This window comes from Mytilus californianus, unplaced genomic scaffold (genome assembly GCF_021869535.1).
Source record: "Mytilus californianus isolate M0D057914Y unplaced genomic scaffold, xbMytCali1.0.p SCAF_21, whole genome shotgun sequence".
NCBI classification, from domain to species: Eukaryota; Metazoa; Mollusca; class Bivalvia; order Mytilida; family Mytilidae; genus Mytilus; species Mytilus californianus.
In genome coordinates this window covers 1,972,854-2,117,032 of record NW_026262670.1, presented here as the reverse complement: position 1 = coordinate 2,117,032, position 144,179 = coordinate 1,972,854, and the positions used below count along the sequence as shown (strand labels likewise).

At 33.2% G+C, this 144,179-nt stretch overlaps 5 protein-coding genes and 1 long non-coding RNA gene across 6 annotated transcripts; 2 read left to right on the top strand and 4 right to left on the bottom strand.

The window, feature by feature from the left end:
* Positions 1–1,034: 1,034 nt before the first annotated feature.
* LOC127731962 (baculoviral IAP repeat-containing protein 3-like) lies at positions 1,035–7,567 on the bottom strand. Its single transcript, XM_052240898.1, has 4 exons — positions 6,699–7,567; positions 5,796–5,988; positions 3,845–4,012; positions 1,035–2,843 (listed from the first exon to the last, which is right to left on the bottom strand). The coding sequence occupies exons 1-4, from the start codon at positions 7,533–7,535 to the stop codon at positions 2,647–2,649; spliced, it is 1,395 nt and encodes a 464-aa protein (XP_052096858.1). The 5' UTR covers positions 7,536–7,567; the 3' UTR covers positions 1,035–2,646.
* A 32,130-nt stretch (positions 7,568–39,697) lies between these two features.
* LOC127731957 (pre-mRNA-processing factor 6-like) lies at positions 39,698–94,562 on the top strand. The gene is made up of 24 exons (XM_052240893.1): positions 39,698–39,826; positions 45,726–45,785; positions 46,506–46,587; positions 49,103–49,300; positions 49,434–49,528; positions 50,508–50,589; positions 51,242–51,367; positions 52,382–52,476; positions 53,555–53,747; positions 54,798–54,924; positions 55,829–55,947; positions 56,856–57,018; positions 58,808–58,916; positions 60,424–60,493; positions 67,087–67,208; positions 67,409–67,502; positions 68,415–68,579; positions 69,281–69,382; positions 77,090–77,164; positions 84,039–84,172; positions 85,926–85,993; positions 86,415–86,553; positions 92,466–92,595; positions 93,896–94,562. The coding sequence occupies exons 1-24, from the start codon at positions 39,738–39,740 to the stop codon at positions 94,046–94,048; spliced, it is 2,790 nt and encodes a 929-aa protein (XP_052096853.1). The 5' UTR covers positions 39,698–39,737; the 3' UTR covers positions 94,049–94,562.
* LOC127731959 (uncharacterized) lies at positions 78,782–80,676 on the bottom strand. Its single transcript, XM_052240895.1, has one exon. It carries the CDS (start codon positions 80,359–80,361, stop codon positions 79,312–79,314), a length of 1,050 nt encoding a protein of 349 aa, XP_052096855.1. The 5' UTR covers positions 80,362–80,676; the 3' UTR covers positions 78,782–79,311.
* Positions 94,563–97,524: 2,962 nt separating the features above from the next.
* On the bottom strand, positions 97,525–119,041 carry LOC127731958 (2-aminomuconic semialdehyde dehydrogenase-like). Its single transcript, XM_052240894.1, has 9 exons — positions 118,846–119,041; positions 116,343–116,543; positions 114,457–114,668; positions 110,505–110,671; positions 107,648–107,718; positions 106,435–106,539; positions 103,790–103,955; positions 101,948–102,157; positions 97,525–99,008 (listed from the first exon to the last, which is right to left on the bottom strand). Exons 1-9 carry the CDS (start codon positions 119,016–119,018, stop codon positions 98,862–98,864), a joined length of 1,452 nt encoding a protein of 483 aa, XP_052096854.1. The 5' UTR covers positions 119,019–119,041; the 3' UTR covers positions 97,525–98,861.
* On the bottom strand, positions 112,050–113,295 carry LOC127731961 (uncharacterized). The gene is made up of 2 exons (XR_007995919.1): positions 112,694–113,295; positions 112,050–112,546 (listed from the first exon to the last, which is right to left on the bottom strand). It is a non-coding gene; the product is annotated as an uncharacterized LOC127731961 (long non-coding RNA).
* Positions 119,042–119,417: 376 nt separating the features above from the next.
* Positions 119,418–128,233, top strand: LOC127731960 (phospholipase A and acyltransferase 3-like). The gene is made up of 2 exons (XM_052240897.1): positions 119,418–119,978; positions 127,908–128,233. The coding sequence occupies exons 1-2, from the start codon at positions 119,541–119,543 to the stop codon at positions 128,061–128,063; spliced, it is 594 nt and encodes a 197-aa protein (XP_052096857.1). The 5' UTR covers positions 119,418–119,540; the 3' UTR covers positions 128,064–128,233.
* Positions 128,234–144,179: the final 15,946 nt, after the last annotated feature.

Below are 144,179 nucleotides of genomic sequence, written 5' to 3'. Positions count from 1 at the left end.
TTAGTTGGAGTAAAATACTGCCATACTGATTTTTGATGTTAAATGAACATTTGAAAGATGTTATTTGGAAGATTTATATCACTTTTGATTTTCGAATTCAAGGTGTCAAAAAGTGGTATTACCATGCCTTCTCCTTCCTAATAGTAAGACTAACCTTATCGTTAACGTGAACGGTATGATTGTCTTCCTTTGCAAAAATATGAGTGATAATAACCTAAGATTTCATTTATTTGTTCATTTAAATGAAAATTTGCATTAGTAAGTCTCATATACCTGCATCGAAATTTGATGACATATTCAAAATTCTATCCCTATTCCTATTGTGTTCTGCTATTTTACATTTCAAGATGACGGAATATACCTATACCACCTTAAGGGTCATGTTAGATATTCCATTCCCACTCTGATGAAGAGTAATGGTTAGCATATAGATATGCAGATAGGGGGGATTGAAAACATGAGAAGCAACTATCTTTATCAAAGTTAAGTTCTGTTCATACTGAAAACCAGTTAAGTAAACATTGGATGAGCAAATAGCTAGTTTTTTCCCTGTTTGTGAATATTTATTTACCATCCTTTTTGAACGTTTGAAATACAATGTTGTAAACAAGGATGAAATTCGTTAGCATATGACTCTGTCGAATGAATAAATCCGGAAGAATTAGACTGTGTGATCTGTTATGTTAACATCGTCACGTGCGTAATCAACTAATTTAACTAAAATATAATTTCATATCTAATGCAAAGAACAATTCAAAACTAGTTCTTCCCACGAAACTTGCTATATCGATTACGTCATGTCTACTGCAAAATCATGAAAAAGTACTAAAATCGAAATTATAACAGGAATTTTGTTTTGCAAACACTTTGCATGTCAATTGTAGTTCATGGTCTTTTGTCTTTCTTCCACATATAATTTTTCTACTTCTGTAGTGTCTGTTTGTGTTTATTTATCATGTTTATATCTATTACAAAATATAACCTCGTACCAAACCAAATACCATGGCAAGAACAAAATATTGACAGAAAAATGCTAGCTGTTTCCATTACTGATATTACTAAAGAGTTTTACAGAAGTAGACGTTTGCGCTTTCATTGTACATATAAAGATATTTATAAAGAGACATCTGTAACATACTGCCAATCAAAGATAACTGAACTGACAAAACTTTCATGCAAAAGTTCCAGTTATTTCAGTTCCTATTTGTCATAAAATAACATTTTGGTTGTTTTTTGCACTATTGTTGTTAAGATTGTTCCGGTCTCTATTGATTCTAATTTTTTATTGTCTAGCTTCAAGAACATTCCTGGTTTCATTTTGTGTTTAATATCTCACATCAACTAAGTATTGACGTTTTATTCCTCAGGCGTCGTTGACCAATTAAAAATTTGGTTTTTCTGTTAAATTCCTCAGACAAAAATCACCTCAGCATGAATTTGGCTTTATTATTTTCTCACCTCGCGTCTTATGATCTAAATTTTCTATATTTGTCTTTTCAAACATTCGGCGGTCCATCGGTAGACTGCTGAAAATGTCTGCAACCCACACAGGAAAACATTTTTTAAGCAGTCAAAATTTACCGCTTTCATTCTGGTCGTTCTACCATGCATAATCTATCTATTGTATTAATTGTAAATGTTATCTCGTCCTAAATATGCATGAAGTATTTGCCACTGGACGTTAAGCTAGCGACAATCAATGAATCCTCTGGTAGTGTTCCCAATAAAGGCCATCCCGAAAGTAGATAGGTTTCGATGTGACGAAATTTTAGTTTGAGTTATTCCCCTTGACCGCCATATTTAAGGGATACATTATTGATTTTTTTTATTTTTACAAACCAAATTGAAACATGTGAAACAACTAACCATGATAATACACCTTATCGCCATTTAGTTCAATACGGAAACAGTTACTTAGACAACTTCCTGTTTTGGTCAAGTGTCGCAAAAAACAAAGCTCATCGATAATGAGCTGGGTGAGGAAAACGTGTAGAAAGTCATCATTTTGTAATTTGTATAGTTTATGATCCAATTTTTTAAACACAGATTAAAGTAAGAAAAACGCTTTGTTTGAAGTGTTTACTATGTTTTAAACATAACTCTTTGAAAAATTTTATACACTGTATAAATTGGTCAGTCTTTCGTTTTCTATGTTGTGTTTTGTGTACTATTGTTATCTGTTGATCTTGTTTCTTTTTTACCCATGGCGTTGTCAGTTTATTTTCGACTTATGAGTTTGAAAGTCCTTCTGGTATATTTCGCCTCCCCTTTCTTAAACAGGGCTCCAGATAGCTTCAATTGGTTTGAAAGAGTTGTGTAATTTCAGAATTATCCTGAATGGAATAAATAGCGATAAGGTGTATAGATCCTTACTAGTTCCAAGTGATGAATCAAACAAGGCTGAAAATAATTAAAAATATTCAGAAAAAAACTTTTTCCAAAGTCTAGCAGTCAGTATAACAAGTCGAATTTGACTTATTTATGAAGGAATCTGTGTACATAGAACTCCCACATGGCGACAAAAGGGAAATAACTGTTGCTCAAATTGTGTCAATATCATAAGTGCTCATCTACATTGTTTTGACTTCCTGTTCAGCATGTTCAACTGAAACTGAGGACATTACTATTGATTAATGTATTTTATTTCTATGCAAGATATGTTTTAACAGTTCCTTTTATGTATTTGCGACAAATCGGACAATTTCTGATAGCAGGTGCGCAGTCTTTACAACACACTATATGTCCACATGGTAGAAAGGCGATTGAAGCGTCTAAATCTAGACACACTTTACATAATCTTTGTTCTCTTAACTGTCGGTTTTCTTCTAATATTTTTTCTGCTTCTGAAAAATGAAAAAAAATCATATGCACAGTTGAGACATTTGTTCATGAATTTTAAGTTTATCAAGGAAAATATATGTTTTCAACTATTGTGGTCAATTTTGCTGCACCAGATGCGCATTTCGTTAATAAAAGTCTATTCAGTGATTTTCGAGGCCAAACAATTTGAAAATCCAAAACTGAAGAGCTTATCAACCTTATATTAGCCATTATATTAATTTTTTATTGATTATTCATTCCTCGTACAAGAATATAAAGCAAAATGGGAAACATCTTCAAAGGCAAGACAGTTTTTATTTCATTTCCGTTTTAGGTTCAATTTGAAGTGTCATATACAATTATATTAGTAACGTCCATACGAATGATTGTATTAATTATCATGTTTGGCCTTCTTTTAAGGTGTATCAAATGCATTGAAGTACATGACTTTCATACGTCACAACAATACGTCACTGTTTATGGTATGCTGTGCTGTTGTTAAGGGGAGATGTCCGTTGTTATTCTGTGGTTTACATGTTGAAATGTACTATTATATTATTTATTTATGCGTTTCTCTGTGCTGAGTGTTCTTGCGTTTGTTTGTACTGCATTCATGTCAAGTAGTGTTGTCATTTTAGCGATATTTTTTTACATTGCCATATAAGCGGGAGGTTTAGCTAGCCATAAAACCAGGTTCTACCCATCATTTTTTTCTTGAAATGACCTGTACAAAGTCAGGAATATGGCAGTTGATATCAAATAGTCCGTTTCTTTGTATGTTTGCTTTTGTTTTTGTTGCACTTCAGTGTTTCTGTTGTTCCGTTGTTTTCCTCTTATAGTTGATGTGTTTCCCTCGGTTTTAGTTTGTTTTCTGTCAATCGATTTATGACTTTTGAACAGCGTTATACTACTGTTGCCTTTATTTATTCATAAACATTATTTATTACTTTTGTTTGTCAATGTAGGTACAAAGTTTGAAACTGTTTTATTTTTATTTACTTAATGATGGCGTTAAATAACTCACCATCTAGTACGGTTGGGGTACTTGACGTTGAAGAAATGTCAGTAATTGTTTCTTTTAAAGAACTAGGCGTTGCTACACTCTCAGTGCCTTGGGAAGATGTAAAAGTATCAAATCTGATTGCATCCTCACCATCAAGTAAAATTTTCAGGATATTATAAGCGGTTAATTCTGAAAAAAATACAAGAAAGTAAAAGCAATTGCACGATTGATTGATGAGTGTTAATGTTTAATGCCCATTTCATCTCGTGGCTATTTCATATGATTTGCATCACGAACCTTGGCCATTGTTATATTATAGTTCGTTTCTGTGTGTGTTACATTTTAATGTTGTGTTATTTTGTGTCGTTGTTCTCCTCTTATATTTGATGCGTTTCCCTCAGTTTTAGTTTGTAAACCGGATTTGTTTTATCTCTATCGATTGATGAGTTTCGAACAGCGGTATACTACTGTTACCTTTACTTGTACCTATTGATTATATTACTTCCTTGTAGATTAAAAGTATAAATTTTATAAAATTTACTGATATTTCAGTCTTTTTCCATCTTCAATCTAAAACTTACGTGTCTTTGAAAACTTTTGGTTGATATTAAAAAAAATGTTGTGTAATTCTAAGGAAATTGCTTAAAATTCGACCATTTACGAAACCATCAATATTTTTAAGAGTTTGGCCAAAAACTTAAGAGAACAGGCAAGATAAAAGTTATTTGAATTTTAAATTCAACTTGCAAGGTTTTTCTCTATATACGGACTATTCTTGTAACTTTATTTCTATTTTGAATCTTGGTTTTTTACGATTTTTCGTTATTCTACATAGCATTTGTATTACGCTTACACTTTCGATTTTGAACCTGAAAAGGCCGAAAGTTTCAAAGTAGATAATTTACATTTGTTAACGAACAGAAGGCAAAAACATGTACAATTCACCTATATAAATATATATTGTTGATTCGCTTTATGCATATTTGCACATTTTTTTTTTCGGAAGGGGGGGGGGGGGGGTGGTGGGGGGGGGGGGGTATTGGGCGGACATGTGTAATCATATTGTAATGACTGTCGACATGATAAGGCAATATGGCCGCTATGCAAATTAGCAAATTATACCAAATTTTGCTATATATTGTACTGGTTGAGAGGAACTAGAAGTACCCGGAGAGAATAAGAGGCCTACGTCAGGAAAACTGTCTATCCTCGTCAATTTAATTGGGAGTCAGACGCACCGGTGCCATGAGCAGGGGTATAACTCACAAGCTCATGCTATGGGGATCACTCTAAGTGAAATACAAAAACTTAGGCCCCATGCAATATCAACTTCAATAAAAATCGAGGAAATGAAATGATATAATATATATATATATACATGTATTTCATTAAGTTGAACGTTTATCTAAAATATCAAAGGCAGACACAAAGGGACAATAAACACCATACGTCGAAGAAAGACGGATAACACCCATCCCAAAGAAAAAAAAAGAACAGATAAACCACCAACAATCAACATAATGATACAAAAAGGACGATTAAGAAGCAAGCATCACACAAAAACCGGGGGTGAACACAGGTGCTCCGGGTTCTTGTTCCACCAATAATACTAATTTTGTTGGTAGTCTCACATCCGGTTGAACATGTTGAAATAGAATACCAAATACACAACAAAAAAGAAATGCTTAGTTAGAACGTTTACTATGACTGTGCTTCGGATAGTATATAAAACATCGGAATAGATTTAATGGTCGAAAGTGATTATCACACAGCCATATTAGATCTCAATCAGCTGTATTGGCTCTCTGCTACGCGTCGAGCCAATACAACTAACTTCGACCTTATCTAACTGTATTTGGATATTATACAGGATCAGTACGAAAACACCCATCTAATAATACTATACGATTAATGGTTAAATAGGTATCAAAATCAACCAGATATATGATTCTATGCTAGAAACACTGTGTACCTTGTCCCGAGTCCTTGAGTATCTGTAATGGTTTTACAACTTGTTCTTTAGAATATCCCATTTCACAAACACTTTTAACAGCAACACTATCTAGTAATGGATTTGTATAAATGTCAGTCGCAGTCTGTGTCCTCCTACCACCGCTAGCTTCATCTGAAGGTGACTGTAGGTTGTTCTCCTTAGTAGTGATTTCCTTGAATAAAACATTTCAAATAAAATAAATAAAAACATGAATATTTAAATGAAAAGACATTCTTAAGATGCGCTGTTTTTTAAAAGCTGTCTGGTCCATTCATAAAAACAAAGCAATAGAAAGCAAAAAAAAAAGAGAACTAAAACAGAAAGCAAAAAAAAAAAGAGAACTAAAACATCATTTCTGCATTAATTAGCGTTCATCACATATATTATTGCATTCAAATCATACGTATTGTGTACATAGATCTATTTACGTTAAGCTCTCACAAAAAATAACTTGTTTTTCTCGTGGAGCAGACACTGCTTACCCATCCAGAACACCTGACTTTAGCTTGGTTTTCGGTGTTGTGTTTAGTTCCGTCTTTAGTTTTCAATGTGACGTGTTCTTTCTTATATTTTGGCAGGGTATTGTCTGTTGTTATTAAACTTAAGAATTCCTTTCTAAGTATTTGTATCTGGAGGTTTAGATAGCTATCAAACCAGGTTTAACACGCTATTTTTCGACGGAAGATGTCTGTACCGAGTCCGGAATATGACAATCGTGGTTTCCACTCCTTCCGTTTGATTTTGTCAGTTTTCATGGACTTCTCTTTTTATATTTTATCTTGACGTTCTGTATTTTTTATACTATTTTCCCAAATTTCCTTGTTTTGTTATTCACTTTATTTTATGCAATGCTAGTCGATAAATATACTTATTAATAATTACCAATTGTTGTTTCCGTCTCTGAATGTCATAAACAAATACATCGCCTTTGTTTTGTTTCAAAAAAGAGCATTGTGGAAACCAACGTGCATGCTCAACCCAAGGATCGTCACCAAGCTCCCAGTTTCGAAGTCCACCTCCACAGAAGAAACACCGCGTATAATCATGGTGACCTGCAAAAAAGAAACCAGCCACAGCCATCTCACGTGGTGTTTGGTCAAGATACGATGGCCATCCTTGATATGAGCTAATTCGAACTTGAAGGGAAGCATAATCTGGATACTTTACCTTGTCAATGTTAATACCAAGCGATGCATAATCGTGTTGACATTCATTCGTCCTTGAATTATTTTTACTATCGTCACCAGTTTCTCCTGTTATGTCACTGGTTGGGATATTTCTAGCCGCATTTTCGGTTGGAGCCTGAGAAATTGGAACACTTGTTGCATTATCTGTCGTGATCTGGTGACCAGTGTATGCATCTCTTGATGAAGATGTTGTACTTTCACTTTGTTCAAGTTTTTTATCATTAACACCGACGTTCATAGATGTAGTCGCATCATATGAAGGTGTACTTACTAAATAACTATTACCCGCATACTGAGGTATTTCACAACCAAAACTGTTCACCAGTGTACAAGATGGTGATATGCTTTTGTGAATTGCTGTAGGATCATCTCCCGATTTCCATTGGTCGTAAGTTGTACCACACGAATAACATTTTGTTGCACAGCCCTTTCCAGTGTAGAAAAAACCAGCTTTTGCTAAACGTGTCATGCTGATATCTATTTGCCGTGGGAATGTACTTAAAGAGGAAAATCTCATCATTTCATTTGACATGGATCTTGATAAAGGATAAAGATAATGTGTATGATACACGGAGTCTCAATAAATCTCCTAACTCTTTTCTTTGTATTCCTTCTGCATTAACCATTTTCGTATCATATTTTTTTCCTTGTAAATGTATACTTTCTGGATCATGCATTCGGATAAAACTTTCATCGTCGGTCGTCACATTTCCAAGTTTTAGATAAGCCGCTTTTCTATTTTCCTTATGTTCCACTATTCCAACACTATCAAAATTATCTGGTATGTTCAAATTTGTTTTGAATAATAATTTGCATTCTGATATACCCTCTGAAAGGCATTGTTCTTCTGACGAACATAAACTTAACGAGTCATCTCGCTTAAGTCTTTCTTTATTTGCAATCTTTCTAATTAATGACATGAATTGTATCTGCTTCTTTCCTTTGATCGACTCGTGAAGTGAAGAAGGTTCCTTCGAAAGAGTTTCCATGAATTCTCGTGTGGATGCAAAAGTTTTAGCCTTCATATTGACGATATCCTGCAAAATCAAATTTATTAAATCATTATCTTGTTGAGGAGTTGTTTTAGAATAATATCTATCTGGTGGGACGACTTTTCCGATGTAATCGATATGGTGATAAATGTTGTAGTAGTGCTACATATTTTCATGTTGGTAAAAACATACCAAGATACCAGGCTAAATTCTGTACGTCAGAGACGGGAGTATCGTCTACAAAAGACTCATCGTTGCTCTCGATTTAAAATAGTCTGAAGACCAAATCGACTAGAAAATTGAAAAGCATTTAAAAGAAAACAATCCACAAAGTTGCTTAGGCCATCATGTGTTGTTTGCTGAATTCCGAAATTGATACATGTTTAAAAAAAATAAAAAAACCTTTACTGGTACCGACATCTTTTCAGTAGAACAGGATAAAAAGGGCTCCTGATTTCATGAAGTAGTTGCATATTTGCCTAATTGAATTTAAATAAGCATTTCATTTTCTTTTATCTATTCAATAATTTTTCTTTAGAAATCTGTTCCTCCTTTTTTTCAACAAGGAGGTCAGAGCTTCTTTAAATGAACTTTTATTAGTGGAAAAGTTAAGATAGTGACTGTCATATAAATCTAATGGCAAAAAAAAAAACACACACAAAGAAATGTCCAAATCACAAGTAATTGCTAATAATGAGTTTGTATCTTTCTTAAAAAAAAACTTAAATATTAAAAACGACAGGAACTTTAACAAATATCATAATAAAATATCGTAAATTGATTAAAAAATCATATACAGGTAACAAATAAAAACTGAGTGAATTGCATAAACTCCAAAATGTATTTGTTAAACATCGTTCTGCAAGACGTTTTGAATGTTATTCCCCATCAATTGAAAAATCTATGACAACATTAATTTATTTTAAGGAATATATTCACATCAATTAAAAATTGACTTAGATAGGAAGTAAATCAACAAATCTGTAAAAAATGAAAGAGGTAGGTATAAATCCTCCTATACTTTTTGCACTCTCTGATCCAGAGTATGAATTTGTTTTTAAACCTTCTGATATATTAGAAAAAAGAGTCTACATGGTAATCACACAAAAAAGGATCTTTAACCAAAACCGTTCTTTTCTATTTGAAACACAATTCATAGCTTTACTTTCCACACTTTTTGGGTTTTGGTGAAGGGTGTCCTTCTTATACAGTTGTTTGGAGTAAATACTTCAAATTTACCAGAATGTTTTAAAATTGCTGTTTCGAGCCATCTTTTCGCATTTTTTATTTGGTCACATGTACAGAAATGCACCAAAAAGATGTCAATACCTTTCATTATACATTTGAATCTATGAATCAGTTAATTTTAGAAAAGATTGACGGACTGTTAGAAATTGCCACTGGTGTTAAATAATTCAGATGAAATTGGTCCTACCACTTACTTTTTTGCAGTTATTTATGAGTTTATTCCTCAGAAAACAAGAAATGATTATTGAATGTAATTGTACCTTAATATAATCGATGTCTTCCGTAGAATAACTTAAAATAATATTCGGAATTGTTTAAATAAAGACACGTATGACGTTTATGATAATCATGAGCTAATAATCATCTGCCAAATAGATAGTGACATAATAGCAATGGTTAGTTTCCACTACACATCATCGTTCTATTATTAGCAAAGGTCAATAAGGAAACGAAGTAAAATATTGAAATATTTTGAAAATATCATAATAAAAATAAAGAATTACAAAAGGTTTACTCTACGAAATTACAATTATAAAATTAACACAATTTGAAACACTTATTACTGACAAGATTGCCTTCGATCTAACGACAGTCTAATTATTTTCAATTTGAAGTTTCTTTCATTCATAACTTTAATTTGAAATATACGTTGTTACACATCCTGGTGACCAAAAATAGATATAATACAATACATCATAAATAATCATAAGCAAAGATCAATGAAAATTACCTTCAAAAGTATCTTCAAGTTATCAATTTGATTTTGTAAGGGTTAGACGTTTTATTTATGATAAAGAATACAAAAAGAAATGATTTGCCTCGTCATAGAGAATGTTCTAGTGAACATAAATCATATTTATCGACGTGTAATAGACGAACTGTCATAAGGTATATATAGAATAGGTAAAAATAAATAAATCTCGGCATTTGTCCAAGTTTAAATCGAGATTTCAATTCGGGGATACATTAATGTGACACAACTAGACGACATAAGGACAAAAAAATAAATGAAAGTATATGTCACTCTCTGAAATGTGCCCCTCCCCTCAGACGTGTTTTTTCGTGTCATTGTATGTCTAAAAATGATTTAGGTATTTAGATTTGAGATTTTGAATGAAGCTAAACAAGGTTGTTGCATTGTTTAAACAACAAAAGTTACTTTTTTTGTAAAGTGTAGTATACAAAGTTTGAGACAACCAAGTATTAAAAGGGAGATACAAGTTGGAAATTGAATGAACTTCAAAAAGAGTGTAAGCAAGTGCATCAACAAGTTGGCTATCTACTTATAAGTGGGATAATTGCCACCTACAGGAAGATATTTCAGTACTGATCTGACAGCAAAAGAATAAAACTTGATGAATAATATTTCGGTATCTTATCCATTACTTCGATCAGTCTTCCACACCAAATTCCATTGTCTATCAAAATAAAATCCTTCACTATCGTAGCCACTGCTGAACATAAACTTATTTATAATAAGATGTGTGCATTAGTCAACCCTATTATGTTTAGTGTACTCGTTGATAGCTTTAAATACGCGTTCTTTTGAAGGACCTATAAAGTATTCCGTAATCAAGGGTTGAAAATCTTTAATCAGATTGGATTCCCTAAATTTCCAAGTTATTACAAAAATAAAGGATATGAAGTGAAACGTCACAGAAAACAGTTTAACGCTAAACGTTGTTAATAGTTTTAGGAAAGAAATAGTTGAGACACGTTTGTGCGAGAAAATGATCGCACATGTTGGGGAGGGGGTATAAAATTGGACATGTTTGGGCGATATGTCAATTAGCGTTTGATCGAAATGGAATGTTACGGCAAGATGATCACGTTATACTCATTCTGATATCGCCTATCCATTTGTGTGTAATGGTTGAGGGTTTTTAATCTTGAATCACGTTTATAAGGGGTATCCTTAGATATTTAAAAAGGGCCATTTTGTACTATAATTTTAGAAATACATGGGGTCGATATTTAGACCTTTACTCAAAATTTCTGTTTCTTTTATATTTCTATCCTTCGGACATATATGTACATACCTAGCGTTTTTTGTTTCAAAAGATAAACACAAGCGGGGTTTTGTAAAGACATTTGAAAAATCTGCCTCATACAAGTATACTCTAAATTTGTGTATCTATTCTTTTGGAAATAATTGATTTTTATCAAAGTGTCATGATTTTATATTTTTGTTGTATTTTTGTTTTATTTAAAAAGAAATTCATCGGTGATTTTTTCATAAAAATTGGTGCAAAGAATCTTCATACAAAATCAAACCAAATGGCATTTTAGAAAAGTGGGGTCAATGTACTCGTTTTCAAGGTAATGATAAAAATCGGTCGAAAAATGCATCTTTTCCCGATATGTCACAGTTTGACGTAGCGAAAAATAACATTTTACAATAGCAACGTCATAACCTCCCCCTATAACTGTATCGTATGCCCTTTAATAGACAACAAAACGAGGCGGACGACACCAAGAGGACAACCAAAACTCATAAGTCCATTAAAACAGAAAACACAAAGGTCAAAAGGTCAATATAAACAGAAAACACCAAAGTCAAAAAGTCAATTTAAACAAAAATCACCAAGGTCAAAAAGTCAATTTAAACAGAAAACACCAAGGTCAAAAAGTCAATTAAAACAGACAACACCAAGGTAAAAAAAAAACAAGGAAAAGACAAACAAAATTAAATTGGCATAAATATGCATCTGACTTCTTATTTTTTACCTTTTGCTCAATCATTTGGCGTATACATATCATAATTAGAATGCTTTGGTCATGTTCTCACTTTACAGACTTCATTAACATTGGTGTGCTCCTTAATCAAAACCTTCTCCTAAAGAGTTATGAAGATGTACGGCTGAAATCGATACTACATAAGTATTCTAGTCACCATCACGAATTGGTTGAATGATACAATGCGTCTGTGTCCCAATTAACTAGGTTTTCGAGGTCTTAGATCTTTAGATACTAGTACCAGAAAAATAGCCTGTAATTTTACGGATTGTTTTTAATCCCGATTACGACATTTTGAATGGATGTGGATTCGAATGCTTGGTGATGCATAGCAGGAGACGCTTATCCTGTAGACGCAACCGGTCTATCTCCTTTTTGAAGTTCATGCGATTCTATTAGGTTTTGTTTGGTACCCAGGTTTTTATCTTCTGAATCAGTTTATGAGATTGGAATTATATACAACTGTCATACAAGTGAGAAGTTTGGCTAGCTATAACACCAGTTAAATCAACCATTTTCTACATAAGAAAATGCCTGTACAAGGTCAGGAATTTGACAGTTCTTTTCCATTCGTTTGATGTGTTTAAGCTTTTGATTTTGTCATTCATAAAGGACTTTCCATTTAGATCCAAGGAACATCAAAACGGAAAGTCCCTTCTCAAAGGCAAAATTAAAGCTCAAACACATCAAACGAATAAAAAATAACTGTCATATTCCTGACTTGGTACAACAGTCAACGTTATGTTATAAACTTATGCACTGTAAAAACAAACAAATATGTCAACATAGAAAAAAAAAGGGACATAGACAAAGCACATAACCAAAAATGAAAGACAAGAATACAAAAAATGACCATAGCACATAGTACAAAGTAAGAAAATATATCTTTTATGTATTCAGTTCCAGTGTTTCTGCTAGCTGAAAAGTTGTTGTTAGGTGGCCATTTGAAACTTAAATGCATATTCAGGACGAGAACATGTCAATGATAAGAATTTGAATTCTGTTTTGTACAAAACCGACACGTGCAGCCGGATTTCTACCGTGCTAAGGTAACAGTAAGGAAGAGATGAATATAAAGATCGCATCGTAAATTGTTGTTTTTCTTGATCAAATCTGTGCTTCGTTTTATCAATTTTAATACAAAATTAGCTTCATTTGTGCTTAAAACTGGCAAACTAACCTCGACCAATTGTATATTCTAAACTATCCGTTTGGTTTTGGGTTTTTTTCTCGTTTGAATTGTTTGAAAATTTTAATTTTGTCATGATTGGCGCTTTTATAGCTTACCAAACGGTAATGTGGAAGGCTGTACTGTACCTCATATATTTTTACATCAAAGTCAATTTCGTGGTTAATTGTCTATTGATAATCATAAAAAGTAAAATAAAAAAAATACCGAACTCCAAGGAAAATTCAAAACGGAAAGTCCCTTATCAAATGGCAAAATCAAAAGCTCAAACATATCAAACGAATGGAAAACAACTGTCATATTCCTGACTTGGTACAGGTAGAAAACCTGGTTCTATAGCTAGCTAAACCTCTCACTTATATGACAGTCACATACAAATTATATTGGCAGCAATGTGTGAACAAAACAGACATAATAGGTAAAAATATCTAAAATTGGGGTATAGCAGTCAACATCGTGTTATAATCTTAATCACTATAAAACAACAAAGAAAAACAAAATAGCATATAACAAAGCTCATAAGCAAAAATGAAAGAAAATGACCATAGCACAATAACACATTGGCGAGATGTATAAGTACCGAGCCACGCCAAAGGATATTACCAAAAATGGACGAAACAGAAAAGGTTAACAATTTACAAAGACATATAAAAGAAAACAATACCACATATTCTTCTTTTGATATGGAGAACGAATGCTTTTATAAAAATAATCATAAAATATAACAATACAAACACAATATTTTGTACAAGTAAAATAAAAATTACCTTGTACTTCAATATTGAAGTATCAATCCTGTATGAAATTGTTAGTATTATGTTTAAGGAAACAGTTAGTACTGGAAATTTATCTGAAAATTTTGACCTATTAAGGCAATACCTAAAAAAATGTAAAATACTGATGACGAAATGGTCATAAATAAATTGGATACGTAAGGAACTTCTTGTTTTTCTAAAGATCTCAATTTTGTAAAAATGACTGGCCAAGAAAGATATCAGATTAAATAGCCTTCAATTTTTATTATTACTTTAGAACTATCCACCTACGATCCATTTGTCTTCTGTAGAAGACTTTAAGGCTACGCCTTGCTGATTCTAGACACATTTTGTACCTGTATAAGATATATTTAGCATGTTGAGATGCCTCCGGAAAAGTTATAAATTCCAACACATTAAAGACACTTGAAAATTGTGGGATATTAACTTAATTTGTTCAAAATTTTATAAACGTCCGATAATATCAAAATTCTCTTGTTTCACAGAAGGGCTCGTGCAAAGACTGGTGCTACCATTTTCATACAATTTCTATTTAAAATCGTAAATTCAGGCGAAGGTAGTTTACCGATTTTCAAATCTCGTAAAACTGTAACGAGATTAATATCAAAATTGACGTTGTAAAACATATTTATTGAAATTAAAAATAAAAATATCCCAAGTCATCTCTTGTGATTTGTAGCATTTATTGTTGAATTTACATCTATGTATTATCAAATTTACATCTATGTATTATCAAATTTACATCTATGTATTATCAAATTTACATCTATGTATTATCAAATTTACCTACATCTATGTATTATCAAATTTACATCTATGTATTATCAAATTTACCTATGCACGTATATACAATAAAGGAGTATTTGTTCGTATTCATATTCAGCAAGGATAAACATATTGACTTACGTAACATGGCTACTTACAAATAAATGCTATTCACATTTTATGTGATTGAATTTTCCACAAATTTATTTAGAATTTTCCAAACATAGTACTTATAGTAGTTATAATTAAAAAGTAGCATTTTTTATATATATATTTGAAGACGATAGAAAATGAAAACAACACGTTTCTAGATTTACCTCCATCAGGAACGCTCAAAGCCGGATACTTGTAACCCAATGATGTATAATGGCTAAATGACCAAAAGAGCCCTAAACAAATAGCCAAATCCATATAAAGGTCAACTCTGCCTGAGGGAGTTGAAACCTTAGTTTCGTTATAATTTCAAAATTTATAAACGGCCAATTTTATAAAGGTTTGTTATAAATTATGTCAGTACCAAAGTACTGACTATTGAGCTGATGGTACTCTCGGGGTTGATATAGTCAAGAACTTGGTTTGTCCTCTTTTATGGACTTCCCTTTTTTATTTACTTATATTTCGGTATTTTAGTTATTACTTTTCTTGATTGCAGACAATTTCCCTTTTGGTCTTATTGGGAGTTTAATGTTGGTTTTTGTAAAATATTTAAGAAGCACGGGGTGACCTTGTTACAAATGTTAATCAACATAAAAGGGAGAGAAGAGAAATTATCTTGTTGAGTACCAGCGGAAGTTCCTTTCTGATAGATTTTCATCGTAGTACCGAAAAAGATTAAACTTTATTTAGGTGAAATACCTTTATAAGTTGAAACAAAAGGTAAAATGTCAAATACACACAGAGTAATAGGGAGGAAACTGTGATGTTATGAACCTTGGTAAGGTTTGGTCAACTATTTTCATAAAATACATTTTAAGGGTTTATTTCTTTTCCACGTGATTACTTTAAAACATTGATGAAAACTGATCATTACAGATTTAAAGATTGAAACCGAGATTCATGCCCTGTTGCTCAGTAATTAGTTTTCTTTATTGTGTTTTGTATACTGTTGTTTGTTTGGGGTATTTTTCCGTTTTTTCGTTTCTAAATAGCATTGTCATTTCGTTTTCGACTTGTGAGTTTGATTACCGCTTTGTTATCTTGGGTCGCCTCTCTTTTTTACATATTATGTCTGTTTGTTTTGTTCACACATTGTTGTCAATATAATGGAATTTTATGCGACTTTTATACAAGTGAGCGGTTTAGCTAGCTTTAAAACCAGGTTTGATCCACCATTTTCTACTTCAGAAAAGGCATTTCCTTGTGTAGAAAATGGTGGATTAAACCTGCTCTTTTTAGCTAGCTAAACCTCTCACTTGTATGACATAAGCATTGATTTCAATTATATACAATGTGTGAGCAAAACAAACAGACATAATAGGTAAAACCGTAAAAATTTAGTGAACGGCAGTCAACAATATAATATTATCTTAATCACTATAAAAAAATAACTGTTTCAACAAAGAATTATAAAATGGCATATAGACAAAGTACATAAGCAAAAATGAAAGACACGATTTGTCCATAGCACAATAACACAATGGCTGGATGTATAAGTGCCGAGTCACCTCATGAGTATAATCAAAAATGAACTAAACAGTTTTTTATAAATAATAATTTTATCGATTTTATACAGTGATTACATAGTTATGAAAATTCTCAGTATATCTAATGTGAAGTAGTCAATGACTAGTATCATTGTAGGATCTCGACATTTCTGTTTCATAAAGTTACTGTGATGAAATTTTCTACTTTTCTATGAAGTGTTTTATAAATATAAACTTGAAACAAAAGAAAGCTATTCCCTGTTTAGCTTTTCTTTGACATACTTAGGCACAAGATGCAGTAGGTGGGTGTTGAGTGGCTTGTGAAATGCTATTTTGACACAATATGATAAATTAAGGCGACAGTAGTTAACAGGTGCTAAAATCTGGTAAATCGATTACTATATATATAGAATGACGACAACAATCAAATTGATCTGTTATTATTCATACATTTTTATTATTCTTGTGAATAGCAGGGCATTTTTGTCATATAGTTCTTCAACGGTTTCGGCACTTATACATCCTCGGAATTTCAAATGTTTGGCTTTGAGCGTTCCTGATGTAGTGATGAAGGTAAATCCAGAAAAGCGCTTCGGACGCATGAAATTATTAAACGTGTTGTTTTCAATTGTTATGAATATGTGTGATTTAGAAATGCAGTATTTATATTTTATTTATTTCATATTCATATATGTCTTATTGTGTGTATTTAGATATATGTTATTGTGTGTTCAAAATGTTTACATTTGTTTAATGCTCAATTTGTTCTCATACAATCATATCCAGTATTTAATCTTTTCCGTAATATCGACGTTGAACAGTTAAGATCAATTAATACTTATCAGAATATTAACATTACTATAGATGTATCGATTTATCAAAACTTTGTGGTTTTGTGGTTTTTTACCACAAAATATTTAGATGTCAGACAACCTCTTGAATAAAGGTAAAGTAAAAAAATTAAACTGATTTATCAACCACCAAAAAAGGGGTTTATTTGAAATGATATCATACATATAGGCTAAAGAAATGTTATCGAAGATATTTTATGTAATAGTATTATACATATAGGCTAAAGGATTGTAATTTAAGGGGTTTAATTATAATAGGATTATACATAAGAGCTAAAGAATGGTTATTGAGCAGAATTCTTTATACATCAGCCAATATGTAACGATATCTTTAAATTTATAAAATTCTGTTTTTGGTTGTAAAATCTTTCAAATGCTTTGCCCTGAACATATCTATTAAAGTGATGAGGATTCATTATCAAAATTATGTCATATACAAAACTGGAACAGAACCTAAATACACATTGAGCATATGTAACTAAAAAATCATAAAAAGTCTTCATGACGCAAATAAGGTCTATGAAATGCGCACAGGGTATATTAGTGAAGAGAGTAGACTAATGAAAAATGTTTTGATATTATTGCAAAGTTTGTTATTGAAGATTTTGGAGTATATCTTTAAATTCTTAAGATCAGCATGTTTTTTCAGTGTTTACGATGCCAAGTTCCCCTCTTAATGAATGAATAGCGGAACTATAATATTTATGGAGGATGCAAAGATATCATGCTTATAAGTTTTGGTACGCCAGACGTGAGTTTTGTTGACATAAAACTCATCAGTGGAGCTCGAATCAAACTTGAATGCCAAAAACCAAACATGCCGAAAAAAAACTCGTGCCAAATACGGCTAAGGCAACCTGGGGGTAAAAAACTTTAGTGTTTCGAATAATACAACATTTTAAGAAAGCGTAAATTAAAGAAAATAATTCATCAATGCTATTTCATTTCAACACAAAAGTGCTGAATACTGGGTTAGTCATACCATGGGGAACGAAACGTCCACCAGCAATGGAATTGACCCAGTAATTATATCATCAAAGATACAATTTATTTATAGAATAACTAATCGAAGAATTCAAATAGAGAAAAATATTCAACGAGTGATCGAACAACACATTAATTCACGAATGTGCGTAACGCATGAGTTAATTATCAGTGTTGTTTGGTCACGAGTTGAATATTTTTCGATATTTGAATTCTTTGATTAGTTATTCTTTTTATTACATTGGCAAATGGCTTTTTTATGAAATTAATGTAGAAAATGGAACTATATCTTTTTTCTACGCATTCACAAATTGTTTTGATCCGACGTTATCGACGTCTTGACAACGCCTATTGTTGTATGACGTCAGAGAGTGAAATAACCACGTTTATTTCACATGTGAAATTATCGGTTATTATTTGACTGGGAAATCAATGTAATTCATTGCTACCAATGTAATAAAAGCCGTTTACATCTTTCATGATGATTATCTTTACTTGGGAATACAAATACTCTAGTCTTTAGAATAAATTCAGAATTTTTTTCTTCAGCAAATGAATGTATCATGATATTTCGTGTCTGTTAATAAGTCCTGACTACTTGGTGAAAACTCGTGGACGACACTTCCCCACCAGCATTAGTATCGAAGAAGATAGAAAGTATCATGTTAATTTAACTTGTAACAACATATCGAAATATGAAGGACGATGCAAACGTTAGTTAAAAAAATATGAACAGCAATTCATAAACAGCAAAAGGATACCTTCGTGTTTAATTTCAATATTTGAACCGTGGCAAACACTTTAAGGAAATCAATTTATTTTAAATAAATACGATTCTGGTGCACTTAATGCATTGATATGTTGAAATAATATTACAGTAACTGTACAATTTATACATGAGAAATTTTTAGAAAAAAAACAAATGATTAATGTGAATAAGAGGCGATGTAGGTAACATAGCAATGCCACAGCAAACCAACGTCAAATATCAACAAATACCATCATAAAATAGGTTTTTTAATTTAAAATGTCATACAAATTAAAACTCACCGCTTAAATGCTTATGTTTTATTCTTTTTGGATCATGAATATAGTTATTCTGTTGTTGGGTAGAGGAAGAAAATACATTGCCTTTTGTTTTGTGTAACTATAAACACAGAGTGCAGAAATATTCATAGGCGTTGGCAAATATGCACTTCATATTTGTCAATCAAGCAATACCCCTCACTTTTATTTAAGTTATTGCACGTTTTCTTACATAATTACATATCAAAGATATGCTACATTGTACTGTTTATTTTTGGAGAATGATTCAATCAATTGTTATGTAATGCATTGTAGTAGCATAGAAAAGAAATATAATATGTTGTTTCAATAACTTAGCTTTTACAAGGTTCCTTAGTAAATATTTTTTTTCTACATTGACTTAGAAGTGATTTTGTGTCTTACTTACTATACGTACGATTTCGCAGTCTTAGATCCTAATAGGCCTGAATAGTTGTATAATTATATATAATCTGTAAACTTACCGATTTTGAACTGTATTCTGACATTTAAACCGAGTCTGGATCAGCTAAGTGGATGATGAATGAACGGCAGACGCTTACCCTGCCAAATCCTATAAAAGTACTTATTCGATGAAACGATCTTTTAGCATTATATTGGCGCATTCCATATTTTTGGAGCTGAAAATTATTGTCATATAAGTGGAAGGGACGTTGAAAGGTACCAGAAACCTTTTTCTCTCCCAAATTCCATTCCGAAGTGTTGGAACCAACAAGGGGTGAGAATAAATGATACATTAACTTTTACATATATCGAAATAGCTTGCAAATAGCTCAATCAATTATGTGTTCAATTTAGAAATGATTAAAAGGAGATGTGGGTAATCGTCAACTAGATAGAAACCAAACTAACAATATAATTGAAACGTATCTAGAGGTCAACATTCTTTTTACCAAATAACAGTTTCTAAACAATATGCCAAGCCCTCGGTCAACCAAACACAGACTATTGAAAACTAAATAAAAAGAATTCAATTCAAACAAAACTGTGTACAAAACATCATGCAGAAATTAATGCAAACAAATATATTCAATTTTTTCTAATTGCTACGTCGGATAGAAAGCAACCTTCTGCAAGTGCATGTATATTGGAACATTAAAATACGAAATAAAAGAGGAATTTTGGCCTGTGTTGTAGAGTTCTAATAACAACTCAGATTTCAAACAGTTACAGACTTTCCGTAGAGATTTTAACCCGTTAACAGATGTATTGATATTCATTTGCTTAAGGTCTAGTTCTATCTGACGCAGCTCATATGTCAATAATTTTAGCTCAATTGCTAGAACATGGAAAAGAAAATACTCAATACATTTCGTGCGTCCGAAGCGATGTTCTGGATTAACCTTCATTCAGAACGCTCAAACCTTAACATTTGAAAACCAGGAATGTATAAAAACGAAGAAACGTAAGAGCTACATGACCGAAAGGGATATACAAAGAATAATTAAATTCATCTAAGTTCAACGGGAGTTGGAATCTTAGTTTCTTGATAATTTCTCAATTTGGAAAATAATGAACAATAGAAACAACCAATTTATATCAACATGTCAAACATTCGAAATCAGTTATTTAAAAAAAAATTTAATGCAATAATTATTGTTTAAAATCAGGAAGTTGATACTCAGGTGGACATGTATGTTATCACACAATAATTCCATGACATATTGATAATCAAACTTAAGAAACAATCTACCAAGTTATGACTCGATCAGATGATGCTGTGATGCTGAACCAGCTACTGAATTGCGACTTACTTTTTCCTCCGTCTAACATTTTTGTGCGAAGTTATAACTTTTTTTATCTATCTGATAATATCTCTATGGAAACTGAGCGCATAGTTTTTTCTTGCTCGACTTGTTGAATATGCGATTTAAGTTTAAACGATTTCCGAATGGAATTGGAATAGTAGTGACTTCACAAGTTTCAGAAATATTGCCAAACATTGTTTGTATGAATCTATCGATGCTTCATCTAAAATTTGGTTCGTTCAACCCTTTTACACACCAATAGAATTACAAAAAGAAGTATTTAATTTTTAAAAAAGATTTTATGCACTTTTCTTGATTTACCTTAAGACAACGAAGATACTTACAATCAAAGAAAAAGTACTGATTTTCATTAAACCGAATATTGAAGTGCGACAGAGTAATCGAAAGGCATGTTGATAGTAAATATTTGATATTAATTGAATCCCAAGGCTAAGAGGAACGCGGAGCTTTTTGAAATCTGTTAGTTCTGCTAAATCATGAAATATACTGTATCTATTATGCACATCTCCTTTAAAGTATACTACATGAAAATGCGAATAAAGATCGACACCTACCGTTGTATACGTTAAGTCAAGATAAATGATGGTTGATTGATTTGTTATGTATAACACCACTTTCAGCACTATTGGCAGTAGCAGTCCGTTTTTATTGGTGGGGGAAGCCGGAATCTTCGCAGAGAACCACTTTCTTCAGCAGGAAAACTGACAATCCTAGTAAATTTAGATTAAAGTCGAACGCACCTACCCCGTACGGGGTTTGAACTCACAACCTAAGTGTTGACAGTTTCAAGTCGAAAAACAAAGGCCATTTGTCACACAAAGCCAAACGTGTTAAGGTGTATGTTCGTGAACAAGTAGTAGTAGTGGTGGTAAATAGGAACAGTCACATTCAGATTTAATTGAAGTCTTCCGCTAATCCATCCAGAAAAAGTTATCAATCACGTAAATTTCAAGGTATTTTGAAAAATAGTTGATCTAATATGGATATGAGAAGATAGCAAAATTCACACGGGAATAAGGAAGATATTTATATTTAAAGCCACATAAAACAAACAATACAATAAGTTTCTACCTACAATTATTAAATTGTAAATAACAAGAATAGCTTATTAACATTAAATTGTTAAGTGTCTGTTTGATTTTATCATATACAAGGAACAAGAAAATTTAGCAAATTTTCAAATTCTCACCCTTTAAATTTCTCTCGAATAGCACTGGAAATCGTATATATCTAAAATTGTAGTATAAATCTCTAAGGAACAAGGAACTTCTGGAAATTTGCACAAATTCTGCTTAATTCTAACTATTTATATACGTTATGCAAAATTCTTGTAAATCTGTGCAATGCAGATAAAAATATAAAAAGAGATATCTATAAATTATGAACATGCAAATACACACCATATATACAAGTCATGTAAATTCTCCAATTGTAAAATAGAAAACTTCATAATTGACGTATTTTATTGTGAGCATTCTAGATACTAGTACTTCAGATTGAAAATATAGGAGTACATTGAAAAGTCAAAATTAAAGATCGATGTAAACATTCGTACCGTTAAGTTATACTGGATATCAATGACAATGTATGTGATTTAGTAATGCAGTAGTTCATTTTTAATTATATATTACCTTTGTTTAATTCTCAATTTGTTTTTATACAAAATAACTTCCCATATGCCAGTATTAAATCAGTTAAGATCTATTTATTCTTATCAGAATATCACCATTACTATTGAGTATCATCTTATCAAAATTTGTGGTTTTGTGGTTATTTACAATAAAAAATATTTAAATGTCAAACAACCTCTTGAATAAAGGTAAAGTCAAAAGTCAAACATATGATAACTATATATCAACAATCAAGTATGGTTATTAAAGGGGGTATATTTGTAATGGTATTATACAGATAGGCTAATGTATGGTTATTGAATATATTTTGTGTAATAGTTATACATATAGGCTAAAGAAAGGTCATTGAAGGTATTTTATAATAGTTATACATACAGCCTAAAGAAAGGTTATTGAAGATATGTTGTGTAATAGTTATACATATAGCCTAAAGAAAGGTTATTGAAGATATGTTGTGTAATAGTTATACATACAGCCTAAAGAAAGGTTATTGAAGATATGTTGTGTAATAGTTATACATATAGCCTAAAGAAAGGTTATTGAAGATATGTTGTGTAATAGTTATACATACAGCCTAAAGAAAGGTTATTGAAGATATTTTTTGTAATAATTAAACATAGAGGCTAAAGAAAGGTTTTTGAATATTTTTTATATTGGTTATACATATAGCTAAAGAAAGGTTTTTGAAGATATTTTGTGTAATAGTTATACATAAAGGCTAAAAAAATGCGCTCACAATTATGTTTAACCCCGACACATTCGCTGTGTGCCTGTCCCAAGTTAGGAGCCTGAAGTTTAGTCGTTGTCATTGGTTCATGTCTATAATATTGTGGTGATAAAAGAGATTTATTAGTAATTGGATAATACATATAGGTTAAAGAATGGTTATTTGTAATGGGATTATACATATAGGTTAAAGAATGGTACTTAAAGGGGATTATTTGTAATGGTATTAGACATATAGGCAAAAGAATGGTTATGGAAAATATTTTTTGTAATGGTATTATACATATGGGCAAAAGAATGGTTATGGAAGAGATTTTTTGTAATGGTATTATTCATATGGGCAAAAGAATGGTTATGGAAGAGATTTTTTGTAATGGTACTATACATTTAGGCAAAAGAAAGGTTATGGAAGAGATGTTTTGTAGTGGTATTATTCATATGGGCAAAAGAATGGTTATTGAGAGATGTTTTGTAATGGTATTATTCATATGGGCAAAAGAATGGTTATGGAAGAGATTTTTTGTAATGGTACTATACATTTAGGCAAAAGAATGGTTATGGAAGAGATTTTTTGTAATGGTACTATACATTTAGGCAAAAGAATGGTTATGGAAGAGATGTTTTGTAATGGTACTATACATATGGGCAAAAGAATGGTTATGGAAGAGATTTTTTGCAATGGTATTATACATAGGGACAAAAGGATGGTTATTGAGAGATTTTTTGTAATGGTATTATACATATAGGCAAAAGAATGGTTATGGAAGAGATTTTTTGTTATGGTATTATACATATGGACAAAAGGATGGTTATGGAAGAGATTTTTTGCAATGGTATTATACATATAGGCAAAAGAATGGGTATTGAGAGATTTTTTGTAATGGTACTTTACATATAGGCAAAAGAATGGTTATGGAAGAGATTTTTTGCAATGGTATTATACATATAGGCAAAAGAATGGTTATTGAGAGATTTTTTGCAATGGTATTATACATAGGGACAAAAGAATGGTTATGGAAGAGATTTTTTGTAATGGTACTATACATATAGGCAAAAGAATGGTTATGAAAGAGATTTTTTGCAATGGTATTATACATATAGGCAAAAGAATGGTTATTGAGAGATTTTTTGCAATGGTATTATACATATGGGCAAAAGAATGGTTATGGAAGAGATGTTTTGTAATGGTACTATACATATAGGCAAAAGAATGGTTTTTGAGAGATTTTTTGTAATGGTACTATACATATAGGCAAAAGAATGGTTATTGAGAGATTTTTTGTAATGGTACTATGCATATAGGCAAAAGAATGGTTATTGAGAGATTTTTTGTAATGGTACTATACATATAGGCAAAAGAATGGTTATTGAGAGATTTTTTGTAATGGTACTATATATATAGGCAAAAGAATGGTTATGGAAGAGATTTTTTGTAATGGAATTATACATATAGGCTATATCATACATCAGCCCCTATCTAACGATTTCTTTAATTTGGTTGGTTTATTATTTGAAAGCCTGTTTGGTTGTATAATCCATCATATATCCAAATGATCGTTCCTGTAGAACTAATGATGTGTCCTGTTCCTTCCTATATATATATATTTATATTGTACAAATAACAGGTACACAAATAAATGTTTGCTTTATTTGTACTTGTACAAATAAAGTCTAATGTTACCCGCTTCCATGTTGAGCAAACGGTAATATGGATATTTCTTTCTGGGTAGCAGTCCATTTATATAATACAATAAGTAGGTCTGAACTCTACGACAGATTTTATCTGGTTTTATAGAGCAATCGCTACTCTCTACGATACAGGAGAAAAGCTTGACGAGCCTCGCTTTTCGTCCTGTTTCTAAAGCTCGTACAAATAAATTATATATATATTTTCCGACAATGTACATATATTGTATATATAATTCGTCTAAATAACAGCCCAACAATGTTAGATCTGTAAATTTGCGGAAGCAAACTTTTGTTCTTCCCTGGCCGGTATTCGAACTCATGCTACTGAGATATCGTGGCACCAAATCGCCTTGCACGATTGCTCTATAAAATCAGATAAAATCTGTCGTAGAGTTGTCACTGGTTCAGACGTACTTATTATATATATATATATAAGTACGTCTGAACCAGTGACAACTCTACGACAGATTTTATCCATCGGATCACCAGTGATGGTTATACAAGGCTGAAAACACATTCTGTATGTATAATTCGTCTAAATAACAGCCCAACAATGTTAGACCTGTAAATTTGCGGAAGCAAATTTTTGTTCTTACCTGGCCTGGATTCGAACTCATGTTACTGAGATATCGTGGCACCAAATCGTCTTACACTATGCCCGGCGCGCAGGACCACTCGACCACCTAGGCTTGATAAAAATCAAGCTTTCGGTGGCCGGGTGTTACCTTTCCACGTCAGTTTTTATCTAGCGTCGTAACATAGTACATGATATATATGGCATGAAGATGGAATATTACAGATCAGCTGAATTATCTATCATAAAGGATCTTACAAATTAATGTAGGATACAGTCAAAGAAATATATATATATATATATACATATCACTGAAGAGACATTTCGTAATGCGCATCTGGAGTAGTACAATTTATATCGTTAATGTTATCAAATAGGTTGTATTGGAATCATTTTAAACTACCACATCAGGGTTAGAGAAAAAATTAATGAAATTATCCAAAAGTTCTACGATCGCCATTATCGTTTTGCAAATTAATTTAAAAATCAATAGTCATACAGAATTTGTAGTTATTCTTACAGTGCTAGTTCTATGTTTTGTGAGTTTTCTCAATTTATTGCTATGTAACCCCAATTATTCTTCACCAACTTCCGCAACAGAACCTGTTTTATTCATTTTCATTTATTCCAGTAAGGACAACATTGTATTGTTAAGCAACATGACGGGTGCCATATGTGGAGCAGGCTCTGCTTACCCTTCCAGGGCACCTGAGATCACCCCGGTTCTTGGTGGGGTTCTACGTAGTTTTCTACGTTGTGGTTCGTATACTGTTATTTGTCTTTTGGTCTTTTTCGGGTTTTTTTTAACATGGCGTTGTAAGTTTATTATCGACTTTTGAGTTTAAATTTCCTTTTAGTATATTTCGCCTCTTTTTTGTAACAGATGCTTGAACCTCTAAATGATACCACTATATTCGCATTGATACGCAAAATATTTTCACAAAAATCTTAAAATAAATTAAGGTTATCGCTAGTATTTATAAACATAAGCAAAATCTTCCTTTAAGGACTGGATATGTAATATATTCACACTTGTCATTCCTATCCATGTACTTGTAACGGGAAAATAAGAAATAATGATTATAACAGAATACTTATTATGTAAACAACCAAACGAAATTAGCAATTTACATATCAGTTTCAATAAATAAGGTTTGTGTTTCTGTGACGAAATGTCAAAATCATGCGATTTCCTAAACTGATGATCAATTTATACAAAATGGAAAAAAAATGTTTTGTTTCAAGCTTGCATTTAAATTTGCTTTGTCTTTAATTAAAGTCTGTTTTTTTTCAAATGAGGTTAGATTATTTACAATATCACATTCATAGTGTTTTACAGAAAGTCTTACATACTGGAAAAGTAGTTTTTCCTATGTTAGGGTCATAACGTATAAAAGGGTAAGGGAATTTATAGAAAATAATATGGGGGAATACCCTTTGTTATCTACTATCAAATGAAATACTTATGAACTAACTTGGTGTTATAAATAGGAAAATGTCTAATTTAAATGTACATAAGTCAAGAGTAGTGCATCCGTATAAGGACATTCTAATCAACTTAAAAATATCACACAACAGTTAAAATAGATAATGTGTTTATTTTAAGATTTTCCACCAATTTTGAGCACACAAAAATAGCAATACAAGATCAACAAAAAAGAGTTTTTTGTCATGAAATCTTTTCTAGTCCACAAGGTATGTGAGTGTCCATTATTGGAGATGCACATTGACTGGCCTAGGCGAACGACATAGAGTGAGTGTCCATTATCTCAATGTTATGTCATGTACTTCAGTTTTTTTGGTGGGGATCGTCAATCTTTATTTCTTTTAGTTTTGTATGCGGACTTGTTTTTCATTTCGTCTTTTTGTTTCTATGATATTATCTTTGACTATTACTTTAACGTTTAGCATGTTTATAAAAAAATGCGAAAGCGTATACATATCGAATACATTATTTCATAAGGTCTTTTGTATACCTTTTTACTATTTGACCGTGGCTTTTTTGTATTAAAGCGTTTCTGAAAAGCGCCTCTGACGCACACAATTTATAAAATGCAATTTAGCTATTAATGTAAAGTGATTTGCACACAGAAACGATGTTGTTTGAGGCTTTATAAATGAATTCGTTTTGTTGCTACTTCTCTTTGTGACATTTTACCAGACCACATTAACTACTTTATCTATAAATGAATTAGGTATTGACACTTCACATGGAAACTCAACATATACCCCACGACACGTACCAATGAAAATATCCTGGATAATCATAGGTCTGTTTTATGTTCCTATGGAATTTTAACAAAAGATGATGAACTGGATCTTCCTTCACTTTATTGGATACCTAAATTGCATAAGTGTCATTACAAATAACGTTATATTAATGGGTCTTCCAAGTGCTCCACAAATTACCTCTTTTAAAATCATTAACATCAATTGTATCAGCAACCAAAGCCGAGCTTTATAGTCATTGTGAATTTACCGATTCTAGAGGCGACGTGAATTAGATGTGGATACTTCTAAAAAATTCCAAAGATCTTTAAGGTACATACAATCTAAGATTCTTTCATCTTGCAATAGTATTAAAACATTTGACTTTTCAACTCTATACACAAGTATTCCCTTTTCCAAACTAAATGACAATTTGAAAGAGTTGGTCCTCCTTGGTTTCATACAAAAGAATGGTCAACGTAAATACAAGTATCTTGTTTTAGGTAGGGATAAATCGTACTTTCAAAACAAGCACTCAGATTCAAACAAAAAATGCTCTGAAACAGACATTATCAAGATACTTGATTTCTTTATTGACAACATATTTGTTATGTTTGGAGGATTTGTTTTTCAACAACCAATAGGCATTCCCATGGGAATCAACTGTGCATTACTTCTTGCCGACTTGTTCCTTTATTCATATGAGGTTGATTTTATACAGGAGCTTCTTAGGAAGGGAATGAAAAGAAGTAAGCAATATCCTTTAACTTCACGTACCGCTATATAGAAGAAGTCATCTCAATAAATAATTCAAAGTTTGGTGACTATGTTAATTGATCTATCCCAACGAATTTGAAATAAAGGATACAATAGATACAGTTTAGTCAGCCTCATATCTTATATACATATACATCTAGAAATTGAGAATGAGGGTCGGTTGAGAACAAAAATTTACGACAAAAAGAGATTATCTCAGCTCCCCAATGGTGAACTTTCCATGTCTATGTAGCAATATTTCAGCAGCGCTTGCATATGGAGTATATATCTCCCAGTTGATACGATATTCTAGGGCTTGTGTTTCCTGTCATGATTTCCTTGATAGAGGAATGCTGCTCACAAAGAAGCTATTAAACTAAGGTTTCAAGTAGTGAAGTGGAAATCTTCCATTCGAAACTTTTGTGGACGCCATTCTTTTTTTTTTTTTTGTCAAGGCGTTGTCAGTTTGTTTTCGACTTATAAGTTTGAATGTCCCTTTGGTATCTTTCGCCTCTCTTTTATAAGTGTTCGGTACAGAAGTTCTTCTGGTTCAGTGTTGTTGGTCGACTTCCACGTGATTCAATCTGGAACCTTATATAACAAAATAATCAAAATGAGATTTAGCAATAGCTAAGTTTTTTTATTATTATTTTGTTCCTAATCAGCTTGCCATTTTAAATTTTTCAGTTTCATTATACTTATTTGAATCTCATTTATTCAGTAAAGTTTAATTCTAAATGTTAGTTATGACATGATTTATAGATTAAAGAATTGTTGCCAATGCAGTAGTTCCAATGTATTGATCTATCGTCTTATATCAGATACTAGTATTAACAGAAGTCTCAATTCATATGTTGTTTTATGTCAGCTTTTTTGTGTTCTAGATTTGATACTGTTTTGTAATTATTTATTTCAATTCTGCATTCCTCATTTTCTTTTTTAACCCTTGTGGTGTATTACATTGTACTGTATTGCTTATATCTTTTACAAAAAAAACTTATTAGGTCACCTTGCCAAAGGATCAAGAGAGCTTTTCTCATGACTTGGCGTCCGTCGTCCGTCGTCGTTTTTGTTTTGTTTTTTTTAAATTTTTTACAAATATTTTCTCCTTTGAAAGTACTAGACTAAATTTAACCAAACTTGGTCACTCTAAATCATCATTGGGATATTAATTTTTGAAAATATGTTCGATGAACCTGTAATATATTTGCTATATAATAATACAATCCAGTTTCTTTAACTAATTTATTAACAAGTACATCGTTTGATGGTCAGACTACAGAATGACAACATGTGTATAAGAACTTCAATTGATCTATTTAATTATGTTTATTTAAGAACGTGCAGACATGTGAGAGTTGCTGATCTGTCAATTATAATTACTGTAACAGATGATACGGTAATAAAGTGCGGTGAACTTTATAACACTTCTCCGGCCTTAGATAAAAACAAATTAAAAAAAAATTAACTCAATTACAGAAAATTAGTGTCTTTTCACGGCTACTGATTGATAAGTCCATATCAGTTTCAAAACAAATAAAAATGTCAGATCACAAAGATTCATTCGTTAAAGTTTGTCTGCACTGAAACTATAATGTCCTACTAAGAAAATAAAATAAAAATGTTCGCACTGGTCTTGTTATTTCTTACACTAAATGATATGTACACACATGCACTGCGAAGTACTTAATGCACTTCAAACGGTTGTGAGGATTATTATGCCTCTTTATAAATCAACAATTTAATTCAACACAAAATCCTTAAAATGCGATGGTTCTTTTCTTATTCTCTTCGGATAGCGTGGTTCCATTTGTTCAGTCATGTTTGACGGTTTTTCGATTTGCGGTTGTTCGGTCTCAGGAGTACTTATCGGTATAGTAATTTCTGGCTCAAACAATTCACTGTCATTGTCACATTTTTCTTCATTTTCGTTGTTTGTGCAATCAAAGTTTCGTACTCTGATGTGATCAATATGTCTACAAATGACACGTCCATCTGGCAATTTGATATGAAATGAAAGTGGTCCTGATTGTTTTATAACTTCTCCCTGAATCCATTTAATCTTTGAACCAATTGCGAAATTTCGGGCAAATACTCCCTGTCCTACATTAATTTGTCTGTTCACAGATTTCTTGTCGTGATAATGTTTTTGTTTTTGTTGTCTCTCCTGAACTCGCTTCTCGATATTTGGAAAAACTAAATCTAGACGTGACTTGAGTTTCCTTTTCATCAGCAATTCTGATGGTGCCAATCCTGTCGTTGTTTGTCGCGTTATACGGTAGTTGAAAAGAAAACGGTTCAACTTTTCCTGGACAGTTCCTTCTTTGATTTTCTTCATACCTTCTTTGAAACTCTGAACTGCTCGTTCAGCACAACCATTACTAGCTGGATGCCACGGCGCGGAAGTGCGATGTTCAATTCCATTTGATTTCACATAATCGGCGAATTCCTTACTAGTAAATGCGGCTCCATTATCACTAATAATGAGATCACATAACCCATGTGTTGCAAACGTTTGTTGAAGTTTTGCAATCGTAGCCTCGGATGTTGTAGAATTCATGACGTGTATGTCTATCCATATTGAATACGCATCAACCATAATTAGAAATGATTTGTTCATGAATGGTCCTGCAAAGTCTATATGTATTCTTGACCACGGATGGCTCGGATATTCCCAATGATGTAACGGTGCTTCTGCTGGTAATTTTCTGTTTTCCTGACAACTGTAACAGTTAACTACAGTTAATTCCAAGTCATGGTCTATTCCCGGCCACCATATATAGCTTCTTCCTAGACTTTTCATTCTAGTAATCCCTGGATGTCCTTGGTGTAATTCATTTAACATGGCCTCACGTCCTGGTTGTGGTATAATTACTCTTCCTCCCCACAATATGCATCCGTCCTGACTACACAGTTCATTTTTTCTACTATAATACGGTCTTATGTCTTCACTGGGACATTTTGACGGCCATCCATTCAAAATGTATCTAAGCACCATAGACAGTATTGTGTCCTTGCGTGTCCACTTTTGAATTTGTTTAGCATCAACTGGCGTAGTGGCTAAATGTTCCATTAATAATATAGTATCACCTGGCGTTGGTGTCTTTTCAATGTTTGTTTTCAGTGGTAGTCTACTTAGTCCATCCGCATTACCATTCAGACTCCCTTCTTTGTATACAATCGTGTACTCATATGCAGCTAAAGTCAGTGCCCACCTTTGAATTCGAGATGCGGCCATTGTCGGTATAGGTTTATCTTCTCGAAATAAACCTATAAGCGGCTTGTGATCGGTTATGATTGTAACGGGGTGTCCATACAAATATTGATGAAATTTCTTGATACCAAATATTATGGCCAGACTCTCCTTCTCAAGAACGGAATAATTCTTCTCTGCTGATGTAAGTGTTCGAGATGTATAAGCTATTGGTTTGTCACTGCCGTCGTCCATTTTATGCGAAAGTACGGCCCCTACTCCATACGGAGATGCATCACATGCTAAGATTAATGTCTTTTTCGGATCGAAATGTACAAGCACTGATGCGGATTTCAACAGCTGTTTTGACTCTATGAACGCTTTTTCCTGTTCTTTTCCCCAACTCCATTTTGTGTCTTTCTGTAGAAGTACATGTAGCGGCTTTAACAAGTGAGACAAATTCGCTAAGAATCTATTGTAATAGTTCAGCATTCCAAGATAAGCTTTCAGTTCTGTCACGTTTGTCGGACTTGGGGCTTAATCGATCGCCTCAACTTTACTCTCCACTGGATAGATTCCGTGTTTGTTTATTTTAAATCCCAAATAAACAACTTCTTCGGGAATGAACACACACTTCTGTTTCTTTAACCGAATTCCGATTCTCTTAAATCTAGACAAAACCTCAGAAAGAGTATTTAGATGTTCCTCCCTTGTTTTACCCGTTATCAGTATATCATCTACTCGAACCAAAACATTGGATATACCTTGAACAACATTTTCAAGTGTTCTCTGGAAAATACCTGGGCTGGACGCTACACCATAAGGAAGTCTATTGTATCTGAATAAACCCTTGTGCGTGTTTATAGTCACATACCTTTTACTGTCCTCATCAAGTTCGATTTGTTGGTATGCTTGATTTAAATCCAATTTTGTATATTCTTGTCCTCCTCCAAGCGTTGCGTATAAATCCTCAGTTTTAGGAATCGGATAATTATCCAACTTTGAAACGGCATTAACGGTTACCTTGTAGTCACCACAAATTCTAATAGATCCGTTCTCCTTAACTACAGGTACTATCGGAGCGGCCCAGTCGGAAAATTCCACTTGCTGAATCTGACCCTCCTTCTCAAGACGTTCAAGTTCCATCTCCACTTTATCCTTCAACGCATACGGCAAAGGGCGAGCCTTGAAATATTTCGGTACGGCACTCTCATCAACATAAATCTTGGCTTTCATGCCTTTTACATTTCCAAGTTCATCTTTGAAAACTTCCTTATTTGCTTCCAAGATCACATTTAAATCACTCGATTGATTATCACTTCCAACGACGGAGAAAATATCCTTCCGATCCAGTTGGAGTTTGTGCAACCAGTCTCGGCCAAGTAAATTCGGACCTTTACGCTTCACTATCAGTAATGGTAATTTTGCGCTTTCCTTCTTGTAGTTGACATTGACGATTGCACGTCCTATTACAGGAATCTGCTCTCCCATGTATGTTCGGAGTTTAGCACTTGTCGGTTCGATTCTGAATTTCGACTTGTAATCCTTGTAAGTATCCTCGCTCATGATAGAAACTGACGCTCCGGTATCTATTTCCATGGCTATTTCACATTCATTCACATTGATTTGCACTTTATATGCCTCACTTTCACTTTCGCTACTTTCATCCTGCTCCATGAAATGAGCACGTGGTTTAAAACGTGATTTGAACTCTCTGTGATTTTCACTTAAATTCCCATTGGCAGATTTGTTACGGCATTTCTTTGCGATATGTCCTTTCTTTTTACAGCAGTGGCATTTTGCATCCTTAAACATGTACAAGAATTACGGACATTTCAAGGCGAGATAACTCGTGTTACTTTTCTATTCTGGTTCCCATCTTGTTCTCATCGTCTGGTGACCAGTAGATAAGAATAGATAACTCCCCTAAACGAACACCCCGCCAATAGATGTCACTTTGACGTTATGCCTATAGGGTAATTTATGATATTAGCAGTTATACGATAATTCCAAACGCAGTTGGATTTAAGAAAGAAACCCCGCGTACACTATATACAGATGAATGATGAAGAAATTGCCGATAGAAAAAAATAATTAAAAAAAGAAAAGTTTTGCATGCCCTATGATGTAGAAAGAATATTTTCTGTTAACGATGGTTCAAAAGAGATACGATTACATGTTATTATATTTCCTATATTTATAATATATGTATATCTCTTGATCAATACTTTTTTTAATTTTTTTTCTTAATCTAGTAATTTGTAACCCTGTTTATACTACACACGACCTTTTCGGAAGCTTTAAGATAGTCCAAATAATTTATCATCGGTGTTTCTGATTTAAACAAGTTCAATAAAAGAAACAGTTTAAAGCCGCAGGCAAACTGATCTATCCTTGTATATTTCTTTTTAATTGAGTTAGATGAAAATCCAATCAACATCAAGCAGGCTTGAGTATTATCTAGATTATGTTTTATATATAAAAAAAATAGCATGTAACTCTTCAACGTGATTCTGGAAAAGGATAGACAATTTATGAATATGACGAAGACATAATCTTTCAATCAGTTTAATTGAAGTGTGGAGCTGGCATGTCAGTAGCCTGGCATCCTGACACAATCTAATACTTCGTCGATAGTCTACTGTGGAGCAGTGAGCAAGGATCCCAGGCTAGCATGTCAGTTATTGCTAGTAGTCCTTTAGTTAATTTATCATGTATCATTGTCATTTTGCTTAGTGTCTTTTGTTATCTATTCTGACATCGGACTCGGACTTCTTTTAAACTGAGTTTTACTGTGCGTATTGCTGTTTTTTGTTTATTCTACATAGGCTAGAGGTATAGAGGGAGGGTTGAAATCTCATAAAACATATAAATAAAAGCTACAGAAAGGCAATATCATAAATATGACAAGATGTACATTACTGTCAATTTTAGATTTTATTTGATATGGGTAGGTCACATGTATTCGATATTGACATTGTATAAGCCAGATGTATACTCCATGCTGAATTTTATTTGATCTAGGTAACACGTAAAATCATAAACACCTGTGGATTAAATTGTAATATTTTCCTGTCCTCTAGGAACATACATTTACATTATTCACTACCCTTAATTAGACATAGATATCAGTAAATAAAACCGCAGACTTTCTCCTTAAAGTTTAGTGGTTTGTACATATATTGAAGGTGTGCATGTGGTCAGGGTTTAATATTTGCACTTTTGGGAGATAGTTGAAATTATTTTAAAATAACACTTTGCATCTGCGGGGGCATCATTTGTGTCTCCCAGACACAATTAAATCTCAGATAAAGTTCTACATTATCTTTGTTATGATACAGTTACTTCAGAGTGAAGTGCGGGGCATCACTTTGTCTAGTTAATTTTATAATTATCTTTTTGTTGTAATTAATCTTATTTGAAAATATTCGTTCATATTTCAGTCGTATCTGAATTTTTTTTTTTTACTTTATAAAATTAGTTTATATGTGTTACCCTATATTCGTATGTGTAGAATACTCTTAAACATAAGAATAGAGGGCAACATACATAAATTATTATTGTTAAATCGCATTGATAAGAGTTTGAACACTTTAGACAAGGTAAAAAAGTTGATGTGAAAAGACTATTTTGAAATTATAAATGAACTGCAAAAAAAATTTAAAAAAAGGGGGTCTCCCAACAAGCTCTTGTGCATGGACTACTATATTTTCAATATAATACTTAAATGATAAGATAAAATAGTAACATATGGTATTGAATAGTGATACAGCACCGGAAAGGATTTGCCGTGGCACCATGGGACGCTTATACAATATACTATGTAAATATTGACACATTCGTGTTTATATGTTAGCTGAGATCGATAATTATGGAGCTTTTCTTAAAAAGGACTTCGATGTTTTTCGTCATTTGTATTATTAAACGACATTTTATGAATATACTAAACAAGGATTTGAATAGTACTATACAAATCCTTGTACTAAACAATAAGATTAATGTATGAAGGAGAACATAAAGATAGCATATCCTAACAATGATTTTGATGCTATGATATCTTACTGTATACATTCAAAATACTTGCATTTACTTCTTTGATCATTTCTTATAATGATAAGAATAATATTCCCTATACCTTTTCATTATACAAAACTTGTATAAAATTTTGTATGTTTTGAATAACATTAAAAATTGCACGTTGTCATCTTTTCTATTTCAATTTAGTTTTTCAGATTTCGTAGACATTTTTTTTCAATAATACAATCATGCAATTGTGTATTCAAATATTTGATAATAATAATATAATTACTCAAATCAAAATAAGATTAATTAGACAGAGCCTTTAAAAAAAAAAGAAAAAAAAAAAAAAACTTTTTGCATATTTTTCTTCAAGATGTCAACAAAACCACACTACTTTTAAAATTTTGATGTTTAAAGAACTCTTTGGTATAATAGAAATTAATATATTGTTTAAAACCTAACTAGATATTTAAAATGATGGATGTAATTAGAAAAGAAGTTCACATCATAAAAATGAGAATTCAACTAAATAACAAGACCAATTTGTCTTTGAATACGGTCAATCTTAGTTGAATGAATATACATCGTATTCATAAATAATGAAGTTTCACTGTCAAATGCTTAGGGACAACAGTAAACATTATTTTAAAATGACGATTCTTATACCATTTGATAGGAAAATTATTTTTCAATACTGTATAATTTGTTAATTTGATTTACAATAAAAAATGAATTTAATATGATTTTTTATAAAATATGTATACCTCGTAATTTAACATATCTCAACCAAAAGAGAACCCGACGTTCAACATGATAGGGACAACAGTAAATATCAAGATAAAGTGTATTTTATTACACCATTTCAAAGCTAAACAACTGGTGAGATCTCTATAATTTATTAATTTTATATGAGATTTATAAAATAGACATAGTATTCGTTTATTTAGCTAGTGGTCATAATTCCCCATAGACAATAACGTTAAAAAATGTTCAATGATTACGGTTCTCTGTGTGGTATCTGATAAAGCCATCCAGCTGAGCTGTCCGCAATTCTTGTGTATGCCTGCAATCGGCGGCTAAGTGATTTCCTCCACACCGGTAACAATCTCCTTGTTTCGAATTTCCAGAGTTGTTTCTTGTATATGATTTTGAAACTTTGTTGACTTGTTTCTGAAATGTTGCATTTGTCCCACTCGCTTGGATGTCTTGTGCGTTCTTCTCAGCAGTCTCCATAGCGGTAGCAATTTCCAATGCCTTGTCAAAAGTTAATTTCGGCTCTGCTAACAGCCTCCTCTGTATGCGGTCACTCTTTATTCCGACGACTAACCTGTCTCGTAACATCGCGTTTAACGTGTCACCATAATTACAGTGTTCTGTCAGACTTCTTAGTGCTGCAATAAATGTCCTCACTGACTCATCGCTGTGTCTTGTTCTACTGTTAAATTTAAATCTTTGAATAATTTCTGATGGTACTGGATCTCGGTGGTCTTTCACTAGTTTTGTTAAATCGGCCAGTGATTTCGTTCCTGGTTTGGCTGGTGCTAATAAATCCCTGATTAATTTGTAGATATTCTTCCCACATACACTTAAGAAAATATCTCTTTTTTGGTCTTCATCGTCTATCTCATTAGCGTTAAAATAATGTTCCATACGTTCTACATATTGTGTCCAATCTTCGGATTCATCAAAAGAGTCTAATTTCCCGTAAGTCGGCATTATTACGTTTAGAAATTCACATTTATTTTAATATTCCAGTTATCCTCGTCGCCAAAATGTGTAATATATTTGCTATATAATAATACAATCCAGTTTCTATAACTAATTTATTAACAAGTACATCGTTTGATGGTCAGACTACAGAATGACAACATGTGTATAAGAACTTCAATTGATCTATTTAATTATGTTTATTTAAGAACGTGCAGACATGTGAGAGTTGCTGATCTGTCAATTATAATTACTGTAACAGATGATACGGTAATAAAGTGCGGTGAACTTTATAACAGATCCCGCCTGCCAACCAACATGGCCGACATGGCTAAAATAGTACATAGGTGTTTAATGCAAGTCTTCGCTATTATCTTGAAAACTACAATATTAAAATAGAAAAAAATTCTGACAGGAACAAAAATGTTCAGAACGTTGAGATCTTCTTATTGTCAAAACTGCCAGCCTATTATCTTGTAACTAAAATATAGAGAAACTTTGAATAGCAAAAATTATCAGCTAGACAAAATCTATAAATAAATCAACATGGCCGAAATCGCTAGACGACTCCTTATTGAAGGTATTGCCCTTTAGTGGTGATGATGAGTTTCGGTTGTCAGACTAATATCTTAAAAACTGTTATAGATAGATAGAAACTTTATAAAGCAAAATTGATCTGCAAGTCAAGATCTACAGATAAGTTATTTTTTACAGTAATCGTCAGTAGACTCTATTTAGGAGCGATTTTTTTATCCTTTTTGTGTGTTTTTTTGGTAGATAGAGAGAAGCTGTAAACAGAAATATCATCAGCATCAGATCCACAAAAAAGAGATTTTTGTCATCAATTTTATTCTAGTATACAACGTTGGAGCCAGAGTGTTCATTGTTGAAGATGCACATAGACCTAGGTCACCTAGTTCAGTACTACAAGATGTTATCCAATTTTTATTGTAAAACGTGTTCTGTTCCTTTCAGAGGCAAATTACAAACAATCTTAATTTTCTTTTGTATTTCATTGTTTTGTTTTGTCAATATTTTGACTTATATCACATTTGCATTAATTGCATTTATTATTGTATACTATTAGCTTACTCTTTATAAGATGTCCTTCTTTCGACAACAAATTCGGCAAATAAACAGCTGTGTATCACCGCAATAAAGATATAGCATTTTTTTTGTGGCTATTTCATTTCTAAAAATATATGCCTTTATTTTTTCAAATAATTTACCTTGTTAATAAAGTTATAAATGTTAAACAAAAATAAATAAAGAATAATGACAAGATCCTAAAAATAGGTAATTTTAAACTGTGAAGGAAAACTTATGTATTTGAATTGTTCTAAACCCCAACCCTTTTACATAACAGTCTTTTTAAATAATCTTATCGTTATAAATTCTGATGTAAGAATAGCACCGTTAACTTACAATTATAAGTATAATTTAAATTTAAGACTAATTAAATTCTTAATACTAATTTGTAAATATATCCAGTTCTTACTAAACTTGTTCTTACACCTCAGCACATATGATTATTATTTTTAAATTTTATGATTTAAATTCTATAATGACAATCCTATGAATCAATAAGGATATTAATCATTTATTATTTTTTATTGTAAGTCATCTGTACATAATTTTATGTTTCCTTATGTTTTAAGGTGTATATAGTTGCTACAATTATACCCTATGGGTAGTGCTCCACAATTAATGGAGGAACATATTTATTTATTTATTTTATTTTTGGTGTTTTAACGCCGCTTTTAAGCACCGCTTTTGGGCTATTTCGTGGTGGCCAGTTTTTATTGGTGGAGGAAGCCGGAGTGCCCGGAGAAAACCACCGACCTTCGATAGGAAAACTGACAATCCTAGTCAATTAAGATTGGAGTCGAGTGCACCCGCACGAGCGGGGTTCGAACTCACAACCTCAGTGTTGACTGGCTAGTGATTACAGTAGTAACTGCTTAGACCACTCGGCCACCGAGGCCCCTGGAGGAACATACAAGAAACTGATAGACTGAGGTAAAAAGGTAAAAAGATAGAGATCATGTATTTACACTGTACACATCGGTCTGACAAGAAATGAAAAGGATTAAACTCATCGATAAGGCATCGTGTCACATTGGGCATGGTTCCAGGACGAAATACTTCTTTTAGCTTATTTTATTCCTTTTCTCCGACCGGATGTTGATAATTCAACGTTGTGAGATCGAAAATGTCTGTTCAGTCGTTTGTAAGCAAAAGAAAGAAGCATTTCATCGGTTTATCAGCACCGTTGGGATATGTTCCTGGTTTAGGGAGAGGGTAAGTTAGTGGCATATATCCAGCTGAACCTCAGACATTCTTAAATTAGGCCCAATGTTATCTTCTTCTTGGATTTAGTAGTTAAACTCAAGGATGAGTACTCAGTACTTTGTGTTTATGTTCTGGTAATGAATATTTGGTATCGGGTCCGTTCGCGCCCAATACACGTTCGCACCCTACATGTTCGCACCCCACACGTTCGCCCCCTAGGTCCGTTCGCACCCAAAACAAATTTCTTGGTAGAGGGGTCTAAATACAGCACAAACAACATTTTCCAAAAGAACAAAAAGTGAAAAAGTATATTTTAACAAAACGCATTTGACTAGCAGGTCGAACAACGGATGTTCTTAAACCCTGCTGACTGCCATGGCGATTGCAAAATAAACGGATCACAGATGTAACAAAATGAATCTTAATTTTAATCTAATACCAAATAGAAAAAACTAAAAACTTGCGGAGAAGATGGTATACCGCAAACATGAGGTGCAAAAATTTGTACACCATATCCGGATTTCGACAATTAATGTCTCTTCAGTGATGTTAGGAATCGAAACGGTATTTGGAAGCCCATATAATTTACCTCAATTTGGGATTGACTCTTGAATGAGATATATATATAGAGCAATACACTTACCTAAACATGATTAAGATTTATTCAACACATTAAAAAAACGTTGTCAGAATCTCACTAAATTTAGAAACAATGAAAAAAATATATTTATAGCAATACACTTACCATGCTTACCATTTATTCAACACCAAAATAACGTTGTCAGATTAGCACTTTATTTACTAGAAACAATGAAAAAAAATATTTATAACAATACACTAACCAAAACATGATTAAAAATTATTCAACAAAAAAATAAAATACTGGTTGTCAGAATCTCACTTTATTTAAAAACAATGAAAAAAAAATGTTTATAGCAATACATTTACCATGACACAAAAAAGACCTTGTCAGAATCTCACTTTATTTAGAAACAATGAAAAAAATATACTTATAGCAATACACTTACCAAAACTAGTTAACAAATTATTAAACACAAAACTAATAAAAATTGGGCGCGAACGTGTAGGGTGCGAACGTGTAGGGTGCGAAAGTGAAAGGGGGCGAACGTGAATGGGGGCGAACGTGATTGGGCGCGAACGGACCCGGATTCTGAATATTTACAATGAATATAATTAAAAGTTAAGAATACGCTGCATGCTGTACAGGTGGTGCTGGTCATCTACGCAAACAGTGTCTTGAAATCTTCCACAGTGAGAGCTTTCAGTTTCACTATCGAGGATGGTAGGTTATAAATTTCTAGGCTATTACTGTTCTTGGAAAGAATGAGTTCTTAAAATAGTCATGTCTTGGGTTGAAGATGGTGTATGCCATAGAATTGTAGTGTCTAGATGGTCTGTGTAGTTGGATCAGGTAGTTTTTTGGTGGAATAGCTACAAGTCCATAATTGTGTAGAGTTATAAGCATAATCATGATAATACGATGTGGAAGTAACAACTCGCCCCACTGCAAAATCGCCCCTGATACACTCATCTTACTTTCCACTAACTCATTTAAAAAAGTTAATCCCCATGAATTTAGATGTACCAACTCACCCAACTATAAATGAAAAGTACAAAAATGTACATGTATATTGATCTCGATAAATAAAGGTCTGCCAACTCGCCACACTTACATGTATGAAACTTGTATACGGTAAAAAAATATTATTTTCTGTAAAAACTTGCAGGATTTGTTTTCTCTTTTACCAATCCTTTTAGGATGGGATATTCTTTTATCATGTGTTTAGGTTTAATTACGCCCCACTTATAATGTGAAATATCACTAATTAATATGGATATATAAACTTTCCAAATCTCTGTCCAGTTATTTCAATAAAGATTTGATTGAAATTGCATGGAACAAGAAACAAATGAATTGTTACAGTGTATGAAAAATACAAGTCACTTTGTAAGTAATTTATTTTATTAACTTTGTAAAGGGGTTGCTATGTTTTTTCTCTCTTGTTCATTGTTGTTACCATGGTTACATGACATTTTTACCCCAGAAATTTTTTCAATTTTTAACAAACTATTCAGAATAACTTTTTCCTCTGTTTTAGCTAGAAGTACAATCAGGATAAAATGTTATAACCCCCCTTTTTATCCCTATTGTAAAGTCATTTGAAAGTATGTGGCTGTCCCCCAATGAAAATGAGAATATTTGTCATTTGATAGAGAAAAAAGACGGTATAAATTATGAAAATTTAGAACTGGCACAAAATGAGCACAAAATTATTTTTTGGTATTTCAGTCTAATAAACGGAGCAAATAATTTTTCTGCCTTAAAGATGGAACATTGAAAAGTAAAACCCCAATTGGCAGCAACACACGACAACTTTCAAATGAATTAAATGTTTTAGTAAAGTTTGCATTTTTACCAGGGAAAATAATGACCTTACACAGGTCATTATTTTATGCTTTGAAGCACATTTCACTGAAACTTGGTATTGTCCAGGTTGAATCTTCAGAAGTATGACCTATCATTCTGAAAGAAAATAACTCCATATACAAATGTATATAAAAATTTTAAAAAATCAGTACTTGATGTAGCAATTTAAAGCAAGCTTACTTACAAAATGTATGTGCATTATAATGGTAAAGAAACCATACAATTGTATCATAATGCAATATATATGATTAGGCCAACTAAAATTGATTAGTAGATTTTAACCAGAAAAGAAATTGGGTGGGTGGGAGGATTTTTTTTTTTTATTTTTATTTCCTTTAAAACACTTTTGTAATGTGTTCTTCATATGCAAAGATAATAATAATCTTATAACAAGTATATATCAGGAAATTCAGATTCTACATAATTTTTATACGACCGCAAAAAAATTTTGGGGTCGTATATTGCTATCATGTCGTCGTCGTCCGAAGACATTTGTTTTCCAGACAATAACTTAAGTTTATGTGTATGGATGTCTATGAAATTTTACCAAAAGGTTCAATACCACTAAAGAAAGGTTGGGATTGTTTTTTGGGGTGATGGTCCCAACTGTTTAGGAATTAGGGGCCCAAAACAAGCATTTTTCTAGTTTTAGGACAATAACTTGTTGATAAGTATATTGATTGCTCTGAAATTTTACCACAAGGTTCAATACCACAAGTTGAAGGTTGGGATTCATTTTGGGGATAATTGTCCAAACCGTTCAGGAATTAGGGGCCAAAAAGGGTCTAAAACAAACATTTTTGTCGAGCCTTCGACTTTAGTCGAAAAAGCGAGACATAGCGATCCTACATTCCGTCGGCGGCGGCGTCGGCGGCGTCCACAAATATTCACTCTGTGGTTAAAGTTTTTGAAATTTTAATAACTTTCTTAAACTATCCTGGATTTCTACCACACTTGGACAGAAGCTTGTTTATGATCATAAGATAGTATCCAGAAGTAAATTTGTAAAAATAAAATTCCATTTTTTCCGTATTTTACTTATAAATGGACTTAGTTTTTCTGCCGGGAAATATTACATTCACTCTGTGGTTAAAGTTTTTAAAATTTTAATAACTTTCTTAAACTATCCTGAGTTTCTACCAAACTTGGACAGAAGCTTGTTTATGATCATAAGATAGTATCCAGAAGTAAATTTTGTAAAAAAAAAAATCCATTTTTTCCTTATTTTACTTTTAAATGGACTTAGATTTTCTGCCAGGAAACAACACATTCACTCTGTGGTTAAAGTTTTTAAAATTTTAATAACTTTCTTTTACTATTTTGGATTTGTACCAAACTTGGACAGAAGCTTGTTTATGATCTAAAGCTAGTATCTAGAAGGAAATTTTGTAAAAAAATAAATCTATTTTTTCCGTATTTTACTTTTAATGGACTTAGATTTTCTGCCAGGAAACAACACATTCACTCTGTGGTTCAAGTTTTTAAAATTTTAATAACTTTCTTAAACTATTTTGGATTTGTACCAAACTTGGACAGAAGCTTGTTTATGATCAAATGCTAGTATCTAGAAGGAAATTTTGTTTTCTTCCAGTTAACATTACATTCAGTCTGCAGTTAAAGTTTTTAAACATTTATTAGATTCATAAACTATCCGAGATTTTTACCAACCTTGGACAGAAGCTTCTTACAATCAAAAGATAGTATCAAGAGGAATATTTTTATTGATTTACTTCCTCATTTTTGTTGCGCCTGCGATTAACAGAAAAAGTAGGCGAGACACTGGGTTCCGCGGAACCCTAACGAATTTTTCTAGTTTTCAGACAATAACTTGTGTTTAAGTGTATTGATGTCTCTTAAAATGTACCACATTTTACAAAAAGAAAATTTTCTTCAAATGTTATAATTTTTGGAAAAAGGGGGTGGGGACAATTTTTATCCTCAAGATTTAAGAAATTAACAAGAAAATTTCTTCAAATATTTATTTTTGGAAAAGGGGGGGGTGGGGGGGGGGGGGGTTGTCAATTTTTTTTCTTCATCAAGATTTAAGAAATTGTCAATTTTCAAAGAAAAATTGGGGGCCACAATTGCTAATTCTTTGTATATAGTCTGAAATCAGATTTACTAAGTATTGTGCAACAGCACAGTGTACTGCACAAAAGCGAGAAATCTTCAATTGAATAAAAATTCAAATCATATAATAACCAATTTTGAGTTCTTTGACTACATTTATTCTGTGTCAGAAACCTATAATGACACTATAAAACAAGAACACAACCAAAAAGAAGAAGTTTTTTGATGATTCTATCTAGGGGGTGGGGACAGAGAGTGTTTGCTGTTTGTCAACAAAAAACTACAGCCTTGAGGTAAATGAAGGGGTTTGCTATGATACATTTTGTACGTTGGCCAACTTTTTGTACTCAACATATTACGGTCATGATTCGCACAAATGTGTTTCACGATTCTTGCGCTTTGAATATCATTTACAGTTCAAATTTCCTGACACAAAGTCATCATATAAATAACATGAATAAAAAATCAACATTTTTCTAATCACTAAAATTTGTGACATAACACAATTTGTGTTCTTGGACACTGCCATAAAACTTACCAAATATTTCATGCCCTTCCCGCAATCAATCTCTATTCTCAGAAGATAATGTTGTCATCATATAGCAGCAGAATATGTCAACTTAATTATTTTCGTTAAATTACTCGAAGAAATAAGAAAAACAATATTTGAAACAGAAATTTTTAAATGAAACGAAATTATAGGCGGTTACAGGTAACAGAAATGAACAAAATTCGAAAATTGTAAATTTTTTTAAAATAAAAAAAAATCCAGACGTGACGATTTCAGAGGGTTGGGTGGGGGATGAAAATCTATCAATTAATTTTAATTGGCCTTATAACAATTTAAGGATTCCAATTTAACAGCAATTTGATTTTAATATATACATGATATAGTAATTTTAAAACAGGATGCGGATGATCCTCATAAATTACTATTCCCATTTACGGTTATTGTACCTAAAATCGGGTATCATTTGTGATTTTTCCGTCTCACCCCAGTGACTTGTGAAGCAGGCATGGATGGCTAACTTTATCAAAGATGTATAAGGTTGATACTGTACCTCCATATTACCATTGATTTGTATAGTAAGACAAATACTAAACACAAGACACATTCTTACATTACACATTATAATGAGATAATATATAAGGCTTCCCTTTGATTTTGATTTGGTGCTCGATTTACATAATGATATTTTTGATAGAAAGAAGAGAAAATGTAGAATAATAACAGGCTATTTCGTTCGTACGTCATGTATGTCATACATTGCCACGTGGACAAAAAAAAATGACTGTTTCAAAGAAAAAAATCAGGCAGCTTTCAGATATCCTATAACATGTACATGTATAACGAAGTAAAGTATGAGAAACTTCATTTTTCTATTTCAGAGCCACTGGTTTCACAACAAGATCTGATATTGGTCCAGCAAGAGATGCAGATGATATATCGTAAGTACATACACTACAGGTCATGTGCATTTTGTCATTTCTACCTGTCTACAGTGGGCACCACACTCCTTCCTACTTAAATAAATCATAGATGATTTGTTAAGAATTGAATTCAAAAGATCAAATCATTTTTCCAAGGTAATGTTCAACTCCTATGATAAAAGAGAAGAGATGACATTTCTGATCTATAGGACCAGTACAGTGGATCGTCTTCCACCAAGGATTGATAGACGAGACAAATCCAACTTTAGCTGTAGTGAACCATGTGTTTATACAAATCCAATACCGGTACATATACAAGTAAAAGGAGATAAGACAGAAACCCAAGGAATGAAAACAAAAGACGTCAAGAGGGCAACATACAGTCTTCAGCAACAGACAGGTGTCTTTAAAACATGTCAAGCTCTAAATCTTTGAAAACATGTACTTAATGTAAACAGCAACACTTAATGTAAACAGCAAAACTTAATGTAAACAGCAACACTTGATGTAAACAGCAACACTTAATGTAAACAGCAACACTTAATGTAATCAGCAACACTTATTAATGTAATCAGCAACACTTAATGTACATGTGACATATGCATATTGAGAATCATGATTATTAGTTTGCTGCATTGGGTATATCATTCTGGAGTTATCTTCAAACGAAACACAAATGTGATTATGTACAGTTTGCACTTATGTTTATTCATGTTATTGTAATTTTTATTTCCATAGTGATGATAGACATGCCCACAATAAGAAACAGAAAACAGACGAGGAGGAAGAGGAAGATTTAAACGATGCTAACTATGATGAGGTAAAAAAATAACAAATTACTATTGTCATTTAACTTAAGCATGTTAAAGATTCAAAGTTTGTGACATTCAAACATCATATATACAAAAAGTTGACTATATATACTGTATGGAGAACTGTAGTTGTCTTGTTAGAAACCATGTCACATCTCCTTATTATTCCCCTACCGACGAAGTCGAAGGGGACTTTAGGTTTGCACTCCGTCCATCCGTCAGTCCAGCAAATCAAATTTCCACAGTTTTTTTCTTCATGCTTTAAGATATTGATTTGATAATTGGTATATAGTTTTATCATGACAAGTTACAGTTCAAGTTTGAATTTTGTTCCGGTCTGATGATTTTGTGCAGAGTTATGGTCCTTGGACTTTGAAAATTCACTCAAATAATCAGTTTTCCTCACTTTTTTGTCAAGCTTGTTTTTATATCATATATAAAAAATAATCAGTTAATATATTTTCCTTTTGTTTAAATATAAAAAATGAAACATATATATGAGTTCCCTGTCGGGGCGGTTCCAGAAACTGCATATTAAAAGTTTTGCAAATGTTGTCTAGACATTGTTTACTCATGGTCTCTCAGGTAACAACCACTTGAGAGGGTCTACAGATTAGTATCAAATGCTTGTACTGCAATAAATTCTTGCATTTTTTGGATAGAGATTGCAAGAAATGCAATCAAAACCAAGGGTCCGGAAACGGTCATGTATGCCAGACATGACCGATTTGGAAACTGAAAAGACCGAAATGATTTATTGGGATTTAGGTCTTTTTTTTTTTTTTTACAGAAATAATTTCGGTCATTTCATTGAGATCAGGGTTTTATCGGTCGCCATTTTGAACTTATTTTTGTTTTCAGGTCATCAAGAAAAATAGATTTGTTTGAGACAAAATAAAAATTTTATTGATTTGTGTTAGTGATTTAATAATATTTATCATTAGTCTGTTGTTCATTCTATAATGTAAGTAAAAACAATGTACAGGACTCTGTCGAGTCACAGCGTGGGGTAAGTCTGGGTTCAAGCCACTAGGTTTGTTTACATAGTAAGGATAGTAATCAATGTCCAGGAAGTTTGAATTCGGCTTGGGTGTCGTTATTGTCTTGATTAAAGCCATAAAGGCCATGTACACAAATCTCACCTGTAAACACCTGTTAAGCAATAAAAACAATATGGCGATTTGCTGTGCATCAAATTTAACGTTTTAACCATTCTGACCTAGATTTTCCCAAACAGATATTATTTTATTCATTAAAGAAGACAAATAACACTGTTGACCCGAGAATCTGTCTATTTTTATCCAAATAAAACATATAATCCATTTATAATCGATCAGCTGATTTGGTCAACGTTTGTTAAATATAGATTTATGTTTACTGAGTTTGCGCATGGAAAATGGGGATCAACATGGGTTAATTGATAATCTTATTTGAAAGATCGATTTTACTGTTAACTTTTCGGTAGGAAATGGCAGATAAAGATATTAATAGATTTGCAAAAGTGGTAAAGCGTATAATTTATAGGAATGCAGAATTAAAAAAAAATGTTTAAAAAAGGAATTAAAACTAAATAACGTAATTTAGATTTGAAGCCATACAGCCTATTTAAGAAATATACTCAGCGAATGAACAATCTCGATTTTTTTTTTTTTTTTTTGCACTTCCGATTTTTTGAAACCATCTTACTCACAGAATGTAATGGGCGTTATCCTTTCTTTTGTTTTCCTGGCTAAACTTCCGATTTTTACCCAAGTGAAGCCATACATTCTCTCTGTAAAGACCAACAGAATTCATGGTTTCCTCTTTTTGATCCTCATATCGTAAACCAGGTGAATACACATTATCTTGTTGTGTATTACTTACACTCATCCAAACAGCAGCAATTTGAACAATACAAACGATATCTTGTACATGCAATAAGAAGCTCAACACAGTTTATTAATTGGTTTACATAACTTTATTTCAAAATGATGAAACATGCCGTATTTTATTCCTCTTTTAATTTATGCAAATTTAAAGGGTTATGCATACGACCTCAGTGATGCAATACACAACAACAAAACGTCTCCTCGTGTAGTTTCTAACTCAGAGACATCACTGTTACTGTTAGATCAAGGTACAGTTACACTTGTTTGACCCAATACTTCACAAAAAAGGACTTTACTTGTCCATGTGCAAGACTTGTCACCCTTAGAAAAATGCATTATTGTGCATCACGATATTAAAAATTACATAAGTAATGCATAGTGTATGAATCTGTTATAAAAATAGGTTCAACTACAAATGTACAATCATGAACAAAGGAAGATAACTCCAACTCAAAATTTTAACTTCCCTAGCAAATTTCAATTCAATGTTTTATTTAAAAATTCACAAAATTGCAAAATGAAAGCAATCTTTACCCTTCAGTACTCACAAGCACTTTGATTAGTTCTCCGTTTATGGAGGGTTTTGTATTTTTCAGTTCTTAAGTTGTGAAGGAAATTTTTGTGAAATAATGGTAAAATCCCTTGTATTTTTCAGTTCTCTGGTTATGGAGGAAGTTTATGTGGAAAAGATCCTTATGATGAAGATGACAAAGAGGCTGATCAGATTTATGATGCTATTGACAAAAGAATGGATGAAAAGAGGAAAGAAAGGAGAGAACTGAAACTAAGAGAAGATTTAGAAAAATACCGTCAAGAACGTCCCAAAATCCAGCAACAGTTTTCTGATTTAAAGGTACAGTCAAACCTGTGAAGAAAGGTCTTAATATCTTAACCCCAGAAATGTATGTAATGTTTACCTGTAATTAGATCTATGTGTATTTATTGTGTTTACATGTAATTAAATATATGTGTATTATTTATTGTAGAGAAACTTAGCTGAGGTATCAGAAGACCAATGGTTAAATATCCCAGAGGTGGGTGATGCTAGGAACAGGAAACAAAGACTGGCACGCAAAGATCAGTATGTTATATATTGTCTGCTTTTGTCAAATATGTGTGTCTGGGGCTTAGGTGGCCAAGTGATTTAAGTAGTTGAACTACTGTTTAACTATAAAAATAAGAAGATGTGGTAGGATTGCCAATGAGACAACTCTCAACCGGACACCAAATGACATAGAAGTTAACAACTATAGGTTACTGTATGTCCTTCAACAAGGAGCAAAATCCATACCGTGTAGTTAGCTATAAAAGGCCCAGAAATGACAAATGTTAAACAATTGAAACAAATAAACTAACTGCCTGATTTATGTACAAAACACTGAATAAAAAATAAATATGATATACAGCAACAAATGACAACCACTGAACTACAGTCTCTGGACTTGGGACAGGCACATACAGAATGTGGCGGTGTTAAATATGTTTGTGGGCACCCATCTCTCCCCTTATCTGGGACAGTGGTGTTAAAGCTCAACATATAAACAAACTACAAAAACCAGTTGAAAAGGGCTTAACTCTTCAGATAGATACAAAGCAGAAAAACTAGTAACAAGAACACAGACTGAACATGCATATGGCAAGGTATTTATACATCCCCACAACAAAAAAGACACTAAGTACAGATCTGAGAGTACTCACAGTTGCTGACAGCTAGTTCAAAGCCAATATCTGTCATGAATTCATATATTGTACCCCTTCTTTTCTCTGACAAAGTTAAAAATAACAACCAGGAAACAGAGATTGGCATGCAAAAAACTCAATAAATTTGTGAGTGAAAGGAGTGTGTGTGAACTCTGCTGACTGAATACAGTCATTTATTACTTGTAATTCAAGTACCATGCACTAAAAAAATATTTCAATATAAAATTCAATCAACAATTTCGAAATGTATAAACTTTTTGTCTACCAATGAAATAAGATGTAACATACAACATTGCAATTATATTCTTGTGAAACTTAATTACACACCAGAAATTGAAATCTCCCATACATTTTTCCAGATTTACCCCACTGCCAGATAGTGTATTAGCAGGGGCAGTTGCCAGGACAGGAAATGCTACATCAATATCAGATCGGGACCAGGTAACATTTTAAATGATAGATAGACCTTGTCATAGAGACTAAAAATTATCTGAAAATATTGTTTTTGACCTGTCGGCCAGTCTGTCCATCCATAAGCCAATTTGTTAGTCACTTTCATTTCCAGTTGGTAACTCAAATACTGTTTATTGGTTTTCTAACCTTACTGGTAAACGTGGTTATATAAGGTCATATAACGAGATGAAGATCCCTATTAATTTTGAGGTTACCATGTCAAATTTCAAGGTCATAGTTACTAGAAAAAAGACTAAAACTTGTGCGGGAAAGGGGTTTCTGGATCCTTAATAAAATGTGCTCACATATAATGAAAAGAAGATTGCTATTGATTTTGATGTAACTATATCAGAGATCATGGTCATAGTTACAAAAAAATGGATTGTTAAAAGACCATATTTTTGTCTAAATTCATAACAGAAAAGAATCTTCCTTTATAGCAAACAGAAAAAAAAATATGGCAGCAGGTCACTAAAAGCTTTTTGCCTTATAAGGGGGCATTATATTTGTTCTTTAACTTTGTCCTTCATTAAACATGTTAAAATATCATATACTTTTTTTTGGTTGTAGTCTCATTGAAGTATACCCCACTCATATTGCATGATCCCTTTAAAAAATTCTTTCAATTTCTTTTAAACAGAAATATGGAGGAATCAACACACCCTTTGGAGCAATTACCCCTCTGGGTACCTCAACACCAGGGGATATTGATATGAAGAAGATTGGTGAAGCTAGAAATACATTAATGGATATTAAACTTACACAGGTAATTACAGTTGATGGATATTAAACTTACTCAGGTAATGACAGTTGATGGATATCAAACTTACTCAGGTAATGTCAGTTGATGGATATTAAACTTACCCAGGTAATGTCAGTTGATGGATATTAAACTTACTCAGGTAATGTCAGTTGATGGATATTAAACTTACTCAGGTAATGTCAGTTGATGGATATTAAACTTACACAGGTAATGTCAGTTGATGGATATAAAACTTACACAGGTAATGTCAGCTGATGGATATTAAACTTACACAGGTAATGTCAGTTGATGGATATTAAACTTACTCAGGTAATGTCAGTTGATGGATATTAAACTTACACAGGTAATGTCAGTTGATGGATATAAAACTTACACAGGTAATGTCAGCTGATGGATATTAAACTTACTCAGGTAATGTCAGTTGATGGATATAAACTTACTCAGGTAATGTCAGTTGATGGATATTAAACTTACACAGGTAATATCAGTTGATGGATATTAAATTTATACAGGTAATGTCAGTTGATGGATATTAAACTTACACGGGTAATGACAGTTGATGGATATTAAACTTACTCAGGTAATGTCAGTTGATGGATATTAAACTTACACAGGTAATATCAGTTGATGGATATTAAACTTACACAGGTAATGTCAGTTGATGGATATTAAACTTACTCAGGTAATGTCAGCTGATGGATATTAAACTTACACAGGTAATGACAGTTGATGGATATTAAACTTACTCAGGTAATGTCAGTTGATGGATATTAAACTTACACAGGTAATATCAGTTGATGGATATTAAATTTATACAGGTAGTGTCAGTGAATGGATATTCAACTTGCGCAAGTAATATTAGAAGCTGCTTTGATACGAAGTAGATTAATTTTGTAGATCATTATATTTTACATGGCTAGAATGACCTGTTGGACAAACAGTATTGTTTTTTATGCTAACACCATATTATCTTTAACTTATAGTAAAGTTAGACTACAAAATGAATTTTATTTATAGGTATCAGACTCTGTGAGTGGGCAGACAGTGGTTGATCCCAAAGGGTACCTCACGGATTTACAGTCTATGCTACCCTCACATGGAGGTGATATTAAGTAAGTGAAAGTGTTTACCTGTAGTTTTTTCTGTATTATTACATATACCATAGACCTGAATTTTCTTCTTTATTATAACATATATAAATAAGAAGATGTGGTATGAGCGCCAATGAGACAACTCTCCATCCAAGTCACAATGTATAAAAAGGTCAAAGTACGGCCTTCAACTTGGAGCCTTGGCTCACACCGAACAGCAAGCTATAAGGGGCCCCAAAATGACTAGTGTAAAACAATTCAAACATGAAAACCAACGTTCTAATCTATATAAGAAACCAGAAACACTTATGAACCACATCAACAAACGACAACCACTGAACAACAGGCCATTTACGTAAGATGTTCATCTAGTCTTTTAAATATAGTTCATTTACTATTTATCATCATATATTTGTCCCATAATAGTTGACATGATAAACTTAAGCTAGCTGTGTTACAATCTGATCTTCCTGAGTGATAGAGATCAATGTTAATCTGATTGGTTATAGAATAACTAGTCCAAGAAAATATTGCAAAAAACATCCAAGGAATGAATGAACAACACAGTTATTCACAAATTCATGTAGTATATGAGTTAATTATCAGTGTTTTTTTATATTTAAATTCTTGGATTAATTATTCCCCTTTTTTACACTGAATTTTCAAAGTTTTAATGTAAACAAAGTAGAAAATTTAAGGAACTATATCTTCTAAAAGTCTTGGCTATATTGCATCCTCGTCCATCTGTCTTTTTGTCTAAAAAAAATTCTATCTCATATTTCTCAGGTACTTATAAATTTTCAATAGGTTGAAATTACCTAAACTTTTTTGTTACACTTTCCATAAAAAAAGCATTGAACAGAATGACTTGATATGTAGTCAGCAGCTTTGCAGTGATAAGTTTTTCCAATCCGTCAGATACATACTTTTTGTTTTCTTATACTTTAATTACGAGTTGGTTAGCACAACAACCAGTAAAACTTTTTGCTTGTACTCGCTAGAAAACAGAAGTAAACCTTGGCAAGTCTCATTTTGCTTCAAATTTTAATAAATTTTATAATTTCCTGCAATGAACGAATATTTTATATTTATCTCTAAGTGATGTGAAGAAAGCCAGATTACTGCTGAAGTCAGTGAGAGAAACCAACCCTAAACATCCTCCAGCATGGATAGCCTCAGCTAGATTAGAGGAGGTAACAGGAAAGTTACAGACAGCTAGGAACCTCATCATGAAAGGCTGTGAGGAATGTCCTAAGAGTGAAGATGTATGGTTAGAGGCTGCTAGATTAATGGTAGGCAGTGTTTGTGTTTAATACATTCCCCTGCTAATAGAAGAGGGAATATATATAAAGATAAAGAGATGTGGTATGAGTTCCAATCAGAGACCAAAAAAAATAAATAGGTCTCTGTTCAGGCTTCAACTTGGAACAGGAACCATACTGTATAGTAAGCTAAAAAATCTTCACTACTGCCAAATGAACACCCAATAGGTGAAGTAGTCACCCAGCCTTCTGTGTGTCCAGAGATCCTGGCCTTCTTGTACATATGAATTGAATTATAACTCATGAATCAGAAAGGGTATTTTACAAATCTTAACTTGAATTAAGAATGTAAAGATATGGAGAAGTGGTATGATTGCCAATGAGATATCTATCTACCTGAGTACAAATGACGAAGATAAAAACAATTATAGGTCACTGTATGGCCTGCAACAATGAGAAAAACTTATACCGTAAATTCAGCTATAAAAGGTCCACACAAGGAAAATGTGAAACTATTCAAGTTAGACAACTTACAGTCTTAATTTATACAAAACAATATACAAAAACAAATATGAAAGACATGAATCATTGACAACTGAATTACAAGCTCCTGACTTGGGACAGCCAAATAAAGAAAGTGGCAGGTTAAGCATGTTTGTGAGCACTTATTAAACTTTCCTCTAACCTGGGACAGTGGTGTTACAGCAGAATATATGAACAAAATGTAAAAATTAGTTGCAAATGGCTTAACTCACTAAATTGATATGAGGCACAAATAAACCAAATAACATAAAAACAATGCAGAAAATGTACATCTATATGATTACTCACAGTTACTGAAAGCCAATTACAACTAATAAATAAATCAAGTGTATATACATGTACATGTAATTGATTTTGAGGCAAATTGTTTGATGTTTTTTTCAATATTTTATTTGCATACCAACCAATGTATCATTTTAAAATTCTTAAAAGACCATAGGAAATAAATGTGCCAAAAATCTTTTAAGAAAAAGCAGATGTTAGAGAGATTGAAAAAGAGAAAAATAACTAAAAGGATGAATCATTGAATTTTAATAGCCAGCTGACCAGGCCAAAGCAGTTATAGCACAAGCGGCAAGACAACTGCCCTCCTCTGTCAGAATATGGATCAAAGCTGCTGATTTAGAAACAGAACTGAAGGCAAAGAAAAGAGTCTTTAGAAAAGGTAAGACTACATTATAGTGAAAATTCTTAGTCTGTTGAAAAGGGCATGGAGCTGGGTGCAAATTTTGTTTTTAAGTAATGAACGAATTAAAATCTTTGAAAAGTGGGTCTAATGCTATCAATGAATTAACTTATACAGTGAATTCATTATTATTTGCTTGATACCAAATTTCGTGGATTTGGTCGGTACAGGGGAACTACAAATTTAAACAACAAATTACATATTTTTTATGTGAATATATAGATATAAGAAGATGTGGTATGAGTGCCAATGAGACAACTCTCCATCCAAGTCAAAATTTATAAAAGTAAACCATTATAGGTCAAAGTACGGTCTTCAACACGGAGCCTTGGCTCACACCGAATAGCAAGCTATAAAGGGCCCCAAAAATTACTAGTGTAAAACCATTCAAACGGAAAAACCAACGGTCTAATCTATATAAAAAACGAAAAACGAGAAACACTTATGAACCACATCAATAAACGACAATTACTGAACATCAGATTCCTGACTTAGGACAGGTGCAAACAATTGCAGCGGGTTTAAACGTTTTAATGGTTCCAAACCTTCACCCTTATCTGAAACAATAGTGTAACATCACAACATAGAAAGACACACTATAAAATATCAATTGAAATGGCTTAACTCAATCAAAAGCACGCTTTGGCAAAACCACAAAATCAATTATCCAGGGAGATGCTAGTTTTCCTCAATCCACAAAAAATGTTACCTACGAAAGTAAATGAATCCAAAGTGTTCCAGAAAAGTGGAGAAAAATTTTGCATCAGTGACAAAGTTATATAACAATCTACCAATCTTTATAGTAAATTTAGGCAGGTAGTGGAAACAGGTTTTTGTATTATAAAAGGAAGATATAATAATAGGTGAAACTTTATGTTTTAAGCTTTGGAACACATACCAAACTCTGTCAGATTGTGGAAACAAGCTGTGGAATTAGAAAATGAAGAGGATGCTAGGATCATGTTGAGTCGGGCTGTAGAATGTTGTCCAACAAGTGTAGAGGTAAGTTACTAATTCTTGCACCTACTTATTTGTTCCAAAACTGGAACTGAATACTATGGAATATCTGGAAGTATTTATATAATATTTTTTCTACAAATTATAACTATTAAATTTAAAAAAAACATCTTTGTCTCATGGATTTTCATGCTATTAAGAATGCATTGTGATGTCACAATTTCCATTGAAAGGGCATTCATAGTACAATTTCATATGACATACGAAAACATATGATCTGACCATATATTGAAGAATGTTTTATCAATCACAACAACAGTATAATAGTTAATATTTGTATTAGTATTTTATAATTGAATTTTGTACTTTATGTTGTAATATATGATTATAATGCAGGACCTTATTATATACTGTTTACTGTTTATTCAAAATACACTCAGACGCAGATTTCCTGCGTAACAGGAGCCACAAATACACATAAATTTACAAATAACATAGAAGCGAAATGAGTAGAATACATAAAATAAAACAATATAAATATATTTTTTTACAAAGCTAAATGTATACTACATCTATTGACCAGATCGCAAAAAGTCCGTGCAATCTGTAAAGTTTAATCATCCAATTATGTTTGGTTTTTTGGTAGGTTAGCAAGAATCTGAGGTCATACCAACTTGATAATATTTGACAAAATGTTGAAACTAAATATAAGTCGATGTTGTACACATTTTCATTTAATGTGTTGAATGTAAATTTTGAAAATGTATTCTAAATTAGGGTTCTGACCTTGATTTCACAGTTCACTGAACATGGAAATGTGATAGTGTAAGTATGAACACATTTTCTTGTTCATACGAGTAAAATTTCACATTTAGGATTAATTTCTTTATGTTTAAAGTTCTGGTTAACCTTGCCTGACCTCTAGTCATGTGATACTTTTTCCCTATTTATAGTTGTGGTTAGCCTTAGCCAGACTTGAGACCTATGATAATGCCAGGAAAGTCCTAAACAAAGCCAGAGAGAATATCCCCACCGATCGTCAGATCTGGATAACAGCTGCTAAACTGGAGGAAGCTAACGGAAACAACCATATGGTGGACAAAATCGTAGACAGAGGTTAGATTGTAAAATCAGATTAGGTAGAGTCCATTACAATGAATGTGGGAGGGTAGAGAGAATTGTTTTATTTTTAGGACATGGGTCATTTATGTTTGTATGTCTATTTGATGTATGCCAAATTACTCCAAGAAAGTATGATTTTGTGTGTGGGGATTTTGGAAAGTCCTATCCTGCCCTCCCACATCCATTTTAATGGAATAGCCCTTTGTGAAGATGTATTATATTCAATAACATTCACTTCAATCTCTTTTCATTCCTAGCTGTTTTTGTAGAAACAACATGAACAATGCATTCATGAACTCAAGAAGAAGTTGCTTGCTTTATTTGAGAGAATTTTCTGAACAATAACTATAACCACTTGTCAATTATTGTGCAGTGACATTCTAGAGGGGATGAAGGACCTTTTTTGGGACATCAGGATTGGGCTTTGTTCTTTCGGAAATTCTGGATTTACACTTATCGGGACCCTGGAATAAATGATTAATTTTTTTGGATCCAGGAAAGAATACTTATTTTTTTTTTTTTTTGGGAGGAAATAGGGATTTGGCGTTTACTTTTCTCGGAATTTGAGATTCAGCATTTTTTTCCCTATATAGCTAGGAATTAGGGATGACATCCCTTCCTATCCCCCCCCCTTCCCCTTTACTACATTTTAGAGAATTTTCTATACTAACTTACTTTTTAACTATAACAATAACCACTTGTCAAATATTGTAGAGTAACATTGTGATTCAGTTAAGACTCTTGATGTTGTATTTTTACAGTAAGTGCTGGTGATTTGTTGAGTGATTTACTCTGAAATAATTCTTTATAGAAATAAGTAGATGTAGTATTATTTCCATGAGATAACTATCCCTCAGAGTCCATGAGATAACTAGCCCTCAGAGTCCATGAGATAACTATCCCTCAGAGTCCATGAGATAACTAGCCCTCAGAGTCCATGAGATAACTATCCCTCAGAGTCCATGAGATAACTATCCCTCAGAGTCCATGTGATAACTATCCCTCAGAGTCCATGAGATAACTATCCCTCAGAGTCCATGAGATAACTATCCCTCAGAGTCCATGTGATAACTATCCCTCAGAGTCCATGAGATAACTATCCCTCAGAGTCCATGAGATAACTATCCCTCAGAGTCCATGAGATAACTATCCCTCAGAGTCCATGTGATAACTATCCCTCAGAGTCCATGAGATAACTATCCCTCAGAGTCCATGAGATAACTATCCCTCAGAGTCCATGAGATAACTATCCCTCAGAGTCCATGAGATGTGGATGTAAGCAACTACTGTAAATTCAGAAATACTTGTGTGCATTTATTAATGGGATTGTTACACAATGGACAAACAAGCTAGATTAATTATATAGCTTTCCAATGAAAACATGTAAAACTATCAAGAAATAAGAAATGGATGGCTATATCATGTATACATTTTAAAAATAAATCTTTTGGCTGCTTCTTTCATATCTATGTGTATTTGACCACAGACAATATATTTAAAGGTTTTGATGAAATACATACTGTTGATTCACTATTATTTGTGGGTTATCAATTTTTGTGGATTTCGTTGGGTATGGGTGAACCACAAATTTCAATGTTTAAAAAAAGGACAAATTTTTTAAAGATTTGTATGCAGACTTTGGCGAAACCTCTAAATCAAATATCCACGAAAATACAATTTTTTCTCAAACCACAAAAATTGATACCCACAAAAATAGATGAATCCAAAGTAGTTGTAAAATTCCTTATGTCTGGACTCCATGATAGATTGTGAATATTTCCAGCTTTGAACTCCTTGAGAGCTAACATGGTAGAAGTTAACAGAGACTTGTGGATAAAAGATGCTGAAGATTGTGAGAAGAGTGGAAGTATAGTCACCTGTCAGGCTATAATGTAAGTTATCAGTAACTTGTCAGGTTATCATGTCAGTTATCAGTTACCTGTCAGGCTATAATGTAAGTTATCAGTTACATGTCAGGGTATCATGTAAGTTGTCAGTTACCTGTCAAGCTATGTTAGATGTCAAGTACATGTCAGGCTGTTATGTAAATTGTCCGTTAACTGTCAGGCTATCATGTTAATTGTCAGTTACCTGTTAGGCTATCATGTAAGTTGTCAGTTACCTGTCTTGCTATCATGTAAGTAGTCAGAAAAATGCACATGTCAGTCTATAATTTAAGTAATCAGTTACCTGTCAGGCTATAATTTAAGTTATCAGTTACCTGTCAGGCTATAATTTAAGTTATCAGTTACCTGTCAGGCTATCATGTAAGTTATCAGTTACCTGTCAGACTATCATGTAAGGTGTCAGTTACCTGTCAGGGTATCATGTAAGGTGTCAGTAACCAGTCATGATGTCATGTAAGTTGTCAGTTACCTGTCAGGCTATCATGCAAGTTGTCAGTTACCTGTCAGGCCATAATGTAAGTTGTCAGTAACCATTCATGTAAGTTGTCAGTTACCTGTCAGGCTATGTTAGATGTCAAGTTCATGTCAGGCTGTTAATTAAATTATCCGTTAACTGTCAGGCTTTCATGTAAGTTGTCAGTTACCTGTCATGTTATCATGTTAGTTGTCAGTTACCCACTAGGCTACCTGGAAGTTGTCAGTTACCTGCACACTTGTCAGTTCTAAGTTACTTGTTATGTTTCCATTTAAGTAGTCAGTTACACTGTTAGTTATTTTTCAGTTACCTGTCAAGCTATCATGTATGTATATACTGCAAGTCAGGCTGTCATGTCTGTAGTCAGGTAACTGCAAGGGTACCATATAAGTTGTCAGTTACCTGTCAGGCTTATATATCTGTTGGTTGTTACCTGACTGGTTAGGAGGTAAGTTCTTAGTTACCCATAAGGTTCTTAAGTTACCTGCCAGTTTCCAATGTTAGTTGTATGTATGTTACCTGTCAAGTTCCTATGTAAGTTCTCAGTTACCTGTTAGGTAGCCATGTAAGTAGTCAGTTACCAGTCAAACTATCATGTAAGTTCTCAGTTACCTCTCAGGCTATCATTTATGCAGTTCATTATCTGTCACCCAGTCATGTAAATGGTCAGTTACCCATGAAGCTATTATGTAATCAGTTACCTGTCAGGTCATCATGTTAATTGACAGTTACCCACCAGACTGTCATGTAAGTTTTCACATTCCTGTCAAGTTGATATGCAAGTTTGAAGTAACCTGCTGTGTTATTATGTATAAATGCTGTCTTTAAAGAAGGTAGACATCCAGAATGGTCAAGTAATTGGTTTTATTTGTTTATGAAAATAAGAAGCTGTGGTATGATTGCCAATGAAACAACTATCCACCAGAGACCAAAGGACATCATAGCAGTTTACAATTATAGATCACCTTCAACAATGAACTTGTTTGTTTGAAAATTTCTGTATTTATTTATTTACAGACGAGCTGTGATAAGTGTTGGTATAGAAGAAGAAGATAGAAAACATACTTGGTTAGAGGATGCTGAATCTGTAAGTCTGAACTATAAAACATACTTGGTTAGAGGATGCTGAATCTGTAAGTCTGAACTATAAAACATACTTGGTTAGAGGATGCTGAATCTGTAAGTCTGAACTATAAAGATAGAAAACATACTTGGTTAGAGGATGCTGAATCTGTAAGTCTGAACTATAAAACATACTTGGTTAGAGGATGCTGAATCTGTAAGTCTGAACTATAAAACATACTTGGTTAGAGGATGCTGAATCTGTAAGTCTGAACTATAAAGATAGAAAACATACTTGGTTAGAGGATGCTGAATCTGTAAGTCTGAACTATAAAACATACTTGGTTAGAGGATGCTGAATCTGTAAGTCTGAACTATAAAGATAGAAAACATACTTGGTTAGAGGATGCTGAATCTGTAAGTCTGAACTATAAAGATAGAAAACATACTTGGTTAGAGGATGCTGAATCTGTAAGTCTGAACTATAAAGATAGAAAACATACTTGGTTAGAGGATGCTGAATCTGTAAGTCTGAACTATAAAACATACTTGGTTAGAGGATGCTGAATCTGTAAGTCTGAACTATAAAATATACTTGGTTAGAGGATGCTGAATCTGTAAGTCTGAACTATAAAGATAGAAAACATACTTGGTTAGAGGATGCTGAATCTGTAAGTCTGAACTATAAAACATACTTGGTTAGAGGATGCTGAATCTGTAAGTCTGAACTATAAAGATAGAAAACATACTTGGTTAGAGGATGCTGAATCTGTAAGTCTGAACTATAAAACATACTTGGTTAGAGGATGCTGAATCTGTAAGTCTGAACTATAAAATATACTTGGTTAGAGGATGCTGAATCTGTAAGTCTGAACTATAAAGATAGAAAACATACTTGGTTAGAGGATGCTGAATCTGTAAGTCTGAACTATAAAACATACTTGGTTAGAGGATGCTGAATCTGTAAGTCTGAACTATAAAGATAGAAAACATACTTGGTTAGAGGATGCTGAATCTGTAAGTCTGAACTATAAAGATAGAAAACATACTTGGTTAGAGGATGCTGAATCTATAAGTCTGAACTATAAAACATACTTGGTTAGAGGATGCTGAATCTGTAAGTCTGAACTATAAAACATACTTGGTTAGAGGATGCTGAATCTGTAAGTCTGAACTATAAAACATACTTGGTTAGAGGATGCTGAATCTGTAAGTCTGAACTATAAAGATAGAAAACATACTTGGTTAGGTGATGCTGAATCTGTAAGTCTGAACTATAAAACATACTTGGTTAGAGGATGCTGAATCTGTAAGTCTGAACTATAAAGATAGAAAACATACTTGGTTAGAGGATGCTGAATCTGTAAGTCTGAACTATAAAACATACTTGGTTAGAGGATGCTGAATCTGTAAGTCTGAACTATAAAACATACTTGGTTAGAGGATGCTGAATCTGTAAGTCTGAACTATAAAGATAGAAAACATACTTGGTTAGAGGATGCTGAATCTGTAAGTCTGAACTATAAAACATACTTGGTTAGAGGATGCTGAATCTGTAAGTCTGAACTATAAACATAGAAAACATACTTGGTTAGAGGATGCTGAATCTGTAAGTCTGAACTATAAAACATACTGTGGATTCATTTATTTTCGTGGGTATCAATTTTCGTGGATAGAGAAAAAAAGACGTTTCGTGGTATACTTAAATTCGTGGATCGCTGATTACAAAAAAAAAAAAAAATCAGATACGTAATTCGTGGATTTCTTTTTGATTTAGAAAATCATATAACCTCCTTGGTTTGATCAATAAAAAAACAAACAAAAAAATAGGAATTCATTGAAAAAGTTTTGAATTGTCAAAATCCTCGTTTGGTCATTCTAGGTTAAAGTGTTCATTGAAAACTCCTATTACAATAATGGGCAGAGAAAAATTATTTGTTTGTTTTACAATTTATAAATTCTTGTCGGAATTTTATAAGGCATTCAAAACTCTTTGATTGAAAGCTCATTTCCCTAATCACGATATAATTAACAGTAATATAAGTTAAAGGTGTGAAAATAAATGTTCCTGTCATAAACAATATTACCTACGGGCAATATCCCCGTACTTAATCCTATTGACTTTTAATCACCAGTAAACCAAACTATGACACGGTAATAAACAACTTGCAGTTATTTTTCATGAACAGTTTTAATCAATTTTAAAAAGTAAATTATCACTGATATTTGATATATTTATTATTAATTTTATCAAAATACTTGTATCTTATTTCAATAAAAACACGTGTTATGTTACAATGTCTATCGCTAGTCAACACTATACTAGAACAGCATAACATAACCGGAAATAAACATCCGACTCCATACACATTTCTCGGGATAATTCTTCGTTGAATTCTTAAGTTCGTGGTTCGCTGTGACCCACGAAACCCACGAAAATTGGTATACCACGAATAAAAATGAATCCACAGTACTTGGTTAGAGGATGCTGAATCTGTAAGTCTGAACTATAAAGATAGAAAACATACTTGGTTAGAGGATGCTGAATCTGTAAGTCTGAACTATAAAACATACTTGGTTAGAGGATGCTGAATCTGTAAGTCTGAACTATAAAGATAGAAAACATACTTGGTTAGAGGATGCTGAATCTGTAAGTCTGAACTATAAAACATACTTGGTTAGAGGATGCTGAATCTGTAAGTCTGAACTATAAAGATAGAAAACATACTTGGTTAGAGGATGCTGAATCTGTAAGTCTGAACTATAAAACATACTTGGTTAGAGGATGCTGAATCTGTAAGTCTGAACTATAAAACATACTTGGTTAGAGGATGCTGAATCTGTAAGTCTGAACTATAAAGATAGAAAACATACTTGGTTAGAGGATGCTGAATCTGTAAGTCTGAACTATAAAACATACTTGGTTAGAGGATGCTGAATCTGTAAGTCTGAACTATAAAGATAGAAAACATACTTGGTTAGAGGATGCTGAATCTGTAAGTCTGAACTATAAAGATAGAAAACATACTTGGTTAGAGGATGCTGAATCTGTAAGTCTGAACTATAAAACATACTTGGTTAGAGGATGCTGAATCTGTAAGTCTGAACTATAAAATATACTTGGTTAGAGGATGCTGAATCTGTAAGTCTGAACTATAAAGATAGAAAACATACTTGGTTAGAGGATGCAGAATCTGTAAGTCTGAACTATAAAACATACTTGGTTAGAGGATGCTGAATCTGTAAGTCTGAACTATAAAGATAGAAAACATACTTGGTTAGAGGATGCTGAATCTGTAAGTCTGAACTATAAAACATACTTGGTTAGAGGATGCTGAATCTGTAAGTCTGAACTATAAAGATAGAAAACATACTTGGTTAGAGGATGCTGAATCTGTAAGTCTGAACTATAAAGATAGAAAACATACTTGGTTAGAGGATGCTGAATCTGTAAGTCTGAACTATAAAACATACTTGGTTAGAGGATGCTGAATCTGTAAGTCTGAACTATAAAATATACTTGGTTAGAGGATGCTGAATCTGTAAGTCTGAACTATAAAGATAGAAAACATACTTGGTTAGAGGATGCTGAATCTGTAAGTCTGAACTATAAAGATAGAAAACATACTTGGTTAGAGGATGCTGAATCTGTAAGTCTGAACTATAAAACATACTTGGTTAGAGGATGCTGAATCTGTAAGTCTGAACTATAAAGATAGAAAACATACTTGGTTAGAGGATGCTGAATCTGTAAGTCTGAACTATAAAACATACTTGGTTAGAGGATGCTGAATCTGTAAGTCTGAACTATAAAGATAGAAAACATACTTGGTTAGAGGATGCTGAATCTGTAAGTCTGAACTATAAAACATACTTGGTTAGAGGATGCTGAATCTGTAAGTCTGAACTATAAAACATACTTGGTTAGAGGATGCTGAATCTGTAAGTCTGAACTATAAAGATAGAAAACATACTTGGTTAGAGGATGCTGAATCTGTAAGTCTGAACTATAAAACATACTTGGTTAGAGGATGCTGAATCTGTAAGTCTGAACTATAAAATATACTTGGTTAGAGGATGCTGAATCTGTAAGTCTGAACTATAAAGATAGAAAACATACTTGGTTAGAGGATGCTGAATCTGTAAGTCTGAACTATAAAACATACTTGGTTAGAGGATGCTGAATCTGTAAGTCTGAACTATAAAACATACTTGGTTAGAGGATGCTGAATCTGTAAGTCTGAACTATAAAGATAGAAAACATACTTGGTTAGAGGATGCTGAATCTGTAAGTCTGAACTATAAAACATACTTGGTTAGAGGATGCTGAATCTGTAAGTCTGAACTATAAAGATAGAAAACATACTTGGTTAGAGGATGCTGAATCTGTAAGTCTGAACTATAAAGATAGAAAACATACTTGGTTAGAGGATGCTGAATCTGTAAGTCTGAACTATAAAACATACTTGGTTAGAGGATGCTGAATCTGTAAGTCTGAACTATAAAACATACTTGGTTAGAGGATGCTGAATCTGTAAGTCTGAACTATAAAGATAGAAAACATACTTGGTTAGAGGATGCTGAATCTGTAAGTCTGAACTATAAAACATACTTGGTTAGAGGATGCTGAATCTGTAAGTCTGAACTATAAAACATACTTGGTTAGAGGATGCTGAATCTGTAAGTCTGAACTTTAAAGATAGAAAACAAACTTGGTTAGGTGATGCTGAATCTGTAAGTCTGAACTATAAAACATACTTGGTTAGAGGATGCTGAATCTGTAAGTCTGAACTATAAAGATAGAAAACATACTTGGTTAGAGGATGCTGAATCTGTAAGTCTGAACTATAAAACATACTTGGTTAGAGGATGCTGAATCTGTAAGTCTGAACTATAAAACATACTTGGTTAGAGGATGCTGAATCTGTAAGTCTGAACTATAAAGATAGAAAACATACTTGGTTAGAGGATGCTGAATCTGTAAGTCTGAACTATAAAACATACTTGGTTAGAGGATGCTGAATCTGTAAGTCTGAACTATAAAACATACTTGGTTAGAGGATGCTGAATCTGTAAGTCTGAACTATAAAGATAGATACTATAAAACATACTTGGTTAGAGGATGCTGAATCTGTAAGTCTGAACTATAAAGATAGAAAACATACTTGGTTAGAGGATGCTGAATCTGTAAGTCTGAACTATAAAACATACTTGGTTAGAGGATGCTGAATCTGTAAGTCTGAACTATAAAGATAGAAAACATACTTGGTTAGAGGATGCTGAATCTGTAAGTCTGAACTATAAAACATACTTGGTTAGAGGATGCTGAATCTGTAAGTCTGAACTATAAAACATACTTGGTTAGAGGATGCTGAATCTGTAAGTCTGAACTATAAAACATACTTGGTTAGAGGATGCTGAATCTGTAAGTCTGAACTATAAAACATACTTGGTTAGAGGATGCTGAATCTGTAAGTCTGAACTATAAAACATACTTGGTTAGAGGATGCTGAATCTGTAAGTCTGAACTATAAAGATAGAAAACATACTTGGTTAGAGGATGCTGAATCTGTAAGTCTGAACTATAAAACATACTTGGTTAGAGGATGCTGAATCTGTAAGTCTGAACTATAAAACATACTTGGTTAGAGGATGCTGAATCTGTAAGTCTGAACTATAAAACATACTTGGTTAGAGGATGCTGAATCTGTAAGTCTGAACTATAAAGATAGAAAACATACTTGGTTAGAGGATGCTGAATCTGTAAGTCTGAACAATAAAACATACTTGGTTAGAGGATGCTGAATCTGTAAGTCTGAACTATAAAACATACTTGGTTAGAGGATGCTGAATCTGTAAGTCTGAACTATAAAACATACTTGGTTAGAGGATGCTGAATCTGTAAGTCTGAACTATAAAACATACTTGGTTAGAGGATGCTGAATCTGTAAGTCTGAACTATAAAGATAGAAAACATACTTGGTTAGAGGATGCTGAAACTGTAAGTCGGAACTATAAAAAATAGAAGTCTTCTGTAAGGGAGATAAAAAAAATCCTATTTTGGTGTAAAAGTAAACCGTTTCTCCATCTTTTATTGTAAGTATCTTTAATTCTCTTGTATAAATTTATGAATTTTATGTGTCCAAGCTTCATTTCATACTGTTTTAACTTATTAATTCATTAATGATTGATTGGATTCATATAAATCTTAATTTATTTTAAATCTTCAGAACTAAACTGCAAAAAGAAAGTTAAATACTTATAAATAACAGCATGAAATACTGGTTCATTGGAAAATCTCTCTTCACAAAATCTTTGTCAGAGAGAGATTTCTCACATTGGACTATGTTGGAAGTTTAAAAAATTGACATCTATATCTCTGTTGATGTGCTCTTCAATCTTAACAGGCACACATCTCTCAACAACAAAAAGGTGTATTCCTAATGTAAACAATAATCTATATTAGATGCCTCCAATTATTCAGTGAAGTGTGGCAGAGGTCTTTATGCCTATGTTAATACTTCTTTTATTTCTGTTAAAAATGTGCTTTTCACTCAGAAATGTGTATATGCTAAGCTGTTTATGGTTATGTTAACACTTTTTTCTTTCTGTTATCAGTGTGCCACACACTCCGCAGTGGAGTGTGCCAGAGCTATTTATGCATTTGCCTTGGCAGAATTTCTCAGTAAGAAGAGTATCTGGTTGAGAGCAGCTTACTTTGAAAAGAGTCATGGATCCAGGTTAGATTTTATATTTGGTGTTTTACATATCATTAAGTGATAAAAGTTTTATGAATGAACTAAGGCCATATAGAAATTGTGGTTCTTAGACATAGATTAATAAATGATGTACACTTTTGCTGTACACTTCTGCTGTACACTTTTGTAATCTTAACATAAAATGAGGAGGTATATAATAATCCCAGTCTTATATTTTACAGGGAATCTTTAGAAGCATTGTTACAAAGAGCAGTTGCTCACTGTCCTAAAGCTGAGGTCTTATGGTTGATGGGAGCAAAATCAAAATGGATGGCGGTAAGTTAAATTTAATATTTTCATAGTGAATAATATAGATCCCCACCAATTTACATGATTTAACTATATCAGTATTTTTTTCTTATTTGCTATGAAGATACCTTTCCAGTACTAAAATGTATTTGTTTTAACTTTCCTTTACCTGAATAACTTTTATTAATGAAGGGGATACAAATGTTGTTTCAGTTCACAAAATATAGTCAACTAGTTTTCATTTACAATGAATTACACATGTACTATGCAGCCTTATATTTTCTATTGTGTACACTCATCCGATATCACTAATCTGATAGGGGTAGGACAGTTTCTAAACTGAAAAGATGACCCAAAAAAATGGCCAAAAATATATGATTGGAATGATTTTGAACTAAAACAAATGAGGCAGAAGATACCTTAGGAATATTCAAACTCATGAGTGAGACAAACTAACTAGCCGACCACACGGTATGGATTTTTCTAATTGTTGAAGGCTGTATGGTTGCCTATAATTGCTTACATCCACTTCCATTTGAAATTTGGTGGATAGTTGTCTCATTGGCAATCATACCACATCTCCTTTAATATTTTTATAACAAGGCTATGGCAAAAAAAAATAGCAATGAATAAACAACAGTCTACATAGATACTAAAGACCGAGCAACCAAACCCCAACAAAAACCAGGGGTGATCTCAGGTGCTCCTGAAGAGTAAGCAAATTCTCCTCTAGCTGCGGATGGTCTGCAAATAGTCAAAAAATATCATAAGGACCGAAGAGCTACGGTTCTGCAGCATGGTCCGCAAATAGTAAAAAAAAACATCATAAGGACGTAAGAGCTACGGTTCCGCAGCTAGTCCTCCTCATACCTCTCTAGGATCTGTGCAAGGTAATTATAAAGTAACCAATTCTTATGATAATTTTTTTCATTTTTATAGGGAGATGTGCCTGCTGCCAGAAGTATTTTAGCTTTGGCTTTCCAGGCTAATCCTAACAGTGAAGAGATCTGGTTAGCTGCTGTTAAGTTAGAGTCAGAAAATAATGAGTACGAGAGAGCTAGGAGACTTTTACAGAAAGCCAGAGCTAGTGCCCCAACAGCTAGGGTGAGTGCATACAAGAGAGCTTGGAGACTTTACATAAAGCCAGTGAAAAATTTTCTCAAAGGGGTTGATTTTCATTTATTTAGCGATTAGGATAAAATCAGAAAAAATATTCCTTTTGTGTATATTTAATATTTATTAGATATAGGAAAGCAGGATCAGAAACAAGAAAAACATGAATATCAAATCTCACTAATAAGTTTGACCCTAAAATGGTGGAATTAAACTTTACAAAAATAAACCTCTTTACAGAAGTGAGCAATCACTAAGAATGACACAAGTTATATCTAATATATATATATATGGACTCTTTAGCCACTGCATTAGACTGTGAATAATTTAATTTTTGGTTCATGAACTCCATCTAACTCCGCCTTATTTAGTAAAGATCTTGTTTTAATTGATTGGTTGTTTGCAATTTTCTTTGTATTGAAAAGATCATAAGGTAAAAAGAATTAAAATAGAGAGTGAGGTCTGGAAATGGTGCAAGTTCTGTTTCTTTTTAATCCAGCGAAAATCAGTAGGTGATAGATCTCTTTGAAATTAGGTCGACTACCTCAGGAATTTGTAGGTTTCTAATTATAATGTATTAAAAATGAAAATGAAAATTTGTCAAGCAAGCTGTAAAGTTGTCATAATGGGAGATAACTCTGAAAATACTGTTGACATGAAAAGACAATTAATTCATGTTAATTTTTATGTAGGTCATGATGAAGTCTGTGAAATTAGAATGGTGTTTAGGAGAAATACAGAACTCTAAAACATTACTTGTAGAAGCTGTCAGACATTACTCAGACTTCCCAAAGGTAAGTTTCTATGAGAATGGTGTTTAGGAGAAATACAGAACTCTAAAACATTACTGGTAGAAGCTGTCAGACATTACTCAGACTTCCCTAAGGTAAGTTTCTATGAGAATGGTGTTTAGGAGAAATACAGAACTCTAAAACATTACTGGTAGAAGCTGTCAGACATTACTCAGACTTCCCTAAGGTAAGTTTCTATGAGAATGGTGTTTAGAAGAAATACAGAACTCTAAAACATTACTGGTAGAAGCTGTCAGACATTACTCAGACTTCCCTAAGGTAAGTTTCTATGAGAATGGTGTTTAGGAGAAATACAGAACTCTAAAACATTACTTGTAGAAGCTGTCAGACATTACTCAGACTTCCCAAAGGTAAGTTTCTATGAGAATGGTGTTTAGGAGAAATACAGAACTCTAAAACATTACTGGTAGAAGCTGTCAGACATTACTCAGACTTCCCAAAGGTAAGTTTCTATGAGAATGGTGTTTAGGAGAAATACAGAACTCTAAAACATTACTGGTAGAAGCTGTCAGACATTACTCAGACTTCCCAAAGGTAAGTTTCTATGAGAATGGTGTTTAGGAGAAATACAGAACTCTAAAACATTACTGGTAGAAGCTGTCAGACATTACTCAGACTTCCCTAAGGTAAGTTTCTATTAGAATGGTGTTTAGGAGAAATACAGAACTCTAAAACATTACTGGTAGAAGCTGTCAGACATTACTCAGACTTCCCAAAGGTAAGTTTCTATTAGAATGGTGTTTAGGAGAAATACAGAACTCTAAAACATTACTGGTAGAAGCTGTCAGACATTACTCAGACTTCCCTAAGGTAAGTTTCTATTAGAATGGTGTTTAGGAGAAATACAGAACTCTAAAACATTACTGGCAGAAGCTGTCAGACATTACTCAGACTTCCCAAAGGTAAGTTTCTATGAGAATGGTGTTTAGGAGAAATACAGAACTCTAAAACATTACTGGTAGAAGCTGTCAGACATTACTCAGACTTCCCAAAGGTAAGTTTCTATGAGAATGGTGTTTAGGAGAAATACAGAACTCTAAAACATTACTGGTAGAAGCTGTCAGACATTACTCAGACTTCCCTAAGGTAAGTTTCTATTAGAATGGTGTTTAGGAGAAATACAGAACTCTAAAACATTACTGGTAGAAGCTGTCAGACATTACTCAGACTTCCCAAAGGTAAGTTTCTATTAGAATGGTGTTTAGGAGAAATACAGAACTCTAAAACATTACTGGTAGAAGCTGTCAGACATTACTCAGACTTCCCTAAGGTAAGTTTCTATTAGAATGGTGTTTAGGAGAAATACAGAACTCTAAAACATTACTGGTAGAAGCTGTCAGACATTACTCAGACTTCCCTAAGGTAAGTTTCTATGAGAATGGTGTTTAGGAGAAATACAGAACTCTAAAACATTACTGGTAGAAGCTGTCAGACATTACTCAGACTTCCCTAAGGTAAGTTTCTATGAGAATGGTGTTTGGAGAAATACAGAACTCTAAAACATTACTGGTAGAAGCTGTCAGACATTACTCAGACTTCCCTAAGGTAAGTTTCTATGAGAATGGTGTTTAGGAGAAATACAGAACTCTAAAACATTACTGGTAGAAGCTGTCAGACATTACTCAGACTTCCCTAAGGTAAGTTTCTATGAGAATGGTGTTTAGGAGAAATACAGAACTCTAAAACATTACTGGTAGAAGCTGTCAGACATTACTCAGACTTCCCTAAGGTAAGTTTCTATGAGAATGGTGTTTAGGAGAAATACAGAACTCTAAAACATTACTGGTAGAAGCTGTCAGACATTTCTCAGACTTCCCTAAGGTAAGTTTCTATTAGAATGGTGTTTAGGAGAAATACAGAACTCTAAAACATTACTGGTAGAAGCTGTCAGACATTACTCAGACTTCCCTAAGGTAAGTTTCTATGAGAATGGTGTTTAGGAGAAATACAGAACTCTAAAACATTCCTGGTAGAAGCTGTCAGACATTACTCAGACTTCCCTAAGGTAAGTTTCTATGAGAATGGTGTTTAGGAGAAATACAGAACTCTAAAACATTACTGGTAGAAGCTGTCAGACATTACTCAGACTTCCCTAAGGTAAGTTTCTATGAGAATGGTGTTTAGGAGAAATACAGAACTCTAAAACATTACTAATGCTGTCAGACATTACTCAGACTTCCCAAAGGTAAGTTTCTATTAGAATGGTGTTTAGGAGAAATACAGAACTCTAAAACATTACTGGTAGAAGCTGTCAGACATTACTCAGACTTCCCTAAGGTAAGTTTCTATGAGAATGGTGTTTAGGAGAAATACAGAACTCTAAAACATTACTGGTAGAAGCTGTCAGACATTACTCAGACTTCCCAAAGGTAAGTTTCTATGAGAATGGTGTTTAGGAGAAATACAGAACTCTAAAACATTACTGGTAGAAGCTGTCAGACATTACTCAGACTACCCTAAGGTAAGTTTCTATGAGAATGGTGTTTAGGAGAAAGAAATACAGAACTCTAAAACATTACTAGTAGAAGCTGTCAGACATTACTCAGACTTCCCTAAGGTAAGTTTCTATGAGAATGGTGTTTAGGAGAAATACAGAACTCTAAAACATTACTGGTAGAAGCTGTCAGACATTACTCAGACTTCCCTAAGGTAAGTTTCTATGAGAATGGTGTTTAGGAGAAATACAGAACTCTAAAACATTACTGGTAGAAGCTGTCAGACAGCTGTCAGACATTACTCAGGCTTCCCTAAGGTAAGTTTCTATGAGAATGGTGTTTAGGAGAAATACAGAACTCTAAAACATTACTGGTAGAAGCTGTCAGACATTACTCAGACTTCCCTAAGGTAAGTTTCTATGAGAATGGTGTTTAGGAGAAATACAGAACTCTAAAACATTACTGGTAGAAGCTGTCAGACATTACTCAGACTTCCCTAAGGTAAGTTTCTATGAGAATGGTGTTTAGGAGAAATACAGAACTCTAAAACATTACTAGTAGAAGCTGTCAGACATTACTCAGACTTCCCTAAGGTAAGTTTCTATTAGAATGGTGTTTAGGAGAAATACAGAACTCTAAAACATTACTGGTAGAAGCTGTCAGACATTACTCAGACTTCCCAAAGGTAAGTTTCTATTAGAATGGTGTTTAGGAGAAATACAGAACTCTAAAACATTACTGGTAGAAGCTGTCAGACATTACTCAGACTTCCCAAAGGTAAGTTTCTATTAGAATGGTGTTTAGGAGAAATACAGAACTCTAAAACATTACTGGTAGAAGCTGTCAGACATTACTCAGACTTCCCTAAGGTAAGTTTCTATGAGAATGGTGTTTAGGAGAAATACAGAACTCTAAAACATTACTGGTAGAAGCTGTCAGACATTACTCAGACTTCCCAAAGGTAAGTTTCTATGAGAATGGTGTTTAGGAGAAATACAGAACTCTAAAACATTACTTGTAGAAGCTGTCAAACATTACTCAGACTTCCCAAAGGTAAGTTTCTATTAGAATGGTGTTTAGGAGAAATACAGAACTCTAAAACATTACTGGTAGAAGCTGTCAGACATTACTCAGACTTCCCTAAGGTAAGTTTCTATGAGAATGGTGTTTAGGAGAAATACAGAACTCTAAAACATTACTGGTAGAAGCTGTCAGACATTACTCAGACTTCCCAAAGGTAAGTTTCTATGAGAATGGTGTTTAGGAGAAATACAGAACTCTAAAACATTACTGGTAGAAGCTGTCAGACATTACTCAGACTTCCCTAAGGTAAGTTTCTATGAGAATGGTGTTTAGGAGAAATACAGAACTCTAAAACATTACTAATGCTGTCAGACATTACTCAGACTTCCCTAAGGTAAGTTTCTATTAGAATGGTGTTTAGGAGAAATACAGAACTCTAAAACATTACTGGTAGAAGCTGTCAGACATTACTCAGACTTCCCAAAGGTAAGTTTCTATTAGAATGGTGTTTAGGAGAAATACAGAACTCTAAAACATTACTAGTAGAAGCTGTCAGACATTACTCGGACTTCCCTAAGGTAAGTTTCTATTAGAATGGTGTTTAGGAGAAATACAGAACTCTAAAACATTACTGGTAGAAGCTGTCAGACATTACTCAGACTTCCCTAAGGTAAGTTTCTATTAGAATGGTGTTTAGGAGAAATACAGAACTCTAAAACATTACTGGTAGAAGCTGTCAGACATTACTCAGACTTCCCTAAGGTAAGTTTCTATTAGAATGGTGTTTAGGAGAAATACAGAACTCTAAAACATTACTGGTAGAAGCTGTCAGACATTACTCAGACTTCCCAAAGGTAAGTTTCTATGAGAATGGTGTTTAGGAGAAATACAGAACTCTAAAACATTACTGGTAGAAGCTGTCAGACATTACTCAGACTTCCCTAAGGTAAGTTTCTATTAGAATGGTGTTTAGGAGAAATACAGAACTCTAAAACATTACTGGTAGAAGCTGTCAGACATTACTCAGACTTCCCTAAGGTAAGTTTCTATGAGAATGGTGTTTAGGAGAAATACAGAACTCTAAAACATTACTGGTAGAAGCTGTCAGACATTACTCAGACTTCCCTAAGGTAAGTTTCTATGAGAATGGTGTTTAGGAGAAATACAGAACTCTAAAACATTACTGGTAGAAGCTGTCAGACATTACTCAGACTTCCCAAAGGTAAGTTTCTATGAGAATGGTGTTTAGGAGAAATACAGAACTCTAAAACATTACTGGTAGAAGCTGTCAGACATTACTCAGACTTCCCTTAGGATAGTTTCTATGAGAATGGTGTTTAGGAGAAATACAGAACTCTAAAACATTACTAATGCTGTCAGACATTACTCAGACTTCCCTAAGGTAAGTTTCTATTAGAATGGTGTTTAGGAGAAATACAGAACTCTAAAACATTACTGGTAGAAGCTGTCAGACATTACTCAGACTTCCCTAAGGTAAGTTTCTATGAGAATGGTGTTTAGGAGAAATACAGAACTCTAAAACATTACTGGTAGAAGCTGTCAGACATTACTCAGACTTCCCAAAGGTAAGTTTCTATGAGAATGGTGTTTAGGAGAAATACAGAACTCTAAAACATTACTGGTAGAAGCTGTCAGACATTACTCAGACTTCCCTAAGGTAAGTTTCTATGAGAATGGTGTTTAGGAGAAATACAGAACTCTAAAACATTACTAATGCTGTCAGACATTACTCAGACTTCCCTAAGGTAAGTTTCTATTAGAATGGTGTTTAGGAGAAATACAGAACTCTAAAACATTACTGGTAGAAGCTGTCAGACATTACTCAGACTTCCCAAAGGTAAGTTTCTATTAGAATGGTGTTTAGGAGAAATACAGAACTCTAAAACATTACTAGTAGAAGCTGTCAGACATTACTCGGACTTCCCTAAGGTAAGTTTCTATTAGAATGGTGTTTAGGAGAAATACAGAACTCTAAAACATTACTGGTAGAAGCTGTCAGACATTACTCAGACTTCCCTAAGGTAAGTTTCTATTAGAATGGTGTTTAGGAGAAATACAGAACTCTAAAACATTACTGGTAGAAGCTGTCAGACATTACTCAGACTTCCCTAAGGTAAGTTTCTATTAGAATGGTGTTTAGGAGAAATACAGAACTCTAAAACATTACTGGTAGAAGCTGTCAGACATTACTCAGACTTCCCAAAGGTAAGTTTCTATGAGAATGGTGTTTAGGAGAAATACAGAACTCTAAAACATTACTGGTAGAAGCTGTCAGACATTACTCAGACTTCCCTAAGGTAAGTTTCTATTAGAATGGTGTTTAGGAGAAATACAGAACTCTAAAACATTACTGGTAGAAGCTGTCAGACATTACTCAGACTTCCCAAAGGTAAGTTTCTATTAGAATGGTGTTTAGGAGAAATACATAACTCTAAAACATTACTGATAGAAGCTGTCAGACATTACTCAGACTTCCCTAAGGTAAGTTTCTATTAGAATGGTGTTTAGGAGAAATACAGAACTCTAAAACATTACTGGTAGAAGCTGTCAGACATTACTCAGACTTCCCAAAGGTAAACATCTTACACTAAATATTTTTTTTCATAATTTTGTAATCATTTTTTTACAGTAGATCAATCATTTACATGTATGTACTGGGAATATTTGGTTCAAAATAAAAAAAATACCTTTATCTGACTGTGGTTTTTATTCCACTTAAACATATAAATATTTGAAAATATTTAAAAAGCAAAAGAACACAGTAGATTGCAATTTCTGATTTGAGCAGGTCACCCAGATTAAAAAGAACCCTACAAATCCACAAAATAAAGTTTTATTTAATGCTCTGCCTATAATAGTATGGGTCATAAGGTTTTAAGTCATCAGTGCCCATTCAACCTTTTTAATATCAGGTTAAAAAAATGCAGACAGCATAAATTAATAAAAACAGATTATACCATCGCCAAAAAGACAAACAACAGTCTATTAAAAACTACACATAAAACAGTTTTAGTTATGGTCCAAGTAAGTGTATCATGTACAGAGAACCCCTATAGATAAAGGTCGCCTCTGTTTACCAAAAACATGTATTGTAAGATCACCCTCTTCTTGTCCTGCTTTAGTAATATCTGCATAGTGTATCATGTACAGAGAACCCCTATAGATAAAGGTCGCCTCTGTTTACCAAAAACATGTATTGTAAGATCACCCTCTTCTTGTCCTGCTGTAGTAATATCTGCATAGTGTATCATGTACAGAGAACCCCTATAGATAAAGGTCGCCTCTGTTTACCAAAAACATGTATTGTAAGATCACCCTCTTCTTGTCCTGCTGTAGTAATATCTGCATAGTGTATCATGTACAGAGAACCCCTATAGATAAAGGTCGCCTCTGTTTACCAAAAACATGTATTGTAAGATCACCCTCTTCTTGTCCTGCTGTAGTAATATCTGCATAGTGTATCATGTACAGAGAACCCCTATAGATAAAGGTCGCCTCTGTTTACCAAAAACATGTATTGTAAGATCACCCTCTTCTTGTCCTGCTGTAGTAATATCTGCATAGTGTATCATGCACAGAGAACCCCCTATAGATAAAGATCACCTCTGTTAACCAAAAACATGTATTGTAAGACACCCTATTCTTGTCCTGCTGCATTTTGAATAATTTTAATTCAGAGTTCACCTCTCCTGTAAGGTCATTTTGTTTTTTTCACCCATTGTGACCTTTCTTCTTGTCCTGCTGTAGTCATATCTGCATAGTGTATCATGTACAGAGAACTACCTATAGATAAAGGTCACCTCTGTTAACCGAAAAAACATGTATTGTAAGATCACCCTCTTCTTGTCCTGCTGTAGTAATATCTGCATAGTGTATCATGCACAGAGAACCCCCTATAGATAAAGATCACCTCTGTTAACCAAAAACATGTATTGTAAGACACCCTATTCTTGTCCTGCTGCATTTTGAATAATTTTAATTCAGAATTCACCTCTCCTGTAAGGTCATTTTGTTTTTTTTACCCATTGTGACCTTTGTTTCGTCAATGGGCTCCCAAAATGCAGTAAGTTACTAATTTTTAAACAACAAAAAAATCTCACAAACAGGCTTTGAAATTTTTGTTGAAATGCTTGCTTCCAAAATGAACACATATTTGTGATATCTATATATTATTTTAAAGACTGAATAATTAATAATCTTATTTTTTCAGTTATGGATGATGAAAGGACAAATAGAAGAACAACAAGGAGAGAAAGAAGCTGCTAGAGATGCTTATAATCAGGGGGTGAGTTACTTCATACCGGTCATTTAAATCAGCGACATTTTCACCTTTCATTTGAATCTGTGACATTTTCACCTTTTATCTGAATCTATGACATTTTCACCTTTTATCTGAATCTATGACATTTTCACCTTTTATCTGAATCTATGACATTTTTACCTTTCATTTGAATCTGTGACATTTTCACCTTTTATCTGAATCTATGACATTTTCACCTTTCATTTGAATCTGTGACATTTTCACCTTTTATCTGAATCTATGACATGTTCATTGATGAAATGATTGTTAATTGCTTGATGTTCAGTGGTAAATTTCATGCATGGTCAGGATGAGTATGTGACATTTTCACCTTTTGTTTGAATTAGTGACATTTTCATGTTTGAATCTGTGACATTTTCACCTTTTATTTGAATCTATGACATTTTCACCTTTTATCTGAATCTATGACATTTTCACCTTTTATCAGAATCTATGACATTTTCACCTTTTATCAGAATCTATGACATTTTCACCTTTTATCAGAATCTATGACATTTTCACCTTTTATCAGAATCTATGACATGTTCATTGATGAAATGATTGTTAATTGCTTGATGTTCAGTGGCAAATTTCATGCATGGTCAGGATGAGTATGTGACATTTTCACCTTTTGTTTGAATTAGTGACATTTTCATGTTTGAATCTGTGACATTTTCACCTTTTATTTGAATCTATGACATTTTAATTGATGATATGATTGTTGGTTGCTTGATGTCCAGTTGCAAATTTCATGCATGATCAGGATGAGAACATTTGTATGTGACACATTGATCTTTTATTTGAATCAGTAACATTTTCACCTTTTGTTTGAATCAGTGACAATTTCACCTTTCATTTGAATCGGTGACATTTTCACCTTTTGGTTGAATCTGTGAAATTTTCACCATTCGTTTGAATCTGTGACATTTTTGCCTTTTGATTGAATTTGTGACATTTTCACTTTTCGTTTGAATCTTTGACATTTTCACTTTTTGGTTAAATCTGTGACATTGTCACCTTTGTTCTTGGATTGCATAATATTTTCACCTTTGATCTTAGCTTCGCTGACAAGTTGACCTTTGATAATTAATTCCAAGCCAAAGAATAACAATTGGACACAGTCAGCATTACATTATGACTCCTACTGTCGAGCTCTTTATGTGTCTGTATGTTCTATTTTCAACAAAGTTTACAACTAATATATATAATTAAACTCCGTTTGGTGAACCAAGCCTGTGTGAATCCTTTCGGTAGAGCCCATGAAGTGGATACCTTTGGTATGCCAACCTCTTCATGGCATACCAAATGTATCCACTTCATGGGCTCTACCGAAAGGATTCACACAGGCGTTGGCTCACCATAGCAAATAAAGTTGCAGACCATCTGAAGTGTTGTCAATTTTTAGTATTAATATATATAATGAATATTGAATACCTAATTAACATGACAAGTTTGTAGCAATACTCTATTTAAAATGACATTTCATAACCAGTAGCCATATGTGACAGCTTTCACATTAATTGAAATTAGATAATTATAATTACTCATATAATCTCATTATATTTTTGCCTTTACATTACATTCTTGTCTTAGTATGAATCAAGGATAAAAGTCTCTCATACTGATATTAGTAATTTCACAAATAAATGAATATGTCGCAAATCCTTCAACATCGAATATCACTAATTAAAATAATAACACATAACTTGTCTTGACATCTATCAAATTTCTGTATTTGTATAAAAATAAGAAATAAGAAGATGTGGTATGATTGCCAAGGAGACACTCCCCACCAGAGACTAAATGACATAGAAATTAACAACTATAGGTCACTGTACGGACTTCAACAATGAGCAAAACCCATACCGTATAGTCAGCTATAAAAGGTCCTAAAATTACAAATGTAAAACAATTCAAACAAGAAAACTAATGGCCACCATGTTTTTATGAAATATCCAATTTCTAAAGAGAATGATGAAATTAAAAAAATGTCCAAATTAGCCTGGTGATAAATTTTTCGTTTTATATTATTATTGCTGAGGTTGGCTGTACTGACAAGTTTGTCTACAGTTTTTTAATTTATTTAATATAAATCATATGTTGTAAAAAGAAAGTATCATTGTCTACAAAAGTTAAGAAATTTCAATGTTGTGTATTTTGGCATCTGCTTTGCCTTTGAATGTGTCACACCCAACCCATATTAACCCTTTGTTGTCGATATCCAATGAGTAAGGAAAGACAACTCCTTGTTCTTTCATGTTTTTACATGTAATTAAAGTTCCCTCCTCTGATAGAACATGGATTCCATGGCTGATACAGTCTGCTACTATCACCAGACCTTTTGGTGTTGTCACAATATCTCTAGGGTCAAAAGGTCGTTGAGAATTCATTGAAGGATGACCTTGATAAATCCACTTAAGGTTACCATCTTGTCCCAAATTGATTATTCTCCCAGAATCGTCTGCAATAACATCAATAACGACAATGTCTCTGTTTGTATTAGTGGTTATTCTGTACGGAAACGTTAATATTTCATCTCCAAAGGATTGTTTCTGTTTTCCATCCATTCCATAGACCATGATTTTCCTGAAGCTGTCATCTCCGGTTTTATACATATGCCCACGATCAGTAACACCTAATAGAATTCTATTGTCTTTCGTGACGTGAATAGCACGAGGCAAAAGACCAGTTGAAACGGAAAAAACAGATTTGATCTTCCCAGACTTCATCAGCATCTTCACCTCACATGTGTCACGCATTGATAAGAAAATATCATTATTAGATGAATTAGACATGTCAAAAATGTCGGCAGAAATTTCATGTAAAGTTTTGATATTGTTATCTTCAAAGGAAATCTGTCGTAATATTTTAGTGTTAAAGTTTGAAATCCAGATGGACGTCTCACCAAGGATACGTAAACGGTATATAAAACTCAAGTCAGAATTGTAACTATTGACAACTGTCAAGGTTTCATTAGGATTTTTATATTCCGTAATTTCTCCAAATAATTTCGCCATGTTTTCTGTACTTAAATCACCTTTCTTGAATTCCATTTTGTCCTTTTTAGCCTGATCACGTAGGCTCTTGGCATATTTTTTTACCATATCAATAGTTTCTTTTTCTGATTGGTCGATTCTGGTTAGTATGTCTTTCTCTGATGGTTGACTTTTCTTTGTTGTCATTTTGCATGAATAATCCTCTACAGTCAAATGTTAAGATCAGTTTAAAAGATGGTCAAGTTTTTCACTTTATGCTTTGTCTAGTTTCAAGTTTGTACATGTTATGAAAAAGCTCCTCTTGTGCTAGTACTGTGCAGAACTTATTAGATTGGTAGTTCCTGTCCCTCTACAGTACTTACTACTTAGGTATATGTGGATGAATAACCCAATGAACAACTATGTCACACAGTTAATTCTAATCCTTTCCAGTCAGAAAAATATCAATCTTTTACTTCACAGGTAAAAAGAAAGTAATGTTTAAATATATCTTTGTTTATAGCAACAATATAAACAGTTCTAAAAATAGAATACTAACAATTTAAATTTATTTGTTGAAATATTGATTTTTCCTAAGGTGGATCTTCCTGGCTTTTAAACTTTTAAGATTATTTTTAAATGTTCTTTTATATCAGAATAGATCTAATATAAGGAGGAGGGGGACAGAAAGGGAGGACATAAAAAAATTGGTGGAGATTGTGAGAGGGGGGAAACAAATTGGGGTATTTGGAAAAATAAACTGTTATGTGATTTCAAACATTAGATACACAGGCAACTTTAATAGTTGATAATGCAAGAAGCATATAGGAGAAGGTGCCACTGTTAAAGCAACATGAATTATATCATTATGAAAAAAGGGGGGTAAAAATGGTTGAAGTCCTTCTTTACAAAGTCAAGCTATCTGGACTATTTGTTGTTCATTGTTGTCTTTGTTAGTAAGTCTTTTTTGTCGAGCCTTCGACTTTAGTCGAAAAAGCGAGACATAGCGATCCTACATTCCGTCGGCGTCGTCGGCGGCGTCCACAAATATTCACTCTGTGGTTAAAGTTTTTGAAATTTTAATAACTTTCTTAAACTACCTTGGATTTCTACCAAACTTGGACAGAAGCTTGTTTATGATCATAAGATAGTATCCAGAAGTAAATTTTGTAAAAATAAAATTCCATTTTTTCCGTATTTTACTTATAAATGGACTTAGTTTTTCTGCCGGGAAATATTACATTCACTCTGTGGTTAAAGTTTTTAAAATTTTAATAACTTTCTTAAACTATCCTGGGTTTCTACCAAACTTGGACAGAAGCTTGTTTATGATCATAAGATAGTATCCAGAAGGAAATTTTGTAAAATAATAAATCCATTTTTTCCGTATTTTACTTTTAAATGGACTTAGATTTTCTGCCAGGAAACAACACATTCACTCTGTGGTTAAAGTTTTTAAAATTTTAATAACTTTCTTATACTATTTTGGATTTGTACCAAACTTGGACAGAAGCTTGTTTATGATCAAAAGCTAGTATCTAGAAGGAAATTTTGTAAAATAATAAATCCATTTTTTCCGTATTTTACTTTTAAATGGACTTAGATTTCCTGTCAGGAAACAACACATTCACTCTGTGGTTAAAGTTTTTTAAATTTTAATAACTTTCTTATACTATTTTGGATTTGATCCAAACTTTAACAGAAGCTTGTTTATGATCAAATGCTAGTATCTAGAAGGAAATTTTGTTTTCTTCAAGTTAACATTACATTCAGTCTGCAGATGAAGTTTTTAAACATTTATTAGATTCATAAACTATCCTGGATTTTTACCAAACTTGGATAGAAAGTTCGTACAATCAAAAGATAGTATCAAGAGGAATATTTTTATTGATTTACTTCCTCATTTTTGTTGAGGCTGCGATTAACAGAAAAAGTAGGCGAGACACTGGGTTCCGCGGAACCCTTACGAATTTTTCTTGGTGGAAGTCTGCTCTGTTGAACTGTTTAATATTTTTGGTTATTTCTGGTATCTTTGTATGTATTATTATATAAATAACACATAGCTGAGAGCGTGATAGAGCAGATTGTTACCCAGAGAAAACATTGTCAACTGAGGCGAAGCCAAGGTTGACAATGTCTTTTCGAGCGGTAACAATCTGCTCTATCACCCTCTCAGATATGTGTTATTTAATTTATTATACTGAATGTTCTGTTATTACTGTATATTAAATTTCAAATTCAAAGTAATAAACTATGTCGTCTTGTACATAACAATCATCCATATTTATTAAAGCGCACACTTGAGCAAGCGTCTCCGTGAAGGGTAATAGAGTATTTGCCATTGGATAGAGTAAATTGTCTCCCTCGTATTAACCAATCAAAATCTGGCATTTAAACATGAAGTATAATAAAGATTTTTGTACATCACAGATAAGATCAAACAAATATTCAGGGAAAAGTGCTGACATGAAATTAAAATGCTGCTTATAAAATTAAGATATAAAAACAAATACACATGTATTACTTTATGGCTGGAAATGTGCAATATATTTAAACAAATGAAATTGTAAATTATTATATGAACTGAAGGACAAAATTATGACCAAATAAACAAATAATTACTCTAGAGAATGCTGTGTTTTATTAACTAAGATCTTACCATAAATCCCTCAAATTTGTATGCCCTTGCCACATCGGAGTGGGCATTAAGTGTTACCCTTGTCCGTCTGTACGTCCCGAAATTGGTTTCCGTTCTCTAACTTTAGTTTGCCTCAACCAAAAGTTATAAAACTTATACACAATGCTTATTACCACAAAACTCAGATCATGTGAGAATTTGGATAACCTCACTTTTACCTCAAAAAAAATTTGCGGTCGTATATTGGTATGACGTGGGCGTCGTCGTCTTCGTAGTCTTCCGAAGACACATTGGTTTTGGCACTCTAACTTTAGTTTAAGTGAATGGATCTCTATGAAATTTTACCATAAGGTTCAATACTACAAAAGGAAGGTTGGGATTGATTTTGGGGGTAATTGCCTCAAAATTTTAGGAATAAGGGGCCAAAAAAGGGGCAAAAAACAAGCATTTTTCTAGTTTCATGATAATAACTTGTGTGTAAGTGTATGGATCTTTCTGAAATTGTACTACAAGGTTCCATATCACAAAGGGAAAGCTGGAATTGAGTTTGGGGGTAATTGCCCAAAACGTTTAGGAATAAGGGGCCAAAAAGGGGCCAAAAATAAGCATTTTTCTAGTTTCCAGACAATAACTTGTGTTCAAGTGTATGGATCTCTCTGAAATTGTACTGCAAGGTACTATACCACAAAGGGGAGGCTGGGATTGAGTTTGGAGGTGATGAATCATAAGGGGGTTCAAAAAATTTTGGGGAGGGATTTTTTTTTCCTTTTTTTCCTTTTTTTTTTCTTTAAAATTTTCCGTTTTAAATTGGTTATTTCTGATTTTATATATAAAAGCAAATAATAATTATATGGTTTGAGTTGTTAAATTAAAAATTTTTTAAGTTCTTAGACCACATTCATTCTGTGTCAGAAACCTATGCTGTGTAAAATATTTAATCACAATCCAAATTAAGTGCTGTATCAAGCTTGAATGTTGTGTCCATACTTGCCCCAACTGTTCAGGGTTTGACCTCTGCGGTCGTATCAAGCTGCACCCAGCGGAGCATTTTATTGACTTATATATAATGTTATATGCAAGCAGGGGGATCATCTGTGTCCCATGGACACATTCTCCATTTATTTTTAAAATGTTTTATTATATGAAGTATTAAAGCAAAAAAAAAAAAGGTGACGAATATTAGTTAAGAAACACTGTATCTAAAAAGTAAATACTGTATCATACAATTTTAGTTTTATATTTTCAGCTCAAAAAATGTCCCAAAGCAATACCTTTGTGGCTGTTATTATCCAGACTAGAGGAAAAGAATGGACAGTTAATTAAAGCTAGATCAATCTTAGAGAAAGCAAGACTCAAAAATCCTCAGGTGCCGGATCTATGGTAAGAAACAAGATGGCATTTTATCAGGCATCTGCATTCTTGTTAATATTACTTCAAACTATCTATTTAACTGCTTTATATGCCCCCGCTTTAAAAAAGTGGGGTATACTGTTTTACCTCTGTCTGTCCGTCTGTCCATCCGTCCCAGGAATATTTTTTGTCGCATCTTTCTCAGGATCTACATCATAAGGATTTCTGAAATTTGGTTTCAGGGTTAATATAAGTCAGCTATACCGTGTGATGCGTTTTCAGATTCATCAATCAACAACTTCCTGTTTACTGAAATATTTGGGCAGGGGTATCATCAGTGAGCAGTAGCTCGCAGTTTCACTTGTTTCGCCAGTTTTAGTCAGTTTAGATTATATAACTGTGACATTACAAAGGTAATATTTTTCCTACATTCCAACATAAGCTTCATCTGCATCAGTCTGTGGTTTAAGTTGTCAAACCGTCATGGAATTTTACAAAACTTGGACAAAAGATTTTTAAATGATGAAAAGACGGTAGAAAAAAAAAATTCTGTATATTATACTTTAAATATTGGCCATCATACACATCTTCACATTAAGATACAGTCTGGGGTTAGATTTTTTACGCATCAATAACCTTGTCAAATCTTCATAGAATTTTATGAATCTTTGGCAGAAGCTGTTTCACGGTTAACTTAAGAAGTATATATCTGAACAAAATTTTGAAAATATATGTTTTTCATTTTTTCCATATTTTACTTATAAATGGACCCTGTTTTTTCTTTGCAATTTGCATTTTCATACAGTACGGGGACATCAATAAATTTGTTAAACCTTCATGGAATGTTTTGAAACTTTAAAATATGCTTCTTCAAGATCAAGAAAGAGCGTCTGATGAAAAAGGTTAAATTTTTGGCCCTGTATTTTACATATATATGGATGTTGGCAGTCAACGCCACACTTTTACACTAACAGCAGCAGTCTTAGGTGAGACACAGGGTTGCGAGGAACTCTTCACAAAGTTTTTGTGATAAAAAATGCAGACCTATATCTGTCTTTTTTTATTCTTATCATTTATTTATGATATGAACACTATCTAAATATTGTTGATAAGAAAATTATATCAAAATGAGCCTTTTTTGTCAGTTTTTCATTAAATACAAGAAGATAAAAACCCTACAGGAAGAATGAAAGACAGAATTTGCCATTTCATAATTATTAAATGCATTCTGGGTAATATTTTCAAAAGCCTACACCAAAACGCTGTGATTGGTTTAAAATGTCCTGGCTAAACAATGGAAAATCAAGCAATGACGTAACGTTATTTTCATTTTGGTGTACGAACAATGAGATTACCCATAGTACTTTAGATTCTGAATGAAAAGACGAATTCAAAGATACAAATATTAAAAAAAATATTTGTGAAGGATTTTATTGGATTACAATATGCAGAATTTTACCCTGGATAGGTTTCTGAGAAAGGGGATGAATAAGTCTAAGTCAGGTATGCATACCAAGATTTTCATAGCTTTTTCAGGCCTGATGGAGATGAAACCAGGTGAAGTCAGGAGTAAAATAATGTTGGTGAATAAATTTGAGTGTTCAGTATGTTTTATTTGTTATTTTTGCAAAATTTATTTGAATTCAAAGGGCTAAAAAAAAATGGCTTTAATGTATTACTTACTTTTATTTTTGTTGTTTTTGTATTAACATTATTGACCAGAGAATGGTCTAATCACAGCTTCTGCTATATCTATTAAAATCTGATGCATGTTTCATTGTAGGTTGGAGGCAGTCAGAGTGGAAAACAGAGCTGGCTTAAAGAATATTGCTCAAAATTTGATGGCAAGAGGTAGGCAAAAAATAAATTCACATAATTCTCTCAAATGAAAAGATAACCCTAAACATTGGGAATATGAATATCAAGTTGTGGGGTATACATCAAGAATCAAATTGTCAAAAAGATGCCTAAAAATTGTTGATGAATACTATGAAGTTCATTACTATTCATTGGATAATTTTTTTGTGAATAGTTAAACCACAAACAACAAAGTACACATTTTCTTTTGGCATATATGAAGGCTTTGACAAAACCACAATATCAAATATCCATATATACAATTTCCCTCAATTCATGAAAAATTGAAAATTGGTATTCCAGAAAACTAAATGAATCCACACTAATTCAGTGTATCAATGATAAACCAAATTCCCTAATCATTTTTGCAGTAGCACCATTAAATTGATAATAAGCAAAATTTGACCTTTTTCAGCTCTTCAAGAATGTTCAAATTCTGGAATATTGTGGGCAGAGTCTATAGCTATTGAACCAAGACCACAGAGAAAAACCAAATCAGTAGATGCTTTGAGAAAGTGTGAACATGACCCACATGTATTGTTAGCAGCGTCCAAGTAAGAAATGTTACTTTAACAAGCATTCTGAGAGTATTGCATGGCAATGCATAGTACCCTACCGTTAAAAAATTCATTGTACTGGAACAAAATGCTAACTTGATCTTTTTAACTTGTCATGGTGTAAACTATATAACAAATATCAGTTCAATATCTTCAAGCATGATGAAAAAAAGTGTGGAAAACTGATTATTTAAGTGAATAAGTCCAAGGACCATAACTCAACACAAAATCATCAGACCAGAACAAAATTCGAAATTGATATGTAACTTGTCATGATAAAACTATATGCCAATTTACAAATCAATATCTTCAGTTATGATGAAAAAAAATGTGGAAAACTGATTATTTGAGTGAATTTTCTAAGTCCAAGGACCATAACTCTGTACAAAATCATCAGACCGGAACAAAAGTCGAACTTGATCTGTAACTTGTCATGATAAAACAGTTTATCAAATATCAAATCAATATCTTCAAGCACGAAGAAAAAAAGTGTGGAAAACTGATTTGCCGGACTGACAGATGGACAGACAGACAGACAGACGGACGGAGTGCAAACCTAAAGTCCCCTTCAACTTCATCGGTAGGGGACTAAAAATAAAAAGATGTGGTATGATTGCCAATGAGACAGCTCTCCACAAGAGACCAAATGACACAGCAGAAATTAACAACTATAGGTCACCGTACAGCCTTCAACAATGAGTAAAACCAATATTACATAGTCAGCTATAAAAGGCCCTGAAATGACAAATGTATAAATACAATTCAAACGAGAAAACTAACAGCCTGATTTATGCACAAAATAATGAACAAAAAACAAATATGATATATAGCAACAAACGACAACCACTGAATTACAGGCTCCTGACTTGGGACAGGCACATACAGAATATGGCGGGGTTAAACTAGTTTGTTGGCGCCAAACCCTGTTCTGTTTAATGTACTCTTGGCTGATAAATATATGTGTTAAAGTTTAGTTTTAAGGAACCAATTATGGTCTTGTTAAAAACTGTATGATGACCACTTAGTGTCTCTAATGTTTTATAGTACTGTTTGATGACTGTCTCCTTGATGTATGTATTCTTTCATTTATTAGCTCACCAGGGCCCGAAGGGCCCCATGTGAGCTTATGCCATCACTTGGCGTCCGTCGTCGTCCATCGTCTGTCGTCGTCGTAAACTTTTTCAAAAATCTTCTACCCTGAAACTACTGGGCCAAATACCTTCAAACTTTAACTAAATGTTCCTTAGGGTATCTAGTTTATAAATTGTATCCAAAGTTTTTATCCATCGACAAACATGGCCGCCATGGCTAAAAATAGAACATATGGGTCAAATGCAGTTTTTGTCGAGCCTGCGACTTTTGTCGCAGAAAGCTCGACATAGGGATAGCGATCCGGCGGCAGCGGCGGCGTTAGCTAACTTCTTAAAAGCTTTATATTTTAGAAGGTGGAAGACCTGTATGCTTCATACTTTGTATATGGATGCCTCATGTTACGAAGTTTCCGTCAGTCACATGTCCAATGTCCTTGACCTCATTTTCATGGTTCAGTGACTACTTGAAAAAAAAGTTAACATTTTTTGTAATGTTAAATTCTCTCTTATTATAAGTAGTAGGATAACTATATTTGGTATGTGCGTACCTTGCAAGGTCCTCATGCCCGTCAGACAGTTTTCACTTGACCTCGACCTCATTTCATGGATCAGTGAACAAGGTTAAGTTTTGGTGGTCAAGTCCATATCTCAGATACTATAAGCAATAGGTGTAGTATATTAGGTGTATGGAAGGACTGTAAGGTGTACATGTCCAACTGGCAGGTGTCATCTGACCTTGACCTCATTTTCATGGTTCAGTGGTTATAGTTAAGTTTTTGTGTTTTGGTCTGTTTTTCTTATACTGTATGCAATAGGTCTACTATATTTGGTGTATGGAATGATTGTAAGGTGTACATGTCTAGCTGGCAGGTGTCATTTGACCTTGACCTCATTTTCATGGTTTAGTGGTCAAAGTTAAGATTTTGAGTTTTGGTCTTTTTTTCTAATACTATATGCAATAGGTCAACTATATTTGGTGTATGGAAATATTTTATGATCTATATGTCAGTCGCGCAGCTTTTATTTGACCTTGACCTCATTTTCACAGTTCATTGCTCAGTGTTAAGTTTTTGTGTTTTGGTCTGTTTTTCTTAAACTATAAGCAATAGGTCAACTATATTTGTTGTATGAAAGAATTGTTAGCTGTACATGCCTGCCTGGCATGGTTCATCTGACCTTGACCTCATTTTCATGGTTCATTGGTCAATGTTTAGTTTTCTTGGTTAATGTTAAGTTTATGTGACAGTTGTAATAAAACTTAATATTTAGGACTATCAACATAATATCAGTGATTAGTAAAGAAGGCGAGACATTTCAGTGTGTGCACTCTTGTTGGCTTATATCTCAAAAACTAAAGCTTTTAGAGCAAATCTGACATGGGGTAAAATTGTTCAATTGGTCAAGATCTATCAGGTTTTGAAATTTTCAGACGAATCGAACAACCCATTGTTGGGTTGCTGCCACCGAAGATGTAGTTTTAACAAAATTTTGCAGTTTTTTGTTATATTTTTTGAATATTATTATAGATATATATAAACTGTAAGCAGCAATAATGTTCAGCAAAATAAGATCTACAAAAAAGTTAATATGACCATAATTGTCAATTGACCCCTTAAGGAGTTATTGCCCTTTAAAGACAATTTTACACAATTTGTTCATCAAGTTTGCTAACATTTAAAAATCTTCTCCTCTGAAACTACTGGGCCAATTACCTTCAAACTTTAACTAAATGTTCCTTAGGGTATCTTGTTTATAAATTGTATCGGAAGTTTGTATTCATCGACAAACATGGCCGCCATGGCTAAAAATAGAACATAAGGATCAAATGCAGTTTTTGGCTTATATCTCAAAAACTGAATCTTTTAGAGCAAATGTGACAGGGTAAAATTGTTTAATTAGTCAAGATCTATCTGCCCTGAAATTTTCAGACGAATCGAACAACCCATTGGTGGGTTGCTGCCACCGAATTGGTAGTTTTTAACAAAATTTTGCAGTTTTTTGTTGTTATTTTGAATATTATTATAGATATATATAAACTGTAAGCAGCAATAATGTTCAGCAAAGTAAGATCTACAAAAAAGTTATAATGACTATAATTGTCAATTGACCCCTTAAGGAGTTATTGCCCTTTAAAGACAATTTTACACAATTTGTTCATCAAGTTTGCTAACATTTAAAAATCTTCTCCTCTGAAACTACTGGGCCAATTACCTTCAAACTTTAACTAAATGTTCCTTAGGGTATCTTGTTAATAAATTGTATCGGAAGTTTGTATTCATCAACAAACATGGCCGCCATGGCTAAAAATAGAACATAAGGGTCAAATGCAGTTTTTGGCTTATATCTCAAAAACTGAATCTTTTAGAGCAAATGTGACAGGGTAAAATTGTTAAATTGGTCAAGATCTATCTGCCCTGAAATTTTCAGACGAATCGAACAACCCATTGTTGGGTTGCTGCCACCGAATTGGTAGTTTTAACAAAATTTTGCAGTTTTTATACGACCGCAAAAAAATTTTGTGGTCGTATATTGGTATGACGTTGGCGTCGTCGTTGTCGTCGTCGTCCAAAGACACATTGGTTTTCGCACTCTAACTTAAGTTTAAGTGAATGGATCTCTATGAAATTTTACCATAAGGTTCAATACCACAAAAGGAAGGTGGGGATTGATTTTGGGGGTAATGGTACCAACAGTTAAGGAATTAGGGGCCAAAAAGGGGCCAAAAATAAGCATTTTTGTAACTTCCAGACATAACTTGTGTGTTAGTGTATGGATCTCTCTGACATTGTACCACAAGGTTCCATATCACAAAGGGAATGCTGGGATTGATTTTGGGGGTAATTGCCTCCAAATTTTAGGAATTAGGGGCCAAAAAAGGGGCAAAAAACAAGCATTTTTCTAGTTTCATGACAATAACTTGTGTGTAAATGTATGGATCTCTCTGACATTGTACCACAAGGTTCCATATCACAAAGGGAAAGCTGGGATTGATTTTGGGGGTAATTGCCTCCAAATTTTAGGAATTAGGGGCAAAAAAGGGGCAAAAAACAAGAATTTTTCTAGTTTCATGACAATAACTTGTGTGTAGGTGTATGGATCTTTATGAAATTGTACTACAAGGTTCCATATCACAAAGGGAAAGCTGGAATTGAGTTTGGGGGTAATTGCCCAAAACGTTTAGGAATAAGGGGCCAAAAAGGGGCCAAAAATAAGCATTTTTAGAACTTCCAGACAATAACTTGTGTTCAAGTGTATGGATCTCTCTGAAATTGTACTGCAAGGTACCATACCACAAAGGGAAGACTGGGATTGATTTTGGGGGTAATTGCTTCAAAATTTTAGGAATTAGGGGCAAAAAAGGGGCAATAAAACAACCATTTTTCTAGTTTCAGGACAATAACTTGTGTGTAAGTGTATTGATCTTTATGAAATTGTACTACAAGGTTCCATATCACAAAGGTAAAGCTGGGTTTGAGTTTGGGGGTAATTGCCCTAAACGTTTAGGAATTTGGGGCCAAATGGGGCTAAAAAACAAGCATTTTTCTAGTTTCCAGACAATAACTTGTGTTCAAGTGTATGGATCTCTCTGAAATTGTACTGCAAGGTACCATACCACAAAGGGAAGACTGGGATTGAGTTTGGGGGTGATGAATCATAAGGGGGTTCAAAAAATTTGGGGGGGGGGGATTTTTTTTTTCCTTTTTCTTCTTTAAAATTTTCCATTTTAAATTGGTTATTTCTGATTTATATATAAAAGCAAATAATAATGATATGGTTTGAATAGGTAAATTAAAAAATTTTAAGTTCTTAGACCACATTCATTCTGTGTCAGAAACCTATGCTGTGTCAAATATTTAATTACAATCCAAATTCAGTGCTGTATCAAGCTTGAATGTTGTGTCCATACTTGCCCCAACTGTTCAGGGTTCGACCTCTGCGGTCGTATCAAGCTGCGCCCCAGTGGAGCATTTTATTTGTTATTATTTTGAATATTATTATAGATATATATAAACTGTAAGCAGCAATAATGTTCAGCAAAGTAAGATCTACAAAAAAGTTAATATGACCATAATTGTCAATTGACCCCTTAAGGAGTTATTGCCCTTTAAAGACAATTTTACACAATTTGTTCATCAAGTTTGCTAACATTTAAAAATCTTTTTCTCTGAAATACAGGTGAGCGATTCAGGCTCTTGAGAGCCTCTTGTTTATGTTCTGGACTTAGGTCTGAAGGAAAGTCTCTGGACTATTAATTGAAATTTATTTTACAGGTATATATCTGGGCTGAGAGGAAGATCTGTAAAGCCAGAGTATTCACAGGACTGAGGACAGTCTGAGATCCAAAGGAAAGTCCCTGGAATAACTATAATTTTATTTTACAGATACATATTCTTGTCTGAAGGGAAGTTAAATAAAGCATAAAGAATGGTTCCACAGGACTGAGGTCCATAGGAAATTCCCTGAAATAACTATAACTTTATTTTACAGATACATATTCTGGGCTGAGAGGAAGATCAGTAAAGCCAGAGAATGGTTCCACAGGACTGAGGTCCATAGGAAAGTCCCTGTACTAACTAAAATTCATTTTACTGATTCATATTTTGGACTGAGGTCCATAGGAAATTCCCTTGAATAAATAATTTTATTTTACAGATTCATATTCTGGGCTGAGAGGAAGATCAGTAAAGCCAGAGAATGGTTCCACAGGACTGAGGTCCATAGGAAAGTCCCAGTAATAACTAAAATTCATTTTACTGATTCATATTTTGGACTGAGGTCCATAGGAAATTCCCTTGAATAAATAATTTTATTTTACAGATTCATATTCTGGGCTGAGAGGAAGATCAGTAAAGCCAGAGAATGGTTCCACAGGACTGTTAAGATAGAACCAGACTTGGGAGATGCCTGGGCCTTTTTCTACAAGTTTGAACTCATGCATGGGGATGAGGTAAACCATTGAGTTAATAGTTCCAAACTGATTGAAATAAAGATCCTGTTTCCAAGCTTTGCTTACAAGGATCTGACAACACTCTGTTTTACTTTCTGTTCTGGAAATTATTACATCAGTCAATGAAATTTCTGCCTTTAAATTTTTGAAGGTGTATACTAATCTGACAAAACCAGAGGATCCTGAAAGGTCTTTAAAAAAGAAAGTAGAACAGAGGGTTTTCAAAATCTTGTAAAGTAAAGCTTTGATACAGGATCTGTGCAGCATGTCTGGTTAAAGGCAAACTTTCAGACCTATATAAAAAATAAAGAGATGTGGTATGAAAGCCAATGAGACAACCTTCCACCAGATTTTTAAAAAAAACATATTATAGGCAATTATAGGTCACTGTACAGCCTAATATGTTCTTTTCTAACTCTCTTTTTTGTTGTCATGCCTGAACAAAGTGACAGAGGTGAGACTAGGTCATGCTGCTTCTGGCATTGGTGGCATAAGAATCAACAACTTCTTCATACATTAAATTTGTAAATTTGGCCAGTTTAAGGGGACCCACTTAAGGTAAGAAAATGATATTTTATATGCAATGATTTTTTTAGCATTTGTGCATCTCGTTTCATGGAGATAATTTATACTTGTTCCCTCAGTCATGATATATTGACTTTGAAACTTTTGCATAGTTTACATGTAAAATTTTGTGATTAGGTCAGTTTTAGATGAACCACTAATTGAAAGTCAATGATCTTTGCAATGTATTAGCATAAGCATATCTAACTTATATTCATATTATATGACCCAGTCCTCTCAGTCAAGGTACATTGACTTTAAAACTTTTGCATGTTTGTGATTAGGTCAACTAAAGAGGAAATACTTACAGTTATCAATTCTAAAATAAGAAGATGTGGTATGATTAATTGCCAATGAGACAACTCTCCACCAGAGACCAAATGACATAGAAGTTAACAACTTTAGGTCACCATATGGCCTTCAACAATGAGCAAAACCAATATTACATAGTCAGTTATAAAAGGTCCCGAATTGACAAATGTAAAACAGTTAATACGCGAAATCTGATGGCCTGATTTATGTACAAAACAATGAAAAACAAAAAAATATTTGGTATGCAGTTGTATTAGCAGTGAGATATATCATTTCCACATAGATTAATTCTCTCCCTCACCCTCAGTCATGCTTCACTGACTTGTTTTACTTAGTTTACATTTTAAAGCGTTGCCATTTATTTCAACATTTGCATCATACTATCAAATTTTTTTTTTATGTTCCGAAAAAATTTGTTTTTCAGGAGTCACAAAATGAAGTACGGAAAAAGTGTATAAATGCTGATCCACGCCATGGTGAATACTGGTGTCGTGTTTCAAAAGACATTCAAAACTGGAGGTTAAAAACAGAACAGATTTTACCTCTGGTATCAGAACTTGCACCATTACCGACTTGATGTTAATGTTTATGTATGAACTTTTATATGAATATACATTGTTTTGTGTAATTAAAGAGGTCATAAACAATAGAATGTCAGATGAACTATGAACTTGTCTGTGTAATGAATCTATGATCACCATAAAGCCAATGAATGAAGAAACATGTTGCAGGATTTTATATCGTCAGAATTTTTATGCTGCTACCATCTAGGCTCAGTAATTGTTGGGTACTAGATTGAGCTGTGTGTGTAGTACCAGCAAAGTTTGGAATATTAGTACCCTTAAAAACTTAATTTCAAATGTCATGGAAAATTTTTCGGAAGCTGAGAATTAATTTCAATATCACTTTACTTGCTACAAATGATACTTAGAAGATTGTTGTGTAGTACCTGCAAAGATGCTAAGAGAAGTAAATTTCCCTTAATTTCAAACATCATAGAAATAATTTTGCGGAAGCTGAGACTTTCAATATCACTTAACTTGCTGCAAATGAAACTTTAGAAGAATGAAAGGAAATATTTGTTTACATCAGTTTCTCTTATTCTCGGCCGATTTATACTTTCCTCAACTGGTTGATTAATCTTTTATAATCACTGTGTAGATCGTTAAATCTCATTTCTTCATTGTTCAAATTTCAATTATGACGTCAATATTTTTTTACTTTCTCTGAATTTGCTATTATGACGAAATTTAATAATTAATCTTGCGTTTTTGTCCAGTGTACAACAATGACTGTTATACACATCTAGACTTATGTAAGAATGTGATTTATTATAATAGTGCTGAAAGATAGAAATAAATATGTAAATTGGCAATAATGTTTTCATTTTCTCGTATATTACCTTAATTGGTTAAAGGTTTTTTGTAAAAACAAAGCAAGAGTGCATGCACATGCTGAAATGTCTCACCTGTTTTACTGACCATGATTGATTTAATGTTGAAAGTCTTAAAAATAAAGGTTTTACTGCAAGTATCACATAAACTTAACATTATCAATGATTGATGACAATTCTGTCAAGGTCAGATAAACCCTGGCAGGCAGACACCTAACAATCATTCAATACACCAAATATAGTTGACATTATAGTATCAAAGAAACAAAACACTGAAAATTAAACAATGACCATGAAATTAAGGTCAAGGTCAGATGATACATGGCAGACAGACATGTACACCTTACAATCATTCCTTGTGCCAAATATATATAATATATTGCTGATAATATCTAAGAAACAGACTTAAACAGGAAAACTGAACATTGACCAATGAACCATAAAAATGAAGTCATGGTCAAATAAAACAAGTCACACAGACATGTACACCCTACAATCATTCCATGCACCAAATATAGTTGATCTATTGCTTATAGTATCTAAGAAACAGACTTAAATCAGGCGGTTATTTTCTCAATTGAATTGTTTCACATTTTGCATGTCAAGAGCCTTTTATAGCCAAGTTAAGCCAACTATATAGTATGGGTTTTTCTCATTGTTGAAGGCAATATATATGGTGGCCTATAATTGCATACATCCACTTCATTTGAACTTTGGTGGATAGTTGTTTCATCGGCAATCATACCACATCTCCTTATTTTTATATTAATCCTACAATCATTCCAAACTACATAAACTTAACATTGACAAATGAACCATATGCATGAAAATGAGGTCACAGACAAAATGATACCTCCAGACAGACATGTACAACTTGCAATCATTACATACACAAAATATAGTTGACCTATTGCTAATAGTATTTGAAAGACAGTCCAAAACACAAAAACTTATCATATACCAATTAACCATGTAAGGTCAAGGTCAGATGAAACCTGCCAGACAGACATGTACCCCTTACAATCATAATATACACTACATGTAGTTGACATACTGTTTTTAGTATCTGATTTGATTGATTTTTGGTGTTTTAACTCCACTTTTAAGCACCGCTTTTGGGCGATTTCGTTGCGGCCAGTTTTTATTGGTGGAGGAAGCCGGAGTGCTTGGATTTTAGTATCTGAGAAAGGGACCTAATCATGTAACTTTAACCTTGATCACTGATCCATGAAATGAGGTCAATGGTCAGGTGAACCGTCGGGCGGATATGCAGACCTTGCAAGGAACCCATATACCAAATATGGTTATCCTATTACTTTTAATAAGAGAAGTTCACATAACAAACATGAGTGCACACACTGAAATGTCTCCCCTGTTTTACTTACCACTGATTTCATGTTAAAAGTCTGTTATATAAAGGTTTAACTACAAGTATCACAGAATCGTAACTTTATCAATGTTCTATGAAAATAAAGTCAAGGTCTGATGATTCATGCCAGACAGACATGTACACCTTGCAATCATTTCATACACCAAATATAGTGGTCCCATCACTAATAGTACCTGAGAAACCGATGAAACCACAAAATCTCAACATTGACCAATTAACCATGATAATGAGGTCAAGGTAATATGAACCCTGCCAGACAGGCATGTACACCTTAAGAAACATGAAAATGAGGTCAAGGTCAGATGACACCTGCCAGTTGGACATGTACACCTTACAATCATTACATACACCAAATATAGTAGACCTATTGCTTATAGTATCTGATATATGGACTTGACCACAAAAATTTTACCTTGTTCACTAATCCATATAATTATGTCGAGGTCAAGAGAAAACAGTCTGACAGCTAGGCATGAGGACATTAACTTGCAAGGTAGGCACATACCAAATGTAGTTATCCTATTACTCAAATAAAAATAGAAATTAACATCACAAAAAAATCTTTTTCAAGTAGTCACTAAACCATGAAAATGAAGACAATGGACATATGACAGACAGACACTTCGTAACATAAGGTATCTTAATACAAAGTATGAAGCATCCAGGTCTTCTACCTTCTGAAATATAAAGCTTTATAGTAATGAGTTAAAGCTGCTGCCCCCAGATCAATATCCCTATGTCGAGCTTTCTGTGACTGTGACAAGACAAAAAACTATAAATTTTATTCAATATGTCACTGAACCATAAAAATGAGGTCAAGGACAATGGACATGTGACAGACAGAAACTATGTAACATAAGGTATCTTCATACAAGGTATGAAGCATCCAGGTCTTTTACCTTCTGAAATATAATGCTTTATACAAATAGTTACCACCGCTGGATTGTAATCCCTATGTCTCACATTCTGCAACTTTTGTCGCAGGCAAGACAAACATTATTTCTTCCGGATTTAAGCATAATATTTGTCCAACTGGCAGGTGTCATCTGACCTTGACCTCATTTTCATGTTTCATAAGGTGTACATGTCTGTCTGGCAGGGTTCATATGACCTTGACCTCATTATCATGGTTAATATTTGATCATTCAACTTTAACATCAGAACAGGAATTTTTATCTTCAAACAGCATATGGTAAACTGTGATAAAAGAAAATCTAGTCTCTATCATGTGTAGACTTCTGTTGTCAATAAATAAAATAAATAAGGTATATCAGTTTGGAATGTTTAATTGTTATAACAAATAATCTCATGTCTCAAAATGCTGTCAACATAGAAAACATGTTGACCCTATACCTGTTATAACACTGATACCAATTTTCCTGTATTTCGTGGGTACAGGTGAACAACGAATTCAAATGATCAAATTTTCTATAGGCTTGTATGTAAACTTTGGCAAAACCATGAAATTAAATATCCACGAGAGGACAAAAATGTGAGATTAATTTTTGCGATTTCAAGAAAATCTGCACTCAGATATATGTATCAGATAACAGAATGTGAGTTCTTATTATTGCAATACTCATCCAGTCATATTCACATGAAAAAAATCCTCGAAATAAATTCTGAATTCACAATTACACATACCTGCCAACCCTCCCGTATTGAGCGGGAGTCTCCCTTGCAAACGACGAAATTCCAGAAATCTCCTGCTTGCCTGTCCGCTTCCACGCAGGAGTATAGAATCTCTCGCTTTCAGATATTTTAACCCGGAATTACCCGAGATCGTATTTCTCGGGATTTTTCTTTACTGTCAATAAAAAGAAACAAACAATTGGCGATCATTTGAAAACTTTGGTCAGTAGTTTCTATGTTTGATTTATTAGTAATCGAAAACCATTTCTGCTATGTCAACTCCAACAAGAAGATAGATGTCTTTTTCTGGACCATGCGGCAGTGTAAAAAAGCAGAAATATAACTGCAAATGTCAAGCAGATTGGATGAAAAATTTCAATTTTTACGACCAAATTCACTCGGCACAATGAATATTTATTGTGCACATTATGTTCAATCAACTTTAGGTTGCTTCTGGTGGTCTGTACGACGTTCAAAAGCATACTTAGTGTGAGACTCACAAAAAAATCAAAATATGGAATGTTGTGAGTTATGAGACTCGGAGGTATTGAAAAAGGAACAAGGAAAAAAATACACCTTGTATAGATTACAACCATGAATTAAAGAAATAAAATATATTTATTAACTCTTATTGGTGTTTTGTAGATGAATAAGTGTACAGGTCATATATTTAGCTTGAAAATGTCGTTCATGCAAAATCTCCCCTTCAGCTGTCATAGCTGAGAGAGAGATCTCCCTCTTTGAAGGTTTCAGAGGTTGGCAGGTATGGTCACAGTAATTTTTTCCTACGAATATTATGAATTCACAGTGTGTCTTGTGAATTTGGAAAAAAAAATTTTTTACATATCACATAATTTTGATTTTCTTCTCTGAGGTTATATATACAGGAATACAAGTGTGTTCATCTCACTTTCAAGCTTTTCAAACTTGTCTACTTTTTGTGGTTCACAATCTAACATACACAGTTTTTGTGGTTCACAGTTTGACACACACATTTTTCTGTTCCATAAAGAACTCCATTGAATCTGTTGTGCCTTCTCTTCCAATCCCAGAATCCTTCATTCCACCAAAAGGCATATTCAGATCTCTTACTAGCCAGCAATTAGCCCATACTGTTCCAACCTGGGAAAAAGTAAATTAAATAACAACAGTAATTCAGTGGTTTTCTTTTGTTGATGTATATCATGTTTGTTTTTTGATAATTTTTTTTATTCTACATAAATCAGGTCTTTTGTGTTCTTGTTTGAATTGTTTTACATTTTTTATTTCCGGGGCTTAATAGCTTGCATGCGGTATAAGTTTTGCTCATTGTTGAAGGCTGTATGGTGACCTATAGTTGCTAGCTTCTACGTCACTTAATCTCTGGTGGAGAGTTGTCTCATTGGCAATCATACCACATCTTATTTATATAGCCAAGTGATTTTTATTTATCAAAACAATGGGCCCACTTTTTTTTTGTGAATCTACAAGTATTTGCACTCATTCTTAAACATTTTCTTTTCTGTTGATTGTTTATCAGTGTGATGTTCTCCTCTTTTAGGAAGACAATTTCCAATCTGCAATTTCAATATTTTTCTTTATACACAGATAGATAATGGTTCTGAACTGAGTTGCACAACATCAATTCATATTCAACACTTTAAATTTTAATGATTTACTAATACAACAGATTTCAGTAACACTTCATATTTAAATGTCATTTAACCATGACTGACGTTTCTGCAAGCAAGTCATGATTGTTTGTTGGTGTTTCAGCTACATCATGGCGTCCAGTTTTTGGAAAGATTGGAATTTTTGTTCCAATTCTTTCGGCCTTATCAGCAGAATGTAGCCGGGCTAGCCACTAAATCTATACACACTGAAATGTAGTTCTCAATACTTCTCGTGATTATTTAATTATGCACAAATGAATTGTAACAAGCATTCTGAGAGTATTGCATGACAATACATAGTCCCCTACCGGGTAAAAATTCATTATACTGGAACAAAATGCTAACTTGTTCTATAACTTGTCATGGTGTAAACAAAAAGTAAATATCATGTCAATATCTTCAATCATGACTAAAAACAGTGTTGAAAACTGATTATATGAGTGAATTTTTCAAGTCCAAGGACCATAACTCTGCACAAAATTATTAGACCGAAACAAAAATTTGAACTTGATCTGTACGTTGTCATGATAAAACTATATACCAATTATCAATCAATATCTTATAAGCATGATGAAAAAAACATTAGATATGATTAATAGTTCTCTAAAATTATTAATGATGTAATACAGTGTATATCTATTTTCAAATTATAATCAGATATAATTAATAGTTCCAAATATTTTTTTCTTTTCATTTGTCACAAACTAATATAGATTTGTAACTTATCTATAAAATGTCAACAACTTTTATCTACACAATGTAATGTATTGAAATATATATTTAATTAAAGGATTTCTCTTCATAATTTTTTTTTATATATATAGCATTCAGAAAATTAGTTTATACTAAATAACAAACAAACCTGTCAAAAATTCTTCAAATAATTTAACAAAGAATGTCGTTTAAAAAATCGTTATCTCCCTTTGTACAGAAATATGGTTTAACATAGTACTCTAACATTAGATATGGTCCAGAGTTATGGTCCAAAACTCTGGACTAAATCATCAGACCGGAACAAAATTCGAACTTGATCTATAACTTGTCATGATAAAACTATATACCAAATATCAAATCAATATCTTCAAGAACGAGTGCAAACCTAAAGTCCTCTTCGACTTCGTCGGTAGGGGACTAAAAATTATGGTTACCTCTTTAAAACATTTTATCTTTCCAAAAATGGGATATAAAATTTGGCTGGAAATGATTCTCTCTAGATTTTTCACGCATTTAACATTGGCACCTTTTTTCTTTCAAAAACTAAGAAAAAATAACAAAGATTTTGTAAGATTTTTAAAAATGTCTTTTTTAACTATATGTAATAAAATTATGAAAAGAAGGGGTTACAAGGCAAATTTTATTGGCACTACATCATGTTCATGGATAAAACTAGAGGATTTCAAGTATCTTACAAAAACTCATTATCAAGAGTAGCAAACATCCTTGATTGACAAAATATTACCTAACTATTGGGTTTATACATAGCATGGCAGATCCTTTATAACACAATTAAATATCTATAGAACTCAATGAACAATTATTGACAAGTATAGGATAGATGTTTGATCTAGATACAGATGACAGATTTCATCCTTTACCTATATATCACTTTTGATTTACACTGCATAAATAACAGATTAAGAATTAATAAAATGCATTTTTTTTATAACAAAATAGAAAATCTGTAGGAGTTTAAAATCCAAGAGTGGTCTATTTTATTTGTAAAATCTGTGCAACAATTGTCTGTAATGTCATAAATTACAAATGTTTGGAAAAAACATCTAAATAATCAGAGCACCTTATAAAATATTAGTATTATTAATAAAAGATTTCTGTAAATAAACTCATCAAAGATACCAGGATTATAATTTTGTACGCCAGACGCGCGTTTCGTCTACAAAAGACTCATCAGTGACACTCGAATAAAAAAAGTTGAAAAAGCCAAATAAAGTACGAAGTTGAAGAGCATTGAGGACCCCAAATTTCCGAAAAGTTTTGCCAAATACAGCTAAGGTAATCTATTCCTGAGGTAGATAAGCCTTTAATAGTATTCCAAAAAAAACAAAGCTTTGTAAACAGTTAATTTATAATTATGACCATATCAATGATTATTCATGTCAACACAGAAGTGCTGACTACTGGGCTGGTGATACCCTCGGGAATGTAATACCTTAGACACTCTATGCAACACTGTAGCATTTGTCGTCCTTAGAGTCACACAATAGACCATACTGAACATTGTATTTAGCTGTATTTGGCAAAACCTTTGGAATGTTGGGTCCTCAATGCTCTTCAACTCCATACTTAATTTGGCTTTTTTAACTTTTTCGATTCTAGCATCACTGATGAGTCTTATCTGACGTACACAATTTTCATCCTGGAATCTACGTTGAGTTTATTGAAGAGTATTACCTGTAATGACCTAGACACTCTATGTAATACTGATGCATTTGTTGTCCAAACAGTTGCACACAGACCATACTGGACATTGTTAGCTCTCTGTATCACTTCCTCCTCATTATCAAATGGCATTACACAGGTAACAGGTCCAAATATTTCTTCCTTGATCAAACGAGAGTCATCAGATACATCTGTGACTATTGTAGGTCGCATAAAATATCCCTACAATAAAAAAAAAGATCAAAACTAGGTTGAGAGTTTTGGTTTCCATGGTCGTAAGGTCTTAAATAACATCATTTATTCATTAAATGTAAGTTAAACTTTTATGTTTGTAGAATGTGATTTAATGACACTTTTCATCATAGTGATGGGTTTAACATCAGAACTTGTTGTAACTGACAACCTCTGTCATTTTACTGGTAGATTTCTTGCTCCTTGCAAGTAGGTACTGTAGATGATATTTAGACATTCTGTCCTGTATTAATGCATTATAGATCCACAGACTCCACACAGATAATCCCTACATCCTGTGTTTATCTTAAAGACCTAAAGCATTTGTTTTAATTGTGTTACTTCATCATACTAAGGTTATATAATAATACTTTCTCAAATTTCCACGCTTTTTTCACATTTCTTAACCGTTGTGATAAAAATATTTCTCATCTCTTGAGAAAACTTTGTTCTCAGCAAATGATTGGTCGAAATTTTCTTGGTTTCTTCTGAATTTCCTATTGTGACGTCATGAAAAAAGGCGACCATGCCTGATGACGTCACAGATAAAGAACACAACTTTCTATAAACCTTTGAAAAGGAAGGATAAACTTGGTTTAGAAATCGTCTTAAAATCATTAGAGAAACAGATTCCACCACTATAACTCTTGTATTACGATATTTCTCCACTCTCTCAACAGTTAAATTTTAATCATTTAAAAAGCTCAGCAAGCCTCGCGAGTGGAAAAATATCATAACACACTTGATGCAGTGATGGAATCTATATTTATCATACTAGGGTTTAATAATAAAACATTTCAAATTTTAACTACTGGGGATTCATTTATTTTCGTGGATACCAATTTTCGTGGATTGAGAAAAACTTGCATTTTCGTTGATTTTTGGTTTAGTGGTTTTTGCAAAAGTTTGAATACAAGCCTAAAGAAAATTTGTACTTTGTTGAACATTTTTTTACCTGTACATACCTGTACATACTAAATAAATGGAAAATGATAACCCACAAATAACAATTATACACTGTAAACAAAATGAAAATATATTTTCTGATTTTACACATTCTTTAATGTTATAAGAATTTAGGCATTATCTGAACAATTGCCCCTATCATGTACATAATATGATATCATTTCTAAAGCATAACCTCGATAACACTACATCTATGAAATCAGACCCCTGGAGAAATATGAATGATTGATTGTTTGTGTTTAATACCACATTCAGCACTCATGGCTACATCATGGTTATATCATGGCTACGTCATGGCTACCTCATGGCTATATCATGGCTACATCATGGCTATATCATGGCATCCAGTTTTTAATGGTGGAGGAAGCCAGAGTACCTGTTAAGAGCCACCCACCTTCAGTAGGAGATAGGATTTGATTGCAACTCACAATCTAAATGTTAAAAGGTTAGTGATGAATGTAGATGAACTTCTCAAACACTTTGGTCATGGCAAAATATGAACTTACTCCTATGGGCATTTTTTAAAGTCAATTCTTAATAACAATAATTCAAATCTGGTCAAAGAAGTTATTAAAAATTTACCAGTAAGAATGTTGCTAATATTCAAATCTAAATTTTTTTCAAAGCATATATTAAATTCCAAGGTAGCCTACATGCCTGTTTATTTTGATCCTGTAAATTCATATCCTCTTTTCCACATAATATTGTTGCACCCTCTTTTTCTGCCACTTCTACATAACCTTTAACCTTTGCTAAATGTTCTTTACTGATCAATGCACCAAGGATAGACTTGTCATCTTTAGGATCTCCAACAACTAGCTTCCTATAATACAAAACAATAGATCAGACTCAATGAACCAAGGATAGACTTGTCATCTGTAGGATCTCCAACAACTAGCATCCTATAATACAAAACAATAGATCAGACTCAATGAACCAAGGATAGACTTGTCATCTTTAGGATCTCCAACAAATAGCTTCCTTTAATACAAAACAATAGATCAGACTCAATGAACCAAGGATAGACTTGTCATCTTTAGGATCTCCAACAACTAGCTTACTATAATACAAAACAATAGATCAGACTCAAAGGACCAAGGATAGACTTGTCATCTTTAGGATCTCCAACAACTAGCTTCCTATAATACAAAACAATAAATCAGACTCAATGAACCAAGGATAGACTTGTCATCTTTAGGATCTCCAACAACTAGCTTCCTATAATACAAAACAATAGATCAGACTCAAAGGACCAAGGATAGACTTGTCATCTTTAGGATCTCAAACAACTAGCTTCCTATAATACAAAACAATAGATCAGACTCAATGAACCAAGGATAGACTTGTTATCTTTAGGATCTCCAACAACTAGCTTCCTATAATACTAAACAATAGATCAGACTCAAAGGACCAAGGATAGACTTGTCATCTTTAGGATCTCCAACAACTAGCTTCCTATAATACAAAACAATAGATCAGACTCAATGAACCAAGGATAGACTTGTCATCTTTAGGGTCTCCAACAACTAGCTTCCTATAATCAAAAAAATAGATCAGACTCAAATGGCTGTTTGCGCATGTGTTTCTTAAACACTGGATGAACATTTAAATATTTGAAATATGAAATGTAAAATTCTTCAAATAATTCCATAATAGCAGGTGCACAACTTCAACATAATTATGTGCAATCCTCCTGTGATCTGAAGTTTTAGGGATATAGGTTGAAAAATGTACGAGGAGTTGATTACACAAAAAACGTGTACCCTCTTTCATAAATTTTGCTGAAAATGACTTAAGTTCCCAAGTCTGGAAAAATGAGAAAAAAATCCTCAAACAATTCCATAATAACAGGTGCACAACTACAACATGTTTGCAATCTTCCTGTGAAATTTCAGGAAACTTAGTTGAAAACTGTAGGAAGAATTGATTACACAAATTAGGTTATCATTTTAGAAACATCCCCATACCATAAGCCAGTTTTGGAATTTGTCCAACCTGGCCAACAATGGCAAAATACATGTTCAGAACTTAATATGGGTGAGTCAAAGAAGACTAATAGATTGATTGTTGCTTTCAAATATTTCCTGCATATTCAGGACAAAAGAGTAAAAAGAGATATGCAGTATATATGACAAAGTGCAAACCAATGACACAGATAAAGATACAATATCTAGGTAAACATACCTTAGTTAGTGTTAGTTTTCTCATTTTCTCATTTGAATTGTTTTAAATTTGTCATTTCGAGGCCTTTTATAACTGACTATGCAGTATAGGTTTTGTTCATTGTTGAAATCCATATGGTGACCTATAGTTGTTAACTTCTGTTTCATTTGGTCTCTAATGGAGAGTTGTTTCATTGGCAATTACACCACATCTTCTTATCTTTATATATACAGTCTGTGCATTTATCATTATCATTAATGTCTGAATTTAACTCTTTGCATTTTTTATAAAATTGGAATGTAATGTATTTCTTTTATCCCATCAGATAAGGCATTTACTTGCCCAACCATATTTTGATCTGGTACCAGATATCAAACAAAGAGTTAGTGTTGAGCTATTCTTAGAAGTACCCTATAGTTGACAGATATATTTTGAACTAGATATCATTGATATGGGAGCCATCTGTGTGGGCCCTGCTGTGAATAATGTGTGGTAAAAAATTTGTATCTTTATCATTGGATGTGGGGTTGTCAAATGAAACCAAAGTTTTTGACCTTGACCTTTGACCTAGGAAGTTGTACATAAATTATGACACACCCTCTGATGTTGGTTTATATACATATCAAGTATATAATAACGGTTCATAACGGTTCTCAAGATATAGAGCGGACACGTTCTTTACCATAGGACATGGGGTTGTCAACTTAAACCAAAGTTTTTGACCTTGACCTTTGACCTAGGAAGTTGTACATACATTATGACACACCCTCTGGTGTTGGTTAATATACATATCAAGTATAAACTTTGAAATAATAACGGTTCTCAAGATATAGAGCGGACACGATTTGTTACGGACAGACGGACGGACGGACGGACAGACTGATCACTATAGGGCAGCTGCCATTCGGCGGGGCCCTAATTATAATATTGGGGTGAAGGCGAGAATCCAGCCATTTCTAAAAGGGGGGTTCCAACACATGCAAGTCATATAATAAGGGGGTTCCAACCACATGTCCCCTTACAACCGCATTAGTTGTCAAACAAAAAGGGGGTTCCAACCCCAGGAAAACCCCTCTGAATTTGCCACTGGGGTGTTTTGCTTCTCACTGTACAGTCACCTTCATTCACCTCTATTGTACCTGGATTCTTCAGAGAATCTCTCGAGGAATCTGGGATACAGCTCTCTCTGTACATAAATCCTACTGGTACACAAACAGATTTCTCCCTGGTTTATAAAACTTGACCTGTTTAAATAGAAAATATAATCATACACCATAGCCATAACAATCACCAGTCATCATGGTTATATACTGTAAATTCAGAAATTATTGGTCTTCATTTATTAATAAATAGATGAAAATGTGAAATTAATTATTACGATTTCAGGTAATGCTGTATAAATATAACATGTGTATAATGCAATCACAATCTAAAATGGGAGGTTTTAATTTTGCCAAACCTGTCTTCAAGGAAATTTTTTTTTACAGTAGTGCATAACCAATAATATGATCAACCACAACATAAAACATTAGTGTGACAAAATTAACCTAATTTATGAGTCTTCAATAATTTCAATATTTGTGCAATTTCAACTGCCAAATAAACCGCATATTGTCCTTCCCTTTGCCTTAATCACCCTGCTCAAAGTCCATTTGTAATTATCATATCATGGTTTTGAAACTTGAGCAGAACTTATCAGCATAGATTGTAAAACTGTCTAAGGAAGGGAAAAAAGACCAGAAATAGCATGATGAACAGACTATCTAATTTTCTGCTTAAAATATCATAAAATGTCAGAAGCTTGAAACGATGTAAAGCTTTTTTGTTCCTTTGATGTGCTTACTCGCCAAAAAGGTTTACATTGTGGCTATCGGCTGATATTTTACAATATCAATGCGCAGCAAAAAACTGACAATCTGTACGCATACCTCCTTCTTTCAAGAACTCTGATTTGGCCATGGGTTCCAGGGAGAAAAGTGAGACAAAAATTTAATTAGACGGACTAACTGATTGAAACACAGAAAAAGGATGGACAGACTGACTGATTGAAAAACAGAAAAAAGGATGGACAGACTGACTGATTGAAACACAGAAGAAAGGATAGACAGACTGACTGATTGAAACACAGAAGAAAGGATGGACAGACTGACTGATTGAAACACAGAAGAAAGGATGGACAGACTGACTGATTGAAACACAGAAGAAAGGATGGACAGACTGACTGATTGAAACACAGAAGAAAGGATGGACAGACTGACTGATTGAAACACAGAAGAAAGGATGGACAGACATAAACCAGAAACCCCATCCTTTCGAAGTGGGGGTATAAATATTTGACAAACCTTGACTAACCTGACTGTTGTAGGAATACATTTGTCTAAATCTGCATCGTTGAATATCACTGCTGGATTCTTGCCTCCTAACTGTGATACAAACATTAATATTTGTTTTAAAAATATTATACACATACATAAAAAAGAATAAATATTTAACAGACAGAATTTGATTCTTGAGGGCAATTCCAGGAAAAGTTGTATGGGAGGGTTGGAAGGCTCTTCATATTAATAATACATGTGTAATGGGCTCGGGGCAACTCTGAACCCTAAAATACACCCATATTTTTATATCGACAAAAACTTGGCTGGGTATAGGGTTTAAAACTAGAGGCTCTAAAGAGCCTGTGTCGCTCACCTTGGTATATGTGCATATTAAACAAAGGACACAGATGGATTCATGACAAAATTGTGTTTTGGTGATGGTGATGTGTTTGTAGATCTTATTTTACTGAACATTCTTGCTGCTTACAATTATCTCTATCTATAATGAACTTGGCCCAGTAGTTACAGTGGAAAATATTTTGTAAAAATTTACAAAAATTTACAAAATTTATGAAAATTGTAAAAAATTGACTATAAAGGGCAATAACTCCTTAAGGGGTCAATTGACAATTTTGGTCATGTTGACTTATTTGTAGATCTTACTTTGCTGTACATTATTGCTGTTTACAGTTTATCTCTATCTATAATAATATTCAAGATAATAACCAAAAGCTGCAAAATTTTCTTAAAATTGCCAATTCAGGGGCAGCAACCCAACAACGTGGTGCCTGATTGGTCTGAAAATTTCAGGGCAGATAGATCTTGACCTAATGAACAATTTTATCCTGTCAGATTTGCTCTAAATGCTTTGGTTTCAGAGATATGAGCCAAAAACTGCATTTTACCCTATGTACTATTCTTTAGCCATGTCGGCCATCTTGGTTCGCGGGCGGGGTCATCAGACACATTTATAAAACTAGATACCCTAATGATGATTGTGGACAAGTTTGGTTAAATTTGTCTTAGTAGTTTCAGAGGAGAAGATTTTTGTAAAAGATTACAAAAATTTACGAAAAATGGTTAAAAATTGACTATAAAGGGCAATAACTCCTTAAGGGGTCAACTGACCATTTTGGTCAAGTTGACTTAACTGTAGATCTTACTTTGCTGAACATTATTGCTGTTTACAGTTTATCTCTATCTATAATAATATTCAAGATAATAACCAAAAACGGCAAAATTTCCTTAAAATTACCAATTCAGGGGCAGCAACCCAACAACGTGTTGCCTGATTGGTCTGAAAATTTCAGGGCAGATAGATCTTGACCTGATAAACAATTTTACCCCCATGTCATATTTGCTCTAAATGCTTTGGTTTCAGAGATATGAGCCAAAAACTGCATTTTACCCTATGTACTATTTTTTAGCCATGTCGGCCATCTTGGTTCGCCAGTGGGGTCATCGGACACATTTTTTGAACTAGATACCCTAATGATGATTGTGGACAAGTTTGGTTAAGTTTGTCTTAGTAGTTTCAGAGGAGAAGATTTTTGTATAAGATTACAAAAATTTACGAAAAATGGTTAAAAATTGACTATAAAGGGCAATAACTCCTTAAGGGGTCAACTGACTATTTTGGTCAAGTTGACTAAATTGTAGATCTTACTTTGCTGAACATTATTGCTGTTTACAGTTTATCTCTATCTATAATAATATTCAAGATAATAACCAAAAACGGCAAAATTTCCTTAAAATTACCAATTCAGGGGCAGCAACCCAACAACGGGTTGTCAGATTCATCTGAAAATTTCAGGGCAGATAGATCTTGACCTGATAAACAATTTTACCCCATGTCAGATTTGCTCTAAATGCTTTGGTTTCAGAGATATAAGCCAAAATCTACATTTTACCCCTATGTTCTATATTTAGCCATGGCTGCCATCTTGGTTGGTTGGCCGGGTCACCGGACACATTTTTAAAACTAGATACCCCAATGATGATTGTGGCCAAGTTTGGTTTAATTTGGCCAAGTAGTTTCAGAGGAGAAGATTTTTGTAAAAGTTTACGGACGACGGACGACGGACGCAGGACGACGGACGACGGACGCAAAGTGATGAGAAAAGCTCACTTGACCTTTCAGGTCAGGTGAGCTAAAAAGTGCTTCAATCCCTCCCCCAATCATTTTCCTGGAATACCCCTCATCTTATTCAACATAAGTTGAAATGTCTTGCCTGCTTTATTTATTATGATTAATTATTTCAAACTTAACACTACCAATAGTCATTGAACATAATAATTCTATACCTCAAATACAAATGTGTAGGGCCAGTGATAATCTAAACAGTAGAGATACTGGTCACTGAACTACAGCTTAACTCCAATGACAGCTTTCTTACAGATTGTGCTGCAGACTCTCTCAAACGTTTGACTGTAGCAGTTCTACCAGTGGACAACAACTGACCTCTAATGACAGCTTTTTACAGAATGGTGCTGTCGACGCCCTCAAACGTTTGGCTGTAGCAGTTCCACCAGTAGACAACAACTTACCTCTTATGACAGCTTTTTACAGAATGGTGCTGTCAACACCCTCAAATGTTTGGCTGTAGCAGTTCTACCAGTGAAGGACAACTTACCTCTAATGACAGCTTTTTACAGAATGGTGCTGCTGATGCCCTCAAACATTTGGCTGTAGCAGTTCCACCAGTGGACGACAACTTACCTCTAATGACAGCTTTTTACAGAATGGTGCTGCTGATGCCCTCAAACATTTGGCTGTAGCAGTTCCACCAGTGGACGACAACTTACCTCTAATGACAGCTTTCTATAGAATGGTGCTGTCAATGCCCTCAAACGTTTGGCTATAGCAGTCCCACCAGTGGACAACAACTTACCTCTAATGACAGCTTTTTACAGAATGGTGCTGCAGACGCCCTCAAACGTTTGGCTGTAGCAGTTCCACCAGTGAATGATACTAAAGGAATGTCTGGGTGCTTTACAATGGCTTCTCCTGCCTTAGGTCCAACACCAAATACTAAATTTACTACACCAGGCGGTAGTCCTATACAAATATTAATTTTACTGTATTTATTTCATATCTAATTATATAGACCTAATTCCTTCAATATTTCATACATTTTCTGGATATTTTATCAAATTTACTTTTCTGTGGATTCATTATTATTTCAATTTTTGTGTACTGTACATGCTGTAAATTCAGAAATTATTGAGAGGTTTTTATTAATGCGAATAATGCGACTACTTGAGTATTGCAATAATAAGAACTCGCATTCTGATTTCAAATTCATATATCTGTATGTAGCTTTTCCTACAATCGCAATAATTAACATGATTAAACATGTTAAACTCACATTTTTGTTAATTTTTCAAAAATCGCAATAATAAATGCAGGCAATAATTTCTGAATTTACAGTATTTCATACATGTTATAGGTTAAAGGTTAACCACGAATTTAAAGGTTTGAAGAAGGACAAATTTTCTAAGGAGCTGCCGTGTAGGCAGACTTTAGCAAAACCACAGTATAAATTATCCACCAAATTACAGTTTTTCCTCAATCCACGAAAATAAGTATCCAGGAAAATAAAATCCATGCGTACATAGTATTCATTTAATATTTATAAAATTTACCACATTGGGATGCAAAGTTCTTCAAAGTTTAACCATAGCTGTAAGTTGGGACAATGGTTTACTGTGTCTATTCTTTTCTGTTTATGTCAAACATGAAACATTATTTAATGAACATGATAGCAAACATCTCATGATTTAACACATTTATTAAATACTTCATTAAATTTACCAAATTACTGTTGATTAATTATTATTCATGGGATACCAATTTCGGTGGTTATAGAAAAACAATGATTTAAAAAGTTCAACAAGCATACAACATTTTCTATACCGTGTAGGCATGGTAGGCTTGTATGCAGACTTAAACAAATTCACAAAATGAAATATCCACGAAAATATGATTTTTCCTCAATCCATAAAAATTAGAAACCACAAAAATAAATGAATCCACAGTATTGAAATTTTATAAATTTACGGCTTTCATTTTTTATATTTCGTCAACTTTGAACTCGGAAGTCCTATAATATGATTCCCTAAGCACATGTTTACATTTTGCAAGTTGCTATATTTTTGTCCATAATCATGATAATACATGTAATAGATCAGAAAAGAATTGTATGGACTCGACTGCATATCTCCGTATTGCCAAACCGGGAGTGAACACTCGGATCTTCAACATAAAGTTTTTCTTACGGAAAATCATTTTTTTACACAAACTGTTTCGTACAAATTGAATATTAGGTATTCGATAACCAGTTAGAATTAATAACCAACAATAAATGTTGTTAGTGTGACAATGTCAGTGTCCTGAAACTTGATTGTCAACGAGAACTTTGAAAAAATGGTAATGGCTATTAAATAAAAACAAGAGTGCACACCCTGAAATGTCTCGCCTTCTTTACTAATCATTGATATTATGTTGATAGTCCTAAATATAAAGCTTTATTACAACTGTCACATAAACTTCACATTAACCAAGTAAACTAAACATTGACCAATGAACCATGAAAATGAGGTCAAGGTCAGATGAACCATGCTAGGCAGGCATGTACAGCTAACAATTCTTCCATACAACAAATATAGTTGACCTATTGCTTATAGTTTAAGAAAAACAGACGAAAACACAAAAACTTAACACTTAGCAATGAACCTTGAAAATGAGGTCAAGGTCAAATAAAACCTGCGTGACTGACATATAGATCATAAAATATTTCCATACACCAAATATAGTTGAACTATTGCATATAGTATTAGAAAAAAAGACCAAAACTCAAAAACTTAACTTTGACCACTGAACCATGAAAATGAGGTCAAGGTAAGATGACACCTGCCAGCTAGACATGTACACCTTACAATCATTCCATACATCAAATATAGCTGACCTATTGTATGCAGTATTAGAAAAAAAGACCAAAACACAAAAACTTAACTTTGACCACTGAACCATGAAAATGAGGTCAAGGTCAGATGACACCTGCCAGCTAGACATGTACACCTTACAATCATTCCATACACCTAATATAGTAGACCTATTGCATACAGTATAAGAAAAACAGACCAAAACACAAAAACTTAACTATAACCACTGAACCATGAAAATGAGGTCAAGGTCAGATGACACCTGCCAGTTGGACATGTACACCTTACAGTCCTTCCATACACCGAATATACTAGACCTATTGCTTATAGTATCTGAGATATGGACTTGACCACGAAAACTTAACCTTGTTCACTGATCCATGAAATGAGGTCGAGGTCAAGTGAAAACTGTCTGACGGGCATGAGGACCTTGCAAGGTACGCACATACCAAATATAGTTATCCTATTACTTATAATAAGAGAGAATTTAACATTACAAAAAATCTGAACTTTTTTTTCAAGTAGTCACTGAACCATGAAAATGAGGTCAAGGACATTGGACATGTGACTGACGGAAACTTCGTAACATGAGGCATCCATATACAAAGTATGAAGCATCCAGGTCTTCCATCTTCTAAAATATAAAGCTTTTAAGAAGTTAGCTAACGCCGCCGCCGCCGCCGGATCGCTATCCCTATGTCGAGCTTTCTGCGACAAAAGTCGCAGGCTCGACAAAAATCAGCACGTTTAACATGTTTAAAGTATTAATGCATTGTGAAAACAAATATTTCATCAATGAACTTCGAGTCAGATATTCCCAGGAATACCTTTTTATATTGGATACAAATTTTATTAGGTCTAATACAGACTTTTTGTGGGCAAAGCGTTTCAACATGCTTAATGAAAAGGACATATTTATTTTTTTGTTTGTTTCATAAACAACATGTCATGCTTAAAATAATTTTCCACTTTCATTAAAACTCTTATTAAACTAGATGTGTCTGAACGACATGAATGACTCCACTCGCAAAAAAAGCTTGAAGCCATTTTTAGGAGTGGAAATCTGAGAATGAAAGTCTGTATAACTGTTATTTTTCAAGAAAGCTGTAATTTCAGCAAATATCAATGGAGCGGAAACTAAACATAAACTTGATCTGTAACTCATCATAGTAGACTCACCTACTAAAATTCAGCTCAATATGCATGATATGTGAAGGCATTTAGAAAAAAGTCAATATAACTGTTATTTTCACAAAATGTTGCAAGTCCAAAGCCCTTTGTTTCAGCAAATATCAGCAGAGCAGAACCAAACGTTAACTTGATCTGTAAATCATTATAGTAGATTCAAATACTAAAAATCAGCTCATTATAGGAAGGCTTTTAGAAAAAGGTCTGTATAACAGCTATTTTCATGAAATTTTCGAAGTCAAATGCCCGTAATTTCGGCAAATATCAGTGGAGCAGAAACAAACGAGAACTTGATCTTTAACCCATCATAGTAGACTCACATACTAAAAATCAGCTCAATATGTGAAGGCGTTTAGAAAAAAAATTGGTATACCTGCTATTTTCATGAATTTTCAAAGTCCAAAGCCCATAATTTTGGCAAAAATCATCAGAGAGGGAACCAAACAAACTCCATCTGTAACTCATCATAGTAGACTCACAAATAAAAAATCAGTTCAACATGTGAGGGCATTTAGAAAAAATGTCAGTATAACTGTTTGTTGCGCAATGATAGAATGACGGAATGACAGAATGACGGAATGACCGACTGACAGAATGACAGAATGACAGAATGATGGATAAGGGTAAAACTATATGGCCCCTCAGTCCAGACAACTTTGCTGAGTGGCCATAAACATTACCACAATCATTTTAATAATTTTGTTAACTTACCACATTCATTAAAAATTTTAGCTAGCATCCATGCTGTGACTGATGTCATTTCACTTGGTTTGGCAACGACTGTGTTTCCTGCTGCGATGGCTGGGGCAAGTTTAAATGTCAGTAGATACAATGGAAGATTCCAAGGACTGATCAGACCTGCGACGCCCACAGGTTGTTTGATAGTGTAATTAAAAGCATCAATTCCATCCATAACTGATGACCTGAAGTAATAACAGTAAATCTCATTGGACAGTAATAAATAACAGTAAATCTCATTGGACAGTAATAAATAACAGTAATTCTCATTGACAGTAATAAATAACAGTAAATCTCATTGACAGTAATAAATAACAGTAAATCTCATTGGACAGTAATAAATAACAGTAAATAGTAAATCTCATTGAACAGTTATAAATAACAGTAAATCTCATTAGACAGTTATAAATAACAGTAAATCTCATTGGACAGTAATAAATAACAGTAAATCTCAATGGACAGTAATAAATAACAGTAAATCTCAATGGACAGTATAAATAACAGTAAATCTCAATGGACAGTTATAAACAGTAAATCTCATTGGACTGAGTTAGTTCATGTAGTTACTGGAAATACAAATTATACAGAGTAAAGCAGTCATAGTCCTGATTTAAAAGAAAAACCTTACAATTTTGTTCACAGATCTTACAGGTTACCCTTTTCTTTTGGTTACATGTATGTTGGTCTATTTTTTTTTTTACATTGTTTTTTTTTTCCTTTCCAAATATTTTGTCTGGACACATGCTGAAGCTGGAGTTTACCATATGAATCTTATTCCAGAATTATCTTATGTACATAGGGACATACTAATTACTTAACAATATCATATACATCATGTACATAGGGACATACTAATTACTTAACAATATCATATACATCATGTACATAGGGACATACTAATTACTTAACAATATCATATACATCATGTACATATGGACTTTTATTTATCATTCATGTGTTATTCCTCATATCTTCATTCTAAGACATATGTCATGTATCAAACATGTTATACCCGCCACATTCTGTATGTGCCTGTCCCAAGTCAGGAGCCTGTAATAGCTTGCCTTGTGGTATGGGATTTGCTCATTGTTGAAGACGGTAGGGTGACCTTTAGATACTAGCTTCTGGTTGAGAGTTGTCTCATTGGCAATAACACATCTTCTTATTTTCATAGGGAAGCCATAATCAATGAGTAACAATGTGTACCGTTCATGTTGAGATAAGCTGCTGTCTCTTATAGATTGACCATAGATGTGAGATATGAGATTTCACATGGAGGCAATCTGGCAACTGTCAAGATAAACACAGCATTAAAAGTACTATATCTCAGCAGATTTTGTATTTTACTGGACATGTCCTAGGGTCAAGCAAGTTTTGTATGTTACTTAACATGTCATGGGGTCAGGCAAGTTTTGTTTTTTACTGGACATGTCCTAGGGTCAAGCAAGTTTTGTATGTTACTAAACATGTCTTAGAGTCAAGCAAGTTTTTTATTTTACTGGAAATATCCTAGGGTCATACAGATTATATATTTTACTCGACATGTCCTAGGGTAAAGCAGATTGTGTGTGTTATTAAGCATGTCCTAGCTGTAAGGTCTTGAGCAAGTTGTGTATGTTACTAAACATGTACTAGGGTCAAGCAAGTTTTCTATTTTACTAAACATGTCCTAGGGTCAAGAAAGTTTTGGATTTTACTGGACATGCCCAGGATCAAGCAGGTTTTGTATATTGTGGACATATCCTACATGTATTCACTATACATGCTATACACCAGAAATCCATCTGTTTCACTTTGATTCAATCAACATTTGAAAAAGAATATCTTTGTGGCCCTGTACAATTAGATTTGATCCTTACTTGTTTGTATCATGTAATATACTGGTTGCAAATGTCCTCAGGTTGTGAACAGCTCTAGGTATGTCAACAGCTTTAGCCAACCAGATTGGTTTTCCTTGATCACGAGATTCTTGCTCGGCAAAGGACTGTAGTTGTGATTCTAAACGGTCTGCTATTTTTATCATGATTCGTGAACGTTCCTGCACTGGTGTTGATGACCATCTGTAATTAATATAATAGCCATTAAATCTACTACTAGTGATGTAACTATTAACTCATATGATCTATAAACTTTGAAAGCTAAAAGTTGTTAACTAGGCAATGCTACTTTTGAGTAGGAGTTATCTCCCTTTCCCCAGGAAGAGATGCCCAAAAACTAAAGAATTTGTAGGTTTTTTTTTTGTCTGTTTTATTATGGTTAATCAGGATCATATATATTTATATATATATATATATATATATGTGTCTCTGGTTTAATATTTAATTATAAAAATCATGTTTTGTTTACTTAAGATGAACTTTATTTGTTTATTTAGTTATGAATGATTGTAAAGTTGTTCTACTCAGGACACAATGATTAGCTTATTAAAACATGTCTATGTCTTTGTCAACGTTTATTATCAGTTATGTTACCAATAACTGAAATAATCCAATATTGATGTACTGATGCAAAAGTTAATTTGAACTTAATAAACTTTTTAATTCACTTATCAACATCATGCTCATATATTTCTTGCTATTCTGCTCTGTTGTATCTTTTATCTTTAGAGATATCTTCTCATATCTACTTTGAAATGACCAGTCTTTCATACTACTAAATACTGTATTTCTGACTGATACAAGTTTAAAAGTTGTTGGTTTGACTAGGCTGGGTATTGTTGTATTGGAGATATAAAGGTAGTCTAGCTGGTTAAGTACAGGAAAATCTTTTTTGGCTCAATCTGAAAGAGCACTGCCTTCAGATCCAGAAATTGAAGGTTTGAATCCCACTGGTACCATCCAGATATTTTTACAATATTGGCTCTGCGAGCAACTAAACTGGTACATATGAGTATCTGTAAGTGCCTGCCAGTTAGATATGGTCATGAGGTTTGTCCAGGTCATTAGATGACTGTGACATGTCTGGGTGACATGCAAGGATCAGGCCAGAGGATTTCTGAGTGAAAGACTTGTGGTTGTACATAAGTGGACCTGTGAGCTGCTAGGATGGATGGTACGCAGGACGAAAAAAGAAAAGGCTGAAGAGTGTTGTACAGTCAGGGGACTTATTGAAATAAGTGATTTTTAAATCACTTATTTAAGTAGCAAATTCGAATTTTTGTCACAAATTGTGATTTTGTAGTTTTACCAAAATTTTAAACACATAGGTTTAGATAATATCTTTTCATTAGTAAAATTGAAAAAAAATGATTTTTTTGCTTCTTTTAAGCAGCAAAGTTTATGCCTTTGATGCAATCATTTAGCTGCAAATTCTATTTTAGTTGAAAAAATGCTATAAAAATGGCTTTACATAATGAACTGATACATTCTTCACAGATTTTTCCCAGCAGTGGGAGTATTTTTCCTGTAAAATTCAAGGTTTCATCTTATAGATTATGTAATAAAATTCTACTGTTCGGGGGTGTTGAAATTAGTGGGGGTTATAAAAATAATGATACTTAAAGAAGTGATTTTTTGGAAGGAAATTGAGGTACATGTATAATACTTAAACAAGTGATTTTTATGTCATTATCCTAGATTTAGTACAAGGTCATCACCTGACATGACCCAGTCATCCTATCAACACAGATGTTGGTTCTGATAATTTTAGCAACATAATTAGTCCCTGGATCATTAGTATTCTATATTTAAAGCTACAATAAAATTAAATCACTTAGTCTAGTGATTAATTTGTACTACTTAAATAGGTGATTATTAAAGAAAGACAACTCTTACTTCCAACCTTTATGGACATAATGTTACTTGAATCAGTGATTTAGAAAATCACTCATTTAAGTAAGTCCCCTGACTGTTGTATAGCTGGAGATATTAAGGTATTCTAGCTGCGGCACTAACTCTAATAGTCCCTTTTATGTTTTCTGATTTGTGCAGACCATAGTCTATCTATGGTCCGCAAATTGTCAAAAAATATCAGAAGGACCTAAGAGCTATGATTCCGCAGCTATTTAACTGGTTGAGCTAGGTATTATCTTCCTTGGCTCAATCAGTTATAGAGCAGTGCCTTTAGATCCTGAGATTGAGGGTTCCAGTCCCGCTGGTATGTGTACCATCCAGGTATTTTCACAATACATGTACCATCAAACCAAAAAAATTAGGAACATATACTGTACTAGTATCAAATTCCTACAGATCAACATGATCAAAGAGCTGATTGTTTTAGCATCCATTATGAGGCACTGTGTTCCATCCTAAGCAATAAATTTTGCCTGCCCTGTGGTCATGCAGCAGTACACAACTATGCACAGCAGCATAGAAATTTTATTAAATATCAGTCAATTAATAAAACTTTTTGACTTTGACCTACTTTAGGAAAGCTTCCTTCGCTGCATCTACGGCTTTATTTACGTCTGTTTCATCACTGTCAGGAATCTTTGCCCAAATTGAGCCTGTTGATGGATCAAAACTGTCAATATGTGACTTTGTAGGAACAAATTCCCCATTTATAAAATTTTCAATAACCAACATATTATCACTCATGGTGTTTGTTCTGTCCGTAAATGGTAAAATCGAAAGAAGTTCCGAAAACGTCCTTGAACTTATTGACAATTTTCCTCTTCTAAGTTTTGATTGGACAATACAGGAGGTTTGGTTTTTAGACTGGTATTGTAACGCGCTTGATTAACACGGAAACCAGAAGTACCTTTAACCTAAATAAAAGAGGGACTAAAGGGAAATAAATTATTAAAAACTTTATTGCAATGTTATTCGTCGTCAACTAGAAAATAAATCAACCGAAAAATACGTTAATAATTTATAATTTGAGTGACAGTCATTAATAAATTTAATTTGTGCATTCTTTAAAATATTGCCATTTATTACCCCAAGGTTTAGATTTTAAAAATAACTAATCACGTGACAACTTGTAGTGGAAAATCCCCGACGAAAATTGGTTTTCCAGCTGAAGATACAAGGTTGACATAGTTGTTATTTACGTGTTGGGTCGTCTGCCGCTATCAAGAAAACGAAACAAAAAGAACATTGATTAATTTGTGGAATGAAATGGAAGTTTTGTCTACATTAGAACGCAAAACTCCGATAAAATATCCAGTAGGAGTTGGTCTTAGACCATTTGTAAAGCCGGAATGTTTACATGCACGTCCGGGTGATTTGATAGAAATTGATCGCACAATTTTCGCAGAATGGGGTTTGTATTTTGGAAAAGGAGAAGTTGTCTTATTGGGTGGCGATTTAATGACAGGAAGAACAACCTCCACTAAAGTCGTTAAAAGAAAATTATTAGACATGGGAAACGTCCTTGTGCGCGTGAACAATAAGAAAGTACCTGCAAAAAATCGTTCTCTTGTGTCATTAAAGGCAAAGACAATCATTCAAAATGTGAACAAACTAATTGGAAAGACAGTTGATTATAACATTTTAAGTAGAAACTCAGAACATTATGTTACAGAATGGAAATATGGGCATGGCTGGAGTGATCAGGTAAACAAAAATGAAATCACATAACTAATTCAAGCCCTTACCCCTCCGATTATCAGTATCTCTGTGTGAGTGTAGTGAGCAGAATACAAATGTATAACCATTGGATTATTCCCGTTAGAAATCACCAGAAACTAAATTTTGGGACCATCATTTGATTTTTCAAGGGAAGGGTTTTTTTTGTATTTGAATACCCTGGCCGGGAAAGTAGAACTGAAATAAATTTGCGAAAAACTGGGTGAACAATGGTGAAAATGAATATTGGCTTAGCAAAACACAGGAAGTAATTGCTGTATTGCTAAGCGGCAGAAAAAATGTGTTGTTTAACAACTGATGGAAAGGATTGTGAATCCTCCTACTGCCCCCTTCCCAAGAACATGAAGAATATCAAATGGCCATCCCCTTATTTACAAATGTATGTGTGATAAACAGAAACCAGTCAGGTATACAATGTACAATAAATTACTTTGAAAATATAAAGGAAAGTTCATTCCTTATCCATTAAATGATTTTGATATAAATTCTAATGCATTATATGAATACAAATACTTAGTATCTCTAATTTTATGTGGGTTATTTTAAACCTGAGTGTGAATTTACTGGACTGCATTGTACAATATATACAGTCTTCAAGATAAGAGATACTTAATTTTACTATTTAATCATGTTAATCAAGCTACATGTAAATGTTCAAAAATATTTTATAAATTTAACAGCAAAATGTATTGAATTTGATAAATATACAAAAATATTTTTATGTTTTTTTTACAATTTATTGACAAATTATTTTGAATTGTTGGTCACTGTTTGTACATTCTGAAAAAAAAGAGTAAAATAATGAAACTTAAGATTTAAACAAGTCTCATTTAAATTTCTTTTTATACGACCGCAAAAATTAAAAAATTTTTGGTTGTATATTGGTATGACGTTGGCGTCGTCGTCGTTGTCCGGCGTCGTCCGAAGACACATTGGTTTTCGCACTTTAACTTTAGTTTAAGTGAATGGATCTCCATGAAATTTTACCATAAGGTTCAATACCACCAAAGAAAGGTTGGGATTGATTTTGGGGGTTATGGTACCAACAGTTAAGGAATTAGGGGCCAAAAATAAGCATTTTTGTAACTTCCAGACAATAACTTGTGTGTAAGTGTATGGATCTCTCTGACATTGTACCACAAGGTTCCATATCACAAAGGGAAGGCTGTAATTGATTTTGGGGGTAATTGCCTCAAAATTTTAGGAATTAGGGGCAAAAAAAGGGGCAAAAAACAAGCATTTTTCTAGTTTCATGACAATAACTTGTGTGTAAGTGTTTGGATATTTCTGAAATTGTACTACAAGGTTCCATATCACAAAGGGAAAGCTGGAATTGAGTTTGGGGGTAATTGCCCTAAACGTTTAGGAATTGGGGGCCAAAAATAAGCATTTTTCTAGTTTCCAGACAATAACTTGTGTTCAAGTGTATGGATCTCTTTGAAATTGTACTGCAAGGTACCATACCACAAAGGGAAGGCTGGTATTGAGTTTGGGGTGATGAATCATAAGGGGGTTCAAAAAATTTGGGAGGGGGGATTTTTTTTGTTTTTGTTTTTTTTTTTTTCTTTTTTTTTTCTTTTAAAATTTTCCATTTTAAGTTGGTTATTTCTGATTAATATTTAAAAGCAAATAATAATGATATGGTAGGAGATACACACCAAACAGGATGTGTAAATTATTATATAATAAGTATTGTGCAATAGCAAGAAATTTTCAATTGCACAGTATTGCACAATAGCAAGAAATCTTCAATTGCACAGTATTGCGCAATAGCAAGAAATATCCAAAAGCACAATATTGCGCAATAGCAAGAAATTGTCAATTGTACAGTATTGCGCAATAGCAAGAAATATTCAATTGCACAGTATTGTGCAAAAGAAGATACTTCGTATAAATTGCTTATTTCTTGATCAATTTCAATGGGGTTTTATTCTTGAATTCTTGGGGTTCTTTAATATGCTGAATCTAACCATGTATTAAGTTTTTGAATTTTGGGCCCCATTTTTAAATTGGTCCACATTGAGGTCCAAAGGGTCCAAAATTTAACTTTGTTTGATTTCATCAAAAATTGAATAATTGGGGTTCTTTGATATGCCGAATCTAACCGTGTATTTAGATTCTTAATTTTTGGTTCCGTTTTCAAATTGGTCTACATTAAGGTCCAAAGGGTCCAAAATTAAACTTAGTTTGATTTTAACAAAAATTGAATTTTTAGGGTTCTTTGATATGCTGAATCTAAACATGTATTTAGATTTTTGATTATGGGCCCAGTTTTCAAGTTGGTCCAAATCGGGGTCCAAAATTAAACTTTGTTTGATTTCAACAAAAATTGAATATATGGGGTTCTTTGATATGCTGAATCTAACCATGTATTTAGATTTTTGATTTTTGGGCCCCGTTATCAACTTTGTCCACATTGAGGTCAAAAGGGTCCATGCTGAATCTAACCATGTATTTAGATTTTGGATATTGGACCATAATAGGTGATTGTCCAATTTAAAATTTTTAAGTTCTTAGACCACATTCATTCTGTGTGAGAAACCTATGCTGTGTCAAATATTTAATCACAATCCAAATTCAGAGCTGCATCAAACTTGAATGTTGTGTCCATACTTGCCCCAACTGTTCAGGGTTCGACCTCTGCGGTCGTATCAAGCTGCGCCCTGCGGAGCATTTTATTACTTATTCACCTGTTTTTTTTTTTTTTTTTTTTTTTTTTTTAATAAATATTTTGTTCTGAAGTTTTCATATAAAAAAATCCAATTAATTCTTCCAAAAAAGGCTGCTTCTTCCACTGTATCCTTTGTATTTGGCGAAAGGCACTGAAATGTGGACTACAGTCATACTATAAAGAAAATGAAGACATCGCTTGACTTATACAACAAGAGAGGCAAAGGATACCAATAAACTGACAACGCCATGGCTAAGAAAGAAAAGGACAAACAACAGTACACAAAACAACATGGAAAACAAAAGATTGAGCAACACGACCCAACAAAAACTGGGGGTGATATCAGGTAATCCGGACAAGCTGCAGTATTACCTCTCATTCTACCACACCTTGTTGAAGATGTTTGGCTTACAACTTTTGAAGACATTGGCGAAACTGACAACATACCTGCTACAACATCATTTGCTGATTACGTGACAGTTTTGGGTTGAAGGATACAAATTTCTATGGAACTGCTACTACACAGAGGGACCCCACACCACCAATCACCTGGAAGGATGGCACAACAAAATTAAGAAGAGACTCCAACATGCCCACCCCAACATCTACGAGATCATGGAGTAACTGAAGAAGACCCAGGTACTAACAGAATGTAACATTATCCAGTATGCAGCAGGAGGAGCCCACCCACTTAAAAGACCACGATACATAGACACCAGACTCCAACTACTGAAAGACAGATACCAACAAGAACTCATCAACGTGATAGACTACTCTGACGAAATATCCTATATCCTATCTTCTTCATTTGAACTGAATGACTTTGTGAATATGATGTTTGTGACACTTTGTGAATATGATGTTTTGTGACTTTGTGAATATAATGTTTTGTGACTTTATGAATGTAATGTTATATGACTTTCAAAATATATATGTAAAATGTATTTTTCATCATTATACATACATGTATAGTGCCCAATCAGATTATTTATTTTACCATAGTGCTTTATTTATTTCCTTAGATGCAATGCATTTATAAATTTGATTCATATATTATATAAATTATGTTTGCAATAAACATGATAAAAGAAAACTTGTATTGGTATATTTATATCATGTAAATTATTTACAAAATAATTAATTATTAAGACACTTTTATATTTGAATGTCATTGTTTTGTCATTAGTTGTTTGATAAATGAATCGATTGAATTATTATTAAATTATTTAAAAAATATTGATTTATTTATCTATACAAATGAAAATGGAAATACAAATTAATGAAAATACCTGAATATTAATGAAAATACCTGAATATATAGAAAACACAGATAAACTATATACCTAAGTTGGAACAGACTAAACAATTGTATGCTCATTAAACTTTTTGTCTTTTATGTTTTTTTTTTACAAATAGATCATGTAGATAATTGGTATTATTAAATGTAGGCAAACCAGGAGTAAACCAGACGATTTTGACAGGCCCAACAGCATTTTTACAAGCCTGGGCTGGTGGGCCTGTGGTTGAGCCTGATGACTGTATATATGCAAATTCAATTATAACTGCATCAAGTGGGAAAGCAATAAATATCAACTTTTTAAATAATTGAATTTTAACAAAAGAAGAATTGAGATCAAATAAACTAATTGATTAATTTTTTTTTTTTAAATCAATTAAGTCAGGAAATGGATTAATTGGCAAGAAATTAAGAGGAATAAATGTACATGTATGTTTAATATTTATTCAGACATGTTCATGTAGTATTGCTGCTGTTACATGTACATGTAATTTATGAGGACTTTTTTTGGCTTTTAACAATTTTTGTATATAGACTTTGACTAAATCAATTAATTTTGATGTCATGAATTTAGAGATATTGGTTTATCAAGTGACAAGTTCAAGTTGAGTTAATTACATGTACATGATTTAGTTAAATGATTTGGATATTCTTGTTAGCATTATTATCATTAGTTGACAGAATTGTAATTATGACTATTGTGCTAATTAGAATTGATAAATTTGTTTATACACTCCATTAGTGTCAATACTGTACATGTACATGAATATATAGCTTGTTATGCTTGTCACGATGAAATGGTATAAATTTCTTGTAAATTTTTAAAGTAAAAATAAAGAGTAGGAAAGTACCATACTAATATGGAAGAGTCAAATTATATAACCATGTTAACCATTGTATAAGACTGTGAAGAGTCAAATTATATAACCATGTTAACCATTGCATAAGACTGTGAAGAGTCAAATTATTATAATAACCATGTTAACCATGTATTTGAATACCCTGGCCGGAAGAGTAGAACTGAAATAAATTTGCGAAAAACAGGGTGAACAATGGTGAAAATGACCCAAAATAGTGAGTCACAGCTCCCTATGCAGTTTTGTTTAAAATGTAACTATCACATGAAAAGAACTTTTTACAACCTGTAAATAATATAAATCCAACAAAAATAAAATTCTATTCAATAATATCGATTTTTTATTTACATTGTACAAATAACTTGTAAAACACACATGTGCTTCAACTGAAAACTGTGCCCCTCTGCCCTTTGAACTAATAGCTTAAAACGCCTTTACTAAAATTTGATCCACATTCATATAGGTTAAAACTGGTTTAAATGACATTAACCTCTGCCCTTAATTCCTAGCTAAAACATACTGTATATACACTTATATAATATGAATGTTTGTTAACTTAGAATTTTGTATGTTTGTAAATATTGTCATTGGTACAAATTGTAACACAATCCATATTTAGATTTTACACCAATAAATAATTTGATATATATTCAGTGTACACTGCATTGTCATAAAAATGTAGGTCTATGTTTATGTAGATATCGATTCCTGTTTAAGTGGGAGTAACATTGATTATTTTTATTCCCAGCGTATTAGAAATCTATATTACTGTATTTTAATATTTCCTCGAATTATAGCCCTTTGTTTAATTGGTTAGTTTCATTGAGGGGGTGGACAGCTTTTGAGGGAGGTGGGAGAGAAAAAAAGATTCTAAAAGTATGAGGTGGGAGAAGGGTACCCCCTGTCCACCCCCTCTTCATTTGTTAGACGCTGTGAGTTACAGGGAAATAAATACATTATGTCTAGGTTGTACTCTTGATAATTTATTATACCTGCTATAAATTATAATTTTACAACAGGTGTTTCTATTAACTAATGAATAGATGCATATGGGTATTAAAATAAATTTGGAATGAAGGGAGACTTGCCACTAACAATCTATCATGTTAAATATTTTAGTTTTAACATTCACAATTAGTCTTGTGTCTGGCAGCTTGTCAGAATTTATTTTTACTATTAGGGATAAACAATGATAAAAATGTAATATTAAAAGGACTTGGTACAGACATTGAATTAAATATGCACAGTATCACACAGATGTCTACATGAAACATGTACATTATTTACTGTCAGAGACATATATATGTATAATATATTACCCAAGATTGGTAAAGTTCTAATCCTGACCACTATTATGATGCTATCACCCTCACTTTGACAGACCTGCCAACTATCCTGATTTATGGGGGATATCCCCCATAAGCAATGATGAGAGCTGTTGACCTGAATTTTAAAATTCTTTATTATATGAACTGAACTCCTCAAAACAGGCATTCACACGAGTTAAAAGGGTTTTTATACACATACATACTCATTCTAACAATATAGTAGCTGATTAAAAACACTTATGACAATATAAGAGGAGCATTTGGTCCTCTTACGCTTAAAATCCCCCATGGATATTTTGAAAAGTTGCAGGCATGCTTTGTAACCTCGTTCCCAGCATTCCCTAACATTATAAAAATAAGGAGATGTGGTATGATTGCCGATGAGACAACTATCAACCAAAGTTAAATTGAAGTGGATGTAAGCAATTAAAGACAACCGTAGATTACTAAAAATCCCATAAAACTCACAGGCACTTGTTAATATCAATGAGAAGGTGGACTATCCATATTGCCAAGATGAATATTCCACCTTCCCATTGATAAAAATAAGTGCTAATATGGATATTCGACATTCCCATTGATAGAAGTGCTCATATGGATATATTCGACCTTTCTATTAATAGAAAGAAGAGCCAATATAGACAAGTGCCTGTGATAAAACTGTAGGGTTGCCGTTAACTATCAATCAGAACGTCTTGTACTTTTGCTTTTATTTATCAAAAGGGTCAAGAATAGAAACTTTCAACATCATTTGACATTTGTATTATTAATTTATTTTCCCAGGTTATTACTTATGACATATTTAAAAGCATTTATTGATTTGTTAATTGGAGGGTCATATGATTAAATAGTATTACAAGTGGTATACACAACTGCATATGCCTTGGCACTGGGCCCCCTTCTTATTGTTTCCCATGAGTAGGTATTATTTACAACAGCTGTTGACCGAAGCATACATTGCACAAAAATGTATATATGCAAAGACTTAGTGCAATTAGTAAGAGAATGAGAACCTGACCTATAACTCAATCTTCACAAAAATCAGTTTGTCATCCTATTTCTTTAGATTTATATATATGGCTTGTAAGTATAAAAATAAGAAGATGTGGTATGATTGCTAATGAGACAACTCTCCATAAGAGACCAAAAGACAAAGAGATTAACAACTATAGGTCACCGTACGGACTTCAACAATGAGTAAAACCCATACCGCATAGTCAGCTATAAAAGGCCCTGAAATGACAAATGTAAAACAATGCAAACGAGAATACTAACGGCCTGATTTGTGTACAAAATAATGAATGAAAAACAAATATGATATACAGCAACAAATGACAACCACTGAATTACAGGCACATACAGAATGTGGGGGGGGGGTTAAACTATGGCCTTTATACTACACTTTTTGTAGCTCTTTTCAGGAAAATTTTACAGGCCTTGACATTTGTTGTAAGGTTTGTGCCAGTTGTAGTTTATTTTCAAGATTGTCAATTTAAAAATTAAGACAAGAAATTGCCATTATATAAAAAAAAAATTAGAACCCTATAGCTAGCTAAGGCCTTGGTTAATTTTTGTGTCAGAATTAAAATCATTTCATGAAGTTCTGAAGCAAAAAAAAAACAACTTTTTCTGAAAACTACAATGTACATGTAATTACAAAATGTAGTTATATATTTTAGCAACATTATTTACACTTTTGTTGTATTTATATTAGAAATGATGTCATTCTTATTTTTTTTTCAGTCAAGAATGGCTCTTCAATCCATGACAATATTTTCTACGCCACCTTCACCAAAAGATGCCGGTATTGCTCATGAAAAACTGTCAGAAAGTATAAAGAGTATCCTACAAACACAGAACTCTATTGAAGATCTACAGTCTCCTAGTGCGGGAACTTGAAGTCCATACTATTTTTACTCTATTGGGAGTTTACTGCAAACACAAGTTACGTGCAGAGAATGAGATGTCGGGTGCTCTGGTAAAGATACCAGAAGTCCATTTATCAAACTGTTTGAACTTTTTAAATAAGGAGTTTACTACATCAATGACATTATTATTTCAACACTAAAGTCATGTGAATATGTCAATAAGTCTTCTGGAAAACATACCTGAAGTCCATTTATCAAACTATTTGAACTCTGTAGACAATGAGTTTACTACATCAATGACATTATTATTTCAACACTAAAGTCATGTGAATATGTCAATAAGTCTTCTGGAAAACATACCTGAAGTCCATTTATCAAACTATTTGAACTCTGTAGACAATGAGTTTACTACATCAATGACATTATTATTTCAACACTAAAGTCATGTGAATATGTCAATAAGTTTTCTGGAAAACATACCTGAAGTCCATTTATCAAACTATTTGAACTCTGTAGACAATGAGTTTACTACATCAATGACATTATTATTTCAACACTAAAGTCATGTGAATATGTCAATAAGTTTTCTGGAAAACATACCTGAAGTCCATTTATCAAACTATTTGAACTCTGTAGACAATGAGTTTACTACATCAATGACATTATTATTTCAACACTAAAGTCATGTGAATATGTCAATAAGTTTTCTGGAAAACATACCTGAAGTCCATTTATCAAACTATTTGAACTCTGTAGACAATGAGTTTACTACATCAATGACATTATTATTTCAACACTAAAGTCATGTGAATATGTCAATAAGTTTTCTGGAAAACATACCTGAAGTCCATTTATCAAACTATTTGAACTCTGTAGACAATGAGTTTACTACATCAATGACATTATTTCTTTCAACACTAAAGTCATGTGAATATGTCAATAAGTTTTCTGGAAAACATACCTGAAGTCCATTTATCAAACTATTTGAACTCTGTAGACAATGAGTTTACTACATCAATGACATTATTATTTCAACACTAAAGTCATGTGAATATGTCAATAAGTTTTCTGGAAAACATACCTGAAGTCCATTTATCAAACTATTTGAACTCTGTAGACAATGAGTTTACTACATCAATGACATTATTATTTCAACACTAAAGTCATGTGAATATGTCAATAAGTTTTCTGGAAAACATACCTGAAGTCCATTTATCAAACTATTTGAACTCTGTAGACAATGAGTTTACTACATCATTACTTTAACACAAAAGTCCGGTGAAGATGTCCAGTCCTATAATAAAAATACCAAGAGTCCATTTTTCAGCTAGTTTGGACTTTTAAAGGATAGTACAACAGACAATTCTATTGGAGATGTGCGATCTGTTTTTCATAGACCCTTATATAAAATCTTCTAGTAAAGATACTTAGGGTCCATTTTTCAGCCTGTATGGACTTCTTAAGGATAATACAACAGACAATTCTTTTGGAAATGTGGTTTGTGTTTTTTATAGACCCTGAAGTCTGGACACATAACAGATGTAAGATGAACCTAGTATGATTATACTTCACACACTGGACTTTGTATTCACAATTGAAGATCTTTATTTCTGTTATAGAAATCTTAAGTCTGATAATAATCAATCTAAAAAAAGATCCTGTGTCCAAGCTTGACTTACATGGATCTGATAACACTACATGTGCTTTCTCTCTCTGTTGTGTAGATATTTTCCGGATCCTCAGGTTTTATCATTAAGGTACCTTCAAAATTAAGAGGTAACAATTTCATTGGTTGATTTGATAATGATAAAACAGAAAATAGAATGTACCAGTGTTGTCAGATCCTTTAAAGTGAAGAGCGCATATATATACTTGACTCTCATTTAAATTTTTCATGAATGAAATTGACCTGAATTCATTTCTAAGCCACCGGAAACCTCATTAAAATGAAAATACTTGTCATGCTTGTGTTCACCATAAAATACAAAAAAAAGTATTTACCAGTAAGAAACTTATCATTTTTTACCTGGGAATGGGGATGGTCAAAATGTAAGGGGGTTCAAATTTTTTTATAAATTCAAAGTGGGGGGATCAATTTTATCTCTAAGGAAACATTTGTGAACTTTTGAATCTTCAAGTATATCATGTGTGTCAAAGGTAAGTGTTTTGCATGTTTAATAGAGGGGGATCACATTTTTTAAATGTTTTTAAGGGGGTGATAATATAAAAATAGTGAAATATTATGGGGGATCATTTTATATGTTTGATTTCAAAATGACCAGCCCCCCTTCCCAGGTAAAAAATGAAAAGACCCTTAATTAAATATGAAGATTTATTAATTTGTATTTATATGATATTATTTACTGACTAGAAATTTAAACCACAATAACCTTATTTAGGTATACCTCAACTTACGGCACTCAGGGCAAATACTTTTTTAATGTCATTACTTTGTAAATTCAGCATCCTCAAATTATCAAAATATTCAAATAAACTTTTGATTTACTTAAGGTGAATGTTTTACGTCTATATATTTCACTACAAATACATGTATAATGACATAAATCATGCAGATTTGACACCAAACACCAAACGGCAAAGGAAAACTTAGTTTGCTCAAAATGTACAGTGTAAATATCACAATAAATACAAGCCCCTGTTTCACATTAAGATATGACTATGATTTATCAAGTATATCAAATCCTTGATACATAATGTATCTACTTCCTGTTTCAGATAAATTCAAGGAATCTGAATGCTATTCAAATATATTTGCCTTTTCGGTATCTTGGGAATAATGTGGGTAATTCTATATTGTACACCAAAATATATAGTTACAACATGCCAGGTATAATCCACAAAAATAAGACACCAAGATAAAAGAAATAGTTATACCGTGCCAGGCATCCTCAAAAATAGACACCAAGATAAAAGATATTAAGTTACACCATGCCAGGTATCCACAAAAATAGATCTATGCATCTTCATTTGGATGAATTATTCTGAATTATAATGTGTTTTTAATTTCTTCAAGTTACAACTTTCACAAAAAAAACTTAGATCAGCCAAATGTCAGTATGTATGACAGTATCTTGTGTATAAAACTGAAACGTAGATATAATTCAGGTGATAAATTGTGTTGTTTAACATTCTTGTTAATACATGACTGTATAACATCTAATGATATTGATAAGTCAAGATAATTAAATTTTGTTTTCAAAACATAACCTAATTTATATTATTATGTAGTGCAAAAATGTTAATCAAATGACCTTGACTCTCTTCGTGTATTTGCATTAGATAACCGACATACTTTTTAAATCAAATGTCAGTAAGAAATAATTATTATCATGTTTGTTTTCATTAATTCACCTTAATTTAGGACTGTACAATTGTATTCGTCAGGAAAATAATTTTCCGTCCATTTTTAATTATCAATTTTTACCGAAAATACAATCAAAAATAGTTAAGTTAGTAGATTGTTTGGTACCAAACTAGTTTATTTTTTAAATTCCTTATGGTACTTGGCTACATACATCAAATAGAAAGACCTTAAAAAAGAAAAAGTGTTCATACAGTTCAAAGGAGTAAGTTTGAAAAGGGCCTTATTTAGGCGTCCCAGAATATTACGTGCAATGTTTCTAGATTAAAAGTGTTTCAAATTTAAATTGATGAATACACATGTATGCATAAATGTGAAATAGAATTATTTTTGTGAAGTTTTTTCTTATAAAGGCTAAGGTTGTCGTTACCACCCAAAATAGGTATATCAACCACATTTAGGCCTATCGGAATCATAGAGAGAAAGGATTGACTACAATAAGGAAATTTATTGTTCTAATTGATTATCTGTGATGGGCAGCATGACATTTATATAAACAAAACAATACATTATGAAATGTAACAAAAACATTTTTTTTAGATTGAAATGAAATATTAAATGTTTTACAACATATACCAGTGTAGAGCTACAAAAATTCCTTCATCTTACATAAATCATGTACATTTTTTCTAGGCAGGACCATTAACCATAAAATCGTTACAATAATCATCATTATTACATATATTAATCTACGTTTCGTCCAACACCTTGAAGTTTTGCTTGAATCTGAAAGACAGACATGACATATTTTTGGTTAATGCATGTTGAATGATTAAAATGACGTTGTGCAGGAATTCAATAAGTTTTCAGTGGTGGATCCAGAAGTTTTCATAAAGGAGGTCCCCCTGACTGCCCTAAGAGGGTGTCAGCTCCAGTCGTGCTTCAGTAATTCCCTATATATAATCAACCAAATTTTTCCCACAAAAGGAGGGCCCCTGGATCCGCGTTTGTTTTTTTTTAGACTCTGAAGTCTGTTCATAAAAGATATATATATATATGTAAGATAGACCTAGTCAAACTATATGATAATTCTTCCATTCTGAACTTTGTATACATGATTGAAGATCTTTATTTTTTAAGACTAATTTCTGGTGAAAAATAAGTTACAAGGTCTAATGTTCAGTCAGACATATATTTAACCAGTAAAACTGATGCTGACCAGTTGTTAAGAAATGTTCCCCACCATTGAATAATCAAAGTCAGAGCATACTTAAAGTATGAAATAGTAGCTTAGTAAGATTGCATTGAACAATATGTTACTCCCCACCATTGAAGTCAGCGCATAAAGTTAGTAGCTTAGTACATGTACATTAGTTGTGAAAGATTGGTCCTCAACATTGATTAATCAAAGACAAGAGCATAAAGTTAAGAAGTAGTAGCTTAGTACATGTACATTAGTTGTGAAAGATTGGTCCTCAACATTGATTAATCAAAGACAAGAGCATAAAGTTAAGAAATAGTAGCTTAGTACATGAAATTTGTGTCACATCATTTATCATGTGTAAAAATTATCGTGTTGGTATAATTTTTGTAAGTCTATTAATCATATGTCTAGTCCTTCAGAATAATTTCCTGGTGATATTAAGAAAAGTTGTGTTTAAATAAATATATGTTGTATGTTCCTAGCAAAAGTTGTGTTAAAATATACATGTTTTTACCGTTATAGAGGGGCATGGTTGAAATGCTATTTTGATTTTTTTTTTTTTTTTTTTTTTTTAAATTTGTTTTGATTTTTCATGTATTCCATTAGTGTTGAATTGTATATAGAGTGAAACTTGTAGATATATCATGTTCCAGTAAGAATGAGGAATACAAGAGTTATTCCCCTTTTACTATCATTCATTAAATGAAATAATAGAGTAGAACTAGAAATTATATACATGTAGGAGAATAATACATTTGAACAACATTTCATATAAAATATCTTCAATAACATTTGAATAGTGGAAGCTTTGTGCAGATGGCCGATCGGTCCCTTTTTTTTTTGGTTTTTAATATTTCGCTATATTTGCTTTTTTTCACCCGTTTTATACATACACTTGTCTTATCCCATAGACTGTTTACTTGTTCCATATTGTTCATGTTTATACAGGCAAAAAGTACTGTTCAATTATGTATAAAATGCTGAAAGCATTTGTTAATCATTTTTATTTCCTTAAAAAATATCAAACTTTTAACCCAGCATAAAAATGAATCATGTATCATCAGTTTACACACATAACCACATATTCATTAAATCCACACACATCATGACTTATTGACAAGTGCTACTGTATCCCTGCTGTATTTTATACCAGATTATGATGTGTTAAATAATCAGTGTGTCTATTGTTGTTATTGTTATTGACAAGAAATAAAAGAATGTTTGAATTAAAGTTGTTTGTGTTTTGTTTGTTGGTGTTTAATACAAATTTCAGTGAACTTGGCTACATGATTGATTGTTGGTGTTTTAATGCCACTTAAGATGTGGGTGCAGCACATCTGGTCAAGAGCAGGTTAAAACTTACAGACTTGACCCTTGTCAATTAAGATCTGAGTGGAACACATCTGGTCAAGAGCAGGTTAAAACTTACAGACTTGACCCTTGTCAATTAAGATCTGAGTGGAACACATCTGGTCAAGAGCAGGTTAAAACTTACAGACTTGACCCTTGTCAATAAAGATCTGAGTGGAACACATCTGGTCAAGAGCAGGTTAAAACTTACAGAGCAGACCCTTGTCAATTAAGATCTGAGTGGAACACATCTGGTCAAGAGCAGGTTAAAATAGAGCTGACCTTGTAAATTAAGATCTGAGTGGAACACATCTGATCAAGAGCAAGTTAAAACTCACAGACTTGACCTTTGTCAATTAAGATCTGAGTGGAACATATCTGGTCAAGAGCAGGTAAAAACTTACAGAGCTGAACCTTGTCAATTAAGATCTGAATGGAACACATCTGATCAAGAGCAGGTTACAATTTACAGAGCAGACCCTTGTCAATTAAGATCTGAGTGGAACACATATGATCAAGCGCAGGTAACAACTTACAGAGCAGACCCTTGTCAATTTAGATCTGAGTGGAACACATCTAGTCAAGAGCAGGTTAAACCAAACTTACAGAGCTGACCCTTGTCAATAAAGATCTGAGTGGAACACATCTGGTCAAGAGCAGGTTAAAACTTACAGACTTGACCCTTGTCAATTCAGATCTGAGTGGAACACATCTGATCAAGAGCAGGTTAAAACTTACAGAGCTGACCCTTGTCAATTAAGATCTGAGTGGAACACATCTGGTTAAGAGCAGGTTACAACTTACAGAGCAGACCCTTGTCAATTAAGATCTGAGTGGAACACATCTGATCAAGAGCAGGTTACAACTTACAGAGCTGACCCTTGTAAATTAAGATCTGAGTGGAACACATCTGATCAAGAGCAGGTTAAAACTAACAGACGTGACCCTTGTCAATTAAGATCTGAGTGGAACACATATGATCAAGCGCAGGTAACAACTTACAGAGCAGATCCTTGTCAATTAAGATCTGAGTGGAACACATCTAGTCAAGAGCAGGTTAAACCAAACTTACAGAGCTGACCCTTGTCAATAAAGATCTGAGTGGAACACATCTCATCAAGAGCAGATTACAACTTACAGAGCAGACCCTTGTCAATTAAGATCTGAGTGGAACACATCTGGTCAAGAGCAGGTTCACATAGAGCTGACCTTGTAAATTAAGATCTGAGTGGAACACATCTGATCAAGAGAAGGTTACAACTTACAGAGCTGACCCTTGTAAATTAAGATCTGAGTGGAACACATCTGATCAAGAGCAGGTAACAACTTACAGAGCTGACCCTTGTCAATTAAGATCTGAGTGGAACACATCTGGTCAATAGCAGGTTAAACCAAACTTACAGAGCTGACCCTGGTAAATTAAGATCTGAGTGGAACACATCTGATCAAGAGCAGGTTAAAACTTACAGAGCTGACCCTTGTCAATTAAGATCTGAGTGGAACACATCTGGTCAAGAGCAGGTTAAAATAGAGCTGGCTTTGTCAATTAAGATCTGAGTGGAACACATCTGATCAAGAGCAAGTTAAAACTCACAGACTTGACCCTTGTCAATTAAGATCTGAGTGGAACACATCTGATCAAGAGCAGGTTAAAACTTACAGAGCTGACCCTTGTCAATTAAGATCTGAGTGGAACACATCTGGTCAAGAGCAGGTTAAAATAGAGCTGGCTTTGTCAATTAAGATCTGAGTGGAACACATCTGATCAAGAGCAAGTTAAAACTCACAGACTTGACCCTTGTCAATTAAGATCTGAGTGGAACATATCTGGTCAAGAGCAGGTTACAACTTACAGAGCTGACCCTTGTCAATAAAGATCTGAGTGGAACACATCTCACCAAGAGCAGGTTACAACTTACAGAGCTGACCCTTGTAAATCAAGATCTGAATGGAACACATATGATCAAGAGCAGGTTACAACTTACAGAGCAGACCCTTGTCAATTAAGATCTGAGTGGAACACATCTGATCAAGAGCAGGTTACAACTTACAGAGCTGACCCTTGTAAATTAAGATCTGAGTGGAACAAATCTGATCAAGAGCAGGTTAAAACTTACAGATTTGATCCTTGTCAATTAAGATCTGAGTTGAACACATCTGGTCAAGAGCAGGTTAAAACTTACAGAGCAGACCCTTGTCAATTAAGATCTGAGTGGAACACATCTGATCAAGAGCAAGTTAAAACTTAAAGACTTGACCCTTGTCAATTAAGATCTGAGTGGAACACATCTGATCAAGAGCAGGTTACAACTTACAGAGCTGACCCTTGTCAATAAAGATCTGAGTGGAACACATCTCATCAAGAGCAGGTTACAACTTACAGAGCAGACCATTGTCAATTAAGATCTGAGTGGAACACATCTGGTCAATAGCAGGTTAAACCAAACTTACAGAGCTGACCCTGATAAATTAAGATCTGAGTGGAACACATCTGATCAAGAGCAGGTTAAAACTTACAGAGCTGACTGATGTCAATTAAGATCTGAGTGGAACACATCTGGTCAAGAGCAGGTTAAAATAGAGCTAGCTTTGTCAATTAAGATCTGAGTGGAACACATCTGATCAAGAGCAGGTTAAAACTTACAGATTTGATCCTTGTCAATTAAGATCTGAGTTGAACATATCTGGTCAAGAGCAGGTTAAAACTTACAGAGCTGAACCTTGTCAATTAAGATCTGAGTGGAACACATCTGATCAAGCGCAGGTTAAAACTTAAAGACTTGACCCTTGTCAATTAAGATCTGAGTGGAACACATCTGATCAAGAGCAGGTTACAACTTACAGAGCTCACCCTTGTAAATCAAGATCTGAGTGGAACACATATGATCAAGAGCAGGTTACAATTTACAGAGCAGACCCTTGTCAATTAAGATCTGAGTGGAACACATCTGGTCAATAGCAGGTTAAACCAAACTTACAGAGCTGACCCTGGTAAATTAAGATCTGAGTGGAACACATCTGATCAAGAGCAGGTTAAAACTTACAGAGCTGACCCTTGTCAATTAAGATCTGAGTGGAACACATCTGGTCAAGAGCAGGTTAAAATAGAGCTGACCTTTGTCAATTAAGATCTGAGTGGAACACATCTCATCAAGATCAGGTTAAAACTTACAGATTTGACCCTTGTCAATTAAGATCTGAGTTGAACACATCTGGTCAAGAGCAGGTTAAAACTTACAGAGCAGACCCTTGTCAATTAAGATCTGAGTGGAACACATCTGATCAAGAGCAAGTTAAAACTTAAAGACTTGACCCTTGTCAATTAAGATCTGAGTGGAACACATCTGATCAAGAGCAGGTTACTACTTACAGAGCTGACCCTTGTCAATAAAGATCTGAGTGGAACACATCTCATCAAGAGCAGGTTACAACTTACAGAGAGGACCATTGTCAATTAAGATCTGAGTTGAACACATCTGGTCAATAGCAGGTTAAACCAAACTGACAGAGCTGACCCTGATAAATTAAGATCTGAGTGGAAAACATCTGATCAAGAGCAGGTTAAAACTTACAGAGCTGACCCTTGTCAATTAAGATCTGAGTGGAACACATCTGGTCAAGAGCAGGTTAAAATAGAGCTGGCTTTGTCAATTAAGATCTGAGTGGAACACATCTGATCAAGAGCAGGTTAAAACTTACAGAGCTGACCCTTGTCAATTAAGATCTGAGTGGAACACATCTGGTCAAGAGCAGGTTAAAATAGAGCTGACCTTTGTCAATTAAGATCTGAGTGGAACACATCTAATCAAGAGCAGGTTAAAACTTACAGATTTGACCCTTGTCAATTAAGATCTGAGTTGAACACATCTGGTCAAGAGCAGGTTAAAATTTACAGAGCAGACCCTTGTCAATTAAGATCTGAGTGGAACACATCTGGTCAAGAGCAGGTTAAAACTTACAGAGCAGACCCTTGTCAATTAAGATCTGAGTGGAACACATCTGATCAAGAGCAGGTTAAAACTTACAGACTTGACCCTTGTCAATTAAGATCTGAGTGGAACACATCTGATCAAGAGCAGGTTACAACTTTCAGAGCTGACCCTTGTAAATTAAGATCTGAGTGGAACACATCTGATCAAGAGCAGGTTACAACTTTCAGAGCTGACCCTTGTCAATTAAGATCTAATTAGGAATTAGGGGCAAAAAAGACATTTTTCTAGTTTCCGGACAATGACTTGTGTTTTTATAAGTTATGGATCTCTGAAATTGTACCACAAGGCTCCATACAACAAATGGAAGGTTGGGATTGACTTTGGGGGTTATGGTCAAAAGCGTTCAGAAAGGCGAATTGTATCTATTTATGATTATTTCTATAAAACTGGAGATGAGTATGTTATTTGTTTTAAGAATAGTTATCACAGGTACCAGGCTTATAATTGATTACGTCAGACGCGCGTTTATCTACATAAGACTCATCAGTGACGTTCAGATCAAAAATGTAGTTAGAAAGCCAAATAAATATAAAGTTGAAGAGCATTGAGGATCAAAATTCCAAAGTGTTGTACCAAATACGGCTAAGTAAATGTCCGAATTTTCAAGGTGGCCGTGTTTCGACTACCCTCTCCAAAAATCATAATGTGGCCCCTCATTGGGGTGTCCAGGTAATCACATAATCACAAATGTTTTGCCAATATAATAACATAATCATTAAATATTTTTTTAAACAACGTAATCAAATAATCAAGAATAGAGTCCTAGGTTGTCAAATAATCAAATAATCATGAAATATTTTGTATGGTAATCAAATAATCACTATAAAACAGACAAGTAATCAAAAACCCCATGAGGAGGCTCCATAATGACAAAGTTATTTTTTTTTTTAAAGTAGAAACCCCTCCCCCAAAAGAAAATCAGTTCAAATTAAATCAATTCAATTCTTTATTACTTTAAGCACATCATGCTTATCAGTGCAATAAATACAAATACATTTTTTATAACACAACATGACATAATACATCAGAGAAGCAAATAAATATCAAGTATTGACAACTAACAGTTCGGTCCTATGATTAAGTGCATTAAACAAGAATTTACACAAATTACGCAAATCTTTGACATTTTCAGTGCTGAGAAGTTGCACTAATTTGAACGACGATGGACGTCTATAATAATAAGGTTTAATAAACTGTCTCCTTAAGTCTCTATAGCACTCACATTGTAAAACAAAATGGAATTCATCCTCAGTGGTCTTCAAAGTACAAAGAGTACACTTTCTATCTAACCTATTTACTCCATGATAACGGCCTACTTCAACAAACAAATTATGTGAAAACAATCTAAGCCGAGTTAAATACACTCTAAAATTCATATGCTTAGTGAGATGATTCTGTAAACATACATTATTGACAATATATTTATAAAAGTAACACTTAGATGAAATGTTCATTTGATCATTTAAAGTCTGTTTTGCTTGATCATATATCCTTGTTTTTACAATCAATAATAAATTTCTATCAATAATCAAATTGTTTTGGTTATACCAAATCTCATTTAAACCTTAGTTAAATAATAATTGTTGCAGTTGATAAATCCAACTGCTTCTAATATTACAGAAATTATACAGTTGTTCCCTGTAGCAGTTTTTAAGACTACAGTTGCTTGTGGATAATAATTTTAACCAGTACTTCACTATTTTATACATTCTAAAATATACCAAAGGATATCGACCCAATTCAAAATAAACCATAACATTTGTTGTACACTGTTTGACACCTAATATATTTTTGCAAAAATCAAGTTGTATTTTGTCAATATTTGGAGCTTTATGGAAGCCCCATATTTCACAACCATAACATAGAATACTACTAATGTAAGTATCAAACAAATTCAAATATGTAAAAACATTCAAATACAATGATGAAACCTTCGACTTTAAACCAAATACAGCTTTTCTACTTTGCTAAGCTAAATGTTTTTGAGCTTTAGCAAATTTACCGTTAAAATTTAACAGTACACCAAGGTAACAAAATTCATCCACTATTTCAATAGCATTGCCATCATAATACCAAATTTCTTCGTCTTTCACCAAAAAAATCAAAAGTTAGAGTAGTAGGTGTACAAATTTATCATACATGTACAACCAAAAGAATAATAATCAGTGCAAGTATTTGAGGTTTCAAACTGTTTCAGTGATTGTTGCCCGTGTTATAAATAAATTGGAATCAAACATATCTGAGGATGTGGATGGGGTTTAGAAAATAATGGACAAATGTGCAGAATACAGGACAAAAAGTATGAAGAATAAAAATAATAGGCAAACAAAAAAAACAATAGAGAATAATGGGATGCTAAAATATAAAGAATGGGAGATTAATGAGCAAAAATAATGAAGAATAGAGATTAATGAGCAAAAATAATGAAGAATAGAGATTAATGAGCAAAAATAATGAAGAATAGAGAAAAACGGCTTAAAATATTTATGAATATGGAATTGAATGATCCCCCATCAAGACCCTTATATCTTGATTATGATAACCAGTTTCATAGGTTTAAGTTCTGGTTTAACAAAGAACAATACAAAGGCCACCGTGTTAACGAAGCTGTCCTAGGAATATGACGTGTCTTAGAATGGTCTTAGGACACGTCTTAGTTCTTATTCAGGTAAACGAAAGTCTCTGTCAGACGATAAACTCATCATAGATACTAGAATTGAAATTTTGTATTTGCGCCATAAAATATGCCATAATATGTCACTTTTCAGATGGTTTTTGTCAAAAATGAAAATGGCCGCATCCGTGTTCAGTCTCAACATTTAAATATTAAGAATGAACACAAATGCGGCCACTTCCATTTAAGACAGAAATCGTCTAGGAATTAACTCAAATGCTAAAATTGTGACGATTTCAGTAATTTGGCATGACTAAATGATGCTAGTACCCGATACACATGATACATGTGCATTGTATTGTCAAAAACAGCCCATATTCATGTAACAGATGTAAAATAGCTAAAAGTTTACATTTTAACAATTTTGTAAAACTGCTATATTTTGGGACCAAAAAGGGGTCTTACTGGGCCTACTCCTTTGTAGACAAATTGTTTCATAATTCAATACTTCAACAGATATGAGCAAGGAGCGTTTATAATTTTTTGGAATAAAGAGCATTTTATTTTCTCTAATATAAGGTTTGGTGATTCTGTGAAATACATTTTATTTGATAGTTGCTTAGCTTTATAAGCCTTCAAAGATTCTAATTATATTCGTATCAAGCTGCGCCTTAACGATATATAATGCTATCATGTCGTCGTCGTACCGTATCAAGAGAATTTCAAATTTATAAACTTCTATGGGAAAACATACCAATAAATGCAAATCTTATAAGCCAAATGACAACTTTTACATACATTTTTCTCAATTTTTGAAGTTTTGTTATTGTACTAAATTGAATAAGTAGTATCATTAGTTCTTATATTATTCATTTTCTGATCAAATTTAAGAAAAGACCAAAAAATAAAAATAATCGATTTCAGAAAAAAATTAGGGGAAAAAAACAATTGTGCATGTTAGTCCTAAAAAAAAAAAGAAATGCAATCATGAACCTAAATACCTTTATATGGTATATACGATCAGATAATTGTTATATAAAGATTCATGATTTTACCCCATTTTTTTCAAATAGGATGCTATATGTACAGTAGAAAAACTGATATGGATTCCCAATGAAACTGCTGTTCAATGTTGGGCCTTACTTTCTTGTTAAACAAATCATTTCTTTCTCTCTTCCAACAGATATAACATTACAACATGCTAAGTAGGAGTCAACCATGCACTGTATGTTCCATTCTGACGTGCTGTTTTGGAAATTAGAGCTAGCTTCCTGGCAAAAGTCGACATTTAAATGTGATAACAGTCTTTGTTTTGAAGACCATGACTTCTTTTTTTAAGGTTAAGTTATGGTTAATGAAACAGAAATGCTTGGGGTTTGACATAGGACTTGATGTCAGTTGGCATTGAAAACTATTATAAATTACCACTGGAATGTGATTGGCAAGAATATATTATAAATTGTACTTACAACAGCAGGAAGAAGAATTATATCTATTTGTATATGATTATTTCTATAAAACTAGAGATGAGTATGTTATTTTTTTTAAGATAAGTTGCGAATTTCCTAAGGTATATCAAATCAATTTTAATTGCAAAATGAATAATTTAAAGAAGAAGTTTTTTTTAAAAACAAATTGGACCGTCACATGAGATAACAGTATCCTGTAATTTTTAAGGTTTGCATCTATTGAAAAAAATTAAACCTATTTAAACCTGCATCAAACAAGTTGATTTACGTTTTAAAAAAATCTCTAACATAAGCTAAGCGTTTCAGATAAATAATTCAGAACTATTCGGTTTTCCCAGCTCCCATCCTTTAGGACTGAGACTACTATAAACGGAGCCTTCGTGGATCTTGGGCACCCAGCTGTGAAATCAAAATTCATCTCCCATGCTTTTGAGACTACCTGTCTTTACGGGTAAAATATTTGTATATTAGATACAATTAACGGATGTGTAGTAAAACAATGTAAGATCAATAAGATTAATCTATACACATTCACATTTTCAAGAGTCGCATAATAACAAACTTAATGATTAAAAACAAAATTAAAATATGAATAGTGATAACTGCATTTGATAGATAAAAACGATTTTTCTTTTTTTAATTTAATTCAATTTTGTTTTTAATTTATTTTTAAAGTATTCGATACTGATTAGGCATTAAAGCGGGAACAGTGATTATATGTCGTCTGCTACGGTTAAATACGAAACTACGTTAAAATAACGTAGCTAACTTTATGAGTTGACCCCGTTATTTCGATAAATCGCTAGTGACCAATCTCTGTGTTATAGTAGTCTCAGTATAGGAGTAATAGTGAAAACTGACCAACTCGCAGTAAGCCGAATAGTATGGTAGAGTTGAGTATGTATATATTTTCAACTGAACTTTAAGCAATAAAATGAATACTGAATTCATTGTGTTGCAATGAACATATAGTGCTAGCCTCGAATGTGGGAGGTTGTTGATATCTTTTTTACACTGCTACCTGCTTTACACGCTGAATTTAAGAGAAAGATCAAATATTAGTAGCTTGGAGCCGGAATACTGTTAAAAAGTATCTAAATAAACTCATCATAGATAGCAGGATGGAAATTTTGTATTTGCGCCATACGCGCTTTTCGTCTACAAAAGACTTACCAGTGACGCTCGAATCAAATAAAGTTAACCAGGCCAAATAAAGTCAGACAAAGTTAAAAAGGCCAAATAAAGTAAACGTTCACATTCAGCTCATCGTTCTGGTTTTGCAAAAGTTGAATACATTCATGCTATATAAACGTAAACGTAAACCATAAACATTATTTTAAGTCTGCAGATTTGTGTAATAGTTGCCGCTGTACAATAAGCGCCCATCTATCCATTTGTAGGTGTCGGCATTTTAAAATCGTAATTTGAAATAACTTTTTAAAAGTTTGTATTAACGGTAAATGGTAATCTATTTGTGAATCGGAAATATAAATATTAATTGTCACTAAGGGGTCAATAAATTTGACTTGGGTACTTCTACGAGGCCCTCAGGGGCTTCAATAATGGTACATTTTTCAGGTGCGGATCAATTAATTTGAAAAAGTGGGGGCCTAGTCAAGAACGACCATTTAACTTCAAAAGGGGGTATGGTTTTTTCCTTAAAAAATATCCTGATCCCCAATTTGATGAAAATAATATTCTGTTCAAGCAGAGGGCAACAAAAATATTCTGCATCCAGGTTTTGCCCATACCTTGTAGTGTTAAATTTTGAACAAAATAATTTGATTGATAGCGTTGAAAAACTAAATAAAATTGTACGCGCATATCGCGAAAAAAACAAAAAACCTTAACCCCACCCCTTTTTGAAGTAAAATGGTTGCTCATTTAGACAACGTTTGGACTGATGCTTGCAAAAAGTATATGCATTTATCATATATGTAGCTCTATTAGGGGTCCTAAATCCGCCTCTGTTTTAAATAGCGAATAAAAGGAAACGGGATTTTTTTTTATTAGGTATTAGTTCCGTATTTGTTATTTCGGAATTTTTAAGGTATCGCACGACAATCAACTTTGAACAAAGCACAAATACGCAGCGAAGTCTAGTCAGAATGAGGCGTATAGAAATAATGCCAAGATCTCTTCACGTTACGAACCCCTGCAGTAACTCGTTGGTTTGTTGTAAGGCAACATTTCTGT

Excerpts from the sequence above, each read along its gene's own strand:
- LOC127731962 (XM_052240898.1), bottom strand. The coding sequence starts at position 7,535 with ATGTCAAATGAAATGATGAGATTTTCCTCTTTAAGTACATTCCCACGG. Across the intron at positions 5,989-6,698 it reads AGAGACGGAAACAACAATTG|GAAATCACTACTAAGGAGAA; the intron begins GTAATTATTAAT and ends GTTTTATTCAAG. Across the intron at positions 2,844-3,844 it reads TACCCCAACCGTACTAGATG|AAGCAGAAAAAATATTAGAA; the intron begins GTGAGTTATTTA and ends TTCATTTTTCAG.
- LOC127731957 (XM_052240893.1), top strand. The coding sequence starts at position 39,738 with ATGTCTGTTCAGTCGTTTGTAAGCAAAAGAAAGAAGCATTTCATCGGT. Across the intron at positions 58,917-60,423 it reads GTCACCTGTCAGGCTATAAT|ACGAGCTGTGATAAGTGTTG; the intron begins GTAAGTTATCAG and ends ATTTATTTACAG. Across the intron at positions 60,494-67,086 it reads GGTTAGAGGATGCTGAATCT|TGTGCCACACACTCCGCAGT; the intron begins GTAAGTCTGAAC and ends TTCTGTTATCAG.
- LOC127731959 (XM_052240895.1), bottom strand. The coding sequence starts at position 80,361 with ATGACAACAAAGAAAAGTCAACCATCAGAGAAAGACATACTAACCAGA.
- LOC127731958 (XM_052240894.1), bottom strand. The coding sequence starts at position 119,018 with ATGAGTGATAATATGTTGGTTATTGAAAATTTTATAAATGGGGAATTT. Across the intron at positions 114,669-116,342 it reads ATATTACATGATACAAACAA|GTCATCAGTTATGGATGGAA; the intron begins GTAAGGATCAAA and ends TTATTACTTCAG. Across the intron at positions 110,672-114,456 it reads TAAAATTTTTAATGAATGTG|GACTACCGCCTGGTGTAGTA; the intron begins GTAAGTTAACAA and ends ATATTTGTATAG.
- LOC127731960 (XM_052240897.1), top strand. The coding sequence starts at position 119,541 with ATGGAAGTTTTGTCTACATTAGAACGCAAAACTCCGATAAAATATCCA. Across the intron at positions 119,979-127,907 it reads GGCATGGCTGGAGTGATCAG|TCAAGAATGGCTCTTCAATC; the intron begins GTAAACAAAAAT and ends TTTTTTTTTCAG.